The sequence below is a fragment of the Hippoglossus hippoglossus genome, chromosome 16 (genome assembly GCF_009819705.1).
Source record: "Hippoglossus hippoglossus isolate fHipHip1 chromosome 16, fHipHip1.pri, whole genome shotgun sequence".
In the NCBI taxonomy this organism is placed as follows: Eukaryota; Metazoa; Chordata; class Actinopteri; order Pleuronectiformes; family Pleuronectidae; genus Hippoglossus; species Hippoglossus hippoglossus.
In genome coordinates this window covers 3,598,573-3,729,981 of record NC_047166.1, presented here as the reverse complement: position 1 = coordinate 3,729,981, position 131,409 = coordinate 3,598,573, and the positions used below count along the sequence as shown (strand labels likewise).

General features: G+C 44.0%; 4 protein-coding genes across 9 annotated transcripts; 2 read left to right on the top strand and 2 right to left on the bottom strand.

Annotated features, from left to right (window-relative positions):
• Nucleotides 1–9,938: 9,938 nt before the first annotated feature.
• On the bottom strand, nt 9,939–69,415 carry LOC117776250 (DNA-binding protein SATB1). 6 transcript variants are annotated; one of them, XM_034610027.1, is made up of 13 exons: nt 68,888–69,415; nt 55,017–55,255; nt 51,631–51,807; nt 50,729–50,855; nt 46,715–46,838; nt 40,626–40,737; nt 39,381–39,458; nt 35,463–35,962; nt 32,774–32,986; nt 30,067–30,141; nt 29,329–29,484; nt 14,041–14,250; nt 9,939–12,096 (listed from the first exon to the last, which is right to left on the bottom strand). In XM_034610027.1, the coding sequence occupies exons 2-13, from the start codon at nt 55,228–55,230 to the stop codon at nt 11,473–11,475; spliced, it is 2,610 nt and encodes an 869-aa protein (XP_034465918.1). In that variant the 5' UTR covers nt 55,231–55,255; nt 68,888–69,415; the 3' UTR covers nt 9,939–11,472. The 6 variants fall into 6 exon arrangements, with proteins under 6 accessions (XP_034465918.1, XP_034465923.1, XP_034465919.1 ...); XM_034610032.1 differs by having other exon boundaries at nt 46,790–46,838; nt 68,888–69,102; XM_034610028.1 differs by lacking the exon at nt 68,888–69,415 and adding an exon at nt 66,138–66,285.
• A 31,887-nt stretch (nt 69,416–101,302) lies between these two features.
• Nucleotides 101,303–105,313, top strand: si:dkey-82o10.4 (uncharacterized protein LOC797793 homolog). Its single transcript, XM_034611983.1, has 5 exons — nt 101,303–101,829; nt 102,805–102,876; nt 103,149–103,275; nt 103,796–103,940; nt 105,196–105,313. The coding sequence occupies exons 1-5, from the start codon at nt 101,398–101,400 to the stop codon at nt 105,278–105,280; spliced, it is 861 nt and encodes a 286-aa protein (XP_034467874.1). The 5' UTR covers nt 101,303–101,397; the 3' UTR covers nt 105,281–105,313.
• Nucleotides 105,314–108,507: 3,194 nt separating this feature from the next.
• efhb (EF-hand domain family, member B) lies at nt 108,508–114,590 on the bottom strand. The gene is made up of 13 exons (XM_034612054.1): nt 114,427–114,590; nt 113,433–113,492; nt 112,871–113,008; nt 112,374–112,527; nt 112,156–112,266; nt 111,898–112,027; nt 111,686–111,766; nt 111,540–111,607; nt 111,277–111,431; nt 110,556–110,763; nt 110,191–110,418; nt 109,599–109,780; nt 108,508–108,793 (listed from the first exon to the last, which is right to left on the bottom strand). Exons 1-13 carry the CDS (start codon nt 114,466–114,468, stop codon nt 108,647–108,649), a joined length of 1,704 nt encoding a protein of 567 aa, XP_034467945.1. The 5' UTR covers nt 114,469–114,590; the 3' UTR covers nt 108,508–108,646.
• A 2,200-nt stretch (nt 114,591–116,790) lies between these two features.
• On the top strand, nt 116,791–124,794 carry rab5ab (RAB5A, member RAS oncogene family, b). The gene is made up of 6 exons (XM_034611647.1): nt 116,791–116,975; nt 118,960–119,190; nt 120,380–120,531; nt 121,934–122,056; nt 122,324–122,417; nt 122,935–124,794. Exons 2-6 carry the CDS (start codon nt 119,025–119,027, stop codon nt 123,048–123,050), a joined length of 651 nt encoding a protein of 216 aa, XP_034467538.1. The 5' UTR covers nt 116,791–116,975; nt 118,960–119,024; the 3' UTR covers nt 123,051–124,794.
• Nucleotides 124,795–131,409: the final 6,615 nt, after the last annotated feature.

Below are 131,409 nucleotides of genomic sequence, written 5' to 3'. Positions count from 1 at the left end.
CTCTGAAGAGTTTAAGCATCTATCGTGTTGCACAACTCTGCTTCTATCTCGTTAAACTTCCACCGGAGGACGATCGCAGTCAAACTGGGACCATTCACCGATCGTCCCACGATTCCCGGCGACAAACACACACTCTGCCGCGCGACAAAAAACCTGCGAAAAAAGCAGCGATTTCTCATCCCGGCTGTGCTGTGTGCGACTTTTAAAAAGGCAGAAATATGCTGGTGTTTTGTGGACATGGGAAGCCGGCTGATGGGTGTATAAATAAGGCATGTTGGAACATCTGGTCTTTGTTGTGCGTTCAGCTTTTTAATGTCTTCAAAGAGCAACTCTGACGCATCGCTGACTACCACTCCTTGCGCCCACTTCATTTTAGCATGGAATAATAAACCATCTTCGGGGAATTGAGTCTCTCTCTCTCTCTCTCTCTCTCTCTCTCTCTCTCTCTCTCTCTCTCTCTCTCTTCATTTGGATGTACCATTGCAAACCCCACCCCCCCCCACCCCATTTAAGGCAACTTTCTTTTTTACTTAGTTGGTTTTTAAATTTTTATACCTCGGGGAACGCTGGTGTGTGTCACTGTAGTCGCCCGGCTGTGTTGCTGCGAGCGCAATTAAAATTCACGCACCCTTTTCTTGTCCCCTCAGCTCAGACGCTTCTTTGGACGACGCCAGAGATGGAAAAGTTGTAAATTTCTGATTATATGCAGAATAGATTTAGTGTGGAAGGCCCCTCTCTACACAATTAAGCACCCAATGCCCATAAATTAAACACACACAGGATTCGTATCCCGGTGACACTGACCATGAGAGCCTTGTTCGGCTTGTAGCTTTCATTACGAGCGTAGTAACACACTGTGTTCAACCAGCGCTCCCCTCCTCAACTTAAATCTACTGGCGACATGACACATTAGGAAATGTTCCTATCAGCCCGACATGGAAAAGTTGCTTTGTCGCTGGTGCCGCGGAGATGGCGACACTCTCAACAGTGTCGTGTTGCTATTTTAAGAGAACTCATTCACTTTGGCACACGGTAATTGAAAGATGACGGCAGACTTTACTCCCTGAGAAAATGATAATTCAGCCGCGGTTTCAATGGGAGGAAGTGTTGAGGAACAAAAGGCATTTTTATGGCCTCGGTGCAGTGGTGCTGTGGGATCTCGGCGCTGTGAGCGTGCACACAGAGTTCAGGCCTGTTTTAGTGTTAGGTTGTTCTCGGGAGGGACACATGACGCATTTGGAATACATGGATTTTATTTGTTTAGTAAAGAAACTGACAAGATATTTAAAGTCTTGTTCTGACATCATGGTTCAGAACTTTGCTTGAACTCAATAAAAGTCTGAACGAAACATGACGTATCAACTCTGCTGCAGAAATCACGTGTGTTGTTTCCAGCACTTTAAACCCGAAGACAACTCTTATCACTGAACGCTCTCGAATCCCATCTTCCAGATCTTCTACGTGTGGTGAGCGACCACGTTCAGGACAGCTCTGGTTTTAAGTTTTAAGCCTGAAACCAGGTCGACCAGCTTCGAGATGAAACGTGACCATTAGACATTCGATTTGGAAATAAAAAAGTACATTGGAAAACAGACAGAAAAGGTGAAGGAACAAGACTGAGTCCATTATTGTTTTAAGAGTGAGGGAACACAGTTGATATCAGGTTGGACTTGTGAGCTCTACAGGAGCATATCACATCGTTTCACAGCTCGTGGTGACTCTACCTCAGATGGTTAAAACATTACAGCTGATAATCATGTATAAAATGAAATGAATGTGATTGTTGCCTCAAGAAACATGTTGTTGAGCTCTTTTCTCTGCACATTTTCCTGCTGAATCCTCAAATGTTCTCACAAGGACAATTTCTGGAGCTTTTATGAAGAGGCTGGCAGGAAAAACTGAGAACAACTGACTCGGACATCAGTATTCTCACATACAGCCCCTCTGGATCATTTCAGGAGCTTTTGAGAATCTAAACAAACGTCTCTGTCAAACAAAGACCCAGCTTTGGGTTCATCTCTCTATAAAGTGGCAGCTTCTTGGATTCTGAACGCAGGTGCAGCTCCTCGGTCATCAGCTGATTCTACAGGTGTTTGAAATGATCAGTTCAATCCATCAATAATAAAACTAATCTGTGTGTTTTCATTCTGTGACGTGAACCATTAAACAGCATTAAACTGAATCAACTGACAGAAGTTCACAACTTTAAATCTGTTAAAACATCTTGTTTGATGAAAACAAACAGAAAACCTGACATAAACATTTCTGTGAATATCAAGAGGATATTAGTGCCAGGAAAACGTTTAAGTCAAACTTTTAAGAATATATCAAACTACTACTACTACTAAAGTACAGACTTTGTTTTAATAATATAATAAACTTTAAAATATTAATAAACTTTATGTCTGTAGTGTCTTTCAAAAATTACAAGGGGCTCTGCAAAATAAGTTTTAGGATTTGAAGAGATTCTATCAAAAACTGTGAATATTCAAAGAATACAACAATTTTTATTTTAGAACAAGATCCTAAATACTTCCTACACTTTCAGATACTTTTTATTTGTTTGAAATATATAAAACTTTAAGAACTAATAAGAGGCAGATTTTTTGGTTATGGACAAGAAATCGAACTCAAGTTGTGATGAGTCGGTTGATGTTTTAAAGCTGATTTACTTTAATGATCATTTCCAACTCTATATTTTTATTGAGAGGCTGAACTCGGGCAGAAACTTCACATGATTCAAAGTTTAAAAATAAAAACTCATTCATCTCAATATGCTTTTTTTGCAGCACCTAAGTTTATTAAACTTAGTTTTATTAAAAGAAACTCATGAAGTGATTTGATCTGATTCTCACCCGTTAACCCCGCTTGTGTTTTTTTGGTTTTGCAGAGTTGCAATATCCTCACTGACCACTAGGGGCGCTGCTGCAAATCGTCAGTGGCAACGCTGCATCAAAACAAAACACTTTTCTTCAAACCCAGATGAAAAACTTCTAAAGGTCAAAAGGTCAAAAACACGTTGCAATGAAAACTTTATTGTTAAAGCATATTGAAGATAAGAGCAGAAAAATCTCTTATGATTTCCATCAGCTACACTTTGTTCTCTTTCTTCCTCTTCTTCTCTCCGACAGCAGAAGTCGACTCGCACCACAAAGGAAGAAGTCGATGCTCATTTGAAATGGTTGTAACAGTTGGGAGAAGGTACGATACCTGAGGATTTCACTTCTTTTCCCCTGAAATCAACCATTAATTAGCAATAAACAATTTCTCCTCACTATCTAATTGGCGTCACATTTGTCAAGATACAGTTAAAGAGGCTGCTTAATTAATTAAACATGAAATAGCACCTTCTCTGAGTGTTTGAGAATACAGATGTAACACACACACACACACACACACACACACACACACACACACACACACACACACACACACACCAACACCTCCACCTCCACCTCCACCCTCTAAAAAAAAAATCCAGCACCAGGTTTAATAAGATTTGTTCTCTTTATCACTTTAATTAGCACCTCCCTCCTGTCCCCTTTGCAAATGAGGGGAAGGTGAGGGGGTTCGGGATTCGAGGACTTAAAATGCACACAGCTAACGAGTTATTCATACCCTGCACAGCTGTTAAGGCAGTTAAACCTCTTCCTCCCCTCCGTGCGCCCTCCTCCCTCTCGTGGAGCAGGGGAAGGTGGCGGAGGCCTCGCGACGCCTCCATTACCCTGGCGGAGAAGGGCTCGGATTAAAAAAAAATAGGCCTCACGCCATTCACCTGCGACAGGGGAGGAAGATTTACGATGATTTCCAAGTTATCGGATCTTTCCTGGAAGTTACGAGCATTTTAACGCGGCTCGGTCCTGCAGGCCGTCGTTACGTCAGCAGGCGAGAAGCCGCCTGACTTCTGTAGAGCCGCCGCTCCTCAGAGCACATTTCTATGCATGCTGTACACTTGCTGCGCTCCACTATTGCCCATCTGTCACTGTGCAATTATGATCAGAGGGAAGAAGTGCCTGAATGAAGTATCCGCACCTCAGCCCCCATGCAGATTGGTCGACTTCTCCAGGATCAGCGTCATCGCGACTCCCGTCTTCAAACACCGGCACAGATGCGAGCGCGCTTTACCCTAAATCCACCGCGTTAAGTTCAGTAAGGTTCAAATATTGCCGAGGTCCTTCTTGGTTTAGGGACATTTAGCTAAATCAAGGAAGGATTCTTCACCGACTCGTGTGGGGAATTTTACTGGAAAGGTCTCGGTTTGAAAAGAGCTTGTGGAAAAGTCAAAAACTGCTAAATTCCGTGAAAAAGCTCAGAGCTTGAATCAGGATATGGTTAAAAAAAACAAGCTGAATATAATAAATGTTATTCAGGCTGATAAGTGGCACTTTGACGCAGCCTGAAAATCTGTGATGCAACTTTCCCTGTCGAGTCTGTTTTGGTCAATGCATGAGTGGAACCATTGTGACGAGTGGCGCCTGCTGAGTGGTGTTGTTCATCCACGAGTTATTGCTTTAAAATGAAAGTGCTAAGACAGGTTTGGAAAAGGAAAATGGGTTCAATTAGTGCTTCAGATAACAAGAGGCCACTTCAGTTAAATTCCTAGGAAATGAACAACAGGCCGCAGACTCAATAACTAGAGATGAGATCATTTTCACCGTGATTTTCTGTTTGCAGGCGGCACAGTTATTTATAACTTCTCACCACCAGACAAAGGAAGCAGCAGAACAAACATGTATTAATATTTTAACTCCTATATCTTTAACGTTGGACTGATTTTCTAGTTTGGTTTGGTTCATCTCACACAACATAAATACAAAATACATAATTTAAATCAGAACGGCTTAAACACACAACCAAGAAAAGAAAAGATATGAAAACTTACAGAGAGTGTTTAAATAATAATGTTTTATATGAGCAATGACAGAGAGAAATCCATCAAATAATAATTTAATATTAATACGTATTCGTTCAACGATATTTAACAGAAAACTGACCAAGAGATGTTTTATACAAACGTAGGTGAAGAATATTATCTGTTCTCGTTTGATATTTTATTCTTGCTTTGGAAAACTTCACTGCTTTGTAGTGAAATGCATTTTTACTTTTAGTCTCCATTCTTTAATAATCTTATTTATGTGTTGAATATCTGCAGAAGGTTTCTTTTATCAAATGATTTGAACCTTTCTCCACAAAACGACACAAACACTCAAACTTTTTCTCGGTGTTTTAGCTCCAGACGACGTTTCAGCTCATCTCTATTCACAACTATGTGCTTATGAAAGCAGATAAACTAAAAAAGCCAACAGGTGATGGATGTCAGTCAATGTGTTTCTCTGTTTACCTCAAACGTGATTGGTCAAAGCAGAAACAGAAACCAGAAGTCAACAGATTCTGCATCTTTACACGTAGATTCTGCTCCTGGAGATTAGATGTGTGGTGTCTAGTGAGCACATGTGGGCTGGAGGCGTTTTGGGACACGTCACAGAAAACTCCTTCCTCTTGACGATGTCAAAAGGTGAATCTGTGTCTTTGAGCTCACGGTCAGGTGAGAGGAGGCTGTTTGAAGATGACTCAGCTTCAGCAGATCCATTCGTCCGTTCCACAACATTCAGCTGCAGATTTACGTTGAAGTGTAAACAAGAGGTGGAAGGTCTGAGCTGCGTGGAGCCGCGGGCGTGTTGTTGTGTCTGAAGCCAAACTTCACACAAAAAGCTGTTATGTCTGAGAGCGAGCAGCGAAGTGAGAGCGGCGTCCAGAGGTGACGGCCTCCAACACAAACACAGGACCCGGAATGTCACACGTCACCGCTGAGGCCGCTTGAAACCGACCACGGGCTCCAACTCCACAAACTCCTCACCAGACTGGAACCAACCAGATTCAAAAGTGAAGGGAATCTTAATGAAAATTAGAATTTATTAATAAAATCAGTCAGACAAGGGTGTATGTGCCATTCCAGAAATGAGCATAAATATTCATGTGAGCGAGATGCTGCTGAATGAACGTGATCAGAAGGACGGTTTGAATCCCTCCTGAGTTGGTTCATGTTTAATCTTGTCTCCTCAAAACCGGAAGGCAAAGAGCAGGAGAGGAGGCAACTCCGTGATTAATGTTATTAATTTCCACACCTCTAACCTTCAGTTTCCGCTTCTCCACATCCGGAGGTTGAGAAAAAATGTCTGGTTCTCGGCGAGCGGCTCCGCAGACGAGAGAGAGAGAGAAGGAAGAAGTTTCTGATTCACGTTGGGTCCCGTGGAGATTGCTATCATTAGAATAACTTTATTAGGCTTTCTGCTGCATTTCCTGTTTGATTTACTGCGCAGTCCCGGGGGCTCATGGGTAGGCACCGAGGACTCGACTGCACGAGGCCGACCTGCCGATGTTGTGCCGCGGCAACCTGAGTGTGAACGTCCCTATTAATCTGCAGCTAAACGCGGCAGAAACAAGTTGCTGCCCAGTAAATCTGACGCAGGCCTGTAAAAGCTCCACGTGCACAAAACTGGTGCGTTTGCAGGGAGACGGCGAACATTCGTGGCACTGCATTGTGGGTAAAAAAATGTGTCTTACATGAGGTGTTGGATAAACGTCTAATGGCTGATGTGTGATTGCAAACAAAGCGAATGAGTTCATCGAGTTAATTTCAAATCAAATCAAATTCAGGCTTTTTATCTCAATTTGGAAACAGAAATTTGTCCCGACGAGGACGAGATGTTTGACTTGGTTTTTTCTGGGATCGTTTCATGTCACGTCCTCTTCCCGCGGAACTCATCGGCTGCCAGCAATACAATTACACGTCCTCATGATGCTGTAAGATTGTCAGGATTTTTTTTTTTGGGGGGTTGTTGGGAAACTAATTGTCGAACGTTGCGGCTCCAGCATCACATGCGACGGATTAGGTGACGGGAGGAAACGAGGAGGGGGACGGAGCCGGTGGTTCAAACCGTCAGGGAGACGCCTCAGACACGTTTCACTGATGTACGACACAAACTGAGAGGGAACAACACGACGCTTCCACTTAATCTGCATTCACCCAAACTCCTGTTTCCTTCCAGTCGTCTGTGAAGTGTTAATGTGCTCGGTTGATTGACGTCTTCGTGCCTCTGGGTGGGGGGGGGGGGGGGGTTTACAGGAGCGTGAGTACGTTCTTTAACTGTGTCCGTCCTGCACAAGTGCAAAGATAAAAACTTCCACCGATAATAAATCTTTACAGTTCGACTGAGTTATTTCCTCAGATTCAAATCGTCACTTTCTGTTTCTGTCGCTGTGGAGCAGGACTGAAGAACTCCCCTGAGGAAATATTTTTTAATCCTTTATTTGACACGTTTACTTTACAGACAAAGATTTTACAGAACAAACATGATAATAAAATATGATGCACTGTTTATTATACAAACATTATATTTTAATTCTGAGAGACTCATCGGAGGAACAGACTTTTGTGCTTGGGCCCCGACAGGAAGTCGATCATCTTGGGGGGGGCAGGCGTCCACAGTAGAGGGGGTGAAATTATTGCTTTAAATACTCATGCATCAATTTGTATTTAATACTTTATGCACATTCTTTCTGAGCTTCTGTGTAACTTTGAATTCAGGACTTCAGGTATTTTTCAAAGTGAAAGTGCTGCTATTTAGTTTTATGAATATGAGGCAAAATCCCCTTAAAACATTTGTTCACTTCAAATATCACTTGTTTTTATTTATATAAATTCCACAGCTTTCTACTGGGGGGCGACCTCTGACTGGGTTTGAACTGGAGTTCGACTGGTTTCTCACTGGATCAGTAAAAATCCAACATGATCATTCCCCAGACACGAGGGGATCAGCGTTAATGTTCGATGTTTTTTTATTTTACAGAATTGATCAATGCAGAAGAGATGTGCATTTGTTTAAAATCTTTTTTCTAATTCAACCTCGTTATAATTGGTTGTATTTGCGTTTTTCTTTCTAGTTATTTCTAATAAAGTTTATAGTTGAACAATAAAATATCAAGCCTGGATTACATTTCCTTGTCATAAGGGTTTGATAATAACATAGAAATCATTAAAATCTCTATAAATCAGTATTGGAATTTGTTTTCCTCACTTATATCAGCATCGTTATGAGTCAGTCTGTAGTTTGAACCCCAGTAACTCAGTGACCCTGCCCCTCAGTCAGTTACGTTGCCATGACATTTATCGTTTCTCCAAATATCCCCAGTAAAACCAGCACGACGAGACGCCGGCTCCAGTTCGAGAGCTTTCTGGGAAACTTGTCTTATGTAGCCTGCTAATTTCTTAAATAAGCCACAGCATGAGAAGCCCCGGGTGAGAGTCAGTGATTCATCAGTCACCATTCTTCTTGTGATTATCATTTCTATTTTCACATCTGGGAAAGTCTTTGATGTGTGTGTGTGTGTGTGTGTGTGTGTGTGTGTACGTGTGTGTGTGTGTGTACGTGTGTGTGTGTGTGTCTGTCAGCACAGAACTGCAGCTCCCATGGTCGTGAACCTTTTCAACCTGAGATCCACTTCAATGAAGCGTCTGCTGGTTTTTTTCATTTCTTTATCCACTTTTGAAGATATTTAACTTGATTAATGAGTTTCAAACTTTTTTTTACAAGTTTCTCCTCCACCCAGAAATCCCCCTTTAGTGACCTCAGAGATGCAGAAATGTTCGCCACGTGTTGAAAACTGGAAAACACTATTAATAACTAAGAATCATTAAATTCAAACAAGCTGCACCAAGTTACACACGCTCACGGATCAATTCCCTAAAAGGAAGCAAGAAGGTTCCTGGTTCTAATCCCAGTTTGGCCGAGGCCTGTCTGTGTGGGTCTTCTCTGGGTTCTCAGCCGTCTTCCAACCATCGAGACTGGAGTTAGATTAATTAGACTCTAAATCCACTGTGAGTGTGTAAGGTTGTTTTGACTCTGTGATACAATGGTGATCTGTCCAGGATGAACTCCGCCTCCTGCCCAAGGTCAAAGGTTAGCCCCCCCCCTCCCGCAGCCCTCGAAGAATAAGCGGTAAAGATAAAATCTTGCAATATTAAAGAAAGTTGAGTTGCTTTTGTGCAACTTGATCCCAAACACAAAGGAACAGAGGTGAACTGCACGTTTTTAATCCTTTTTTAATATTTGTTATTGTTGCCTTCACCTCGATTTCTCACTTTAATGTCAGAGTCAGAAAATAACGAAGCGTAACGTTGCCTCTCTACTTCCTGGAGTAGTTCAGTTATCTCGCCTCTCCACCTTTAACCAACACGTCTGTAGGATCTGTTTTTTCTTTTCCTCTGAACACACACACTGTTACACTCTGGCTTTTTTATTCATGGCAAAAAAGAAGAATATAGCAGAACATGAAGGAAACGCCGGCCGAGACTGGCACATTTGTCAGGGTGTTAACAGGTGAAGGGTAATTTCCTAAAGGTGCAGACCCCCCCCCCCCCCGGCCTCACCTGCGGTTCACAGTGAGGTCGGGACACCTGCGCCGCTCGCTACCTCTTTCAACTCCCTGCAGACGGCTGCGTTACTCCAGGTGTTCACACCCCAAACATTTCTTTATTTCAGGTTTTTTCACAGGTGCTTCAGATACACTCAGCAGGAGAAGTGAAGATGCAGAAGAAGAGCCCGGGCACAGTCGCTCTGAGACGACGAGGCACGAACAGAAACTTCAAAAATCTTCCACGGTGAGCTGCTGCTGCACAAACTTCAAATATATTTACAGTAATAAACAATCAATGATTCATAAGATGTGATATTTACAGTTATTACAAATAACGTGTTCAGCGGAATGAGTCTGGAGCCGGAATCTCAGCAGTGGGGTTTTTAAAACAATTTACATTGCTCCATGTTTTTTGTTTTTTTTTCTTGTTTCCAGAGGAGGAGGAGGAGGAGGAGGAGAAAAAAAAAAGAAAAAAGCCTCTGGTGTCAAAAGAGTCTGGTCAAGTTAATGCCAAGAAAATCTGTGGTACAATACAAACAGTTTAATTGTGTAATCAACAATCAATAACCACTTCTAGTTAGAACATTTCTGAAGAGAGGGAACCGAGAAACACTTATAAAACAGTCAGTCGTAACAAAATAACCGGTGTTCTCATCGAAATCAACTCATAAAAAAAGAAACACTTTTATACAGGATATTTATACAGGAATAGTTTTTTTTTTTTTTTTTTTTGAATTGGATTGTTAACCAAAGGAAGACACATCGCAGACATTGATTTTTCACACAGATTGCATATGTTTTTCTCTCTAAGGTGTTCTATAGGTTAGTCATTTTACCTAAGCTTATTTGCATGATAGTAAAAATTGCATACAACATTAAATCGTGAAGCTTGTAGCATAAGTTGCTCGACATACAGCACTTTTTATAGGCAACCTTTAAAGCACATTTCTCCATTTAAAACGTTTAAGACACTTTTTGTTTTTACTGCCCATCGAAATTACATTTATAAATAGAAAAGAAAAGAAAAACTTATAAAATAATAAAAATGAAAGATCGGTGGAGTTTAAAAAAAAAAAAAAAGCGCTACGGGAACATAAAAACTTGAATTCTTTAAAAAACAAAAAAGAAAAGTAATTACATCAGAAACACTGCATCAACTGCAAATAAATAATGTCGGACAACATAAAACATGGTGGAATTCACATTTTCTAACTGTGTGTGGAAATTCAGAAAGTTACAGTGACAAAGGTTTTGCAAAATAATCTAACATCGGCAGTGCCGTATAGTACAAGGCATTTGTTGGCATAGTTTCTTTAAGACTGTATTTTTTTTACAGTTACAATATATGTTTATATATATATTTATATATATATATATATATATTTATATTTCCTCCCTAACAAATAATACGTAAAGACTGAGCTGTTCTCGGAGACGCACCAGGGCGGGGTGGGCTCCCATTCTCAGAACAGCCGATCTGCCAGCAGGCTCCAGACTGGTTACCATTAAGGCCTTGTCAACCACTTGGTCCTCAATTTCATTTGCTTTTTTCTTATTTATTTTTTTAAAATCCAGTTAAACATCACGTACGTAAACACCTATCAAAGTCCTGGCACGACTTTTTTCTTTTTAAATATAATAATAATAATAATAATAATAATAATCAGTAGCTCAAAAAAGATAAAGTAAGTCAGTGTAAAACAACAGACATAGAGTGCAGTCAGCAAATATCCACGGCAACATACTTAGAATATTTTTTTGTGCAGATTATTTAAATGATGCATCAGTCTTTACAGTGAATATTACAAGTTTTACAAAATCCAAAAAGTAGTACTTGAATCTGAAATGGGTTTTCCAGTGTGTCTGTGGGTCTGTAACTGATACAGTATAAACACTCCTCGTACAGTCTGTGCGCTGTACTGATTAAAAAACACTACTCTCTTTATTTGCAGTGTGGTGGTTCAGTGTCGGCCGGAGCGTTCAGCACAGTCAGTCTGTGTGTGCACAGGGAAACTCTCAGTGGACGTTCAGACAGGGGGGGGGGAGGGGGGAGTCCTACTCCTTGGCCTCGTGCTCGGACTCGCACTGAGCCTCGGCGCCTCGGCCCAGCTGCTCCTCGATCTTGATGGAGAAGATGGTGTTGTTGGTCTGCGTGCCCTCCTCCAGCTCGTTCATCAGCTCGCCGCTCTCCCGGAAGTCCGTCAGCTCCTCCTCGAAGGCCGGGCTGCTGCTGCTGCTGCTGCTGTTGGTGTTGGTGGTGGCCGCCGTGCTGTTGTGGTTGTTACCGGGCTCCTTGGGCGCCTTGGCCGGGTGATTGACGTAGAAGCGCTGGTTCTGGAAGAACTTGATGATGGTGAGCTTGGGCAGGTCGAGCTGGGCCGACAGCGTGTGGATGGCCTCCTCGTCCGGGTACAGGCCCACGTCCTGGATGAAGCTCTGCAGGATGCCCAGAGCCTCCAGGGAGATCTTCCCGCCGCCGGTGCGGGACTTGATGCCCCCTCCGCGGCCGCACTCGTCCTCCATCTCGGCCGGAGAGGCTGTGGAGGGCTGGCGAGGCGGCAACCGGGGTCCGGCGTTGGGCTGCAGGTGCTGCAAAGGCTGCTGGGACAACAGGGGCTGGCAGGGGTGCTGGAGAGACAGGGAGGCCTGGTGCTGCTGCTGTGGCTGGAGCGACTGAGCCTGCAGTGGGAAAAAGGGAGGAGAGGCGGGGATGTTATCAGCAAACACTTATCTGCGCCTTAATAAGGCCTTTCATTAAAATCAATTGAGTTGTGAGGGAGAACGGACCGGCTGTGTGGTTGAAGGAATGTTCCATGTAATATCTCATTGAATGTAATCAGCTCTGCAGATATGTTTTTCTTCCCTTTTTTGGTGGTGGGAGATTGTGTCTCTCATTGTGGGGGCAGAGGCTTCAGCAACACACTCGTGGTCACACACACACACACACACACACAAAGTCCAACAACACAATCAGCCCCGCACACACAGTGGGAATTCACAGGGAAACTGGCCTCTCTATTATAGCCTCGGCTGCTTATCAGGCTCTATTGCCCGCCAGTGATAAACAAGCTCCCTGTGCACAATTCACGTAGCGATGGAACCGGCTGATTTGCCGCAGTGCGAGAATGCTATCGATGGCTTTCACTGGGCCGTCACAATCCCGTTAGTGTAAACACATGACACATTACTCGTAAAAAATGTCTCATTGTGTGGCTGGAGAGGGAAGCGAGTGGGCAACTCGCGCTCCCTATTGACCCGGCGAAATGGGTGCTCTTTTTTATTTTTTCACTCCTGAGTCAGACCCTGTGGAAGAGGTGTTTCGTAATGAAGTTTTGCAAAGCAGCACTTTGCAGGGACTCTGTTCGCCAGCTGCATAAATGCACCCAGAGATGTGATTTTACAGTAGCAATATACCGAGCTATGATCGTTGTTGTTGAGCAAATGAGAGCTAATTTGGCTAATGTATCGTGTTATTGAGGGACGGGCACAAAATATTTAAACCATCGTCTCTTATGGACGATGTAAAACTGCGACATTAAACCTGGAATAATCCCATTTTATCAATCTCGCACTATTTCTGTTTGCACGTGAAGTACAAACAACATTCCCCCCCCCCCTTTTTTCCATATCTGCTGCTGAAACTGATTTGCGAGAGAAATCCTATTACCTTATTTATATCTTCATATCTTTATAATGGCAGCCTTTGTGAAACACCGGCTCAGACTTTTAATAGAAGTATTATTGTGCTTCATTAAGATATTTCGACCGTTAACGGAGCCCGTGTGTTATTTCCTCTTCATCTGCCAGATGTCTCTTATAAAGCAGCTTTATTAAATAAGTTCAGCCTAATGATACGGTTCACTGGGAAGTGGAACTTTTTAAGTGTTGCTTTGTTTCAAATTAACAAGAGTTCATAAAAATTCCCAAGTGTTGCTTATTACAAATTCCAGGGAAAATTTGTAAAGATTAAATGAACGGAGGGGAAAATTATGTCTTTGTTTCAGATTCAGAGGAAAATAAGAGAATATGCACAGCTACAATAAGCAGAGTTTAATCGGTGGAGTGTTTGTTTGTGTCTCACTTGCTCCCTGAACACATGAACTCATGTGGAATCTCATCCATCTATTCACTGATCATTCTCACAACCGGTCAAAGAATCATTTAGTTTGTTAAATAATTATAAATATCGAGAAAATATTAAGAAAAACTGATCAGAAACCAAATTTCCTCAAATAAGAAAAGCAGCAACAATTGATGATCTTAATAGTTGCTAATGATTTTTCTCTAAATTAACTGATTGATAAACTTATCACCAGTGAAACTGTGCAGATGTATTTTCATGTACGTGTGTTTCCCACATGTAGATCAACATGTGTGAGAAGTGTGTGAAAGATAATATTTAGGAAACCTGTGCAATTTGAACAGTATTTAATTGTATTTGTCTTGTTTTTTATGTTTTACTATAAATAAATCCAGTATTGAATGAGTATTTCTTCAGAAAAATGAATCTGTTTTAATTACATACATCAATATTAGGTTTAAAGTGAATTTCCTCATGAAAAACCTGAAGCTTTGAGCTCAGTGTCTCAGTGTCTCAGTGTCAGTGGCCTCGTCCTTCCTCACCTGTAGCTGGTCACTGGAAATGTGCATCAGGTGCGACGGCCGCTCGTTGTGGTGCTGCTGCTGCCCGGCGCTGCTCTCCTGCTCGTAGATGGCGTCGCGCTCGACCTGCGACAGGCTCAGGAAGCGGCGGATCATGGAGAGGTTCTCCCAGAGCGTCCGGTTCTCCGGGGACGGGTCCTCCTTCCAGCGGAGCAGCTCACAGAGCCAGCCCTGAGCGAGGGATGAGAGAGAGAGAGCAGCTCGGTTAAACACGGTCTTTACACTCCAATATGTGTACAGGTCATTATGATGAATTGTTGTTCTTTCAAACCAATTGTAGGCCCAAGAATATGGAAACTGGTTCATGAAGTAAACCTGAGATTATTAATAAAAAAATCACAATATTCAGTAATTATTGTGATTATTAAAACCTGCTTCTAAAAGAGACCGAGATGCAAACGTCCTCTGACACTTTTCAAGTGATTCGAGTCGTTTAACATGAAAGAAAAATCATCATTTTACAAAAAACACTTTCCAGGGCTGAGAGAAATGAAACTGTAATAACAAGACGTCTTATTATTTCACAACGGCTGCACCTGCAGTTAGTGTGAGTTTTTTTTTCTGCCGCAGCTGCAGATGAAGCCGTGAATTAGCCAAGGTCAAGCGACACAGCGAGAAGGAGGGATTCAACGTGACGAGAGACACACGCTCGCATATTGAGCAGCACCCTTGGGAGGCGGCGAGTGACTCCCATGTTTGAAACGCTCCAGCAGAGGGCCATGAAAGACAGAGCTGAGGAAGAGGAGAGGAAAACTACAATCTGAAATGTTTTATTTGATAAATACGGAGCGTGCACGACGAGGGTGACCTTGATTCAGTGTGAGGCGCGTCACTGAGAGTGCGGCATGAAAGACGGAATGAACTTCACTTGTAGTTTTATATGTTTATGTGTCACGCTGAGTTACAAACATTTTCTTTGAGGGGAGATATGATCAAGATTTTGTTCTTCAAAGTAACAAAACCAAAGCAAATTGCATTCAGATGAATGATGGGTTCATCATCGTGAGTTTCTCTGTGTAAAGAAAACGTCTCTGATGTTAATGCGGCGCCGCTCGTAACAGTTATAATCACTGTGATCATTTTAAACGTCATTTTGCATTTATTTAACTGATATTTCAATGTGTGGAGATATTTGTAAGAAGAATAAAATTGAAAAGTTGGTGGATTAATCAAAATTAGTCGATAAACAAATCATTTTTTAGAATTGTACTATTTATTTGACTGATTGTGTAATTTATTATTATTATTACTATTGTATTTTGGGTTTTTAAAAAGCTGCTCAGACAAAAACATCGATCTGCAGCATCACCTCGAGTTTTAAGAAATTGTACAATTCCCTTTTCACTATTTTCTATCATGATAAAGACACAAACAATAATAAACAGATGAATAAATACTGAAAACGGTCATTATTTGCAGCCCTGCATTCAAACTACATGCTTTTATTCTCTCATTTCTCTACTTCTTAGTGCTTTTGTCTTCTCAGAGTTCAGCCTCAGGTTCCTGGTTGAGATCAGGACGTGGGATCAGGTTCAGATTAGAGTGAAATTCAAGGTTGCAGATGAGAGAACTAAAAAAGACGAGTTAAGCGTGTTAAGATTCTCCAAATCAACCGCTCCGTTCATACATCATTTCCCTTTTTTTCAAAATAAACACAATGTTCCCACAGTGCTTGGGTGGTCTGTAATTACCAATCATGAGCTAATTAAACTTTTATCACGGGCCTGATTGGAAAAAATAGTCACATGACAATGTAGTTGGAAAACATAAAAATTGGTGTAATGTGCGATATTAAAAACACAAACAGCTTGTCCCAACTTTAAATAGAATATTGATTTTGTGATTGTGTGACGGTCTTAACTGTGGAATATAAAAGTTAAACGGGAGCTCAACAGGCTGCAGCTGCCGCCGTCCGCCATCTACAACCCAGATCCACGAGACCGTGGATGTTTGTCTGGTGAATTTTCGGTCTCGGCTCTTTAGAATAAACACGGAAAAATAAAATATCTCCCAAATATCAGTGAATCAAACGTGTGTTTGTGTTTGTTCACTGAGCCGAGTGATAAACCGAGGAGTCACGACGGCACAGACAGAAGGGCTCTGCAGGGGTTGAGTGATGTGGTCACCCAGGCTGAGACGTGACAAACCAAACCTCAGCAGGCGAGTGTGTGTGTGTGTGTGTGTGTGAGTGTGTGAGAGAGAGAGTGGAGGGAAACAACACACTGTAGAGTTGTGTGGAAGAGCGAGGAGGAGGAGGAGGAGGAGGTGGGAAGAATCTGTGGTGAAGCTACAACAAAGCTGTAAAGGGACAAGAGTGGATGAAGAAGGAGGGAGTGACTGGGGAGTGTAGCCGGCGTGGAGAAAACGCAGCGTCAAAGAGAAGCAGTGAGGTGAGAGAGTGTGTGTGTGTGTGTGTGTGTGTGTGTGTGTGTGTGTGTCAGAGGGCTACTCGCTCAGCCGGGTACTCCATCCTGGCAGAGTGACAGAGCGGCGCTGTAATCTCCCGGCCAGTGCGCGGCAGCACCTTTCATTTCCACAGGATTACACCGCGCTGCTGGTCCGCACACAGACACACACGCATGCACACACACAGAGGGCAGAGCCACGTCGCCACACTGCATGCAAGAGATAACTCAGCAGTTTGGTTGTCCCCTGTTCCAACTCCTCCCATAAGCCACATCAAACCCAGGAGGGGTTTTGGAGAGGGAGCCGAGAGGTGTGGGGGGGGGGGAAAGAGAGGGAGACATAAAGAGAGGGAGAGGGGGAGAGGGAAAGAGGGAGAGAGAGAGAGGGAGGAGAGAGGGAAGAGGGGGCCGTAAAGCTAGCGAGCTTGCATGCCCACCTTGTTCCTTTGCCACGTTTATTGTTGCGTTTTTAATTTGCATGCAGAGGGATTTGGATGGCGCTCTAGTTGGGCTGTCTGTGGTTTCAGCTGATTCGGTAGTGAGGGAGAACACACACACACACACACACACACAGACACACAAGACAAAACACAAACAGACGCACACAAACCACCCCACACCATCTTGTCAAAGCCAGGGAAACAGTACCCCGGCCCAACGATGGAGTAATCCAACTCAAACACTCCCCAAACCAGCAGGATTAAACCCAAAGTAGCAGAGCCAGTCAAACAAAGGCACGACGTGAACTCCATTCCAATGCCAGGAAGTCCATTTGATGAAATAAAGTACAGAGAGTTTATTAGTTCACGAGTGTGAACGTTTGTTTGTGCGGCTTTTTTTTTTTACTTCGCGGCGCGTTGTTTGATCGCTTCGGCAGCTTTCGAGGCGACGACGAGCTTCAACGGAGGAACATGTTAGCATTTCAGTGTGTCGAGCAGCAGTGAGCGCTGCTCCTGGCCGGCACCGTGGCCATTGGACAGTCAGCATTTTCCACGGCAGCTTCAAGAGCTTTGTTTGTGTTTGTCTAATTGCATTGCTTCCACAGGACAGCCAGTGACAGCAGGGGGGGGGGACGGGGACGGGACAGGACAGAGAGGTGAGAGACAAAGATGGTGAGAAAACAGGAAGACAAAGAGGAATCTGACTCCAGTTTAAAAGTGTGCATTCAACTTGTTTCTCCCACTAACTCGAAGCTGTGTGAAGTTTATCTAAAAAGTTGAACATTCCCTCAGTGTGGTGACTCCACCGCACTGTTGTGATTCTGTTTCCCCTCTTCGACTTGTTTAATGTGATTTGTTGAGCCTCTCCACCGCGGCGGACAAGCACCGACCCACCGCTCTTGATTGGATCACGGACGTCGCTGCCCCGGCTGCTAAAGTGTTCCAACACAGTCCGGGAAACAAAAAAAAAATAAATCTAGGGCCCTTCAATCCAGTGTGCTCTGCGTTTTGTTGAAGATCATTAAGGGCCCTCTATAAATAAACAGAACAGGTAGTTCAGAACAGGCCATTACGGACTCAGTGTGTTTCACAGCAACACCCCCCCCCCCCCTGTTCTGTCAAGAAACTGTCTCGAGCCGCAGGAACCAGACAACTGATTCAAGATCAGCCCGAGTCTGACGAGGTGGATGATTATCACTTAGAGGAAAAACCTACACTCCTGTTAGAAAACAGTAGATCCTGATATAACAGACTTTTTTTTAATTAGACATCATGTTTGAGTCTCACACCTCTCGTCAGCCCACTCTCCGCTGAACCACAGGCACACGACTCCAGGAAAACAAGCCGAGTTAAAGTAAAACAAGTGTCCAGCAGACGGTTAATGACAGTCTGGTTGAGACCTGGATAAAAGATGCACGTTGGTCGGGAGGCTCGTGTTCCTCTGTGTCCGAAATCACTCCACATATATTTAAATTATGATTTTTAATCAACATTTATTGACTAAAGAATGAATTATATTTGTGGTTATATTTCATAAAATTATTTTGTTCAAAATGGCTTAAAATAACAGCATAAAATGTAGAAATACAACAATCTTAAAAATAAATAACAAGCAAAACAGCTTTTTATTATAAATCCTCAGTCAAGCAACTAATCAATTAATTGTAGAAATAAATAGAGGATCAATTAGAATAATTTCAAACCATGTTTAATTCTCAGACAGGGGTTGGCTGCTTTTTAAGGTGACTTGAAAAAAACCTTGATGGCATGAATGAAGTTGACGATGTTTGAAACTGTGAAGAGTTTATAAAGCACATCTCTACATGTCAGTGTTGTTTACTCAGCAGAATCACATCCTCATGACGCTGCTTAAGAAACCCGGCGAGGCCGTGGACACAAACACATTCAGACCGGAGACCAACTTCTGAACCGACGCACTGAAGTAAACCCATGTGTTTTATCTGTTTTATCCCGATGCTACACGAATCTCTCAGTCGAACCCACAGATGCTGCAAACAGGTTCATCGAAGCAATGAGTAGCGACAGGCACAGGATTATCGTGCTATGTTGGCACACACCTGCCACAATATTGCCCAATAATCCGCTGCCTCTGGGTCATTGTTGCTTAATTATTAATTAGTTCTCAAACAACGGGACGAGCAATCAAGAAGCTGCAGCCTTTTCTTGTTTCGCAGCGGACGCAGATCTGACCACAGGCTCCCGGGTCACAAGGTGCCAAATTAAAAGGGTAATAAACTCTTCAGCGGGCCATTGTATGGCGCTGGTATAAATAGCAGCCGGGGTGTTCTGATAAAAATATTTTCCCTCGCAAACACAATAGTTGAATTCATGCGCAAAGATTCACCCGGCTCTGCAGCGCCGGCGCACCGTGGATGTGAGCGCTGCAGTCACAAGCTGCCAATGAGAGCATAGGCCTGCTCTGTCAGAGAACAGCATGGTATTCACCGGCCCCAGCCGCCCACCCGTTCACCCATTCACCGCCAGGCTACAACCGCGGAGAACACCCCCAACATGGAAGCTCGGAGAGACAGTAACGGACGACGGACGGAGAGACAGACAGACAGACAGACAGACGGAGGGACGGAGGGATGAGCAGACTCTGTCACACGGCCGGGGCCAACACCTTCCCTCTAATCTCATTTGCTCGGTATCAGCCCCATCAGGCTGACCTCGGCCACCGCAGAAATTAATAAATAAAGTAAGCCAACAGATGTCCATCAATTTGCCATTTGAGTTTTTTTTTTTTCTCCTCTCTCTCTCTCTTTCCTCTGTTTACTGAGTGTCCAAACATAACGGCTCAGTTTTCAAAACCCAGAAACATACGACGAGAGAATATAGTAGAGAATCATTTAGTTAAAGATGACAAGATCAGAAAATGTACAGGAAAAAAACCCCTCCTAGATGAAGAAATGCTTAGTAAGAGGACAGAGCTGCTTCCAGGGGCAGAGAGACAACCCTCTCCTCTGTGTGAACAATGGAGAGAGAACCAGAAGTGGAGGGCGAGACAATGCGTTATTGTCTTTCCTCCTCCTTGAACCTGGCAGCGGCCCAAGCCACTGGCAGACAACGCCATGCAGATAAATGCAGCCGATAACACGGTGCGCCAGAACCTGTTCCTCCTGCCCGAGCGAGACGAACCGGTGGCTGAACGTGCACGCTCACCCCCCCCCCCCCACACACACACACACACACACAAGGTAACTCTGCTGTAGATACATTACGCCACGGTGGACGCCCATCTGCCCGACGACGGCCCGAGTCTCGAAATGTTCCTGATGCTCGGGCATATGCAAACCTCTCGGGACAACGAGCAATAACCGACCGCACGACTCAGGGCCAGTTTTTTTTTTTTTCTTTTTTCCGGGGGGGGGGGGGACAAGTCTTTATATGCAAACAGAGCAGCTACGAGTGACTGTACAAATTGTCTTTGGCAAAGTATGAAGACAGGGAAAGGGAAATGGGGTCAGCGGCCTAATTGAACTGCGTTGGCCATTGGAAGGACGGCAATTATGTTCCCCCGAAAAATAAATAGTGACAAACAAATCGTTCGCTGCTAATGGACCAATCATTACACCACAAAGTCCTGTTTATTTGTCTATTAATGTTTGTATTGACGTGTCTGGATCAGGTCAACAAAGACTCAAACTACCCACAAGCTCTATATGGACAATTAATGAAGAGACAAGCGTTGATGGATTGAGTTCCGGTGGCTCCATCGCTTCTTAATGGTGCAATGTTAAAACCATTGATCATCGTGGCACCACTGGGATCCCTGGATGAATGTGAAAGGTTAAGCTGTGCAGGCGTCACACATCCAAAGCAATCGTGTTTATACTCTTTTCATTCTCCCGAGCGACAGAGGACGATCACGGCACGGACAAGGTTTCCACTGGAAAACGTCTGCTAGCGAGATCTTCACATATACGAATTTGTGTCGGTGCAGGAGAGGAGAAGATTAGGGAACCGTGCATTCGTTATAAACCCAAAGTAATCATGTTTGCTATTCTTTCATTCACTTAGAGCCGCGGTGAGGATGAGGTTTGTGCTGGAAATGGCTTTGCTAGATCACAAAATACTAATTTATCAAGCGTCCCTGAGAAGAAGATTACCGAGCCGCCGTCTTTTTTTTTTTTTTTTTACCCAACATGCAACGTGCCCTGACGCTGACGATCATGTCATCAATACACCTTTACTCGGTTCCCTCAACTGTGCAGACTCCTGACATTGTACCGCTGGACATCGACAACAGACAGAAACACAACAGACGGAACGAGGACAGAAACAAATATTTCAAATGGTTTTCTGAAAGAGTTTGTTTCATATAAAGGAAAAATATTTATTTATTTTCTGAAAATATACCGCTCTGTTTACACTGTATCTGCGGCTGTTCGCCATACGGTGCTCAAAGACTCGACTTTATTGTTAAGTCACATTTTTTTTATTTACCTCTGAATCATTTTTCATAACCTCGCCATCTCATTCATATTCACACGCCGGTGTCCCGTGCGCTCGCGAGGAGGCAGACTACAAAGCAGACGGATCAAACGGACAATCTTTGTGAGATGACATGTCGGCCCTGCGGAGGTTTTGGATTCACCGCCACGGAAACGGATGAGAACATTTCCAGTTCTCATATAAGTACAAATGGCTCCTCTCTTAAGGAAAAGCTTCTGAGGATTAAAAACTGAGTCATCTAAATCATTTGAAACTCGCCTTTGACAAGTCTTTTTTTCTATATTTTTTATTATTATTATTAAATCACGTTGATGTGACTCTGATGTCTTGTCAGAGTGGAGGCTTTCCAGATAGCTGTTGCCAGATTGTGTCACTATCCTCTTTTGTGCGGATGTCAGCGGCTGAGCTTCAGTAATTTTGCCAGTCGGAATCATACATTGCCAAACAATTAATCTCTATTCGAGCCGCGACACGGAGAAGTCTTAGCCAAACAGCGAGCGTTTTCTGAAGAGGGGGTCGCGACCTCTGCCGATACAATACGCGAGTCGACAACAATGACAGACTGACGGCTAACACGGCACACATTGTGGAGGCAAGGCATGACTGTGCAGGAAACGGCCCTCTCTGTGTCAGCACTAGCTCCCAGAAACAATACGGACCAGTTTCTGTGTGGCCGTGTACGTCATGGCTGGAGAACCAATAAAGTGCGCGGGGGATTTTTTCCGAGCAACCAAACAGAGGCAGATGGAGCATAAAGAATAACCAAAGGCAAATGACCAGTCCATCTGAAATGGAGCACATTAAACATCTGTGTGGTTACGGGGTTTTTTTTTGCTTCCTCTCTCTGAACCACACGTTTTGTTCTTTTTCAGCAAAGTTCCTCTCTCTCACACACAACAGCACAGAACGTGGAAACAACAACACGAGACGGGATGGATCCTTCTGTAAACGTGTGTGAATTAAATATCTACAATTAAAACAGGAAGATTCATATTTTGTCTCATGAAAAAGGTAAAAATTCACATTAAATATGAATGAATATGGGGGGAAATCGTGTTCCCTGTGTCCAGTTAAGAACTTGAGATCGTGTGTGTGTGTGCACAAAATGGTTGAAAAGCGACTCACTGACGATGCTACGGCACACACGCCTCTTTGTATTAAATATTAGTACAGTTGAAATTGCACCATAATCTGGTTTCGCCTGGCGGTGGGCTGATATTTGGGGAACCGGCAGCGTCTGCACAGCCACACAGGATGTTCAAACACGGCTCTCCCACCAATAATTCACTTCTTGTTTATAATCTTTTCTGTTCGATACTGCTGAGGCAGATGGAGGATGAATGCACGGAAGACAACAAACACGCCGGAGATGAACTAGAGATAAACAAACGACGGCAGCGAGATTACAAACGCAGAAAGCACCTACATGGAGTCTGATTCCATCAATTATAAGAGCTTGATTGAGATTTAATTCAAAGCTGGGGTTTAATTGCTAATATCAAAGCATAATTAAGCTGATAAATCATGACTGATCTTATTGAATTAGGGATTGAAATAGCGGAGAACCTGCAAATTGTCTATGTCAGCTAAATAAGTGTTCTTAATTGGCCGACAAGTTTGCTTCAGCTACTAATGAAACCCAACAAAATTTTTCATCCCCAAAAAGTGTTTTGAAATAAAAGCCTCAATATTCACGAGCTGGATCTGTGTCCTGTTCTCCCTGGAAATGTAGCTTCAACCTCAAGTCGAGCGTTTACATGAGTGGACACAACAAAAAAACCTCTGTCTCTGCACGAGGGTGAGAAGGAAGTGAAAGTGTTTTTGTCTTCCACCTCCGTTAACGTGGGGATCGTGACTGAAGGACACGATGGATACAAGTAGAGAGAGAAGAGAATGTGAAAGACAGAGTGAGAGCAAACACTGATCGGAAAACCAAGTGCACACAAGCACCAGCATGAGCACTTGGATGGATCCTAATATCTCCCAGTGCAATTCCCCCTCACTCACACACACACACACACACACACACACCCCTGTATGCACACACACTCGCACAGACACACTCTCTCTCTCTCTCTCTCTCTCTCTCTCTCTCTCTCCCAGACTGCATCTGCCGGAGCTAGTGGCTGTAGTTAAATTGAAATATTTCCCGGCGTGTGTCAGAAGCATGCAGAATGGTAATTATGACAGATCTGATTAGGCGGGCCGAGTCGGGCGGCTCCGGGCTGCAGGTGCGACCTTGTGCATTCCTGCGTGTGTAAATAAAATTAATTACAAGCGTAGGGGGCGCGCAGCGCGTGACATCAGCACGCACAGGGGGGACTCCCACGGGGGGCACCCTAATGGAATATTTTCCCCGAGTCTAATAATACAGTTGGTATTGACTTGAGGTAATTAGGGGGATCATTAAAGCGCTTTTCCCGGCGTATTTGCCTGCCTGATCAGATTAGCGAGAATGGGCCTCAGAACAAGCCCTGTGTGGTCTGTCAGGAGGAGTGGAGACAGTGGGAGAGAGTCAGCTAGCTAACATTTGTAGGAAAGGAAACAGCAAAATGCTGCGCCTGTCAGTGGGACACGGACACCACCTGCTAACAAGCGAGCGGAGTGTCACGACGAGTAAGGTTAGGAGACAGATTCACTGAGCGAGGGGCGAGTGAGGGACTCACAAAGTGCTGGTTCAGTAAACTAGTGAACACCTGCTCCACAGCAGAAAAGACGCGCGGTGTAATAATGCAGTGGATGTGACGACAAAGAGACACGAGTCCTGTCGAGGCAGAATCCGAGTTGGGAGCGCGGGGTGGGAGGCAGGCGAGGAGCAGAGAGTGAGTTGTGCGATTGGAGACAGATGGGGTGAGAGGTGGCATGTAAGGCGTAAGTGAGAGAGATGGCAGGAGAGACACCAAAGTGCTCTGGGCATGCTCAGTGAGACCCCCGAGGAGGAGGAGGGTTCGACGGAGAGAAAAACAGACTGGTGGGAATTCCACTGTCCATTAAACAATAAGAGAAAGGCTCATTTCAGAGGGAGGGGAGGACTTAACTGTTTGCAAGATAATTCATTCGCTAAATTAATTATTCAGACAGCTCGGTCTCCAGTTCAAGAAATTGTGTCTTTAATAATAGAGAGGATCTGGCCTAGCCTGTTTCCCATGGCAACCTAATAACCAAGCAGGCACAGGAGATAAATAAATAAATCAATTAATAAACAGTCATGGCCCCTTTAGATCCCTGAGGGTTGTGATATGCTCGCTCTGATCTGCCTAATTTGAGGGAGAGAGGGTTGTGGGGGAACTGAGAGGCCACAAACAAAACAATGAAGACGTCTCGACGCCGATGAGACGCGATGCAAAGATGTTGCAGCACGTGAAAGAAAAAAAGTGTCTGGAAACATCTTCACTTTGTCACAGGGATGCAACTCAACACAATCTGTGCACAACTGTTCGTGCAAAAACACGACTTCTCGTGTGCCGACCGCACACGGCTCCTCGGAAACACACAAACCTCCGTCACCATCTACAGGCGCACCCCCCTGAAAGGTCAGCCATCTGCCCCTCTTGTTAGGCAGCCATTGGATGGAGCAGCGTGTGTGTGTGTGTGTTATTTTGGTCGGGTGGGTTGTGTGTTTAACATCCGAGATTCAAACCCCGACCGTGACACAGACTCCACCTTTAACAGGAGATCTGTCGTTTTTTTTTAAGTGAGCGGTTGTTTGTCCGTCACCTTCTCTTCCTCCTCGTGTCGGTGTCCCCACCCACCTCCACCCAGCTCCACCCACCTCCACCCACTCCCCACCTCTCCATACCAACGAGCCACTCGCTCCACTGCCCCCCCCCCCTGCAGCATCACCACCCCCTACCCTCCCCTCCCCTCCAAGGACTGCCGTGCCAAGCGGGTGCAGGGTGACAGATGGCATACACCAACCCACCCACCCCCCCTCCCTGCCCGCCACTCTCCCCTCCACCACCACCACCCCCCCTACTGCACCAGCCCCCCCACCCCGGCCCCCCCGGTGGCGCAGCGGCGGACCAGATCAGTGCCATTCTGTCTCATTAGAGCCTGGCTAATTAGTGTAGCCTCTTCCAGGGGAGAATGAGCGAGTGAGTGAGAGACAGAGAGAGAAGGAGACGTGGGGAGGGAGGGCAGCGGCGGCGGCGGTGGCAGCGGCTGCGTTCTGTACTCTGCTGGTCATTGAGGAGTCGCAGGGCTTTGAGCCCCGCGGTGCGTCGGGCTCCCCGGGTGCTTGTTTTATGACAGCGGGGACTCTGATTCCATCCGCTGTGCCATTCCTCTCAGGAAGTGTCGAGGATGTTTAGACATAGAAGTTGTGTCAAAGGATTGCCCCCGAGCTGCTCCGCCCCCACCCTCGGCTAACCTCCCATCACTCAGCCGAACATTAGCCGCCCTCTCTGCCAGGCTAGCCAACACAGCAAGCCTCCCCCATTAACATGAATGAGAACAAAGCAGGCTAGCTCGCGAGATAGCACTCCAGTCCGACTGAGCCAGTTAATAATGTTGACATCAACGCCGGGCGATCCAGATCAGAGCGCGCACCTCGACGGGCTAAGACGAAAACGGGCCGCTTGGCGAACGCAGCTCCCTTCTGGCGGTGACATCACTGGATCTGAACCAGTGGCGCAGGGTTTGTTTTCTCCCAAGTCTGACATCTCCTGAAGCGACGCAGAGAAGGGAGCTGGAGAATCTGATCAGCTCGAGTCATCGCGGGATGGATCATGAATAATAATTCTGATCTTTAGAGTAAATATATGTGTCGTAGTAAATCAGAAGGGCTGGACTGCGTGGCACAGGATTGCTTCCACAAAAAAAAAATGTGTACGTTCAAACTTGAAGTGAATGGCAGCCATTAATCTGATGGAGTTTGGGTTGGAGTCGCTGCTCTACAGTTACGACTGTGGCAGTAAAAGTGTGATTGAAATGCAACATTGAATACGTGAGAGGAGGGGTGGGAGGTGGGGCAGTTAAGGGCTGGCAGAGGCCTGCTGTGGTTACGAGTCCTGAGAGAGGACGGCGTGGCTGCATTCCAGGAACCCCCCAGCACACCGACAGACACAAACACACACAGTCAAACATCCCTGCACATAAACCTATATTTGATGCACGCAAAACACACATCTATATATAGGACAAACACACACCTAAGCACACACACTCAGTGCAGCACACACCAATCAGTTAACTCCTGTTTACTGCTCCTCCACCCTGGGGACCACTGTGACCTCCGTCAACTCCACGTCTCTCTCTCAGTTCTCCGCCGGTTCTCTCCTTCCTGTCTAAGCCGTTTAATCTGTCTCTCTGTGAATGAGGCGAACGTGCAACACACAAACAGCGAAAACGCTACATGGTGTACACACACACCCGAAAACATACGGGACTGATACCAGCGGATCCAGGTCGCCTGATCCCGTGCTTGCGTAAGCGAGCTGGAATGAATGCTGGGAAATCCTAAGCTGAGCTGAAAGAGGCAGAGGTTGAACTGCACAGCGAAGCTGACAGGACGGCAACCAGCCTCCGAGATGAGGCCTCTTCCGCACCCTCCCCCAACAATTATTTTCCCGGACCCCATATGGGCATGCTGCCAGTCCAGCCCATCCTCCATCCTCATCACCAACCACATCCACGCTGCGCTCCCCAGCTCAGTAGCAGCAGTCTCTGCTGGCATGGCGCTCTACCTCAGGCTTGCTGGTTATTTTCTTCCTGCGAGGCTGAAACCCTCCGTGGACCTCGGCTTTTGTCACTTTCAAATATACATTTTGCTGTTCTTCCTTCAAACTATAAGGAGCTCACGGACAATTAACGCTGATTTACTCAACACTCACGAAAATGTCCTTTGACTGAGGTGAATTCTCTGGTCGCATGAAGCGATCGCCGGTTTAGTGCCGGCACCAGGAACCTTTTTCTGGAACCAGTGAATAAGCCGAAATGAGGAGCTAACCTGAGCTGCAGTATCTGGTGTGTGTGCACTGCAACTACCTCTTTATCTGGAAACTTCTGCAGCGTCCTCACGTATCGATTATACAGGATTTTTGCTCTGGGCGGAAGATGGATTCAATATTCTATTCATTCTTTCTTTAGCTGTTTCTAAAATAAAACACATGACGTCTCATAACATTTGTATGGACATTAACAGTTGGAACTGAGTCTGCAATCATCAATTATTTTAATGATCAATTCTGCCAGTTAACTTCTTAGTTGTGTGTCCCTCACAATTTGTCCAAAGAAGACGTATTCAAATTGCTTCCTTTGTTTGACCCAAACCCCAAACCCGTCCGATTCCCAGTGATACAAGCAGCAAGTTTCACGAGCTGGAAACAGCATTAATGCTCAAGAAGTGACTCAATTAACTGATTAGAAAAATAGCTTCCATTATATTTTCTGACAATCAAGGAATCAATTATATGATGAGCTCTGCTGCCGTCTGCAAAACAACGACTCCACAAGCGTGTGGCTTCTGTCTCGAAGGGTCAAACGACACAACATTGAAGGGAAAAGCCCGAAAAAGTAAACTTGTGACCTTGTCCCACTTTGAATAAAAACCAAAACAAGGCCCCGTGCAGGGTTTTAGAAGCTCTTTGAGGAAACTGTGACTGAGAACTGGGTGCTATCGTCTGTGATTTTCAGGGTTCAGGGGTCCTGATGGGGAGGAGCAGCCGCTGGCCTGGCATTGCTGGTGGATGTGGCAACGCCGGCTGGGTAGTAAGGGGGGAGACCAGCTGCCCGGGGAGCGCCCATTACGAGATGGAGCCAGAGATAAGTGCTCTCCCAGGCCCCCTTTCACAGGCATAATTAGCACACTTCTTATCTGCTGCTCAATTCACATTCACACTCGCCTGCCATGAATGGAACGTGAAAGAGAGGCAGAAATCGGGGGGAACGCGAGAGGTAGAGGGGCAAGACAGAGGGATGGGAGGGAGGTGGAGAAGACACACCGTGGAAACCTGTTCCCAGACAAACCTTCATTTGGGAAGAGAGACACGTTTGAGTTAATACCGCCAGCGCCTCGCTCTCCACGTTCCTCTCTCCCCATCCTTCCACGGAGTCTTTGAACTCCTTAACAAAAACAGTGGTTTGTGCATCAAACTGCAATTTGGTAAAACAAAGCTATCTGGGGGTATAATCATCCTAATCAGCAAGAAAAAAATAAAGCCTTTGCAGATATTTCTAGATTATTCCGCCCTTGGTGATCTATTTCTCCCCCCGTCTTTTTCATCAGGCACGATTGTGGAAATCTTCCCAACTCTGCCTCCGACAGACACATGAAAACCTTTAATAATAGCTCCTTAGTGCCACAATTTTAAATTGCTTTTAATAAAGACGTGACTGTGCCGTGTTTTCTCTTCTTCCCCCTGTTTCCAACACACACAAGCTTGTATTGTGTGAGTTCCCTGCTCTTCTGGAAGAAGATAACAGGGGCCCCCATGGCCTTGCTGAGCTAATATAAACAGGTTTGTTTGGTGTTGAAACCGTGTCGACTGTTAAAACTCAAAACCCATAATAAAGAAGACATGTGTCATTATGCCGCTAAACGACCGCAGTGACGCACTGAGGCAGGTTCTGTTTCGACTTCTTTTCCTTTTTATAATCTGTGTGTGTGTGTGTGTGTGTATCAAACAGTTCAGGTGAATTAAATCAGGTCAAGATTAGATAATTTTCTTGGGGGGGGGGGGGGGGGGGGGGCATGATGAATAAAGATCATGTTTCATTTTTTCAGCTTCAGTTGTGGAAAGAGAAATAAAGAGCGCTCTTTTCATGTTGCATGTTAGTGGTCAATTGGGTTTTCTGGAAGAAGACACTGAATCAGCGATGAAGGAAAACACCAAAAAGGCTTTTTCACAGCTGATAACATCAGGTTTTTGGGTTTTGCTGCAAATCTCTGTTTTTAAACTGAGCTCTCCCCCCCGTGTGTGGTCAGGTACCTGGCTCTTGGAGGCAGCCACCTTGGCGAACAGAGCCTGGGAGACTTTGGCCCGCTTCATCTCCTGCTGGATCTCGTCGTAGATGGTGGAGTTGATGTTGAGGATGCAGCTCTCCGTCTTGCCGTTCCACTCGCTCGGCAGAGGCGACTGTTTTACCTGTTACCGGAATGAAAAAAGGGATGAAAAAGTTAAAACATCAGCCACAATTTTGAATCTTCCATGTGTATGTGATGGTTGTTGGTTGTGTGCAAGGACAGAGTCAATGCAGTTGACCTTAAAATCATTTTCTCACATTATCAGAGTCATGTGTGACAGCCTGTATATACTTAATACTAAACGCTGCTGCTGTTGTGTGACTGAACCACAAGGTTTCTCTTTATCTTTTTATTATCAAGGCATTCTGCTGACAATTTAACACTCACAGACGAGCTCTATTCAACAAAATCTAATTATTAGATGTACTTAAAATCAAAATAGTGCATCATACATATATATTTATATAGAAACTATTTCAAACAACAACCGATCAAAAGGCAAATATTAGCCTTGCACTTTAAAGTCACGTGTTGCTCTTATTAATGCTTCACAAAACAGAAATTGCATGTTGGGGAAATGATGAGCGCCAGAATGTGTATGATCTGTTAAAATGTGTAAATTCAGATTGGTGAAGTGGGGTGTGGGGTGTGTGTGTGTGTGTGGGGGGGGGGGGGGGGGGGGGGGGTGGAGTTATCTGCTCACAGGGGAAATGCCCACAGGGATCCGGGGATTCCAGTCCTCGGGCCTCACGCTGTTGCAGTCTTCCCTCCGGGGCTGCTGCGTCGGGAAAACAACACAACCATATTTGTTCAGACTCACATGACGAAAATGGAAATCTGGCAAAAGCACATGCAGCCACGCACCCAGATTACACCCATGCACGGCACTGTGGCTATTTCCCTGAAAAACACTCAAACGTGTTGTATGAGATGTTATTATTCGCATGTCAAGCTGGTGATTAAAAAATAAATGCAAGTCTAATGAAATCAAATCATCTTCATTGAGCGTCTTGTTGCATCTTGACAAAAATCCTTTCACAACGTAACAAGTATCCTAATAAAAGCGTTACCCACGATGCATTAGCATATGAATCATTTCATACGAGCCCCTTCTGAAAGGAGACATCCACAGGGCTGGGTACGAGTGCGAGTACATGGTATGCAAATAAACCGTAATAACACCAACAGCGACTAACTCGCGATGGAGCCGGTGATCAAAAAAACATATATATTCAAGTATTTGTCTAGACTCCTAATACGAGAGCCTTCATGTGTTCGAGTCAATCACATAATCCTAACATTTTGTGGTGAGAGTGGAATGTCGGTGCGATCCCGGGGCCCTTTCATCCAGTTTTTACGACGGCTCAACGTGGGCTTGTCAGTCTGAGCGGTAGGTTACCATGTCAAGCTAATTGTTAAGGCCGAGACGTGCACTAACTGGCTTTGGGGGAGTAGAGCCGACCCGATCAGTACACGTGAGAGAAACATACCTCCGCATCTGTTTTTATGAGGCCAATAAAAACCCTCCTCTGTCTCTAGCTCAATTGCCACCCTGGCTGATTTATGTGCTTAAATTCACACCGCATTGCTCCATAGGAGAGGCTGGCAGATGGCCAGGTGTATGAGTGTGTGTCTGTGGGTGTGCGTGTGAGAACCGCCTTGTGCGGGAACAGGTCTGACATGATGAATGTCTGACATGATAAATGTTAATGGGTTAAAGTCATACAGGTAAGGGCTATATCAGGCCTTTTTCAGGCAGATTTTTGAACTTATGTGCCGACAGGATACAAAAGCACAAACCAGAGGCTTTGGGGGGGGTTTGGATCATTCTTGAAATAGATTGCTCTCCACGTTGCATAGTTTATTGTGCAGCTTTGAATTTGTTTTCAGATCTGTGAGCTGGTCTCAGATCTGCTGTGTACAGGGCGAGGATCACCAGATGGGATTATTGAAAAAGTAAAAAAAAGTCGTAACTCCAGATCCCTACCTCTGCCACTGGGATGTTAATAAAAGCATTAACACTGGGTTATTCATTCCTGTGCACAGTTCCACTCTATCACTCTGAATAATGTCCTGCATTAGCACAACCTCTGATTGTAAAGATGGGCTGTGAACTGCAAAGTGGCCCCGCTTAAGTTCAGCCCCGCTGCCTGAGAATGAGACTCTCCAGTTGTGTGCGACTGCAGGGGAGCTGCTGGGCCCGTGGTTCTGTCTCTGTGTTCTTCTCACCTAGAGAAAAGCCGAGGATGGGACAGACGAGGCCTTTGTCCACCGTCCTCACCTCCTCGACTCAGCTGACTGCAGCTCAAACAGGCTCAACTGGTACGAAAGTTGCCCACATACCTTTAAAACCCGGGACGGAGATTGGCGGTTGTGCCGGCGGTTCGCAGTGATTTTAAGTGGCACTGACTAAATGATGTTTGATCTTTCACAGAGCTTGTCATCACCGAGTGAGCTTTATTTTTTTTGAAATGGGAGGGTTGTTAATGCCGCCTAATGCACGAGAAAAGGTCAAAATTAGCACAAAAAATTACCCATCGTTTGTGCACCGTTCTCACCTGGTGTGGTGAGGGGGGGGAGGAAGGAAGCGGAGCTCATTTACATGCAGGGGAAATGTAAAGGAAGAACTCCAGACGGGGATAAAGTTGATATTCCACGTGTTTTCCAGACAGGTTGCAAACTTACACGTGGGAATGTGAAGCACGTAACTGAACAATGTGCGAGGGCGGAGGCGTGTGAGCGCATACTTCCGATCGTCACATGTAAACAGAGTGTGCTAACGAGTGCGTCTCAGGACTGCATCTACTCACACGTGTTCTGTGATGTTTGGAAAATAGCCGCTGTTGATCCACTTACATGCTTTTTAATCCACATTCAAGTAAAGGGATAGTTTCTATTGAATTCCACTTTTCTTTTCAGCCATTTAAACGTCAAGAACTATCAGTTTTGTTTCCTTGTGTTACGTTTGAAAGTCTTGTTCCTCTGAAGGGAGACATTATCTCATTAACCTTCAATGGGCAAAGCAAACAACACAAATGTTTACACAGTACAAGTGATGCAATGGCTCAGGTGGGTAACAAGACTGGGAACTGGGGGTTTATAAAGAAGTTTGAGGAACACATGTGCCCGAGCTAGCCGTGTCTACGCTCAGCAGCTGATTGGACAACCGTAATCTCGCAGACTGACGAAGGACAATCGCCAAAGTATCGTTCCAGAACTGAACGCAGCTGATCTGAAAGCATCAGTGGACACGCGACACACGATGCTAGACTCAGGAGCAAAGGGAAGAAACTAATGTATGTCTCTGCCTATGGATCAGCTCTGCCTCTAAGATAATAAGATATCTGCAAAACTGAAACTCGGAAAAACCACAGGAAAACATGCACGTGGAGGAATCAAACATCTGGTACCTGTACAGGGCGGCTGGGTGGCGTGCTGATGAGTGGAGGGGCGCCCATCGCAGAGGCGGCTGTCAGGCTGCGCTCCCTCTCGTCCTGATAGATGCGGTCGCGCTCGACCTCCGGCAGCTGCAGGAAGTTCTGCATGGCGCGCAGGTTGACCAACAGCGACTGCGACGCCGTCTTAGGGTCTTCCTCCTTGCGCAGGATCTCAGACAGCAAGCCCTGCGTGACGGACCGGGGGGGGGGGGGGGCGAAGAGAGTTGATGAGATGGAGAAAAACTAAAAGGAGGGGACCAGAGCTCCCAGTGAGTGAAACAGTTTGGTTTCAGAGGCAAAACAAGACGGAGAGTAATCACATCAGTGGCTTCAAGACGGCAAAAGAGAGTCATAAGTGTAAATGGAGACTCTAATGACACTGGAGAAGTGGCGCTCTTACACCCACTTAAACAGTAAACTAATAAAACCTTTCAGGGACTCAATATGTAGTCCAGTAGTTTTTTTTCCTCTGTAGATGCAGGTGGACTCCGGCTTTTCCTGTGTATCTACTTTTCTTCCAATCGTTAAAATCATTTAATTGATTTCCCCTCCTCGTCCAAATCCTCGAGCTTCACGGCAACAGACAAACCTGCGCCACGGAAAGGTCGGAGCTCACTGCATTTGGGCGAAGTCGTGTTGCAGATCTTGGACACGTCCTCGGCGCCGCACGCCGCTCTGGATAAGAGCCGCTGCGACTTGCCTGAAGCGCGAGAGTCTTGCGCGGGCAATCAGCGTATCCTCTGTTTACTTTTCAATAGCGCTCAATTCCAATCATTACGAGACGGCGACGACTCCATTATCAGAGACGTGTGATTGGGCCTTTTCATCAGCTCCTGGCCACACACTGAGCCAACCATCACTCCGCTTCTCTCACTATCAATAGGTGTGATTTGGTAATAAAACAAGGTGATGGAGAAAACATGCTTTTATTTTTTTATTTCTAGTTTCTTTTTTTTTTCTTTTTCCCCTCCTCTTGGAAAGTGAGTCACGCTGCAAATATGTGCTCGATGTCATTTGGCTATTAAAGTGTAAGCGGCTATATACGTGTCATGCTTCAATAGGCGGGGTGTGTGGTTTCCAGACAAGTGTGGACAGATCAGAGTCTGAGGAGCGAGACTGTAGGTGCACAAGTATTCACGGGGATGGATTTGTGGCGTTTTCTCTTTTTCTGGTTTGCGGCGCGTGTGGCGGCCCTTGTTGGCGTCTGCATTCTTCTTATCGTTCTTTGCCATCAACCCATGTTGGTCTATCTTTGTGGTCGATCGCTTTCCGCTCCTTCCCACCACGAGAAGCCCCCCCCCCCCCACCACCACCTTTTCTTTTATTAACTCAAGCTTGCGGAGAAAAACACACGTCTAATAAATGATCCTCCGAAGGCGAACTCTCCAACGGCACATTGGGCTAATTCCTCATATCAGCCACAGATAAGACTGTGTGGGAGCTCGCCCGTCTGCACAGAAACACCAGTGTCTCACTGGATACACACACACACACACACACACACACACACACACACACACACACACACACACACACTCACACACACGCGCTTCCTTTTCAGGGGGGGGTTCCTGTACATTCTAATTCTAATTGATTCTTATCAGTTTCTGTTTTTTTTTTCTTCTTCTTTCATACACGGCGACTTCAAAGTGAATGGAGTCTTAATGAGGTTTGCTGTCACCTCCCTTCAACCCCCTCTAATACACACAGTACATCTTGAGCCATTATCACCGTCCTCTGTGTGTGTGTGCGTGTGTGTGTGTGTGTGTGTGTGTGTGTGTGTGTGTGTGTGTGTGTGTGTGTGTGTGTGTGTGTGTGTGTGTGTGTGTGTGTGTGTGTGTGTGTGTGTGTGTGAGGCCTCCGACTCCTAAAGTGAAACCACAGATTTTGGCACAGAAAGCGCACGACCATTGACCGAGCCTGGGTCTCTCGCATAGGCAGGCTGCCAGCTGCCTTCAAGTACAGTAGAGGTGCGACATTACCGGAGTGTATGAATGAGAATTATGAACGAGATATAAGACGTGGAAACGGGCAGATTCAAACGTCGGGCTGTTCTTAGTCTAAGTGTTTAACGAGCTGTTGCTGCGGAATCGGAGATGCGTTTAGTTTTAATCGTGGAGAGGAAGAGTTTTATCTCAACGCTGACTTGTTAGAAGACAAAGCTGGACATACGTTTTAGTTTCACCCTGTTGCCACCAAAAGCGGTCGGTTTCCCAGGATGCATCAGTTGGCAGGAAGTTCAAGTTCTTCTTGAACTTGAACTGAGTACATTTTTTGTACGTGAAGCATTTTACTACCTTGTGAATGTCTGCGTCAGACCGGGGTATAAAATTGTAGATTAAAAAATTGAATTATGATTAAATTACATTAAAAGATAAATTCAATCATCAGTCAACCTGAGATTATGTAGCAAATATGTTCTATGATTATACAAGTCCAGTTTCAAAGTATAGAAAATGGCTGTATTCATCATCGAAGTCCAGGACAAGTCAGGTTCCATTGACCTGCAACTTCTGATCTAATTTCCTTATCTGAAAGTTCTGTGTCTCAATCAGCTGCCAAACTAAAGCTTCCTTATCAAAGGCACATGAAGGGGAATTAGACACATAATTGACATAAAGACGATAGCTTTACTCCAGCCCATCTGTCTTCCCCTCCTCACCTGGGTTCTGTTGAAAGCCACGCGGGCGAAGACGGCCTGAGAGATGCCAGCTCGCTTCAACTCGTCCCTCACCCACTGGTAGATCTCCATGGACACCTCCGTGTTGGACCCCAGCTGTGGCTCCAGGGGCTTGTTGTGGGAGTTGCGGTTGACAGGCGGGTGGTTGAGGTACTGCTGTGACAGGGACTGCTGCGCCAGCAGCCGGTTCACTGCATACTGCTGGTTGAGGATCTGTGCCATCACGAGCTGCTGGTTGACCAGCTGGGGGCTGATGGGCGTGGACACCAGGCCCGGGTGGTGCAGGCCTGGGATCTGGGGCTGCCGGCTTCCTGTCTGACCACCGTGCGATGGCGGAGCGTGAGGCAGCGGCGGCACCGGCGAGGAGGGGTTCTGTTCTGCTGTGCTGCCGGGGATGGGCTGCTGCTGCTGGGAGAAGCCCAGGTGATTGTGGTTGTGGTTGGAGCTGGGTGGGGACAGGTCAGCCAGGCCGTCCATCTCAGCTGGAAAGACAGATGATAAAATACTCATGTCAACTCTCAACATCACAAAGAAAACACAGGAGATCAGAGCGTACAGCAGAAAGAGAGGGAAAAGCTGAATGACATGTGCTGGTCAATCTGAAAAATGTGACACTTTAATCGCAAAATCATGACCATAACTCAAATAGCCATTGTGTCTAATCAGACGAATGAATGAAACAGATCTTCTCTGTATCAGATCAAATTTGATCTTAGTCAAAGTCTTAGTGGGTCAGCGAACATTCCAGTTGATCCGCCAACGACTGGTTAAAAAAAGAAAAAGATGTTAACACAGATAAAAAGGCTTCATTGTGTTTGACCTGTGTCTCTCACAACCCATGCCTCGGAAATTAAGTTCAGAACGTCTGGCCTCATCACGAGCAAAGAAGAAGAAATCTAGGCAAAACAGTGGAGTGTGTGTGTGTGTGTGTATAAGAACAGGATTAATGTGTATCTGTGTGTGAGAGTGTGAGTGTATCCACAAAGGAGCAATGCTGATAAATCAGATTCTCTCTTTACATCCTTAATTCTAAAATAAGGAACACGAGCCCGACAACATGACACTTTTAGGGGAGGGTGGTCTAAATATAAACGTAGGGAGCAGCGAACAGAGACGGGAGGAGCACATCAGAGGATGTGGTGTGTAACCTGAACGGAACGGACTTAAATAAAAATCTGTGTGCCGTCATCTGATGGCGTTTAAGAGATTTTAGCGGCATCTCTGGCTTTGGGAATCTTTAAGACCATAATGGCTGCTGGGGAATATTTTAACACCGGTTTAAATTATGTGCTCAGAGAACGAAAACAATGATTTAACATTCAAAGTGCTACCCACAGCGAAGGGGAAAGGAGCATTTTGGAGCAGCTGAATGTTTTGAGTTTTTTTTGTTTTTTCGGTCCATCTTGAAGGAATCCACATATGCCGAGACTTTGCTTTTTTTTTGCGTGCACCGTGCCGAGGCGAGCGCGTGAGGGGGCAGCGATTGAGGATTCACACGGATGGCAACATTAACACCTCAGAAGTGTGCTGCGGCCTCCACATTCCACAGAAAAGCAGCGTATGAGATTGTGAAAAGCGTAAATGGCTGTTACGAGGGTTGGGGTGGTGGTGGTGGTGGGGGGATGCTCTCTTCAATAAGCTGAATTTTTTAGCAGATGAAAGATTAAGTGCATGGATGTTTTCCAAAAATACCCACAATAATCGTGTGTTTTGAGCTGCCTGTTTCTTAACTGTCAGTAAAGCACAAAACGCCCGGCCAAGACGGGTCTATTGAGCGTTTGTCGAAAACAAATGATGCAGGGGGGGGTGGAGTGGGGGGGTGGGAAAGAAACAAAACAAAAAAATCTTGGTAATAATCACATCTCTTCCCATAATCCCTGGCATTCCCTGGCTCTGATGGTATGGCGCGCCTATTCACTCATATGTGAATGTGTGTGTTTCTTGTGTGTGTGTGTGTGTGTGTGTGTGTGTGTGTGTGTGTGTGTGTGTGTGTGTGTGTGTGTGTGTGTGTGTGTGTGTGTGTGCATATCCTTGCTCGCACAGACTGCTGGGGGGCATGCTCACGACACACAAACACACAGGCACACGGAGGCATTTCCATGCAAATTGAAAAGAGAAGGGGTGACAGAAGAGCATGGCAGGCCCTGGGAGAAAAAGGCTGCCACAGAAGCGGGAGTCCTCATGTGGAATCCTGCCACAAAAGAGCCCCGGATTAAACACACAATGGGAATGGGATGTGGGCTGAGGGAGGGAGGGAGTGTGTGCTTGTATGTGACAGTGAGTGAGAGAGAGGGAATGGGAGAGAGAGAGGGAGACACACACAAAGTGACCTAACTCCCTCTCCCGTGTTGGCGTCCCTGCCACGTCAAAAGAAACAACAACGCGCTCGCTGGCGGCCGGTAGCGGCCCCTTCAGCTGGCAGAGCGGCGGAGGGGCTGGCCAGCACCTGTGACCAGGTACTTATTCCCCTCGACTTCAGGCTCAAACTTGCAAAAAAACGCAGAGTGGCGAAGTAAATGCAGAGTCACACGTGACGCTGCGGCCAAACCACAAAGGGACGACCTCGGCACTCCCTCTCCCGGCCTTCATACTTGGCATTTCTGCAGCACTTGCTCCTCCTGCCATTTGTGGCCATGTGCGCGGAGCAGACAGCAGCTCGTCATGAATATTGAGGTTAGAGGAGTTGCCACGGGTGTGTGTTGGGCACCTGATGCTCGTGTGCCAAGGTTTTGTGTCTGAGGTTTGGCTCACATGACACGAGAGCTCCTAGAGTTTGTGTGTAAGCACATCTTGAACTGTTATCACCGCCTCTGTGTACGTGCACAGAGTGTTTTCTTCTTATCAGTCGCCAATGTCCTCAGATAGAATGATACAGAAACACATTAAAATGAACAGTATAGCAGTTCAAGCTTTTGTTTTTCAGTCACGGGAGGGAAAACAGACTCAGGGTTACTCCAGTTGAAAAAGGATTGGCTGTGTTCACGTCGCATTGTTGGTGGATCGTTATATTGAGGCACCGAAAAGCGATTGACCAAGAAAAACCTGTTCTGAAGTCAGTTGTAGAAAGTATATTCAACGTTATTCTAACAGCGAATTGTCAAGATAGTAATAATATATGCGTACGTAGCCGAATGAACAACGCACGTATACTTCTTCTCTTTTGCCCGAAAAACACTTTCTTACGATCTTGCAAATCCGCCATTATATAAAGTCGTTCGCTTTTAAGGGGGAATGGGAGATCGCACTCAGATCGGTTTATTGAATGTTGCACCCAAACACACACGTAATCAATTAGGAAGCTAAGCTAACAACTTTAAACATGTCCCAATGCTAAACTAGTAGATTCAGACACATCTGAAATGTGCTTGTGTTTAAATGGAGCCTTTTATGTGAAGGGCGTGACCAGGACGGATGATTCAAAAGCTTCGTTCTAAGTTAAATTATAGATTGAGAAAATTTTAATTCTAGACTACAAGCAAACAGCTATTTTTATTTAAATGTGGCTTTAAAGCACCATCTGAGTTTTAGGATTAAAAATAAGATTAGAGTTGAGATCAGGACATTTAATACTGAGCATACAGGGATTGAGGAAGACATGTAGCTCCTCACATGTCGAGTTTATCTTCATCGTATCAAACAAAGGGTGAGAAAAAAAACCTGGTCTGTATGAGATAAAGCCTTAAATTTACAGAAAAATCTGTGTTTAAATATAGGAATGAAGTTTTTAACATCTAGGCATGAGTGGTTCTGCTTAAGGTTGCTGAAAGCCTCCAGGAAATTCATCTATGCCATTGCACTGTCCTCCAAAGTGAAAAAAACAAAAAACAAGAGTGTTTTAGTGTGTAGGTGAGTGTGTTTGTGTGTGTTTGTGTGTGTTTGTGTGGCCATGTTGTGACATACCTAATGCATTGGCACGCGGGCTCTCACGGAGGACACACGTTCCCAGGTAGCCCTCAAGCTGGGAGGGTTGGCGCATGCCTGCACAGTCGGATGGCAGGTCACGCACATGCACACACACACACAAACACACAAACACACACAGCAGAGAGAGTAGACGTGTGAGGAAAAGAAACACCAGGTTAAGCTTTTCTCCTTCTATTAGCTCTCAGCCACTCCAGCAGAAACATGACACTGGGAGCAGCAGCGCCACAGAGGCCGGGGCCGGCAGCTGCAGCACACAGTCCCACTTTTGAGGAACATAAAACCAGATTTACCCAAAAACAAAATAAAGCTATTGTGACAGAAAAGGTGTGGGAGTATACAAGAGAATACACAAGTACAGCAGGTCTGAAGTAAATCATGTTCCCTGCGTTTGCTGCCACTTTAACAGAAGAAGAAGAAGAAAAAAAAAACATCAGATAAGATATGATCACAACGCGCCATTTGCATGGACGCTGTGAAAACATTTTTTGATATAACATCTCATGTGTCATCGCTGCAAGCGGCAGCACACTGGAAAAAGTAAAAAAAAAAAAAAAACAAAGATTGTTCAACAGATCGTTTGGAGCTAATATCTGAAGATTAAAGTGCACTACGAGCTCCGCAACATGGGGGTGATCTGCTTAATCAGAAAAACCTTATATATGGGAACTCCTATCTGCAGCAGGGGTGATACTGGCATTATATAACCTCATTTCCTGGCAGGTCAAAGGGGAAATTTGTAGATACTATAAAGCATGCTTTGTTAGAGGGTTGATAAGAAAATATAATTGAATTTCGGACTAGGCGTTGGCCGGTTGAAGTCATCGCTGCCTTTTTTTTGTTCATGGAAAACAAGAGTTACAATCCAATACACCACAAACAAAAAAAACAAAAAAAAAAACCCCAGGCCTCAGCTTGATTCCAGGCATCAGTGTTAGTTAGAACAATAAGGGATAAATTAAAGATAACACCGTGTTCAACTGAGCAATCCTGAATTATTAGATAACGAGATAAAAATGTATTTCTGCCTCGTGCAGCAGCAGGAAGACAAAGAGGCGGTTGGTTAGAGAACATATTGTAATGGTGACTGGTGTGTGTGTGTGATGTGTGTGTGTGTGTGTGTGTGTGTGTGTGTGTGTGTGTGTGTGTGTGTGTGTGTGTGTGTGTGTGTGCAAAGAGACAAAAGTGTGAGCGCCATACTTTGCGCCCCTCCGTTTTGCTTACCCATCATATCTTTTGTCTTCTTGAAATGTTTATACCAGCGCCCAAATTCCTGACACTTCGCCGCCGACACATTTGCATAGTAAGTGCTGTTCACAATGGAGGAAATCATACTCTGAAAGAGAGAGATTGATTGAGAGAGAGGGAGAGAGAATGAGAGAGGGACTTTGGATTCTCATTGTGGAAAATACAGACATAATATTAAAGCTTGTGAAACATGCAGTAACACTGTAGCTTGTCAAAACAAATAAAAGATCGGGGACATGGTAGCACCCGGCAGTGGAGAAAAAAAAAACACAGAAACTGAAAAGCATCAGACATGCAGAAATTTCCCATATCGTCCTCTAAAGGTAAAACAAATTAAATCAAACAAGGCTTTATCTGTTCTTTTTTATCAAATGCCGTTGAGTTTGTCAGAAGGTTTTTATTTTTTTGTGTGTGTGTTTTTTTTGTGTGTGTGTATTTCAGAGTGGGTGAATTGTGAGGTCAACTGAGTTCCTACGTGTGTGTGTGTGTGTGTGTGTGTGTGTGTGTGTGTGTGTGTGTGTGTGTGTGTGTGTGTGTGTGTGTGTGTGTGTGACATCGGGAGCAGACGGCAGGAGAGATATTTACCTTCCAAAAGAAAAAGAGGAAGATAACAGCTTATTGAATATCAGCATCTGGGGAGTCGGGCGATGTAAACAGATAAACCTCCTTTTATTTTTCCAGCTCTTTATTTACACAATCTGTTTAAGACAACAACTTCAAGCAGATTGAGGGCCGCTCTGAGCATGTCGCCCTCCGCCGCTCGCGTGCTCCCATCCCTCCCTTTACACCCGACTCTTTGCCCTCTCCACATTCACTTCAACCATTCCTCCTTTCGCCTGAGAAAAAAACACAGCTTTTTTTCTTTTTTTTTCTCCGCCTCCTTCCAGTTTCATTAAAATGAATGTTTTAACACCTTGGCGGCCTCCGGGCGAATAGTGAGGTTGGTGCAGGAGAAATTGTTTTTGATTGTTATAAATATTCAAAAGAACCATACCATCTGTTTTCAAATTACAGGTATGCCATCTTTATCATTTTCTATAATATATGCACTTGGAGGATGGCAGGGGAACCTTCTGGCAGAGCAGCATGGTGGTGGGAGCACAATGAACAGGTTGAACTGGATGATTCTGGTTCTCTGGCTCCAGCGTCTCTCTCTGCGCAAAACAAAAACGTGGGGCGGCAGCTGTGGCGGCAGGAAGTCTCGTCCTACTGAACTTTGAACTTCTGACCCCCCTCCGTTACAACCGTGCGCATCGTACGTGATGGCAACACGCGTTGAACACAACACAACACAACTCAACACAATCTTGTGGAGTTCGTAAGAGGAGCCGGAAGGAGAAAGATGGACATTTCTCACTTCAGTCTGCTTGAAACTGAACTCAAGCAAAAAGCGCCATTTTCACCAGCTTCTTGTGACGGCTCTATTGAAAACTGGACTTCTGGGGCCAATACGACCACACACAGAAGCCAGAGCTCCCAAAGACAATGACTGTGCAAGCTGACAAGTCTTAGTGCGAAAGTATTAAAATGCAAATAAGAGCAAACCAAAAATACAACGAGGAAGTGTTCACTTATCTGTTAATACTTATTCGTGTAAACCACGAATCATCCCCTGAACGTGACTCTGGTCGTACTCGCTCGCACCAGGTTGAGTCAGTTCGGCTGCTTTTTGTCACACCCACTCAGCCGCTTCCTTTTTTATTTTTTTTTATTTGTGAAGTCAAATATAGGAAAGCGAGGCGCGAGAGGAGTCACGCTGGTGACTGAGTGTGAGTTTGTGCCAACTATGCTGCGGTGCATCGTGCTGTCGTGATGAGAAACAGGAGGATGAAGAGGTCTGCACGTGAACTTGCACTGTAAAGCTGAGCAGTCTTTTATAGGTACATTAAAAAGGCCTCAGCTCAATGAAGACCCTGATGGAGTTCACGTCGGGGGTTAAGATGAAAGAATTGCTCCTCTAATGGGGTCAGACTGTTACGCTTGAGGCTGCTGCTGCTTCTTCTGGACTCGTGCAAATATGAGGACACAGCAAGTGCAACAGTTTTAAAGCGAGAACTCCCGTTCATCCGTCATTGATGCGCTAAAGCCATCAGGACACGTGGGTTGGCTTTTGATTTACTGCCTTTGGAACAAAAAACGCGAATATTTGGGATGGTGATTGGTAGAGCAGCAAACCACAAATTCCTGTTTAACCAGGTTCTGAGAGCCAACTCCCAAGTCAAATATCCATGTGAAAGCCACGAATCTGAAGTAAGAAGAATTCTCCTTTAAGTGGAGGGGATAATGAACTCCTCTCCTCCTGCCTGCCATGTTTTATTTACAGTATATCTGGGCTAAAGCAGCTCCAGGCAACAAACAAGAGGCCTGCAGAAGATGGTGTGCCTCTCTCTCTCTCTCTCTCCCTTCCCATCTTTTTCTCTATCTCCCTCGCTCCCTCTTTCTCCGCCATCTTTGACACAGATGTTCTAATAAACGCTCCTCATTAATCAGCCCTCTCCCTCAATACATCACTCTACCTCTCACAGGGGGCCCCGGCGTGTATGTGTGAACGAAACAATGCACACACACACACACACACACACACACACACACACACACACACACACACACACACACACACACACACACACACAGAGAGACACACACAGACACACACTCCTGTTCTCTCTCTCCCCTGTGCTCCGCCACACACACATTCATCCGCACTAAGTGAAATCAAGCAAATAACCAGAGTCTCTACTGCCACTGCGGTGCCAGCAGGAGGACTGTGCTAGGGCTTGTCAACAGGTAGCATGGCTCTGTGTGTTCGAGTGTGTGTGTGTGTGTGTGTGTGTGTGTGTGTGTGTGTGTGTGTGTGTGTGTGTGTGAGTGTGGACCCTTTAAGTGATAGCCATCTGCAGCACAGAGAGCTTATCAGCAAGACCAGGAAGTGGCACTGGGCTACTATCGGTCCCCAACATCTACTCTACACCCCATCATGGGAGGCAGGAAGAGAGAGAGAAAGGAGAGTGGGTGAGTGTGTGTGTGTGTGTGTGTGTCTGTGAGTGTGTATGTGAGAGAGTAGTGGTGCAGCAGGCAGGTACTGTGTGGGCACCCAGCTGCCAGCGTTAGAAAGTGGTGCATACACCGGCAAATGCAAACACACACCGAGCACAACCCCTGCAGATAAACACACTTGGTGCAGTTACACGAATGCACACGTGTCAATAAACACAAAAACACACACGCACGTACACACACAAAAACACACATTCCAACTTAGCCTGATGTCTTGAATCAGCTGGGGAAAACGCGCATCCCATTTGCAACACTGTGCCTCGTCTCTCGCCAACATCTAACACAGCTCAATTATGGCGCATATCCACCTCAAGTGGGGTGACCCCCCCCCCCCCCCTTCAATCTAACACACACACACACACACGCACACAGACACACACACTGGCAGCCAGGTTGTGCCTATGGCAGCTGAGGTGGTGAAGGCCTGCAAAGATGGCATTTTGATGACTATTTGCTGCTACGCAACGCAGCAGCTGGTGCATCAGGGGCCGCCCAGTGAGAGTAAACGCGGGGGGGGGGGGGGGGGGGGGGGGGGGCAAGACGAGGTGGTGGTGGTGGTGGCAATGGGAAAGAGTGGGGTGAGGTGGAGGGAATCTCGTTTGTTGCCATAGTTTCTGAGAAGATGGGCAAGGGGGTTGCCGAGCTTGGTAGCAAGCAAGAAGGAAAAGACTGCGCCTGTTTGGCAGCTGGAGGCAGAATCAGAATCAGGGGAAGTTTGATTTTTTGTTGGGTTTTTTTTGTCTCTGAGCCGTAAACTGAGAATCTTTAAGTGAGCTTCACGTCCGCGTGGGTCAGAATCTGCTCCTCCGGCCGAATCACAATGGGCATCAGTAAATATATTTCCCACCTCGTGTCATTTGTAGGCCAAACACACAAGGCACGACTCCCCGCGACAAAAGAATGAAACTAAATGTTTGACAAGGCGCCGGACAAAAGCGGCATTTCACAAAATAACCCCCCCGCCGCCCGCCCCTCTCTGCTCGGCTGCCCCTCCCCTCCCTCTCTCTGTTCAGAGCCCTGTTCAGAGGTGGGCTAATTCTCTTTCACTCACTCACTGTAATTCTCTCATCTGTTAACCTCTCTTTTGGGCCCGGGATTACGCTGCAGAATATCAAGGAAACACTAATCCTAAAAAGGTGCCAATCCTCTGTTCCCCCTCCTGCAACACCCCCCCCCCCTTCCCCCTCCCACTCATTTCACTTCTTTGGTCTCTTGGTAAGAAACTCAGAAAACAACGCAAAGAAACCTCGCAGGGCGGGGGAGCCGGTGTTTGGAGGCGACGCAGGGACACCCCCTCGAATGTGACGACCAGCCTCACAAACCATTGGGGTTCGGGAGGAGCACGCCGCTGCGCTCCGGGTGCAGCAGGCCACACGACACCCCACAGAGTAACAGATGTCAAACGCCATCATGGCGGCCGTGTTTGAACAAGGCACACACAGATACAAGTAGATCATCAGGCTGTGAGGTAACAACAGAGCAAAGCTGCCAATTCCTCTTAAATCACATTACAAATCTGAGAAACTGGATTACTGCTTTGACGTTTGCTGATGTAAAAACAGATAATACAATTACAAAAAAGAGGCAAAATATCCCAAAGATGAAATTCATTTTTGACTGAAGCTGCAGTTTGTGCGTGGCGGTAAATTTAGATTCGAGTTGAGGACCAAACTGTCAGAAACAGATTCAGTTCAGGATATTTTCAGGACCAGGTTTCATCCTCACTGGAGAGCGGAAACAATCTTCAGTTTAATTTGAGACTGGTGTGTATGTGAAAATAGCAAATGTGTGTCTGAGGAGGAGTGTGCGTGTCTGTGTGTGATCCTCAGAGCTCGCGTGTGCTCTCTTCTGAGCCGTCTTCACATATGGACCGTAAACAGGGTGATTACCAGACCGGGCTGGGCTCCGCCTGAACGCCACCCAGGGACTCTTTACATCATCAGCGCACTGCTCATGCCCGGCTAAACACACAAACACACACACACACACACAGACACACACACACACACACACACACACACACACACACACACACACACACACACAGCAGCCGCTCGCACACACACGTACGCACGCTGCAAACGAGGGTCTCCAGGTGACCATACGGTGGCCTAGGAGGAGAGCTGGCTTCATACCGAAGGCTCCTACGCACAGGCTCGGATCTAAATACACACACACTCACACACCGGTAACGCTCTCAGATATACAGTGTGTCCTGTAAGTTGATATACGTTTCACAAACACAGTCAGGCAAACACACACACAGAAGCACACACACACACACACACACACACACTCAGACATACACACATTATTGGCCCCTGTGAGAGATATACTGCCGTTTCATTCCATTCACTCCAGAGCTGCCTCTATGATATACTGACTACACCGCCTGTTAATACAATATCTGAGCTAGTGCTTTCTATCCAACCTTCCCAGCCGACACACACAAAAAAAAATAACTGAATATAACACCTAACATGTGAAACGCACATATCTGCCGTTGTCTGATGCAATGAAATGTTGAGAATGAACCAAACGGTGGAAAAAAAAAAGGAACAAAAACAATCCAGATCATTCTGGGTCCGGGCCAATGTTTATCTAACAATAACCATACGTTCAACAACACCTCTGCTTTTTGGCTGCCGTTGCCTACTAATCTTTGTGCGTGTGTGTGTGTGTGTGTGTGTGTGTGTGTGTGTGTGTGTGTGTGTGTGTGTGTGTGTGTGTGTGTGTGTGTGTGTGTGTGTGTGAGGGGCAGTACAAAAAAAACAAAAAAAGAAATCATGCAGCAAACAATAGACAATAGCCATTGATTTGGATTTTTCTATGTGGATTCTTCCCCCCCCCCCCCCCCCCCTTGAATCAAACTCAGGGCATTTGATAAGTAAAGGATAGAAGACAGAGGTGATGGCGACAGGGTTTGTTTTGTAGTGTGTTAATGTAGCAAGGCAGTGGGGTTGGGCTTTTGTCTTTTTGTTTTTAATAAGCAGACTGGGCTTCAGCACCTGTGATAAGGGACATTCTTTAGCCAGAGAGCTCTGATTCATGTCTTTGAGTAACTCCTTGAGGGCGTTTCTTACTGTAGAGTGGCTCCATTGCTCAGGTGGCAGGTCCTCCAGCTTAGGACAACTGTGGAGAGAGAGAGAGAGAGAGAGAGAGAGAGGAGACATAGGGGGGTGTGGGGTGGAGGAGGTCAGGGAGATATAGGGGGAGGCAAGAGGGAGGAGGAGAGAGAGAGGGATGCAGAGAGAAGGGGGGGGGGGGGGGGGGGGGGGGGGGGGGGGGGCGAAGGGAGAGAATGAGAGACAATTCAGATGAGGAGAGGAGACGGAGAAAGAAAAGGAAAGCCAGCAGCCCTGATGCTCTCTCAAATCAAATGATAAAATAAACAAATCATTTAATCTGACTGTGTGTTTGGATGTCCCTCAGATGGTGAGAAAAATGATTATAACACCTTTAATAAATTTGACCTGCAATATTACGGAAGTACATTCTGCATCATTTCCTCATCCAAACATCACTGGTTTCAAAACAGGTTTTTACTCAATGTGGTCAAACAGATACAAATAATTGAAAATGACAAATAGAAAAAAAAACGCAAGACATATGTTTAAACAATGTACAAAAACATCAAGTGCTGAATTAATTATTCAGGTAATTAGTTCTTCCTGTAAGTCACTTCAGTCCATTAAATGTCACAAAAATAGAAACAAATCACACAAAGTCATCAAACCCAAATTGAAAATGTTAAATTACAACAACAATCAAAATCCCAGAGATGATAATAAAATGCTACAAACCTCCTCCTATGAGGAACCAGTGAATGTGTTATGTTTTCAATCATTTCTGCAATTAATCAACGTTATAAATCGAATGAATCAAAAATTAATAATTTTCTGTCGATCGACTCATCGACCAGTAAAGTGCCCCCTTTCCGAATCCTCCTCAACACAAAGGGTGTAAATTGGGGTTTGTTGGCGTGAGCGCGGCCCTGTTTTATTGATGAATTATGGCTAAATTCCTGGAACGATCAGATAGGTAGAGAGCGGTGGAGACAGAGAGAGGAAACCAGAGAGAACGAGAGTCTGAACACACACGGGCCCCTGCTCGCTTTCCCTGCTGCAAGCGCCCCTCCAAGACAGACAGATTTCATTTGGCGCATCAAGCAGATGCATCTGGAGATTGCTCTGTCTCTCTCTCTCTCTCTCTGTGCCTGCCTCGCTCTCTCCCCCCTCTCTTTCATATTCTCCCTCTCTCTCTCTCTCTCTCGTTCTCTCTCTCTCGTTCTCTCTCTCCTGATTGTTCTGATTAGTTAATTACTTTATACAACACATCTGCTGGATTGATGCATGAATTATACATTAGCTGCATGTGGCGACTATTATTTCGTGTTACTTCTACCTTCCTGGCTCGGTGTGCTCGGCAAAACAATTTAAGGTGTTACTGGCTAGATTTCTGTGGCGGTCGGGGTTTGGGGGGGAATTGGAGGGATGGCGGGGTGGGGGGGGAGAGAGAAGGGGAAAAACAAATACAAAACAATAACAATACTGACAACAATATGCAGCAAAAATCCAAATAGATTTATGTATCAAATGGATAAATTGGTTTTGCTGTTAGGTAGTGCTACTGTCGCTAACGGCAGGAATTCAGCTCCGTTCAGCTTAGAAATGAGAAATATATTTTTTACGCGGTGGGGCGGGAGCGCGGGGCAACCGAGCCGAGCGCCCGGGTTTGCACTTCACGTGTGCAAGACGCATGTGTCGCTGAATTACTTTTCGGTAAAACCTGCCTTGACACTTTGCAAGTGAGGGAGATGAGACACTGAGCGAGGTTGTGATGAGTGCCCATTGTGTGCGTGCGTGTCCGTAAATCTGTCAGTTGGCGGCGTCGGGGAAACGTTACGAGCGAGGAGATAACGCCCGGGATAGAAAAAGGGATGCGTGGAACGTTCCCGAAGCTAACATCTGCTCGTGAGGGAAAACACACGGCCTCTCACACACACACACACACACACACACACACAGACACACAAACAATGGATTTTCCAGAACACCTTAGACTGCTCCAGCAGCCAGAGCCTCTGGGGAGAAGGAAGTGAACAAGAGGAGGGAAGGAGGGAAGGAGGCAGAGAGAGGGAGAGAGAGAGAGAGAGAGGGGTAGTGGAGAAAGACAGCTATCTGTGCATTCAGGGCTAGCAATGCCGGAAATAAACACAACCTTCTGTACGCTGGGAGGTGGACGCGTGCACGTCAATGTGTGTGTGTGTGTGTGCGCGCGCAAGAGTGTGTGCGCTTGACTGGTGAAGGCGGGTGGCGGTGGCGGCGGCGGCGGTGTTGGTGGTGGTGGTGGTGGGGGGGAGAACGAGGGAGAGAGCAGGAGGAGAGAGGGAGAGGTAGAGCGAGGTAGGAAAAGAGTAGGAACAGCTCTCCAGAGGGTTGCAGAACACTGGGTTAGCGTGCAGCTGGCACAAGCCTCCACTCAGCTGTGTGTGTGTGTTGTGTGTGTGTGTGTGTGTGTGTGTGTGTGTGTGTGTGTGTGTGTGTGTGTGTGTGTGTGTGTGTGTGTGTGTGTGTGTGTGTGTGTGCGTGTGTGTGCGCATGTGTGTGTTTTGAGTCTATGAGCACATACGAGCCGGTTTCTGTCTATATCTATAAACGCTTGTATGCTCTCACTGTGTGTATAAATACAATGGAGCCTCACACCTACAGAGCAGCATTTAGCCGACAATATGGAGAGTGATGGCAGTCGACAGCGAGCGCTACCCAGTCGGTGAGGGACGGTTTCAGCTTGTTAGGTCTTCTGCTTTATTATCACGACGATGCTGAATTCGGATTCAGAAGAAGTATAGTTCACTTTAAAATAGCCGGCGCAGCCCAGGTTTATTTATCGTACTATTTCAGGTGAACAACCTCGTATTCATCTGTGGTCCGAGTCATTTTTAGCCGCGCACCTTTTCCAGGTTTCCAGCCACGTTCACTTGCTACTGTGAAAAGAGCTGAGGCAGAGCTGGGCTCCAAAAAAACACTCTACTTTAATATCATATTTCTTTTAAGTTTTGTTCCCCCCCCCAATGCAAAACATGCACATTAGTTAACATCACTTAGCAGTTAAATTTAGAGCAGCAACAAAAGATAAATCCTCTTCATCACGTACCGCAGCGTGAACTCAAACGTTAGCCAGGACAAGGGGAGGATTTCTGGTGACTGCGTTCCCATCGATTTAACAAATAAACCAATCCCAACGCCGGGAGAAGATATTTTCTCTATTTAAGGGGGTTTTTCTTTTCGCATTTCCTGGGAGATGTGAGCGTTTCGAGTCTGTGTGAATGAGTAATAAAGCTATTCTCAGTATCAAACATGCAGAGGGCATTGGTAGATTGGCGCCTGCCTCTGCTGGAAGTAGATATTAATAAATGTAACTGTGCCTCTATGTGTATCTAAGAAAAAAATGTGGAATCTTCTACACATGTTTTAACTTGTGCACAAACACGCACAGGGGACAAATTACAGGAGGGTTAGGGTTGTGACTTAGTAAAGCACTTCATGTTGGGTTTTATTCTAAATTATTTCACTCACAGAATCTAAGGAACGTTCTGAGGGTTATTTACAAGGTTTTTCTAGTTATTTAGTGGCTTCTAGAGGAAGTTTTAAAAGTAATTAAGAGGATTGAGGTCCTTTAAGAAGTTGCAGCGGTCAGTGAGGAGGTTCGAGAGGTTTTTAAGAGTCTCTAAGGTTTCTTTTGGAGGTTCTACTGGTCACTGAGAAGGTTCTACGTAGAGTTTTAGAAGGTTAAGCGGTGAACAAGAAGGTTGTTTTGGTTCTTTATGGGGACCTTCAAGTCGCCCAGGAGGTGTCTAGATAGCCTGTAAGGGAATGTAGGGTCCCTCCAGGTGGTCAAACATTGACAGGGGGGTTTTTTGCAGTGATACATTCGACAATGTCCCCCACCCCCCATCAGCAAAACACCAAATTAATTCCTGATTTAAACTATACAGAGGAATATCTGGGTGTGTTTCTCACCTGTGGAGCTGGATCTTAAGCGTGACCACGTGGTAGACGTCCTGCAGCATGTCGGCCACTGTGGCATCCGGTGCGTCTGTCACGTATGACAGGGGGACAGGGTTCCACTTCCCCACCTGAATCATGCCTGAGAGATTATGGATAAAAACACAAACACGGGTAAACGATCATGACTCACATAGACACCAGTGAAAAGTGATTAAGCTTTTTGGATCACTAGGCTACAGGTCGTCTCCCCGGCACTATCCCGGTGACACAGGAGCTCCGTGCAAACTTTTACTTGATACTGAAATCACAACAACCACGTCAGAACTTCTGCTGAGACTACCTTAAAAAAAGCAGCAACCCACACAGCAGAAAGTGAGGAGGGATACTGCTCATGGGAGCAGTGAAATAAGATGTGTGAGAGAGTGTGTGTGTGTGTTGAAGTGTGATGGACAGGCTATAATAAAAGAGCATGCTAAGAGGCACCTTGAAACCGCCACCCTCGGCCTGCGTGTTCTCTAGTGCAATTAGCAGACCCTTTCCTCCGCCGGCCCCTCCCACCTACTGAGTCACCGAGTGTACGTGTGTATAAATATATACTGTACGAGTGTGTGTCTGTGTGTTTGGCTTGCTGAGAATGTGAATGTAAGCATTTTTAGTGGGTAAGCCTGTGCGTTTAGACTGTGTGGGAATGAGTGTGTGTGTGTGTGTGTGTGAGTCTCCTGTCTGGGATCAGTGTCAGGATGTGTTACTGTGGCTTCAGATCTGCAGGCACTGGGCTCTCATGGTCACAGACTGTGTGAGTTTGAGTGTGTGCACTAGTAGCAGGTCGTCAGAGAACGCCGTACAGAGGACGTTAATGAGCGTCAGAGAGACGAGGAACGAGAGAAGACGAACGAAGAGACGACGGCGGTTACCTTTGGCCTGAGCCGCCGAGCTGTGGGAGTAGCCCAGCGACAGCAGGGCCATCTCAATGAGCTGGTTGAAGAGCATGTCCTTACGCACCAGGACGAACTCGGCGTGCTCCTCCTTGCTGTCGAAGTCCATGGGGTTCTCGTAGTGCTCGACTACACAGAACACGGGCAGCATGTTGCCTGCGGACACAGAGACACACACAGACGTCAGTGAGAAACAGCGAGAAGCTCACATGTCTTCATGCGTTAACTTTGACCTTCAGTAGTCGGTGTGTTTCACAAAGGGACACGAATGATGATGAGTGGCGATGATTATGTTACGTTGAGGTTGAGGGTCAGGAGGATTATGAGTAAGTGAGTGGATTGCTGAAGAGGGGAAGTCTCACCTCTTAGTCGTTATGACAAACTCAAGGTGAGGAATCAAATTCCTTAGGGGCACGATAATACGCTTTCCAGTAAGATTACACAAAAACAACTGATGCGAAGGATGCGGGTCAGGGCAGAGCCCATAAACATTGTGATGCAGATCTGGATCAGGGGGCAGATCCAGGAATTGTTTGTTCACTTTCTTTTAAATTGTGAGATTTAAAGGTTTTCTTAAAAACAATTAACGGATCTTGATGAAAGAAAACAGACGCATTAAGGGAACTGATTTCTATGTGAAATACTGGGCGTCGTTCTAAGTCCCTTTAAATAAACTATTAGAGGATTCCTTCAGTCTTAGTGTTTCTTCTTCACGGTTTTAAGATGATAACACAGATGTTGCACAACGAGCATGAGTTGTGTGTTTAATAAGAAAGTTTACATATAAATGGCGCATGAAAAAAACGTTTGCTTGAGCGTTAAGCAGCCAGAGAAAGAATCCCTCGACCCTTGTGTCTCCTTTTGGCACAATGCACAGTTTATTCACTGTGGAGGTGAAGGGATCACATTAGCCTTCCTCTCTGCCTGCCAACCCAAAATCAGCTTCCCATGATGCAGCGCTTCGCGTCCCGAGCCACCTCTGCTCCCGGAGGTTTCACTACCCCCCCCCGTGTCAACAGTGTCTCGGCTGCGAGGTGGAACGAGCAACTCCTGTCCAAAGACTAGTCGAGTGTTCAAGGGGACCCAATGTGCAAATATCACCCACGGTGTTGTTTTTACTAAAATAACATCCCTGAAGTGTTAGAGTTCACCGACACGGGGGGCAGCTCGGACTTCTGAAGCCTCAGTCCGAATGGAAACAACCGCAGGCGATCGAACTTTTGTCAAAGTGTTAATGAGGGCCAGCGTCTACCGCTTATACTCTACTTAGCAAATCCTACAGTGTTTATGAGGTGGCCCTGCTGCCCCTCGCTCTCAATGGGTCTCCACCCGACCGGCACCTGGAAACATTTCTGTACGTTCATTGTCCGCGCTGATTAAAAACGAATCACGCTCTAATATTTTCCAATCCCAGGCATTCCAGAAGATGTACACAGCTCTGGCAAAACAATCAATAAGCCGACAGATGCCAGGGAATGTGCTGAAAGAGCTGCTTTTCTCCTCCCCTGATTTTAATAGATAAAGATCTAACAATAAAGACTGCTGTGTAGGTTCATTTGGGGGATCAATACTGGCTTTGTTTCCAGGGAGCCCGGAGAGGGCTGCTGTAAATATTGTTTCGGGCTCGGACACAATGCCCAGTGTGGGCCCTCTGCGAAGCCTCCGCGGCGGACCGCCCACCTCCATCGGCTGCTTCGCCCTTTACCCAGGAAGAAACTTATTTGAAAAAAAACCGAGGCGAGGAATAGGGTGGAGGAGGGGGGAGAGCAATGAGGAGGCTTTGGAGGAGCAAACGTTGCAGGAGGCCAAGAGAAGCAGAGATGATGGAGGTGAAAAATTAGGCTCTCTCAGTTGGAGTGCGACACGTAGATTAAAGGAGCAAATAAGAGAAACGGCCCATCTGAGGACACTCACACAGCCGCATTCCAAGAGTTCCTGGGTCCCTCTTGCCCAAAGAAAACCGAACCGGCCAAAAAAACAAACAGACGAGCCGCGGCAGCCAAGTGCGATAACAGCCCCGAACCTGCAGCTTTTCAAACTCATTTCCAACCCACTAAAAAACACACAACCGTAAAAACTGTTCGTACTAGAGATGGCTTTGCCCGCCGTGTTTTTCACCAGACGACACCAGTTATATTAAAAAGCTATGTCATAATCTCAAAGTAAAGGACCCCCCCACCACCACCCACCCACCACCACCACCACCGTCCTTAAACAGCAATGGCTCTTAAAGGACTCAAACTTTCCCCTTAATAAACAAATGCCAGCGCAGGAGGTGCAGCGGCTGGAGAGAGGAGCAGTGACACAGCGCTATGCAGCACGACACGAGGATAATTCTCACAGTGTTCCTCTAATAGCTATTGTCTGGGCAAATAAGTGGGAGTGTGTGCAGCACGAGTGAGTGTGTGTGTGTGTGTGTGTGTGTGTGTGTGTGTGTGTGTGTGTGCTGATATGACTACCACTGTTGAAAGGTTTAAGAGTTTTGGAGCACATGCAGGGGGCTGTGGTGGGTGGGAGATGGTGTGTGTGTGTGTGTGTGTGTGTGTGTGTGTGTGTGTGTGTGTGTGTGTGTGTGTGTGTGTGTGTGTGTGTGTGTGTGTGTGTGTGTATGTGTGGGAAGGGGAATACTTAAACAGCTCTCCTCTTTATGTTGTGTATTCTCTTACACAAATACACACAACACTCGGTTTGTATTCCCTGGCTCTGCAACTAAGAGTTAATTAACGTCATTGATCATTTTATAAAATGTTTGATTAATTAATGGATCGTTTAGTGTGTGAAATGTCAGAAATCAGGGCTGCAACTTGTGAACACTTTCATCAGCAGTTAATCTATATATTATTCTCTCCATTAATTGTTTTGTTTGGAAAATGTCAAGGGCAAAAAAAAAAAAAAAGTGACAAACAAACATTGCATGACAACTTCCCAAATGTGAAATATTCTAATAGTTTTGTCCCGTTAACGGTTAGCAGCAAGCAGCACACGTGTTGTACATTTTGTGTTGCTGCTTTTTGGATGGTGAGTGACTTCCAACAACTAACTAGTTTGGTAAGTGATTAGTTGATCAGATAAACAGTTAATCGACAAAGTTGTATCAGCTCAGGAACACTAAGAAGTGCTCCTCGCAATTTCCCAGACCTCAACGTCCAAAACCCAAATATTTACAATCATTTGAAACTGAGAAAATCTGACAATCTTTACGTTCAAGCTGCTGAACACAGCAGACGTTTGTTTCTCTTTGCTCAATGACCCACAAACCTGAAATCAAACACAACTGTTGTCGATTAACTTTCTTCTGATCGAGTACACAATCCTCTCAGAGTAAGTGCAGACCCCCCCCCCTGGACACACCCTCTCCCTCTTACCCCTCTTGTGGCAGGTCTTCAGCAGGTGGCCGGTGGGTTTGTAAGGGACCCCGGCGAGCTTGGCCCCGGTGCTGCCCAGCCTGGCTCGGCCCAGGGGGCTGCCGTTCTGCTCCAGCCGGAGCAGCTTGGCCGGCGGGGCCTTGGCCTCGGCCATGCTGTTGACCAGCTCGGAGTTCTCCTTGCCCAAACACGCCTCGCTGAGATGGTCCATCATTCTCAGCACCTCTGCTCACTATCACCTGGGGACAGAGAGACATTCGAGTGTCAGCGGAGAGACGAATGTGTGACACGAACCAAGCACAAGAACCGGCGGCTACAAAATCCTTCCTGTTGACATCACTGACATGTGAAGACGTGAATGGACGTTTTTATAGAGCAAAAAAAAAAGAAGTGCTTTAAGTAATGGAGACCTCTGAGAACAGACCCGTCACGGCAGTAACTGTCAATTCGCCTCAGTAACGACAACTCAGGCCGCGGTGACGTCCTCGTGCCGTGTGTAATGTTCCCATTTTCCAATGCATGTATTATGTATGGGTGTCCCGCTAGAGATTCCCATGCGAGGGGGGGCAAACAAGCCCTGGTTTTAGTGCAAACACATTAATTTGCTGGGAGATTCCACTTGAATGGATACAGTGCAGTTTAAGGAACAAGGTTCTGCTGCTGCGGTGCACGCAGAGACAGAGAGAGAGAGAGAGGGGCGAGGGCGGGGGGGGGGGGGAACTAACGTAATTCACTTTCTGAGTCACTTCTTGTGGCTTCACATTCCAGGCGCTGCAGCTCGGGGAGGCAAAAGGCCGCAATGTCATTTCACTGCGACCCGACGCACGCGTTAGCACGTGTGTCCGCAGACACTACAGGTGTGGAACTTTCATGTGAGATCCTGCAAAGTGAAAAGTTAAACAAGTTTTCGGGATTGGAGGACACAGGCAGCAAGTTTGACAAAACAGAGTTGCTGACTCATTATCACAAATGATAAAAGTTGAGGAGAGGAGTGGATGGGAGAGAAAGATGGAGGCTTCACCCACAGGTGCACACAGACACACACTGACACACACACTGACACACACTGACGAGAGCTCCCTGCAACTTTTCGGGTCAGACTCCTACTTGTATAAGAGATATGTGGCCGTGTGTGAAGCTGCGAACAGAACAGTGATTGTGTGGATGCAGGTTGACGCACGCCGCTGATGGACTGCCGCTATCAAAAGAGCGAAAAGGGCAAAATCATCCACCCCCACACAAAAAAGATCATGAACTCCCCCATTCATAACATGCAATGAGGCAACTAATTCCCCACAAATAAGAGGAGGAGGAGGAGGAGGAGGAAGAGGGGGGGGTTGGAGGAATCCAGACCCGGATACAGCCTGGATCCAGGTCAGGATTTTGTTTCCCATAATAAGTCATAATGAATCAAATGGACTCGGAGGAGGAAGTTTAAAGGTAGAAGTTGAACCACCAACCTGAACAGCAGCACTTCAGCACTGGAGAGCATAAAACACCGGCTGCACGAAACGCGTCTTCTCCAAGTTTGGAAAAAGGAAAAAAAAAGTCCTCTGGTGTGATCTGTCTCTCTGTGTCTCTCTGTGTCTCTGTGTCTCTGTCTGTCCCTACGTGTGCATGGCTGCAGAGAGCTGCTCTTTAATGAATGAGTGTGTGTGAGAACAGACGCTTCCTCCTGCTCCTCTGCGCGGAAAACAACAACAACAGCGACCCGGCGGATCTGCGGAGGAGACGAGGTCGAGACGGACCGGGAGAGGCGAACATTGGCGTGTGTGTGTGCGAGCGCGCGTGTGTGTGTGTATCGGGGGCTAATCCCGTCCGACTGCCGGGGAAACGGCGACTACAGGCGGCGACACGGAGCCGCGTCCGTCGCTTCCAAGTGCGGGCGACTTCTGCGCTAGTTGGCGCCCCGGCATCCGCGTCGCCTCCGCGGCGGCGGAACGGGAGCAGCGGCCGCCGCCGCCGCTGGTGCTGCTGCTCCTCCTGCTCCTCCTGCTCCTCCTCCTGCTCCTCCTGCTGCCGCTGAGAGCCGGAGCAGCTCGGACACACACATGAACCAACAACCGCCGGAGAACCACATAAAAAACACACACACACACACACACACCAAAAAAAAAAAAAAAACAGGCTTCAACGTCGGCTTGATTTCACCCGGAGATAAGCAGAGATAAGCGGGGGGGGAGAAATGATAATACTCAGAAGGAGGAGAGGAACCGGCAGGGTGATCGGCTCCGTGTCGCGCCGATGTGGACTCGATATGCGGGAACTCGGAGCAGGTTAGCGGGGATTAAAAAAAAACACACACAACCACACACGGGGTGGGGGGGTGGGGTTTGGGGGGGTGGTGTCAGGAGAAAAGAAAAAGTGGCGTTTACTTTCCCGGTGTCGAGCATAAATAGAGGCTGCACAGGAGAGCTGCTGCCCGCGGTAGTAAGAGGAGGAGGTGTCCTGCTGCCTGGTGGATCCGGACCGAGCTCCCCTCTCTCTCCCTCCCTCTGCTTCTATCTGTCTCCCCCCCCCCTCTCTCTCTCTCTCTCTCCCTCTGTGTCCCCATTAAATTATTAGTTGTATTGACTCATCACTCCCCCTCTCTCTCTCTCTCTCCCTCTCTCTCTCCTCCTCCTCTCCTCTGCTGCTCCCCCTCTCTCCTCAGTTCAGATGGCGTGGTGCAAGGAGAAGGGGTAAAAAAAAATACAAAAATAATAGGTGGGGGGGAAACAGAAGGAAGGATGGTGTGTGTGTGTGTGTGAGAGAGGGAGAGGTGGGGAGTGTGTGTGAGTGTGTGTGTGTGTGTGTGTGTGTGTGTGTGTGTGTGTGTGTGAAAGTGTGAAAGTGGGATAGAGATCATTTCAGTTTATTATAAGAAAAAGTAGAGGATGAGACAAAAGACGATTCCTGCACATCTCAGGCCCCAAAGTCCAGGAGTCAAGTGGAGAAAGTACACACACACACACACACACACACACACACGCACACAAACACACACACTTAATGCTGACCCTAACCCACACACACACAAACTCTATAGTTGTGAGGACACTTGCATTCCTTAGTCCCTTGACCATAACCATAACATAAACCTAATTCAAACCATAACACCACGTCTCAACCCTCAAACATGGCTTTACATTTGTGAGGACCAGACAAAATGTCCTCATAATGATGGTATTGAACCAAAATAATATAGAAAGACACACACACACACACACAATGGAGAGGATGCACGCTGGTGCGATTTCCGGCTGTGCGCGCAGGAATTTTTAATCAGCTTGATTAGTGTGAGGCGGTCCTGCATTTATTATAGGGCAACACACACACACACACACACACACACACACACACACACACACACACACACACACACACACATGCCTTAATTCCTGATGTGCATTATTTTTATTTAACTTTATCAAAGCATAGTTGTTATTTTTTACTAAATAGTACACGTTGAAAACAGATAAATGTAAAGTGAACTCTTTGACCTTCAGTCTCAGATACACGACAGATTCAATAAAGTAAATAGAGCCTCCAAAAAAACATGTACGTGTCCCCATCACAGAAAAAAACTAATTAAAGGGAATCTCTGTCTACGCTATCAGAAAGTAGGTCCATATGTGAAGTCTCTATATTCTGTATGCTAATAAAAACTGTTATTACTATTAAACTACTGAATTATTATTATTCTAATAGAAAATGTCCCGTCAATGTTTTTATACTAGAACTATAACACCAATACTACATTTTACATTTTACTTTCTTAAAAGACTGCATCATGATAGCAATGTACACTCGGACTTTACAATAATAAATATATGATTGGCTTTAAAAAGTGGTAAAGTCTGTATTGTGATTTTGTCTAATATTTAGCTATTGCATATAAATACACATATTTATTCACCAAACAAATACAAAAAAGGATTCAGAATTTCAAAAATGTGCTGATGAATGTATTTTCTCTTTATATTTATAGAATTTAGGTCAATTTAAAAACGCTAAATGATGTATATATGTTATTAAATCCCATAATAAGCTTAATGCAAATCTAAATAAGTAGTTAAACCTCTTCACGCTACAAGCAGAGAGGTCAGGTTCGATGGGATGTCGTCTCACTGCATCTACGAGGGACTACTTTCTGTGGACTGTTGTCATTATTCCGTGTGTTTACCTCCACGGCAGGTCACAGCCTATTATGCCAAACTGTATTATATAAAAATATTAGACAAGCTAATCTCTGTTGATATTTGCAACAAAAGCAAACTGTCAAAGGAGAGGAGGAGAAGAAAGGAGGAATGTTGAGAGGCTGGAAAGTGACACAATCGCTGCAGACAAAAGCTCCTCAAGTTGATGTGCAATCTATTGTTGTTATTATTTTATAAAAACTCCTGACAGGCTTTGTTGCTCCACAAGAAAAAATATTAGACAAGGTCATCGCTGTTGATATTGTCAATAAAGGCCCGATATGGGGTTGGTGCTTCACTTTAAAACGACCTAATAACTGCTTCACCTTGTGAAACCACACAGTCACACGGGTCGTACAGCACAGTGTGTGGGGCGAAAGGTCAAGGTCAAGGCCACGGGGGGTGAAACATGAAACATACTGAACTCATGGATGTAAATTGTATTAAAGAGCATGAATCTTTGGCAACGGAGGTCAAACAAAAAAGCCAGATGGGTCCAATATCTACATCAAATAGAAATAAGCTTCTGTCCAGGTTGTGCAAGTGCAAAAACAGGAAACCCACAGAAAACAGGAAGTGCGCGCACCTACAGTGTCGCGACGAGAACGTCAGTGGTTACGCGTCGACCGTGGAGGTCAGGCGCATGTGAAAACGCTACGTAGCACTGCGTGGTTTTTTTAAAGTAAATCTTCACGGGGGCTCATGAATTCCATCTGTGTGAGACCGTAAATACAGTAATAGCACACTGTCGCACACAAAGCTGTTGTTTCATAAACAAATGCAAAACCACAGACATGAGCTGCACGGCTTAGAAAACAGAAAACCCACAGTCAGGTGAGAACAGACGTCGGAGCGACTCTGACTATAAAGGAAAAAACCCTCATTTTAATGGAAGGGGCGTTTGTTTTAGGGTAAATCTGGAAAAGCAATCGTGGAAGAAGTGATGGCGTATTGTTTTTCATCGCGCCGCCGGTTACAGTTACACATCTCATTCATCCCTCACTTGTGAAACCGAGTCATTGTTCCACCCCCCCAATGCGAGGTCGAAAGTTTACTCATTTCAAAAACACATCTGTGTCCAAAAAAAAAACGAAAACAGCAAACAGTGATGAAGCTTTTACTGGAAAAAAAGTACACTGTGAAACTCACCTTTCACACCTGCCCTGCTACACTGACACGGAGGTGGCATCAGGTGTGAGTTTTCAGAGGGCGGCAGCTATTTATGTAGGGGTCCCACATCTGTGACTGTGTGTGTGAGTGTGTGAGTGTGTGTTTGTGTTTAAACAGGAAATGGAGGAGTTGTTGAACACACAAGCAGAGGTCGCTGCACGGATTCGGTGATCAATTCCTACCTGAGCCGCTCTCTGTGTTTCAGTGAGAGGCCAACGCAGCGAGAGCAGTGAACCCGAACAGGAGACACAGCTGTGGCGGTTCAACCGTTCTGCTTCAGAGTCTGAGTAAAGGACTCAAACGGTGGAATAATCACGGCGTTTTTCACCGAATATCTGAAATTTCAGGTCACTGAGGAGAATCAAAGTAAAAATTCACGAATGAACACGGTCGAAGTTGCTGCTTATCCAGAGTTTCCTGCGACTAACGAGGAGGAAATTCTCCCGTCGCCGTGTTTTTTTTGGTCATTTTCACAGAAATAAATAACAAAAAACAGGCAGAATTTTGCCCTTTTTTAAAAAATACATGAGAAGCATCGTTTAGTTTTTTCACAGCAACGTGCCTCCTGCTCATGTTCACCAGTGTCACTGTGATGTGCAGCAACATGAATCACACAGAGACGCTGCTGCAGCCCCCCCCCCCCCACCACCAACAGAACCTTCACCTCAGCACATCATTCTGCATCACCTCAACCTGCACGCCGTCGCTGCACAACATCCTGGATGTTGACACCTATTTCACGTCGCGGTGTTTTACACGATGTTCACTGTAGCTTCTCTCGTCTCTCTCTCTTTGTTTTTGTTTCTCCCCTCTCTCTCTCTCTCTCTCTCTCTCTCTCTCCCTCTCTCTCTCCCTCTCTCTCTCTCTCCCTCTCTCTCTCTCTGTCTCTCTCTCTCTCCTTGGCCGTGGTTAGCAGCGTTCGGAAAAACAGGAGCGACGGTGAAAGCGAGCCATTGTCGGCAAATGCTCTTTTCTATCTGGCATGACGCAAGCAGCCGCAGTCATTTCCACTGTGATTGTCGGGCACCATCAGAGAGCATCGATAACCCCTGCCAGGCCTTGGCACCGCCAACAGGTGCCAGCACTGCCAGCGAGGTTGGCACTGACGTGGCTGTGAAAACCCTCTGACATCCAGAAGGGCACAGATTTGCACTGAATGCACCACTGAATCAACACTGCTGATTATCAATTAACATATACCGTTTTGTATCACAAAGAAAAGGAGAGGGGGAAAAAATGGGTTTTGAAACACAGAAAGCCTGTTTAAAAATACTAGCTGTGTGCCGTTCTAATCACGTGCTGAATGCAGATTTAGCCCTGTTCAAGGTGGGTCTTTACAAGCCTGTGTGGCTTTGTGTCGGGCAGATACAGTATGTCGTGTGCCGCGCGTGTACACAAGTGTAATTGTTCAGACGGTATTTTGTGCTCGTTGGCTACATTTGTAAAGAAAACACGAAAAATGACATGAGAACCACGACAGACTGATGCTACATCCCAACAAAGGACACCTCGTATTTAAATGTCAGGAGTCGCAGCATTACGCCGCAGATACATTTCACATCACTGTCGGTTTCCACCACTTATCTGCAGTATCACATCTGGGCCCCGCTGCTGTTTAAACCACATGTTGGTGTCTCTGAGGGGATGAGGCATGATTTCTTTAAATCAAGACGCTAATAATCTCCACACAAAAGGGAGAAAAGACTGGAAATGAATGAGAAAATGTCTCATCGCTGGCGCCTGCTCTTACTGTACGTAGGTGTTGTGATGTCTTCATGCTCGCCACTTGTGATGCGTCTAATGGGCATTAATACGATTATTTGGATTACTAATACAAATTAGTCTGCGCATCAAGTCTGAGCGCACGACGCAGAACAGCACGGGCGCTGTCACCGGTTCAACTTTGAGCGCTTTCTGCAAGTGTCGCCCGCAATAATAAAACACACACACACAAACATAATAGTGTTATTAGTGGCTGCAGAGGATTAAATAATCTGTCGGGGAAACATGTCAAAACACGCCTGCGTCAGTGTGGGTGCATGCGTGAACCTCGGAGAGGCAGAGGATGAAAAATAGGAAAACACGGGTGGTTTACATCAGATGCCGTGAATAACAAGCGAGCAGTTAAATGGGAAGTAAAAGTGACAAAAAGATGAAATCAATCTCATGTCTGAACAAAACAGTGAATGAATGGAGACGATGGTGTTTCCTGCGTTAACGATGTCTGGTTCGAGTTTTTTTATATCGTGAATGAAACGACGACAAAGGGAGGATTCTGACACTCGGGAATTAAGAGATGATTTAGTGCCGTTCGCGTTCGCGGGTCATTATGTGGCTGAATGAGTTTCAAAGTGTTACAGGCTGCCCCCAAGACGTGTGTTATTAAAATAAAATGTTAGGTTTTAATACAAAAAAAACAATATGGAAAGTCTGGACACACAAGCGTCATCATTTCGTCTGCACAGGTTTCACTTTCCTCATCCTCTTCTCTGAAATTAATGCCTGTTTTGTCGGTGACGCCTTTTTTCTTTTAATTCTCATCTGTTGCACAAACACACAACTTGGCTTCACGTCTGCGCGGAGTTCAGGGGTGAGACGCTCTATTAATGTTCCCTCCTCAAACATCTGAGCACCGTGAGAAATTGCCTAATCAGTTGTTACAAGGTAACCACAGATAGACTAAATATTCCATAATGAACACATCCACCAAATCAAATTAGTTTCGTGTTTTCCATCAGCCTCTAATACGGCGAGTGTGGCTTTCAATTACTGGTGAAATAAGGTGATTTCTACATTTCTCATATGTCCGCGCTTCGGTGTGGGAGGACGCGGAAAACAAGAGACAGAAAGAACAAGGGGGGATGTAATGAACCGAGAGTCAGCTCCAAAGTGCTTAATTGTTTTATAATCATATGAAGTCGACAGGAATAGCAGCAGAGTGAGTGGTCTCCACCTCAGGTCTGCGAAACAGGAAGGTCTAACACCCGTCGGCCTCATCAGGTCTCTGCACTGAGACCTGGTTGGGTTTTTTTTCTCATTTGCCTTGTTCTCACTCTCCACTCTCGACACCCACACTTTCGGTGTGCGGTGTGCACTGTACACCATGCAGCTCCCACACAAGATGCATGCCACACACGTAGACAACACGTACATCCGCCGTGCAGGCTGCGCTCGAGTCGAACGAGGCCTCTCTGAACCCGGACACTACAGTCGGCCTCTGTGTCATCAGGTCGACATAAGCCCGTAATTACCCCTGAGCCACGCCGGGTCAGTCTTGTGTCACAGGAATCTGCATTAATGATTCTAAACTGGATTCCCACCCGGCCCGCTGAGAGGACCCTTCACCGCCTTGTTTATCACCCCCTCCCTCCCTCCCTCACCCTCCTCGCCTTTATCGAATTATAAAACCAATTAGACATAGAACAATCAACAGGCATCAGAGGCAAAGGCCGTTTTTAAAGAAATTACTTTTCTGTCACTGCTCGCTGGACCCCGGTCATCACATGACCGAATAATTAAACTCTAATTTCAGCCTCGTGGATCGCAACAAATAAACAGTTAATAGAGTTAGAAAGACAGTCGTGTTTGTGTGTCTGTGTGAGTGTGTCAGAAGGGAGAGAGAGAGAGATACTGAGGCATGGCCTTGTGGGACAGACCGAAGGGGCGAGAGAGGCCGCCGCATCCCGCGGGGTTTCTCCTGTCGTGGGGGCAGAGGCGGGGGGGTGGGGGGTGAAGGGCACAGTAACGCGGCCTCGTGGGGAGGTCCTGGTAGTGTTTAGGAAATGAAGGCAGGTGACGGGATGGTGTTACTCGCCTCGGCGTGCCAGGAGCGACGCTGTGCACCGAGATGAAGGAGAGAGATGCAATATGAGCATGTGGGGGGAAAAGAAAAAACGTCTCTTAATATCGAGGCTTATGCAGAAGTGTTGAATAAGAGGTGCAGACTTAAGGATGAGGTTCTTTATCTGCACTTTTTTTCCTTTGCACGTTTAATCCCTTGTCAAAGGATGCGTCATCCATCCAGTCGAACAAAACAGTTGATAAGGCAAGGGTGTGTGTGTGTGTGTGTGTGTGTGTGTGTGTGTGTGTGTGTGTGTGTGTGTGTGTGTGTGTGTGTGTGTGTGTGTGTGTGTGTGTGTGTGTGTGTGTGTGTGTGTTTGTGTGTGTTTGTGTGCGTGCACGCCTCATGTGTATGAGGCGGAGGGAGAGAATACAGTATCTGTTGAAATTGTTTCATTGGAGTATGTGGGTGGGTATTAACAACCTGATCTTAGCGGGATGTGCTTCCTTCTAAATCGCTCTCTTTTTCTTTCCCTGAACAAAGGATTCAGAAAAACCTACACAGATCGGATGAAGACAAGCATTGGAATAAAAGACAATGAGCTTTTTTTTTTTTCTTCTTCTTCTTCTTCTTCTTCTTCTTCTTCTCCTCAAGAAATAAAATTAAAAAAACACACACATACGTTGAGACTTGTAATAACGTAATTTGAACCATGAGAACTTAAATGTAAATGATATTTGCCACGGTAGCATGAAGCGCGCTAAATGACAACAAGAGCAACAACACAAAAAAAAATCCACAAACATAGGAGGGATGTCATTTTGCAGAAGCGTGACGAAACCGACATGACGGACTTCAGTTTTTTTTATATCTCCCGGGGGGGGGGGGGGGGACACGCCAACCCATCTGACGAACGGGGCTGATTGTGAGGACCCAGAAAACAATGTGACGCTTTTATCACTAAGCCAAGGAATCTGGATCAACAGTATGCAAAACATATGCCAGAATGAATCCAGTCCAACGTGCTGGGACAACGTAAAAACCGACCACTATCTCCCCTTCTCCTCTTTTCCTGCTCGTATGAAAGAACTTTTCCAGATAATGACAAAATGAGCTGTAACTCCCTGAATCACACACGCTGCACCGTGCACCCAGGGTGGTATGTCTGTAAGTGTCAGAGGAGGAGGAGGGGGGGGCCTTTCTTACATATCTGAGTCCTGGAATGCAGCCGTCATTATTAACTCACCAACCTTTTTTTCCTTTTTCTCGCAAACCAGTTGCAGCATGTCATAAAAAAAAATAAACACTGGGAATCATTGTTATCTGTCTCCGCTATTAGCAATCATAACAGAGCTATTTCATACAGGGGGAGGGAAAGGGGGGGGGGGGGGGGGGGGAGGTGTGTGGAATCCCCAAAGAGCCACACATTAAAAAAAACGAGACAGGCCTCTTATTTACTGGCGACAGTCTAATAAATACATTTGCTGGCAGCTAAACAGGTATTTACTCTGCTCCCTACCACAGGTATAATTTCACTGTTTGCTGAGCTGTTATTTCGCTACAGTGATAATTATCGAGGTGGTAAAGAAAGACGATTAATGGTTTTAGCCGAGATATCAGCCTCAGCAGAGTGAGGCACAGCCCAGATCTAAACTCCCAGCAAATACTCAGCAGTCGGAGGTTTTAATAAATCCGCAATTCTTTTTTTTTCCTTCTCCATTGCTGCAGGAATTTACACAAAGCTGAGACGCCGTAGCTTTTGTGAGCATATAGAGGGTTTTTTTTTTTCTTTGCATGTGCAAGGACAAAAACTTTCCCCGCAAGTTTTTTCTATATTTCCCTGAAAGCAATAAAACTGATTATGCAGAGTATAATTTAATTTTAAAGCAAAGTGAAGAAGCAATACAATCATTTCACTTAACATCATTTCAGAAACAGACTAGACGGCAAAAACAACAATGGAACAACAAAAAAAAGAAAAGAAATCACAACCTGTTGTCTCCGACGTGCGGCTAATTGGTCTCTCAGGGTCACGGGACAAAGTTTGCTCTCATCTGACGAGCTGCTCTTCATCGTCTGCTAACCTGACGATAATTGAGCGCCGGGCACGTCAACACGCAGCCGCCGTGTTGCTCTTAACTCCTCTAGTCGACGCCGGAGGAGAGTAAGGTCTGACTGGTGAGACACAGAGCTGCTCACCGTGCCTGTCCTAGAAAGAACGCGCCCGGCGACCTGAAGTGACGCTCGAGAGGATGTTGTGATGCAAGAGTGTGTCGCGGGGAAAAGAGAGCAAGACATTGCACGACTGTTTGTGAACAATACACGCTGATTTCCTGCTCTTACACTACAACGCCACAGTAAACGCTGTGTGCACTGGTTTCGATTAGTCGTCATGAAAACAAAACTACGAGCTATCGGTGGGGGGGGGGGGAACATGAGAGTGTAACACGGTTATAACTGTAAGTTGAAAGCAGAAAGGTAGAAAGGTGGAAACACTTAGGTGTTTTCCCAGGTCTCCTCCTAATTGTAAACCTCGGTAGGGTTATTGTAAGAACTGTGAACACGACAGAACACATTCAAATGAATTAATTACTCACTAATAAGCTGTGACAGATGTGTAGGCTTTACTGCGGGATCTGTGTAACCTGGCAGCCGCGTGCAGCGCCGCCGTCCTCGCACTGTGATTCTTATCATTCCTGCCAAACAAGTTTATGTGGAGATTTTTTTTTTTTGCCAAACAGACTGGCATGCCATTGTGGGTATGTACACAAGTTTCGTTTTTTTTTTTTCTTTCTTCATTTTTTTTTGTGCCACTTTCACAACCGCAAAGTGACTAAAAACAAGAGGTTGTGATGAAGGTTCAGAGCCGAGGAGTAAACCTGAGAAGTGTTGCTTCTCACGAGCTGCCGTGGAGGCTTTTTCATCTTGTCTGAGGACTTTTACAAGAAGTGACACATGGCGGCATGAGACAGGAAAAGGGCTGATGTGTGTCACTGCTGTCAGAGGCACTGACCAGATAAGCCACAGCACCTTGAACTGCCACAGATCCGCACAGATAAAAGTCAGCGTGCTGCACCGTAACCTGCTTCTTTTCCTCTTCTGTGCCATGCTTGACCTCATAATCGCATGTGAGCAAGCAAAGCACACAACCCGACAACCGCAGCGAGATAATAAACAAGCAGCCGCACTGACGACTGAAGATGTCAGATTTCGAGAGAATTGCCCTTTAATTATCTGATCGCGTTTCTAATTCAAAGCAAACTTCTGCACCATCTTTAATCGAATTTACTCAGCACTTTGTCCTCGTTTCCACGCGGCATCGCGGCTAAATGGCCAAACACAATCTTTAAGACAGCTGCAGCACAGACACACTGGTCTTTCACGAGTGTGTGTGTGTGTGTGTGTGTGTGTGTGCTGATATCTTTCCATAAATAATAGTGAAGGTGAAAGTAAAACCCGCTCGGCGTGGCCGTGTGTGAAATGTCACCCTTTAAAAAAACCACAGGACATCAGTGCCCACACACTCTTTAAGGTGGCAATACGTCTTCTCAGAACTGAGTGCTGTGTATTTCACACACACACACACACACACACACACACACACACAGGGACCTGATCTTACTTCATCAGCACTGTGATAAAGCCACACACCAAACAGCATGACTGCACCCCCTCTGTATCATCACATCAGTCTGAGTGCCTCACGCCAAGTCATCCAGAGAGAGAGAGAGAGAGAGGAGTCATAAACCCATTAACTGTTTGTTTCTCCCAGTCTGTCACACCTTTTTCTTTTTAATAACCTTGTTGGGCTCATAGTTGGTATATTTCTACACAAAGTGTCTCGTGCTACACGGCCGTAAAAAAGTGTTGAAGGAAGTTGACACGTAATTAAATAGTAAGTATATGGAGAGAATAAATGAAGTGGCTCTAATGGCCTAATAAAAAAGTAGTAAAAAAGTAGATGGGCAGTTGGGCTGCAATAGCTCCAGCATCTCTAATAGACAACTGTCAGCGGTTTGATAACAACTGTGTGTGCTTTGTCAACACACACTTTAATTATAATAATTTTTTTTTTAAATGGTGAATTCAAAAGGCCTTTTTAAAATATATATATATATATTTTTTTGTAATAAAATGATCCTGACAGGAGCATGCGCACAACAAAAAATATACACATATTTATTGTGAGGAAATAAAAGTGTGAGCAACTTTCTCCCCCCTTGGTTGGTGAAAGCCTCCGCGGGTCAGCAGCGGTGGAGGCACCACTCCTCCTCTGCTCCTCCTCTGCTCCTCCGCGCTGAACAAGTTGTTAAATGAATTAGAGGAGATGGATGTACTTAACCCCGCGAATATCACGAGTGCTTTGCTTATTCGTGCAGAAATGACACAGGCCCGTTTCTGCACATTTCAAATTAGATGGCAACCCCCAAAAAAATAATAAAAAAGAGAGTCTGAACGCGTGCATTTATATATTTACTATTAAGCATGACATGCATGGTGTGTGTGTGTGTTTTTTTTCCTGTTTATGAAATATTAAAAGCGAGTACGCCACCTTTAGACTCTGTGGCTTTTAAGTGGCTTTTTAATTCATTTTCCGTCGCGCGTAAATGTCTCGTTCTAATTCCAAGGAGAAGCAACTTATTCCCGTTATAAGTCATGAAGCAATTTTTTAAAAAAACACACACACAAGGTGATTAAACAACGGAACCACTAAGAGAAAGGATGAGTGAGGAGGAGCGTACCTTTAAAGTCAGCAGTCGCCCGACCTCTTGTTTTCCATCAAAAGTTGAGCCACCTCTTGTCACTGCTCCACGACGACTGATCCAAAAATAGGCAAACTGCTCTGTGGGAGGACAACAACACGAGAAGAAGCAACAAAAAAAAAAAAAAAGTCAAAAGTCCTGCGGATGATGAAGGAGGACACGAAGGAGGAAAAGAGGAGGAGTGGGGTGGAGGGGGGGGGGGGGGAGGGAAAGAGAGACTCGTCTGGTAAAGAGAAACCGCACGAGAAAGCGGCTCGCGAGCTGCGGAGCGCACAAACGGCGGATGGAGCGCAGGAGTGCGAGGGAGAGAGAGAGAGAGAGAGAGAGAGAGAGCGAGCGAGCGCGCGCTGCGGGCTGCGGGGGTGAAGTGGAGGAGAGGAGAGGAGAGGAGAGGAGAGTAGCGGCATGTGAGGAGGCTCTGCTGCTCCGAGAGGGCGGCAGGTAAACGAACCGCCCCTCCCCGTTTGCTGATGCTCAAATCGATGATTTGCCAGCTGTGGCGCAGCTTGTCTCATTGCCCCACTTTGGTTTTTACAGCCGCTCCTCTCCGACGCGCTGATCTCCGGGGACAGAGGGGGGGAGAGAGAGAGGGAGGGAGAGAGTGTGGGGGGGGGGGAGTCACTGCCAGGAGAGCCCTCACACTCATTCATTTTCATATTTACACGCCACATGTTTGCATGTCAAGAAGAAGAAGAAGAAGAAGAGGAGGAAGGAGAAGGAGAAGGAGAAGAAGGGGGGAAAAGTCTGCTAAACAGTCCGTTGCGCACAGCGGCGCGCGTTTTGCTCCGTATGGAGAGGAAGCGTGTTGTTGTAAGAGCGGAGGGCAACGAGCCAGCTCCCCCCCCCTGCACACACACACACACACACACACACACACACACACACACACACACACACACACACACACACACACACACACACACACACACCTGAGAGGAACCTGAGACCTGCAGCTCCCCGGTGCATCACATGCTCCCAGTCCAGAGCTGCTTATTACAGCTGATGGGATGATTGTACTTTTCAAATGGTTTGGAGGAAACATAAAGAGAGAGAGAGAGAGAGAGAGAGAGAGAGAGAGAGAGAAAAGTTCTGTGGGATAATGAAGTTTGAAGAAAGCCAATTAATTCCACCAATTTGAAAAAGAAAAAGCTGTTAAAAAAATTATTATTATTCTGAGAATTTTGCAGTGAACAGTTTTAATGTAGCAGCACAAGAAACACACACTTTGTTTTTTATTTTTCCTTGATTCAACTTCTCACACACACACACACACACACATATATATACACACACACACTAAATAATCCCACCGCAGGCCTATATCAAAAATAAAATACATATTTGAATATAAACATAAATCTGTGATTAAGAAATGCAAATGTGTAAGAATTTAGATGGAGAGGGGGGGGGGGGGGGGGGGGGATCATTTGATTTCTCTCCTTTCTTTCCTTGGACATCTTTAAGAACAGCGCCTGCAGCAGGAAGCGGAGCCGGCACCGAGGACACAGTGACAGAAACACAGCTTTTTTATTTTTCCACCCTCACAGTGTCTAAACGTGTTTGTGCTGTTTTAATTGATTTTTCAGCTGGAACTACATCGACTGCTGTGGGGGGGGGGGAAAGTAGCCTACGGAAGATATCAGTGGCCCTGCTTTCTGCCAAAATCTGATATTAGACGAGAGAGAAAAAATATATCCAGTTTCAGAGAGCGGCGTGTTGAATTAAATAGTTTGAACGAAGAATGTATTACAGCTAATGAATGTGGAGTAAGAAACACGGACTCGTGCTGATTCCTGTTATTGGACGTCGAGCCTACAAGTTGTATATTATTATTTCCTACAAAATGTGCTAATTAAGAAAAATATATGAAATAGATTTTTTGCATGAATGATCATCTCTTTTCCCCACTCGTTTGATTGTGTGTGTGTGTGAGTGTGTGTGTGTGTGTGTGTATGTGTGTGTGTGTGTGTGTGTGTTTAAATGCACATACATTACATACAAAAGCAACATTATTATTTGTGTGCATGAACCTGTGTTTCCCATTTGCAAACATTTATACTCATTTATTGTGTGTATGCCTGTGTGTGTGTGTGTGTGTGTGTGTGTGTGTGTGTCTGCACATGCAGTCACATAGCTACTGCATGTGTGTGCACGGTATGTCTGCAGCTCAGATTGTGGTTTGCACGCACGGTTTTATTGTATGTGTGCATGAACCTGTGTGCCACATTTGCACACATTTACACTCATTTATTGTGTGTATGCCTGTTGTGCGTGTGTGTGTGTGTGTGTGTCTGTGTGAGAGAAATAGAGTGAGAGAGAGAGGAATGATTGACAGTTTGCATCTGCACACAGGCTAACTGCTCTGCACTAGCAGGTGTGCAGGAGCCCACAGGTAATGCAGCTGTTTACTTACAACATGAATGTGTTTCTCTTACGGGGGTTTAGCATAAATAACACACTGATACGTTCACATTTACACTTAATTTACACATCCCATTGAAAATAGAATTAGTGTGGAGCATAAAAAAAAATTAAAAATAAAAGGAGCTATAAAAAAAAACAGAAGAAGCTGAAACAAGACAACAGGAGATGAGAAGCGGAGGAAAAAGCTTCTGTCCTTAAATCCTTAATTTCCAGGAGTTTATTTACCAGAGATGAACCAGAGCCCTTATCGTAAGCTGGTGTGTGCGAATACCTCTCAGAAAAGTTCATGTGTTGTGGTTTTGAGACTCCACAAAAGTTTCATTATGAAGCATCTGAGATCTGCATTTAAAAAAAAAAAAGAAAGGACACAAAAAAGAATAAATCACACACACACACACACACACACACACACAATCTCTGCATACGATTCCCACCCTCGCTCTCTCCTGGGAAGCTGAACGGGAATTGAAAAGTTCCAGTAAAGAGATTCAAATTTTTTCTCTTGCTGCATAATTATAAATTCATGCTAAGTTAGGGATGTTTTCATCATTACGGACAACAGCTGGTGATTCCACTGCAGCCTGTGTTTTATCCAACAATTCATCTCGCTGCCTCCCAGAGACCCGCACGCACTGCAGCTGACACTTTGGCCACAAGGGGGACAAGTGAGCCTCCTGTAAGAGAGAGTGGAGCCGAGGAGCAAAAGGGATGATGATGACGAAGATGATGACCTTTTTTTTTTTTTTTTCACAAGACGTTTTAACACTTGTTGTCGCTTCTTGACGATATTTTCAAAAAGCAGCCGACCCTGACCTCTGCATTCAAACACACACACACACACACACACACACACACACACACACACACACACACACACACACACACACACACACACACACACACACACACACACACACACACACACACACACACACACACACACACAGAGACGGCAGAGACGAGGACGAGTTCCAAGACGTTAATGTAAATTGTTAATGTGCATCTCGGCTGCCGAGGCATAAAGAGGGCATGTGGAAAGCAGGAGGCAAAGAAAAAAAAAGAAAAAAGAAACAAATATGTGCGTGAAGTGTTCAGAAATCAAAGGAGACCTTGAGCCGAGACGTTTCAATCGTCTCTCTGAAAACAATAAACAGTACTTGGAAAATTACAAGGGTTATACACCCCAGAATTAATCTTTCCAACCCATAACTAAAGAGAGAGACACACTGTTGCCTCGCCATCAAGTGGGTATATTTTAATTACAGGCTATTGACTACTGAAAGTAATTTGTCTCAGAAAGATGCCCAAGAGCTAAAAGACAGACGTCTCGACTAAATCTGGAATGCCTCAGCCACTTTTTTTTTTTTTTTTTCTGCTCTGGTTTTTGTGGTGAGCAACTTTCTTCAGTCGCTCTTTTTTTTTTTATAATTGTTCACCTTTTATAGATTAACAAGGATTCCCGGGAAGACTCACACTTGTCTCCTGGGTAAGTACTGGATTTTCACTTCTTTTTTCTTTTCTCCCCCCCCCCCTCTCTCTCTCTGAAATTGAAGAGTGGATTCCTCTCCCCTTTTTCCTCCTCGGCAGCTCTTTGAATTTTCTTGAAACGGAGGCACTCCACGAGCTCACCTCTCGAACGAAACACTATTAATCCTCATTTGCGTCGCTGCCAAGGAGGACAGTGGAGATGAGAGCCAATCAGAACAATAAACGCTGACCCTCGGCGGCGCCTCCAAAGCGCACACGCCTCCAGCTGTTAATGGGATGTCAGTCAGCTGGGCGAAAGAAAACAGCCCAATAGTGTAATTACTGTCTGGTGTGAACTCTCAGCTGTGGCAGCTTAATGTCACTTAGTACATTAGTGGGGAGTGGCGGCTGAATGCGGGTGGCGGCTGCCCAGATGTTAGAGGACCTCGGCCACGTGTGCCGAGTTCCTTCAGGTATTCAGAGGTTTTTTTTACGAAACACAATCGTCACAGATCACACGTCAGTCACACGCAGCGACGGCTGTAATGTCCCTGCTATTTCCTTTCCTTTGACTTCCTGTTAATGAGATCATAGCAACCGCCTCATTAAACCTAAATCATCTTCAATCATCAACTTTTTATCACTTGACCACAAAAAATGTCCCATAAGATCAAAGACCATTCAAGTCAAATCTTCTCCGCTTGTAAACTTGTGTCACGTGGTGTGAAATAAAACTTTATTAGTCCCCAGGATGGAAAATTAGTCTTATTCTGTTTATTGTTATTAACCGTTGCCTTGGAGGCAAAAGTCGTTTCTATTGAGTTTATATGGCAAAGGGCTTGAACCCATTTGAATTGGTGCTACTTTTTTTTTCGGGGTGAAACCCTGAAGGGGAAGAACCCATAGAGTTCGTGCCTTTTCGTTTGTCACCTCAAGCTGCAGTTGAGAAAATGAAACAATACAAGACTTGAACGAAAAACGAATTGTAGATTAATCCTAAGAGTTTAGTTCGGTTGAGCATCTGGTTTTCTTTTTCTGCCACTGCTGCGTCAGTAACAAACCCAAACGTGTCGTTGCTGTCGAACTCAAAATCCGTTCTTCTCTCTTTCACCTTTGGATCTTTCCGTCTCTTCATCACATTCGGAACTTCACAATCTCCACGTCCCATCGCCACCATCACCAGCATCTAGATCCCCAGAGTGGTTTTCTATCCTACGCACAACCTCACACCTTTCAAACACGATGACATCAGGGTTGGAGTCTAATGCTGCGTTCCAGACAACTCGGATGTTGGAAATTTCCATCCTCCTACTTGAAACAGTGCAATGGAATGTCACTCAAAGTCGGAGTTCCAATCGGACGACCGATCAGACAACAGGTGTCAGGAAAATGTCGACGGATTATTTCCTTTAGGGGTGATGCCACCGGCCATGACGTCAGGAGGGAGGAGCCGACTCGGGACATTAAAAAGTCGACAGCAGTCTGCAACTTGTAAAAAAAAAAAAGGAAGCACATCTCCAGCGTATTTGTGTCAGACTTGCTAAACGTGGTTGGATGTCGAGCCTTTTAACCAGCGCAGAGCGGTGGGAGCCGCGGCAGCGACACCAGGCCTCCGTGTTTGACATGCAACTCAACGCAGCGCCGCTGTCACAGTGAGACGCCCTATCTCCTGGAGAGTTTATTAGCTGTGCTTAATTAAACAAATGTGATTAGACTGATCCAAACTCACACATCTGAATCCCGGGGTAAGAAGTCAACCGTGAGAGGCGGCCGCGGAGAGAAAGTCGAGTCACGCACGGCTTGGCTTTATTAATAGCGCCTATTACTCACTAACGTACACCTTAGCGAGCCGCGGAGTTAACGTGTGAGTAATGTGCACGGGCGGCGACGTTTCAGGTCCACTTCTGAAGTTTGTCAATCACGGTTTAGCGCCGACTGTCAAGAGAAAATGAAGCTCTGGTAATTTGATTGTAATTGATTACTGGTAATTTAGTGTAAGATATGTGGGTGGGATTCTGCCATTACGGCTGTCAGTCTAACTCTGTGTGCTAATATTTTACAGGGGTTTTAAACTCTGCCTCGTTTCTATTCGACGTCGAGCGTGAACTCCTTCTTTGTCGAGAAAACACAACTTGCTCCTCGGACGTGCTTCGGTTTGGGGACAGAAGTTGCATCATCTCACAAACTCGGTTAACGTCTGAACTTTCGCTGCCCTCTGCGTCTCCTGAATCTGATTGTGCGCTCGTTAGTCAATCACAAACAACCGAGACGTCCAGGGCTGCTCCGTTTAATACAATGCTTTCTCTATGTCCCAGCGCACTGAGGGGATGTGACGGGGCACTGCAGGTAATACAGCTGTGATATGTCATTGGGTCAATGCCAGTTCAAACTAATGAGGCCTTGGATAGTTTCTTCAGAAGTTCAGGTTAGAGGTCACCCGAGTTGGTTCGTTTTTTAAATGACCCATTCAAACTGTTCCACTTTTGGAAAAGAGCCGATTCCTGCGATTGTCTAGAAAGACTCTGAATGGACCCGGGGGGGGGGGGGGGGGGGGTTTCAGTCAGGGACAATCTGCATCAGTCACTTTCAAAGGGATTTGGAACCAGTTAAAGGTTTGTTTGCATGTCTGCGATGACACTTGAAGGCGATGCAGCGTCGGTGTAATACAAAACTTGGTATTGATTGTTTTTAAAGTGCATCTTCAGACGGTAATGGCGTGTACATTAAAAGGGTTGTTGGTCGTTCGACATGTTTTTCCTCTGAATACCAGCCACTAAAGAGATCACTTTCTAAATCAATTACACTGAGAGACACGGGGACAACATCCACAGCAGTGGGTGTAAAGGTTCAGCTGTGAGGCTTCAGCAGACAGAGGTAGACAAATTAAGATGGATATTATTTTCATACCATTCATTTATGTAATTTTTCATCAAATAAGGGAAAAACTAATCTAATAGCTAATTTAATCCCAAAAAACAGACCTGGAGCATCGTGAGCTTTTGAAGTTTTCTTATCTGTGCAAATAAACAGTTCGGCTAAACCTTCACTATTGATCCTTTCATGCTGCGGATCCTTTCCTCTGTCTTGAGCTACAACCTGCTCTGTTGATCAGATTAAAGGAGGTGGAGAGCAGCAACCTGTAGCGCATGTTTCACATCACGACTAGATTGGAGGCAGCTGCTCGTCTGGGCAGCCGAAGCAGCTCTCTGCGGAGAATTTAGTGTCATGTGACGGAGCAAATACTGCTTCAGGAGGCGTCTGCATCCCGATGACAAGAAGGAACACGCAGATGACTGGGGGGAGAATCACCAGAGTCAGCGATTTTATTATCAGCCACGAGTATCAGCTTTCAGAAACAGAAACTGGTGTGAGCCCCAATATTAGGAGAAGGAGGGAAGGAAGGAAGGAAGGAAGGAAGGATGGAAGGTGTTTGGAGAGCACATATCTCTCCCAAGGCTACTTCCCTATCTCATTATGTTTCAGAAAGTTAAAAAAACATTCCTGTGTCCACCTCTTTATCAGGATCCACTTCAAAATCTAAAGGGTTCATCCCTGGGTCATGAGCATAGACTGTAAATAAAAATTGCAAATACAAATCTCTACTTCCTCCAGAAATGTCAGCTGTCAATCAAGACTTACATATCAAATAACTAACCACAACCAAACGTACCAGAATGAACAACTTGAACAAACGTCAGTGCGATAATAATTAAAATCACAGAAACCATCTTTGAGATAAAATTGACTGTACTTTGACTTTTAAGTTAGATGGAGATCAAGATATTTTGGCTTCGCTTTTGGGAGCCGTCACGTCGTCCATCTTTATCTTTATACAATCCTGCTGACAAACAAGCAGCAAATAAAAACATCACCTCCAAGATAATGCAGCTGATATGACAAATAATGGACATAGAGAAAATAAATATTTGACAGTAGATTCTCAACAGTAGAATTGAGAATCTTGAGGTTACCCTGTTGCTTCCTGTCGTGTCTCTGTGAAGCAGATCGAGATAAGACGGTGACGTCTGTATCAATAGAGACGTGAGCGATAAGAGCGAGAGAGATGACGGATGTATTTACGCTACTTTGTGTTGTTGAGGAACCGCGTCATGGTATCCCACATAATTATATAGGACAAACGTGCGTGACGTAACCATGGCAACACGTGTACGCACCAGGGCACACCTGTGCTGTCGTGAGAGGGAATGTGTGCGTGTGTGTGTGTGTGTGTGTGTGTGTGTGTGTGTCGGTATCAGCGAGAGAGTTGAGTTGCTTTGCAAACACGGTTGAAGTCATGGGCTTCATTGGAGACGTCAAAACACTGAAGCGTAACATTAAGACTCTGATTCAATTACATTTTTTGTCCAAGTGAGAGACGCTTTAAAGGCACAACAGTGTTGAGCGGCCGTGCGCAGAATGTCGAGTTCACAGATGTCGATGTGTGTAGTGGATGAAATTATCAAACTAATTTCCTCTAATGTTCACCGGGTATGGACACAAGAAACATTCTGCTGTGATGAAGCTGCAATTCAAATAAGTCTTGGTGGAAATAAATCTGTATTTTGTGTAGTTCAAATATTTCTGTACTTGAAATAGACGGATATAATGAACAGATAAATATGATATATTAACTGTAATTGAATGTCAATCAATCAACTTTGATTTAATAAAGTAATAGTCTTACATCCATCTTATTATATTGTCTAAGTTCATCCATGGAAGTGAAATCACATGACCAACAGAGAGACAAACAACCATTCATGCTCAGATTCACACCTACAGTCTATTTACAAGTTTTATTAAGTAATATTCATCCATCCATCCATCAAGTAACCATGTATTTGGACAGTGTACCTGCAGAAACCCCAAGCAGACACGGGGAGAACATGAAAACCTCAGTCCTTCCAGAAGGCCCTTTGCCCAGAACATTAGCTGGGAGGTAAATAAAAAAAAGTTTTTGGACATTTCTTGTCTTTCCAGTTTTGTGTCACTTTCTGAAAACCAAGCAAACTCTGAAAGGTAAAACTCTCCTCCTGTTTTTTTCCCGTTAACATCAAGCACAGACACCGTTTGCGTCTTTGAACCTGACTTTTATCTGCACTGAAACATTTATCCAGGCCTGCGATTCACTGCTGCATCCATCACGTCACCATTAAGAATCGGGATGATTTAAGCCTCTTAAGCGCGTTTCCCTTTTAACCAACACCACCACCACCAGAGGAATCTCTAATTCGGCATCATGTTTTTTAGCGACGCTCGGCCTAACCTGATTGTGTTTATGATGTCGATGAGGGAAGCGAGCAATAACCAGAGTTCCACCAAATGTGATTGGTTAACGTGGAGCAAAACCGCTGGACCATTTACCAGATTAGAAACCACAAGGCAAGTCGATGTGTAAGAGCGTTAGCGGCGTGTTCAACATGTCGGACGCTAAAATAATGACTTCTTCCTGAAGCAGTAACTTGGTTCTCTGGAAAATCCATATGGAACAATTTCCATTCAAACTACTTCAGACAGAGGAAACGGTTGACTCACCTCTACTGTGTTAAGGTTGAGGCAGAAATCTCGTATCTCCAAACCACAACCTGAAACCATCTGTTTGGTGAGAAACAAACCTGCAGCTCCATAAAACTGGGAGACTCACAAGAGACAAGTTTAAACAAGAGAGGTCATAATTCATTTAGCTTCAGTCTGGCTCTAAAATAATGCTTATGTCATTTACACTTCTACGTCTCAATTCGAGTTAGTGATACGATGAATAGCTGTAACCACGACGACTTAAGTATTGGAGATAAACGCTGGTTTTTAGTTTGAATGAATTTTGTTTCATTGATCTACAGTTCAGAATCAGGGCACGTTCACATCTACGCGAATCAGCAAGCGAGGAGGCGAGAAAGCGAGAAAAACTTTATTCGCTTCCTCTGGCGCAGCAAATCCGCAGCGTGGCTTTGCGTGGATTTCAACTTCGGTGAACTCTGACCTTCTATATTCACTTTGCGTTTTCGCATGTGCGACTGGGCCCTTACTCCTGAACTAGCTGGGTCTGATTCTGACGATTCAAACAGGAAATCGTATCCTAACCGAAGTTACACAGAGCAACAGCAGACGTTCAAGGTGAGTGTGGGACTGAAAGAGGAAACATTCTCCCGATCTCGTCCATCAAAATCATTTTGAAGCTGCTATTTTAAGGTCGCATGGTGTTTCGTTGGGTAAAAATTGACAGCAGATCTCAGCTGACTTGCGGGGGAGTCATCAATAAAAGTCTCAGGCCAGTCGGGTGATTTCCTTTACCGCACACTGAAGCACTGCTTCGTTTTTAAAGCCTGCAAGTGTCCCGGATCATCCATCAACCCGGAGACATCTCCATACGCCGCGATGCATCACTTCATTTCCAACAATCACTCATACTGTAAAGCTCTAATCCCGCTTGCACTCTCGAGTCGTCTTTGACAGCAGCTTAGCCACCCCGCCATCCAGCGTAACGCAGCGGGTGCGGAGGAGCCCCTCAGGGGTGAGATATCCTCCTCCTCTCCGCCACCTCTTCCCCGGTTGCCCCTGGTGACAGTGACAGAAGTCTGTAATTGCCACCTCGTCAGACGGCTTCATTAAGACGAGCATTGTCTGCACAGCTGAACGACGGTGGATAGGGGAAGAGCGGGGAGAGAGCCCACAATGCAATTACTGCATCGCTGTGACAGGTGGGGCCTCCAATCCTCTGCGTCGGTGGGGCCCTGATGCATGTTGGGGAGCCACGGCAGGCTCTGCATCATTTTTCACCCCCCCTGTCATTAGTTGGTAATGATTGGATTATTTTGCAGATGAATCGCGGTATATATCTTGCTCACAAACACTTCCTGGCCGTATTAATCAAAACCATCAAGGCAGAGCAGTCAGAGCGAATTAAAAAAACAACACGTCTAGATTAAAAATTACTGTAATCCTTCATCAGTGGGCCTTTAACCCTTTGATTGTGGGGGGGGGGCGGGGGTGCCATCTTTAATCAATGTCTTTGACATAGTGACAGTCTTTATGAATTGTAAAACCCAGATTACTGATAATGTTTACGGTTCATAACACTTGAGTAGGAGCGTTCGGCACTGAAGCAACACACACACACATTGTCGTCACATCTTGTCGGAGCTCTATAGGAATTTAAATTTACAGCGGACGAGTACACAGGTTGCATTCAGAGCCGCTGACCTGCAGCGAGCGTCACATGGAGCACATTCATCAGCTGATTAGGTGAATCTCAAGTGTAACAGAGCTGTGACACACAAACAGGAGGTTCACTTTATTTTGAAATTGATCCTAAAATGTGTTTTAAATCGGATAAATCATCAATAATTTAGTTTTTCTATTGACGACATTTTGAATCCCAGTCGTGAGTGACTGCTAAACAGAGGTGAAGGAGTAAAGAAGAAGAAACTAACTTTACAGGGGAAGTGTCGCTACGTGCTCCTTTACTCATCGCAAACAAGTTTCCTGTCAAACACATAAGTTTGTGTCCTTTTATAGACTCAAACAATTAATTAACAACCTTCATCTGATGTAAACTGCAGTTGTCTTGCATAGATATTGTAAAAACTAATAATTTACAGTATGTTATGTAATTCTGGGTTTAGCAGAATCCGTGTTTCTTGGTGTTTGAGCAGCGACACCTGATTGAGTTGATCCAATCCAGGTCCAGATTATTGATATTATTAACAGTGATATTACTATTAATAAAAAAAGCATAAGGAAGTTGTCACATAGCTCATGTATATATAGTATATAACATATGTGTAATATGTATATAAGTGCCGTGTAATACCTTTTCCTGTATGACACTGTAGGGCTGTTTCTGGAGAAACTGAAACATCTGTGTAGCTACAAACCACCAGTTATATATGAGGAGATATGTTTTATTGTAATTTTGTTGTATGACGATTGCCTTTATGGACGAGCTGCATTTTGCCTGAACACTAAATGTTTCAGGGCTAAATTCACCGTCACGTTCATGACGGATTCTTTCTTATTTCTGCCACGAGACCTGGAGGTTTGCGAGAGCAGCAGCCTGACTCGCTCTCGCTCAGTCCACCCCCAGTGAAACACATTCCTTTCATCCATCAAAATTCCACATGATTGAAAATGCCCTCGGTGGAAACATATCATAGCCATCCACGGCTCTTGGACCGCTCCCATTGGGCGGTTCGGCCCATGCCAGGCGTCTGGGTTGGCCCAGGGCCTCCAGGGAGGCCGGGGCTTATGTCTCCATGGGCCAGTAAGCCTAGAGGCCCCGTAGCCCTGGGAAATGTAGCAAATCAGGGATGCACCTTGGCACTGGTGCCCCCCCACCCTCCCCTTAGCCTTAGGACTGCCATCGCTAAAAGACGGTTAATGGTGGCCAACTGTGCAGCGAGTGGGTCTGGGGTGCTGGGGAAGCGTGTCTGTAGGTTCATCTGGATTGGCGTCGATAAGGATGTGCGCTCTTCGTCCTCTGCCTATCACTGCCATGCACAGGATGAGAGCTGAGTGTGACACGTTTATGTTTCTGTGTGTGTGTGTGTGTCTGTGTGTGTCTGTGTGTGTCTGTGTGTGTGTGTGTGTCTCTGTGTGTGTGTGTGTGTGTAGCAGTGACACAATGATGAGAGACCATCTTCAGAATGCCAGCAGTGACTGATGCCACACCAGACATTCCTTTCGGAGGAAACGGCGGCGTGGTCAGCACCATGCCAGCTTCCAAGGGCCCGCAGGACACTGGCACCCCCCCCTCCCCCCCTCCTCCCCTCCTCCTTTAAGCAGAGACCACGGCAGTGATGGCTCCAGCTTCCAACGGATGTGTGGAACTGTGCAAATGGGAAAACAAACAATGTGGGAAGATGTTTTTTGTTCTCAACTTTTCAGATTTTTTTTTTACTCTGTATAGTTTCAGTTAAGCTGCACTTTTGTTTTTCACTTAACTTTGTCATGTAGTGGATCAAAGTAATTCAAAAAGAAAAAGGAGGAAAACTTCAATCACTGGGCCTCTAAACACTCGATGAATGAATCTGTTGAGTTCACTGAATCCCCAAAAAAGGAATTTGTGATTAAAAGTATGTTTAGGTTTTCCCATTATTCCACATCATCTGTTTCTGTTGTAATTCAGAGGTGGGCACACATTATAAACTACTGTTGTGATCTGAGGACACAGCTTCCTTCGGTGGTCGCACCGAAATTAGGAAGCTGTGTCTTCCCCTCACTTGTTGAGTCAAAGTTTGGTTTTGAGTTTAACTGTGGGTGAGGGTGAGGGGTTAACAAACCCACAGTTAAGGTAAGGGGGGTTAACCCTAACCTTAACTCTGGGTTTGTTGAGTCAGTGGATATTTATTTCAGCTTTAAATATTTCATGTATTTCACATCACATAAGCTGTGTTGAGTTTAAAGTGTAAGCACATACAGTCACCTTGAATTCAATCAAGATGTAAACCACACAAACTCATAGATATCAGTCTGTTTGATTCTTTTTAAACAAGATACATAATATTTCCCTGGGAATCCTGTGAAAATTAATACAAAAAACTAATTGGTAAATGGGTTCTTCTCTGACCCGTACTTCATCCTACCACCAACTTCCCTGGTTATCCATTCAGACGTTTTAGCATAATCCAGCTAACTAACAAACAAACAAACCCTTTGTGACGGAGGTAGTACATTTAACTTTGGAACTTGCACCAATATCACCAGATTGTGTTTAATTACATCGTGGGTCACATTCCCATTTGGTCGGACGGGTTTCACTTGATAATCTTGTCCAGTGAACTGGTCATTAACTGGTGTTTGCAGACTCTATTTTCTGAGTTAAGATCCTGACCCTGGTCTGATTGATACATGTAAATCAATTTAAAATGTATAATAATATGATGGTTTCTCTGCTTTGTTTCTGTCCAGGAAATAATCTGGATGTTGCGTAATGTTGGTTTAGCTACATAACTGTAGTGAGAAGAAAAAAACTAATAAGATTCCAACTTTCATTTATGTGCTGTAAAGTAAAGAGAGATATCACGCTCCTCTCCTCCTGTCAGATGAGCTTCTCCGTCTCGTATCTCAGATTTTTTTTTTTTTCTATCCAGAGGTTATGGGGGTATTCAATCGCCGCAGCCCCTCATGCTCCACCAAGGCTTAAGTGATGACACAGAATGATTATAGCAGCAGTTAAATACCTGGTCTAATGAGCCAATTAGCCCTATTGACATCCATGGCTGTCTCAGAGGTGGAGTGAGTACCACGTACATGCTCCTTAATCAGAACCGATAACACCATTTAGCCTTCAAACGCTAATCCTGACTCCGGGGCTCGCTCTGGAATCCACTGTGATTTCTCTGTACTCAAGCTGAGGAACTTCACGCCTGATTCATCTTCAATTCCGCTCTTCCTGCACAGTTGTAACTTCGCTGTGGTTTTACAGGCATTATGACTGGTTAGTTTTGATATGATCTTTTTTTTTTTTTTTTTGCACAGGATGTTTCCAAGCTCTATATCTTTTAAAACTATTTCTGCAAAAAAAACAAGATCCCTTATTACTCAACAGTGATCTGTAGATATTTGAACCATGAGAAGTATTAGATTTAAACTGTTTTGCTAGATGTAAAAAAAACAGACAAGTGGAAAACCTGTATTGTCAGTTGATTTCCGTTTGATGATCTACAAAAAACAAAACCGAAAAAAAAGGGCGACATGTGCTTCACGTAAATTTGGGGCATTTCATTAAAAGCCCAGGCCACATCACAGAGACTGAGAGACCGAGTATGAGTCACAGAGGTGTGAATGTTTTGATATTATTCAAGTTACTGTAAGAATCAGGTATTTCTGTCTTTCAGCACCGTGAGAATATCTCAACAAACCGTTTTCTTTTTCTCGGTGCATCGCTGAGGAGGTTTATTTAAAAACGAGACTAGTTCTGTTGGACCGAAGGCAGAAAAATTTGCATTTCCTTGACTTAGGTTTACAAAAAAAAAGAAGAAGATTTAAATGTCACATTCGAGGAAACGCTCTGGTTTTATATCGAGCGCAGACAGGAAGCACAGAGTGAGTACACTTGAGTTTGATATGGAGTGAAGACTGTGTCTTTGTGGTCGAAGGGAAGCGAGAAACGTGCTGCTTATCTGTTCATCTTCATGTCTGAGGTCAGTTACACAAACGCACGTACGCTAATGTCCTTTCACACATGGGCACACATGGGCACACACACACACACACACACACACACACACACACACACACACACACACACACACACACACACACACACACACACACACACAGGAAGACAAAGAAGAGTGACAAAAGACAGTAGCTCACACCTGAAGCTAGGGCACCTACATCTGCCACGTGTGGTGCACGCACACACGCACGCGCGCACGCACACGCGCACGCACACACACACACACACACACACACACACACACACACACACACACACACACACACACACACACACACCAGAGGAGCTGAATGTGAAAACACAAATGTCAAGAGTATTTTCTGAAGTCGGGTAAAACACTCCGGACAAAGTCAGAGTGAGGCCGTGCAATTAACGAGCAGAGATGATTGATTGATTGATTGATTGATTGTCGCGACAAAAAAACAAGAATACAAATATCTCAGGATGAAGAAGAGAAGCCATACACGTAGAGGAAAGCTACTAAGACGTCAACTTGGACAGATGACGAGATTCAAGAGCTTTTGGTGAAAAGGGGCCGATGCCGTTGTGTCGATGTGCTGTAAACAACAACGTGATTTCCTTGGCGGAATGTATACGTCATGTCTTGCCTCCTCCGGCTTCTCTTACTGAGCAGACACTCCTCAGCTGAAACCCTCTGGAGACGTTCCTGCTGTTGTTGACACGTCTGACCCAGAGGATCTCCTGCTGGGTTCTTTATATGTGGTGGGCGAACTGAAAGGAAAGTGTCTTGAGCCTATTGTCAGGACATTATCTGGTGAGTCCAGGTCCAAAAACCAAACCTCAACCCTAAAACAAACCCTTCAACCCTAAAACTGTCCTCGGTGTAATGGTCCAAAATACAAACTGGTCCTCAAAGATATAAGAACAACTGCTCACAAACACACACGCCAAGCCCACAACAGAAACGACCTTTAAATCATAAACTCCTCCTACACTTTCTGTTTGTATCTCGTACATGCACACTCACCACAGATTAAAAAGGGACTTCAGTTATGAATGCATTTCCTCCTCAAACCTCAACACAACCCTAACTCAGCCCTAAGAGCAAATCAACCATCAAAAATATTTAAATATTTCACTTTCCTAAATTGATTCCACATTTTAAAATCCTCCGTTTCCAAAAGTCACTCGTCTGAAATCTAAATCTGGTCCCCGGAAAGACAGGAGTATCAGAACACACACGTCTGAACACACCGAGGTGTTCTGAAGTCACGTTGAGTCTCTGTGGTCCTGATTGGTTCGTCAGTAAATATAAATGTCCAGATGGTGAAGGAAGGAGACGTCAGACTGCCGTCGTCCCCGAAGAAGCAGATCCACAGAGCTGCAGAGTCGGCGTGAATCTTTTATCTGCCGTCGTCCCCGAGGACCGAGAGAAGTGTCTACGGGGCCACGTCTGCCTGCCTCTCCAAGTGGCCACAGGGGAGGGCCAATTAGCAGTTCCCATGGAGAGGCGCTGTGGCCCTAATAAGAGATGGTGGGAGAAGAGGAATCAATTAAACCTGCGCTGACCTCCAGAAACAAGACGGGAGGATCCTTTAAAACAACGCAGCCGTGCGAGGGCTCGACTTTAAATCACGTCGCCGCTGAATATGACGCCAAACGCTTGAATTCAACATGAAACAGTCGACAAGGGGATGGAAAAGATTCAGCTTCGAGTCTGATGACTCAGATATTTTCAGTTTCTAAGAGAAAAACAACAGATGAAATGGACAAAGTTCTTCAGACATTTACTTTAGTTCAGTGAGTTGTTATCAGTTCCTTTTGGGAAACAATGAGAATCGTAAAAACATGATCAGAACAATTCGATTTGGAGTAAAGTTTTTTGTTTCCTAAAGAAGGGTTAGGGTTTCTGAGGTGCTCTTAGAATTGGAAGATAACGATATCATAAGAGCTGCAACAATATCCCTTCACCCACAAAAGTACGTGTTGATATATAAAATCTAATCAAACAAGTGGTTGATGGAAATAAATGTCAAGTTGCCCGAGCCCTGTTAAGTTCCACGTTGATTTGAGATAAAATTAAGTTATTGACGGGGTTTTCCGATGATGCATTGATGATGCATAACATACTATTACTATTACTGTATTAATAGTACTTTCCTCTTATCTATATACAGTGGATGCTGCCAAATAAAAGCAAACTGACACAGCTTTCAAAGAACTGTCCTCACTTCCAAAGAATGTCTGCCCCTTTTTGAAAATGTCCTCAATTTCTAATAATTACCTCACCTCAACAACTAAACCTCCTAAAAATGTCTCCACATTTCAAAAGTGCCCAAAAAGTGAAAACTCTAAGATGTCTTCACTTTCTAAAAACGTCCTTACATTTCCAAAATATTTACATTTACTTTCCACTGTTCTTACTTACAACAAACACTTTTCCTAAGATGTATTAATTTTCCAAAAATGTCTTAATAAAAAAAAAAAAATCTGTATTTTAAAAAACATACAAAAAAACCACAAAGTTGTTGATTTATTTCCACGTGATGTAATTAGATTGTTTTCCAGGTTCCATTGGTTAACTCATGTTTTAATTTAGCGCTGTTACAGGTCCTCGTGACGATCCTCATCACGCCTGTGGAATTTGAAGTATGACTGATGGGAACACGTTCAGACGGTTATCTGCTCCAGACGCGACTGCGAGCCGAAGCTTTTGTCTGATAAATGACTAAAAACGTTCGACGGGAGGAAGTTGACGTGTGAGGGAAAACTTTGCAGATAGGCAATGCATTGTGGGTAGCTTCCTCTCATTTATATTTTCGGGAGTCGTCAACAAAGACGCGGGGCGAAGCGGCGCAGACACCTCAGGAGGGAGGAGAGGATAATGAAAAGTTTGATTATCGGAGTTGCACTCTGTTTTCCACAATAATTCATAGCAGAAATTAAATTCTGCACAGAGTTCTCTTAATTCGACTTTAATTAAACAATACGCTATAAATGGTACTTTCAATGACCAAATGTTCCCATGTAGCCAAGCTGAGGGTCCCCAGCCATTAAGACTGATATAAAGTTGGTCTCGGGGGGACGGACTGGAGGCTGATTTGCAAGAATGACAGCTGATGACTTCAAAAAGTTAATTAACTTTTCAATTAGGACGGCATCTGACATTGCAGTTGTGTGTCTGCTGCCGACACAACCAGACTGCTGCTCGGGGAGAAACAGACGAGTGTAATAGATTGATGCTCTTCAGTGTCTTTGAGCGCTTGAATAATGGTTTGTAATGCGAGCATGTGGCATTAGTGACTCTTCTGTGTATTTGTTTTTTTTTGTTTTTTCTCTCCATTGTTAGTTGCTGTCATTATGTTTAAGGGGAATTTAGTGGATGGTGCGAGATCTCACTCTGTTATATTTTACTCCACAAATGTGCAGGAGTTTGAGAATCACTGGATTAAAGTAACTTGTAATATTTTTGTCCTGCTAATATGTTTTTTCTATATTGACATTACAAAGCTAAAAAACACAAATATTGGGTAAAAATGTATTTAAACTTCCCTGTTTAGTATTTAAAGGCAGTTTATGATCACTTGTATAAAAACACAATTGCCTATAACACACACTTATGAAGTTACTTGTACAGTAATGTTTTTTTTCTGCTTTCTTTATTTTATATTGTATTTTTCACCTTTTTATTTCCTTCCTGTTTTTCATATGAAAGCTCTTCTAGAGACGGGTGTTGAAAATTAGCATCTGCAACAAACACTGTTTTAATACTTGCATCGGTCAGCAGTTTTCATTTTGTCTATGTATCTGTCCCCATCAAGTAAACCATATATTAAATAAGAAGTATAATACTGATATAGACGAGGTATTTTAAGGAAATGTGTAATTGTATTAAGCAAATAAAAATTATCCAATGAAGCAGGTGTAACTTACCTGTATTTAAAATGAATCATATTTGATTACACACAGTTACAGTTTGTTCTAAAGCATTTATTTTATATTTAGAGATTAATACATCGTAACCTTGTTGTAGACGTGTTTAGATTTTCAAAGTTTAATTCCAAACTTTGAAAATGGTAGTTTAAGATAAACTAGTCACTAGATTTCAGGAACTTTCAGCCTCATATCTTGGATGAATTATGAACAAGTAAATGCTTTATTAGCTCATATATTTATTAAAATTAATGCTAATTGCTCCAAATGTGAAAAGAAAAATGCATCTTTTATATTGTATCATTATTATTCAACTGCCCATGAATTAGTTAAAGACGCTACACAGGTTGTTTTTTTTAAATCACTGTTGACAAATGTATGTCAGCTGCGTTATAGTGTGTCCTTGTGTGTCGTGATTAATCAATTGATTGTGTATAAACTCACGTCTGCTGAATAATGGAGGGAAAAATGTTTTACCTTCTAAAATATATATCTTACAAATACTGCTTCAACGTCACGTTACTTCTCCCTATGAAACAATGAAATGAAAAATTGTCATTAACAGACAAAAATCTAAGTTAGTTTGTAATAATAATAATAAATGATAAATCCTTCCTGATATTAGATCAAGTATCCAAACCGGTTTCCTTGCAGCCTTCCCCCGTCTTGAATGCAATGTTTTCAATTAGCGCCCAATCAATTTCCGGCTAATATTAAGGCGTGTGCCCGGCTCTAATTGACGAGGCTGAGTGGCCGTGTGCGCCGACGTGGGGACAATGTGCTAGCGTGGAGCTACTCATTAGCCCGACAGCGGCGTACACCTGGGGTTCATCCGGAGCACGGGTCAGAGGGCGCCGGGAATTTGTATGATAATTATTGACAAGCAGATGTTATAAAATCATTTATGGTAATGCAATCATAATAGATGGGCTTTGTGTCGCCGGGCAGACGAGAGCAGGGGGGTGGGTGGGGGGGGGAGAAAGTTTACGCGAGAGGGAAAGAAAGGAGGGAAATTTTTACGCCAAGCTGCTGCTGCTGCTGCTGGAGTGATTGCATTCAAGCCAATGTGGATGATGGGAAAGTGTATGGAGTGAAGAGCACCTGCATATAACAGACACACACACACACAGACACACACAGACACACACAGACACACAGACACACAGACACACACACCAACATAAATCCAAGCATTAGAAACACTAAAGAATGAGACATAAAGCTGCTTAATGTGTTTTGTTGCCTGCAAAGTCAAAATCCTAAAAAAAAAATTAACAACCGTTTAGAGCAGCTGCATTTAGATCTATATTTACTCTGTATATTAACCTGGTGTGAAAAATATCATTTTTTCCTTTATGTCTGCTGAGCTTCAGCCGCCTTTTTTAAAAATGCGTGTTGACGTATTTCAGCTGCATGTCTGGCTGCTCGTGATCACAACATCGCCGTTTATTTATAAAAATAGCCTCTATCCGCGGCACAAGGAGGCTCCTCACAAATAAAATATTAGGAACTAAAAGAAAGGGGAAGGGGGGGGGGGGGGGGGGGGGGGTGGGCTAGGTGTCTTTACATATATTGTCATTTGCTATAAGACACCCTATCTGTCTCTCGAAATGTGTCAGGAATTACCGCCAATTCCAAAAACATGCATTAGCCCCCACCTAAGGTGCAATAGTTCTTTTTACAGCGGGAAAATATCGCAGCGAAACACGGCTGTGCGAGGCAGCTAACCTGGCAGCTGGCGAAGAATAACCCTGCACAGGAAGAAAGCAACCATGTTATCATGCACACACATGTGGCCTGGGTAAAGATTAAGCCGTATTCATCCCTGGCTGCTTCGCTCTCTCCTGCCTCAGTCCATCACAAGATATGGCAGCCGTTCAGCCAGGAAGCCAGGAGAGGTGCCATGGATTTCACGGCGTTCCCAAATCAGGCCGTCTGGAGACTCGGGCGAGGTGCTCTGCCGCTGCGCAACTCGCCTCGGCTTTCCCACAGATCATAAGCTCTGCACTGATGCCGGGGGTTTGGAATTCTGTTGGATGGGAGTGTTGGTGTTAACAGAGGCTCCCCTCCACCCACCCCAACACACACGCACACGCACACACACACACACACACACACACACACACAGCCTCAATACAATCCCCTGTTGTGTGCATGGAATTGGGAATCATCTGCTGATTCATGCTTTCTGAGGACTATTGTTCGACGGCGTGTTAATATTTTCGGGGAGTTTTTTTTTGTGTTTTTTTAGGGGAGTGGATTTACGTGAATGAAAGACAGAGTGTAAGAAAGAAAATGATCATTTAGCATGGAGAAGTGAGGGATCATTGCATGTCCCTGCTGACATGTACATTATCACTAAATGGGGATGGGGGCTCAGAGAGCTGTTGGCCTTGACTTGGGAGAGAGGCTTACACCCCGAGAGCTACTTAGGGGCCTCTCGGTGCTAAGCCGCTAATAATTCCTGCCGTTGCCTTAAAAAAGGGCGAAACACAAAGGGGGGAAACAAAGTGATGAATGCAGGGTGTATGGTAATGCATCAGGGCCGTGTTCACACTGAACTGGAGCAATTCACCGTGCGAGTGTGAGCGCCGGGTCAACATTAATAATAATGAAGACCACAGTCCAGCTGTAGTTTGCGGAACAAGCTGCAAGTGGTGGAAGAAGAGGAAAGATCAGCAAATAAAGGTTAAGAGTCCGTCAGTACTAGAGGTTATTTTCAGTTGTCTATGTCTAAATTAATTAGCACTAACAAATTGTTTTTTAAAGAGACTTGGATGATGTTTTCAGATTCAGATCATATATGACAAATAAAGCAGAAACTTCTTGAGAGGCTGGATTCATGGAATATTTGCTCGTCAGCAGGATAACGCAAAAACTACTCAACCAATTTCCATGACATTGTGTGAAGGGACATGACCTGAGGAAGAAGTCGGATCTGAATCAAGGGGGTAGATTAAGGATTTTTTTTTTTACTTGCTTTAACATTGCTAGATTTTTTTCAACATTTTTATTGATTTCTCACAGAATAATTCATAAATCATAAAAGCAATTCGATGCAGATCCGGATAAAAATCTGGATCTAGTGAATTTAAATGTCCTCAGGGGACTGTTGGGCCTTGGTGGAGGTGTCTGCTCTGCTTTGTGCCATTCTGGTTGTTTTAAGAAATGACTGAAACAATTATGTTGTCAAAATTATGTTTGATTAATATAGAATATATTTTTTGTAACCCTACATGAGGAGCAGCTCACCAGAGCGACAGTCATGTAGGTAAAACTTTTTTAAAAAAGGCCAAAATCATAAGATGAAGATGTTTAAATTTTTCTCAGGCAAGAATAATGTGTTGTTTCATGTTTTTGTTTGAAATAAAAAGACAGAAATCAAAGAGTTATCGACACTTAAGCTGCTTTCGGGCATAAACTGAACTCCTCAGCTCCTCTACATTCTCTCCAAAAGGAGGTGCATGAACACAAATGTCTGAGTGAGACACTCTGACTTTCTCTGCCTGGCCTCCGAGTATAAAGTCCGTAGAAATCCAGGAGAAGTCGATACACAGCAGGGGACGCAAAAATGAATAAAACTAGAAGTAAACAAATATCTCCCAGTGAAAAAAGCGGTGACACACACGTGGAAGACTCCGACGAAGATGTCAGGAGAGGTTGTGGTGATAAGAGCCGGTGTCTGTGTGAAAATCACGTGATAAATTTTAAGATTAATACGTCACTTCCTGTCTTTTGCACCCGGCTGCTCCACCTCTGGCCTGAATAATGCGGAGGATTTGCTGCTGGTGTGAACGCGTCTGTGCAGAAAAACCTCCCGCTGCGTTGTGCACGTGTGCGAAAGGCAAATTCTCCAGATTTTACCCCGCAGGTCATGTCTGAACACGGATTTAGAAAACGTGCACTAAGTGACAGCGCCGGTGTAAAAGTCAGTGAAATGTTGCTCCTCTGCGCCAGATGTCAGGCGGTGAAATCATCTTTCTCTTCTGTCAATCGGGACGAGAACCGGAGAAATCACAGGTTGTTACAGCAAAAAAAAAAGAAACAACACTTACTGGTCTGAATTTATTTAGTGAACTTCAGCTGTGGAGTCTCGACAGTGTGGTCTAAACTTTTTAATGGAAGCAAATGAAAACAAAAGGCACTCTGCGTCGCCTCCAGAGCTCGGCAGCGATGCCAAAGGAGCAAGGTAATCACAATGGTGTATCCAGGCATAAACGATTAGCTTACCCATCTGAATATTCAAGGTGATGCCCGAGCCATTTGTGTTGTGCTTCCTACATCCTTGCTTCAGCACACACAGATGAGGGGGGCGGGGGGGGGGCCGCGGCACTGCAGCGGTGAATCCAAAGTGGTTTCCCTGTGTCAGTGATCTTCTTTTTTTTTTTTTTACTCTTGAAGAAGCCACTGGTGCAGTGTATTAGTCATAATTTATGTTTATCATCTCTTGTACCCCGACTGACTTCAACAAACCGTTTAACGCTCCAAGCATATGTGCATATGGCTGCTTTAATAGCTATTCTGCATGGAGGAGCACTTTAAAGACTCTTAATCATTTCTTTGGACAAACACTAATGAATTATGTCACCGAAAGTGCAGAGCAAAAGTGCAGAGGAACCCGTGGTAATTATTGGGAGGGCTCGGAGGTTTTAATTATCAGGAGAGGGCTTCTTTCTGTGGAACTAACGGGATTCAGGCGGAGGGCGAGCGTGGGAACGCGTCGGTCCAGAGACGGAGGGAACAAGGACGGACATGAGAGGCTGCAGAACTCTGAGTTCACTGCGTAAGAATAGACAAACAGTCCAAAGTGATTTCTTTCAGTCAGAACATATCATGTAACATTTTGTAAATTAGCTCCTCGGATGTTATTTCTTATTTTGTTTATTCATAAATATTTGTATGAGGTGAAAAGTGGTTCCAAAACCCACATCGCAGCTTTGCCGTTGCTGATCATGAATTAATCAAATGTTTTGTCTCTTGCATGAGTCAAGGTCCCGGGTCTCAGGGTTTGAGCGTCCTCTCGTTTCATAAAACATTTAACTCCTCCTCCTCCTCCTCCTCCTCCTCCTCCTCCGGTGCGCGGCTCGCTCACCTCGACAAATAAGCACAACTTTTAGATTTACCTGCTAATGAGAAGGTTCTGTTGCTAAGTGTTTTTCTCGGAGCGGTCTGGATTTAGTAACCTGCACATTTCTGCTTAATGCATTAAATTCCAATGTAATTTTATCCCCCCCCCGTTTTATTTTGTATCCATCACACACACACTGACATTTCATGAAGTTTGTTTACGAAGCCGCTGACAGCTCTGAGGTCTCTTCTCACCACACAGTGTGTATTTACGTCTGAATACGTGAGCAGGACCATTATGAATGTCCTGAAATCATATTTATTCCAGTAAATATATCCTCATTCCGATTCATTAAATAAAAAAATAAAAATGGCAGCAAGCTGTGGTGGGCTTTTTTTTTTTTTTCCTCTCGCACACAACAAAAAATAGCTGAAATGTGGCATGTGAGAAATTGCGCAAGGTGGCCGTCTTACAGAAGGTGTAGAGGTGGGATAAATTTAATTACAGCTTCAAATATTCATTTGGCAAATATATCAAGGTTGGAAACACAGGCCCAGAAATGGCAAGCCGGTCTGGCAGGCGCTCACAATAGCGGATGGCAAATGACAGTAATCCATGAAAAGAGACCAGACATTTATAGAATTTATAGAGAAGGACTCGCCATCCCAGATCTCTGATGTTTGTGGGATTTTCTCATTGGCGTATTAAATGCAGGGGAAATATATATAATAATCCCAAACTGTTTTTCCTCTCCACTGCTGAATTATCCAAATCGATTCGGTTCATCATTGAGCCACGTTTGTGCAACAGCTCACGTGACTTTTGTCTCTTTCTTAATCAAAGTTTTCCACACATTCGTGGCTTTTTAATGTTCCTGCTTGTGATGTGTTGTTAGATGTTAAAGCGACAGAAGGTAAATGACAGTTTCACCGGCAGAATCATACCGATACTCTCAGAGAGCAGGGAGTCATTTCAGACGTGAGCCCTGTCGCCTCTCTGTTCCTTTTGTTCCTCAGGCCTCAGACGGTCACTCGACACAGTCGCAGCAGCAGGAAATGCAACACGTGAGCCTCGCTGCTCTGTGATCCGACTCGCTCGCTGTCTCGTCTCAAGCTGTGCAGAGGGTTGTAGCGGCCGCGCCAGCGAGGCGCGAAGCACAAGAGAACGTACACCAGGGCACTTCCTCTTCCTGTGGCAGCGAGTGAAGGTGGCCTACTTTGCCTGTGCTGCCGCGCCTCACCCTGCGTAGGATTGATTTAATCAGCAGGTTGAGGCGGGTTAAAGAGGGAGAGGGAGGCCGCCTCACCTTCCAGAGTCTGGAACCGGAGGAAAGCACGGGGGCGGTAAGTGGTTCTCTGAAGACCACAGTCACAGAGAGTCCCAGCGACTGGTGCCAAACAACCCCTCCTCCTCCCCCCACCGCCCACCCCCGAAACACCATCACCTCCTCCCACCGACAACCTGATTAGAGCAGATCAAGCCTCACTCACCTCCACCTCCAGGGGGCTCCTTCTCTGGTGCTGCCGGGCCTCCGAGCATGGAGTCGCTCTCAGGAGGAGGGCACGGGGCGTCGGAGGGTTCCGTTGAGCTCTAATAACCAACGGATGCAAAACAGTTAGTAAGTCAAAGGTGGAAACTGGCACTGACCTACATTGGAAAAAGCCACAAGACGTCTTCATGTCACTTCTTTCCTGCACGCATGCACCTTTACGATTTCATATTAAGGGCACGCAACAGCTGCATCGCAGAACTCTCACATGTGTTCGCGAGTTCTGATGAAGCAGACTTTTTTTTCTTAGAATGATGTGGCACCATTTACGTTAAGCCGTGTGAATCTCAACGTTTATCTCATAGGTCGTTCCTCGAAAAGAGGTCATGAAGAAAGAGAAGAAGTCCGGAGGTGTCACTAGTCCCAAGAAGAATGACAGCATCAGTCGTTCCAGAAAGTCCCAGATATGTTTATGTTCATGTGAAAATCCCCCGTAGTTTTCATTTTAATCACGACAGGAGAAAAGGAGAAGGTCACGGACGCTATCGGCAAAATGAGTAAAAACTGCACATTAGGCCATTTCCAGTCTATGTTGTAAACGTTGGTTATTTCGTTCCACAACCTTAAACATTTGTTTATTAATATAACCAAGACAATGAAGCTGTTAAAGTAATTATTTTGACCGGAATCAAGATCTGTCCCTGAACCTAATCGAGTAGATTTTGTGTCAAAACCATCCACATCACAACTTTGGTGCTTTCACTTAAAAAACCAAGTTATTTAGAGAGTGACAACAAATCATGATGTGAGTGCAAAAGAGAGCGTCACCTTTATTCGAGCTTTCCACCGAACATCCACCTGCACGTCACCTCTGATAATCTAAGACTAAGCCTGTGAACTGAATACGTTTGTCCTCAAACAGGAGCTAAACCTTTAAACGGCCTTCCACCCTCCGGATACAGGAGAGAGGGTCCATGTGGAGGTATGGGAGAAGCTGGCGGCAGCATCGGGTGGGGTAGAGGTGGTGGTGGTGGTGGTGGTGGTAGGGTACTAATCGGGGAGGGAAGGATGGATGGATGTAGGAGGAGGGGGAGGAGGAAAGGGGGGGGGGGGGGGGGGGGGGGCGGGTTGATAAAGCCTGATCTGTGCCACGGGGCATTTATGGCTGTTGGGGATGCAGGGGGACGGGGATAGGGGGAAACGGGTGGGAGGAGGCATTGTCTGCTGTGTCCGCGCGTTTATAGGATTGAGCTCAAGTTTCCTTTGTGTTTCCATTTTGTTGAGGGATTATGTTCTTTGAGAGAGTTGTGCAAGCAGGCAGGCACACGGAGGCGGAGAGGGAGAGAGGGAGACAGAGAGAGAGAGAGAGAGGATAAGAGAGAGAGAGAGGATAAGAGAGAGAGAGAGAGGATGGACGAGGGGGGGGGACACAAGGAGGGAGGGAGGATGTCTTTGTTCAGAGCATTGATCATGAACAAGACAGATAGCAGAGGGTGTGTGTCTGCGTGAGTGTGTGTGTACAAGTTAGTGCATCAGCGTGTATGGGTTTTAACGCCAGTGTGTGTGTGTTTGTGTGTGTGAGCGAGTGTGAGCAAAGCAAGATGTCAGGACATGTAACCAGCCATGTAACAATTTAAAATCAATTTGCCTCCCAAGAAGGAATTGCTCTGCGAGACATTTTTTCCCTCCGAGCGTTCGCAGGACTTTCAGTCTATCTAAATAGATATCAATTACATAACCGTTTCCCTTCTCTCCGCGCGGCCGCCGCCTGCAAAGTTTGTCACACTGAGCGGCGGCGTAATTGTCCCGCACGCATAATGTTTTGTGATTGCTTGTGACATTTGCAGTGTCATTGATCAAACGGGGCGACGCCGTAATGAAGATACAAAAAGCCTGCGACTGAAGCGAGGAGGGGTGGAAGGGGTGGAGGGGTGGAGGTGGTGTGGGGTCTGACACTTCCTGTGTGGAGCGAAGCAACAGTTTCCTGTTGGAAACCAGCCTCCTCTCCCTCCAACGTGGCTCCCAAGTCACATCCAAGACACTTTTCTCTCATTAAATCAATTGGTGATGGATGAAAGTCTGAGCCTTCCCCACAATTCATCACAAAAAACTAACTGGAAGTCTTAACTGGTGATAATCTGAGGCGCTGAAAGTTTTCCAACTCATCTCATTTGAAGAGAAAGAAGAAACACCCGGGTGTCTTTACCTGGTTCCAACCCCACTGGGTAACCACGCGGCTATTGTGCTCTCCTCGGCTTGTTAAAACACCACATGGTATATTTGCATAGGATAACCAACATATATAGTGAATCATTTGCATGCCTGAAAGTGCACTTGAGTAACCGTAATTACACGTGACACCAATTACTCTGTTACTTTGTATTAAATTATAATGGAAAATTCCACTAGAGAATTGGAGCCTAATTGCATCTTAATTTGCATAATTTTGCATATTAATCACATCTCCAATGAATAATAAATTTCAGCAGATTTTTTAATTTATGCACAGATACGAAAACAAGTTGAAAAATAATTTGTGAGTGGAAAAATCAGTGACTATTACTTAGAGCATTTCTGCTAATTTCTCTCATTAGCTCGCGCTAAAGTCAAAGATATCCCTGCTCTTGATCAACAAGCGTTTTGCATTTTTTGAAATTGAGAGTTAGTCAAAGCTTAAATGGAAAAAAAGACGTGTAAATTCGGGAAATATCCGTGCATCCATTTTACATAAAACTTTGTGGCTCTATTTAAAGCTCCCACCCATTGCAGAGATGCCAAATTCATTCTACAATGATAATTCAAATCACTTTCTGTCTTTCCCTTTCCTCTCCCTCTCTTTCTTTTTTTCCTGGTCAACACCTGTGCCTGAAAATTGTGCGTGGCGCGTTGCCAGCACACACAAAAATCCAACACCAGTAGCCCAGATTAAATTCAAATTTACAAAAACAACATATTTTCAGATTTAACATGCCGTAGCTTCCAGCGGGGAAAAAAGTTATTGACCAAGTTATTCTGTAAACCGGAAAAAACGTCATCGTCGCTTCGCTGCAGAACATTTTCAAGTTGGAATCAGAACAAACAAGTTGTCGATAAAGAATTGGTTATAAATTATACATTTATTTTATATTATGTATTTTATCAAGACATATTAAATGTACTTTATTTTAAATTGTACTCCTTGTACTACACGGTATTTGTATTTTTATGGAAAATTTGTTCCAGGTAATGCATCGTCTTATTATTGTAGAGAAATACATTTTCATTAATTCCTGCATTGATGGACAATAAAGTTCTGAATCTTGATTCTCGCCACGTTTCCAAACTTATTGTGACTTCTGACCTTTAAAGCAAAGAAATACTTTATCTACTTTCAAACAGGTTAAATATGATGAACAAGATCTTTTTTATAATTTAAAAGGAGGAAAATAAAAGAACACTCTGTATTAAAAGAATAACCATAAATTCCCTCCGTCATTCACACACTCAGACGTCAGAGGCAAATAAATCATCATCCTTGACGGGTGTAGTTTTAACATGACTGTCACTTTCACATGCAGTAATGCATTGTGGGATTGATGGTTTGTTGAGATCATACAGTAAATGAACTGCACCGTACAATAAGTACAGGGAGTTATTTTTAGCTTTAGTCTGAATTCCGTGTTCTCTCGTGTCTCGTATTTATTTTTGCGAGTCCTGAGGGGAATCACTGAGAAGCTTCGTCTGAAATAACTAAATCTACAATGTCCGACATCCAGACTCCGTTTTAAATGAGTGGTGTAATCCAGAAAACATAACGTGTCACACTGCAGATCCCTGTGTGTTATTCATGATGTGTGTGATCATTGCACATTAACCATATTTAACCTCTGCTGCACTCGTGACCTGCCTCACACACTCAGGAGGTTTTATCGAACATCTTCATCCCCGTCACACCGAGGAGGCTCAGCTGCGGACAACAGTGCCTTTCAGTGGCTCAACAGAGGAAAGAGCTCAGACACACACACACACACACACACACACACACACACACACACACACACACACACACACACACACACACACACACACACACACACACACACACACACACACACACACACACACACACACACACACACACACACACACACACACACACACACACACACACACACGACTCTGGGCCTTTGACACTCTGAGCTACTGTACTGTAAAACTTATTTTATTTACAATAAAAATTGTGAGAAACACCCTGATAATCAATTCGGAAAGAATCAGAAAATGGATGAACAACAATAAATGTTCCACCCGACACCAAAAAGATTATAGATTTATTTTCACATAAATTGTTTATTCTTTTGAACTGTTCAGGTATATTTTCTGTAAATGTTATCTCCCTCGATTAAGGAATATTCAGAAAATAAACTGTAATATTAAGCTAAAAATACTCCTGGCTTTGTTTTCCTTTAAATTAATTATCTGCCTAAAGACTGTCGCATTGAGTCACGAGGAATATCAGAATCAGACTGAAAGAGTCCACAGACTATTTTAGGGTTGTTTAAGGTTATTAAACAAAAACAGGGGCCATGACCCGTGTGTCCTCAGTGGCAGCTTCAGCCCGACTGAGATCATCAACATGCCGGCAGGTTTCAAAGTGGCAGGTGAAGCAGATTAAACTACGTCCAGTTCATAAGGTTTCATTTCTACCTCCTTGTTAGAAATGTACAGGTTTTATGCAGGTGACAACTTTTTCATCAGACAATTTATAGGTTAACTATTCACATGCAGAAAACAACAAAGAAAAGCTGAAGGCCCCTGAGGAGACACCAGGTTTCTATAAGTTACTGCACTTTGACTTCACCTCTAATGTAGAACATCATCTGAAGCTGCTCTGACTGATCTGTGGCCCTGTTTTTTAGAGAGAAACTGTCAAACTCTACAAAACTTTTTATTTCAATAATTATGCTAAAAATGTGCATTTTTAAATTAAGTTTGGTTTAATTAAATTACCACAAACTAACACTAAGTATTCCTGCACAGATGCACTGGTTCCACTGGACTTAATTTGGTTTTCTTTAGTTAGTTAGTTTCTTTTATTTCTCCATCCTTCTTTGTTCCTGTCTTCCTTCCCATCTTCACTCACTTCTTTAATTTGTCCCTTCTCCTCTTCTTCTTCTTCTTCTTCTTCTTCTTCTTCTTCTTCTTCTTCCTCCTCCTCCTCCTCCTCCTCCTCCTCTCTGTGAACCTGGTTAAACATCTTGATTGTGTTGTAATAAACAGCAGCCTGGACTCTAACTCTTTCTCACTTGTGTGTTTGTGTGCAGATTCTCCAACAATTAATCCCACCCGGCATGGACTCGTTTAATATTCTGCTCCATTCCACTCGCAGATGTAAAACGCATCCTCAGCTGACACACATAATTACTATGATACATCCCGGAAAGGTTTCCGTGTCTGAGTGCAATCGCAAATAACCAAGTGCTGTGCAGCTAATTATTGATAAATAAAATTAGTTGGGAGAACTTCAGGTGGGCGGGGCCGCGTGCAGGTGTCTGCCGCGTGCATGTGAGAGCGCGTGCTCGCACCGGAGGGAGGATGAGGAGCAGGGGGGGGGGAGGGAAAACGGCGCTGACCTGTAATCACCGGGAACAGCGGGGACTTAATGATGTTTTGGTCCGTTGATCAAATTTCACATTTTCGCACAATCATTTTAGGCACCTGCGCAGAAAACAAAGCCTGGGCGGAAACTGGTGGCCCCTAGGAACCACTGAAGCGTGTGTGTGCTGATGTGTGTGTGTGTGTTTTTTAGATGTTCTCTTGTATTGTTTTGATAAAACGTCCCTGTCCAGACACTTCACTTAATAAACACACACAGACACACAACAGGGGCGTTCCATGTGACCCACCATTTGATGGGGGTCGTACATGATGGTCCTTCCTGTGGATAACCACTCCTCGGGGGCCCCCTCTCAGCTCAGGGGCCCCAGACATCTGCCTGCATTCTCTACCCTGTTGAAAGGCCCCTGACTCACGGGTGACTTTTGAGGACATTACATAAACTCACATTCAACAGCGTGACACCTTGACTCTAACTTTAACCTAAACCACCGACCCAACAACCACCTTTCATCCTGAGGTAACGAGTCTGAAATTGAGTCTGTGACAGAAACACTCCCACTGGACAGGAGGCAGATAAATGGATATTTATCTCCCTCTACTGGAAACTATGGGTAAAGCCACCCTGCTGCCTTCAGGTGCTGCTCCGACAAACACAAACACACACACACACACATTCAACTCTTTCTCAGCTTCATCAGAACAAATATGGTGATTTGAAATTAATACATATGTAGTAAGTGCTGCTATGAGATATTTGAAATGTCCACAGATGAGCAAAGAAGCAACTTGAAGCCAGTTTGTGACGGATTCCTTTTTAAAATATCTACGTTAACCATAAAATAAATGTTGTAAATAACAATGTGTTTAAGATTATGAGGCTGTTGTGAATCATATGATGTTTATTGTTCCTGTCAGAGATAATAGAGCCTGTATATAAAACTCTTTGTACACGTAAAATATCTATTTACAAAATGCATACTATATATTTTAACATTAGATGATTAGATCTATCCATCGCATCATCTATTTCCCATAAACCTTTTTATTATTCTGCAAGAAATAAGTTTTGCAGGAAAAAGCTAAAAGCAACTTCAAGTCTAAGGAATATTAAATATATAATATATTAAAAATCGAAAAAATAAGAATATAAAGTAAAAATGATCAACACAACTTAAACACTCCTGCACCATTTGACATGATAGTGAAAATTACGTGTTGCACTGGGTCGTGTGAGTTTGTCCACGAGCACCGGAAGCTGTCATGCGTGTGTTCGTCGTGTGCAGAGCATTGTGGGTAAATCATGGGGGTGAGTTGTATAATACCTCGGCTGTGGGGATGGAGGCAGCCGCGCTCCTCGGGTCAAACCCCGCATGCAGAGTCGTCTCCTCCTCGCTGTGATGCAGCGGATCGTCGGCCTCGCTGCATCCCCGGAGATGAGCGTCCTGGCCGGGTGCAGGTCGGGGCTGTGCGCCTGGAGGACGGGCCCCAGCGGCCGCAGGCAGCCGGCCCTGCAGCGGCAGTGGGCGGGTGCGAGTGCGAGCCCTGTGCGTCCTTTCACCGGGGCTGCAGGCCGGGGACTCTGCCGGCGGAGGGTCGTGTTCGTCGGTCAGAAGCTCAGGCTCTTCTGCTCCCAGCCCGGAGCCGACGGGCCGGCGGGGAGCTCCGGGCCCCGGCCCCCTATCTCCGTGGTGGGCATCCCGGACCCGATCACATGGATCCGGTGTAAGGTCGTGATGTACCTGGTCCACCTGTACTTCGAGCTGGACCTCCACTCTGCGGAGTTCGACCGAGGAGTGAAACAGGTGGATACTGACAAACCGTCACTCAAACAGATACGGAGAGTTTTGTGTTGTTAAACTTCTATTAGAACTTTATTCCTCAGTTTATACAACATTGGTTTAAAAGCTGCAAACACCAAACAAACAGAAAAAAGTTGTATCTTAACTTTTAAAGGTTTAACATGAAACTTTCTGTACTAAAATGTATCTATAAACTTTGTAAAGTTGGTTACTTACATTATCCAAATGTTTCCAGTGGATTTCCGACCCACAGAAAACCGACATTTTCATCCCGGAAACTGGCGACATCGTTTGGGCACCTGTTCATGACGTCATATCCCTCCACGCATGCGCATACCTCGTGTTTCTGTCCCAGAATTGCGCCATATTTTTTTTTAAATAACATTTTAGGCCTAAGGCTAAGTGATCGATAAGTGATCGTAAACGTGAAATGTTCACCTAACGGCTCCAGAAAAACAAAAAACTTTAACGGGAAACTGCTTTATTCTGTATTTTGTTTTTACCAGATTTATTCACTCAGTCTGATTTATAGAGCGACGACTTCTACGGAACAATTAACTTGCGATAGAAACCTCCCGAGCGATTAAGAGAAGCTGATATCAATGGTGGTTAAAAACAACAAACTCCGTCTTTTGTTATTATTTAGATTGAGAGACCCCTAGTGGCAGACAATTGCATATTGCGCATTTAATACAGAATTAATGTAAATGGGTGAAAAACAACTAGCATGTTTAAACTCTATATTAAATCTATCTTTATATACAGACAACGATCTGAATAGCAACTACATAGCTACTCTCAATCAAAATTACCTTTTTTACTGTAAATAATGTCTTATCTCGGAATAGACTTCGTAGTGAAACAGAGATAAAGACAAATAATAACATTTAACACAAGCAGCGCAGACCACAACTGTGTTGACATCATTGACCATGAAGCATTTTAATAAACTCCCATCTTGTCCCTCGTCCATCCCAGGCTTTGGTCCATGTGTCCGAAGTGATGTCCAGTGGCAGATACCATCAACTGAGGGGGATAGTGTCCAATGAGGTAACGGATCGGGCACATTAATGGATTTGTATCCAAAAGAAACATGAATATTTTCCTCTTCTTCCTGTACATCACTAATATTACGCAGGACATTAATGGACCACTCGTGCTATGGACTCCTGTGTGTTGGGCCATTTTGTTCACTTCCAAAAATAACACTTTGTTGTAAAAATAATCCAGTTTCAGTCCAGCAGTGTGATGAATTCTTTATTCTTCTAACGATCAAATATAATCTATTACTGAGGCTTTGACAGTGTGTTTTGTTCTTGCAGATGGTCGAACACATTGAGAAGAGTTGCAGGTCCCTCACTGAAGCTCAGAGACAGCAGCTCGCTGTCAACGTGGAGGATATCATATTTCTGATTCCTGAAGACGTGTCTGTTGTCTATGATCAATATGGTGAGTTTTGTTCAAACAGTCTTCATACACTGAAAAATGCTTTGAGCAAGAAGAGGATTTGAGTTGAAATATGCATCATGTCGGCGTCGACCTTTCACAACCTGAGCAAACAAAGGTAAAGAGCTCCACCTCCAAGTTAAAGCAACACTATTTAACTTATTTACCTTTTTTAAATAGCAGCTTCAAAATTAATCAGAGGATTCAGGGACTTAATACAAAGAATGTTTCCTCTTTCATTCCCACTCCTCAACTTGAAAGTCCTTGGTGAGTGGGTTCGATCTCCTGTGAGTCGCACTTCAATTGTCAGAATACAACACAATAAGTTTCCTCATCATCTACAGGTTAAGTGTCCTTTAGTGAGGGACATGCTCCTTAGCTGTAGATCAGCTCAACGCTTTGTCAACAGGAGTCCAGATATAAATTCCATCAATCAGTTATAAATGTGTGACTGTAAAAAGTTTCATCTTCCCACTGGAAACTTCAGTCCTGCTAACTCTTGATTTCAACCCTCGTGTCACAGGTAGAAAGTTCTGCTTTGTCGTCATGAGGTTTTGGCTCCTGACGGCGCACGAAGGCCCCGAGGACCCAGAGGCCACACACATCTTCAGAGTGGCCTCGAGTGAAGACGGCAGCCCACAGAAGAAAATAGCCACGGCTGTCTATGAGTAAGTTCTCAGCTTGTTGTCGTCAGCACATGCACTGGAAATTGCCACGTGTCCAAAAGTACGGATTACCATCAAATCTCAGCTTTGACGCGTTTGGATCTTTTTCACGCGGCGTGTGCTGACGCAAACTTTTTGATCAGTGATTTGCTCAAAGTTCTTTTCCAAAGTCCTTCAACTTTATTCCTGCACAATTATTCACGCTGAACCGCGTAAAATTATATTTATTTACAGAAACGATTATGTATTTGCAAGTTTCCTGCAGACCTTCTAACATTGGTCCGGGGAGTAACAGCTGAGGATGGCATGTAAAATGTTTTTCAAATATACAAGGGAGAGATAATCTTGGAGAAATGTGTATGGGTGAGAATTCATGTAACATTATAATCCTCACTGCTACTAATACACTTAAAAATTTGAAATATTAATAGTAGCCATATGTTTGGGAGAAAAGTAAGAAAACAAAAAGCAGAGAGAGGGTGACACTCCTTTGATTGTCTTCACTTTAACACTGCACAGCTACATAGTGGAAATGGATAATTAATGGTCATTAACTAAGGTTTAAAAACATCACTGAGCTTCTTCCTTGATATGTATTTAACTCATTACTTTGCTGGTACCAAGTATCAGACAAGTATAATGTCCCTACGTCTGAATAAAACCATCAGAGGAACAGAGATGTAATGGAATCTCGTGTCTGAATAACAAAGCTCAGCAGCATCACATATTCCACGTCGGGAAAAAGGGCTAATGACACAATTCAGTTCTGATTATGTGTCACGTCTGACTCTAAAGAGCCGCTGACATCATTTGCTGCTGTGAGGAAAAGAGGAAATGATTTCTCTCCCAGTGCACGTCACGGTAAAAGCCTCTTTCCGCTTCCTGACGGTAATCCGGTTTGTTGTTGGACCGCATTGTCGGGTCTATTCTACCTAATGCCCACCTATCTAGTTGGCCAGATTCTCCTGCCTATTGTTTCAGGTCTTAGAGTCGCCTCTGAGAAAGCCTATTAAACTTCAAATGTTATCCCCAGAGGCTAGAAAGAAAGAGTTTGGCAGAATAAGGAAGGTATTTTCAGAATCCTCTCATCATTACTTTCAAGGTGAGACTAGAGGCAAAACTTTTGAATGTTTGAATGTCAGTCTGCATTTATCACTTTGAATAAACTTTTACTTATAATGCAAGATTCTTTTGACATTTCAAGAGAAAGTAAACTATCTTAGCTCCTGTTACTCATGTCTTCCTCTTTCCCCTCTAGATTCCATCGAGAGCTAACGAGGGGGGCGTCTCCCGACTGGACGGTCACAACAGTTTGGCACTGGCACTGGACACTGGCGAAATAATTCAACTCAACTCTTGTGAGGACATTTGTCACTCGTCATGGACGCACCAGCAGCAGACTTAACTTATGTACGTGTGAAAGGCGACGGACAAAGCGAGCAGCAGACTAAAGAGCCACAGCGCTGAAGCAGTGGAGACACCTGAAGACTTCACATACACCAACCTGTCCTCCTACTTGAAGTTCATCCTGTGATCTCCCTCGATGCCTTTTTTAAAGACTTTCCTCTACTGATTTTACGCAGGTGAAATATCCTTGTTTTTAGCTGAGCTACATGGACACAATGATAAAGTCATTGGAGGACGACTTAAACTCTTATTTTCCTGAAAGTCTCTGAATGTGTTGCCAAGAAAATAAAATTTTAAAAAACATGCCCTGGCTCTTCCTGTAGCTTTCAAGCTAAATCTTTTTCTTCTTTCACAAATGGCGTTGGCTTATGACCCAGTTTTTCATCAGGTGACGCACAGAAGTCCTCCTCATTCCAACTATTAAACATTGCCCTCTCTCCTCATCTACACTATACCAACAAATATGCCACTCTGACATTTCACTGATAAACTAATGGACTATATAAACATTTCAATGGTTAGAATGGCTAAAACTTGTTTCATTAAAAAAATGTCAATAAAAACAAAACCGTTTTAGGAGCTGTGGCACAAATGAAAGTTTCTTGTTCACGTAAATAACCTAATTAATGGTGAAATAAACAGTAAATGGATTAGGATGTGAAAGAAAATGTACAGTGTCCTCAGGTTCCCCAAGTTTGCAACAGTTCACTCAAGTTGTTTCTGACCTCAGCGCCAACAGGCTGAAATAAAAGCAGACCGCTTTAGCATTAAACGACCCCGTCTTCCAGAAGCGTCTTCTCCACATGAAACGTATAAGGGACCAGATATATTAGTATTCTGCGACTTGTGATAAGAAGCGAAGTGAAACAAGATAATCCATTTTCCATAGCAGGCAGGAGGGGGCGTAAGTTGCGGTGCACGGTTGTCTGCGACTGAATGTTCAAGCAAGTACTTTAATGGGTCGTCAAGAAATCCCAACACGAGTCTTATACCAAGTGGAAATAGTTGTATAGCATCGCTGCGAGCGAGAATGACAAATTCTCCCAGAAAAATCCTCCACCTGTTCCACTAACTCAGACGCCGGCTGCGTGCGAGGCCGCCGTCGCTGCCAGAACCGTGTCACTTGTCAAAGGCATCACGTCTGACACGCCGGTGAATGCCGCGTGTCATCCAATTCTGTTAAAGCTCGCTGCAATATTATTAATGTTGACACGATATCTGACACACAGAGAGGATTCTGTCATTAGCGGCCGCTAATTCATGCATAATGAAACACGCCGGGGATTATTCTAATGTTCCTGCATAGTAATGTGTGGTCTGCGGAAGTTTGCGTGGGGGTTTCTTGGTTCCAGTCGAGCATCTTGCAGAGTCATAATGAGATTAGACGAGTGCGGTTAGCTTAGCACATGTCAATATGCTCATGGATACGGTGGGAGCACATTAAACAATTTGCCACGCCTGTGCATCACTCAGTTTAATGGAAATTAACACAAAAACAAGTGGTGAATGTACAAATGCTAATGTTGTTTTATTAGTTATTTTGCTGTTTTGTAATGTTCTGACACGTGGATCGGTCGAGGCCGCGTGCCAACATGTTTCATTAATCTGGTTAGCGAAACAGATTACCAGCAATTCCTCGTATCTTCTTTAGTCTGCACGCATCTCAGCTCCAAGGACGCATAAATTAATTGTATCATCTCTGTCAGACTAATTTAAAGGTTGATTAATAGAATTACAAGATAAATATGCTTTTAAAAAAAAATCAAACCTAATACTCAGAACAAATGATGAAGGTGCAGAGAACCGCAACTGTCTCACAGGCTGTTATTATAAAGTCCAACGCAATCAATTAAAGATTTAACACTGTTTCACAAGAGCTTAGGCGTAACGACAAAAGATTTCTCAACACAAAGAAGCTGAAGTGTTGACACAACAAATAAGCTCATGGAACTGTATCTTTCATTTCAATGGCGAAATTAATTTTCACATAAACAAGACATGGGGCGGGGAAGGAAAAACTTATTTTGTTCACTGACATGTTTATCTCTTGAGAATTAGCTTGGTCCCATCAGCTAACATGGAGGAGGTGGGGTTTGTCACCAACCACCAGGGGACAATCAAGACGCTTTGGTTTCACTTTAATGTCACTGTAAATATTCATTAAACTAAATTATGAACATAAAACAGTAAAACAGTAATTGAATACATGACAACGCTGAGTTTTTGTTTTTAATCGATAGAGTAAACCTGATCCACACACCAGACAGACGACGAGAACACTTCACCTCAAAGTTTTAAAGGTGCAGCTCACTTCTCCACCGTATCACATACAAACCAACTTGATGGTGTAAGATATAACGCAACATATTGAAAAATGCATAACAGGTGCAGTGTCTTTTCACATAACCTTCTTTTTTTTTTAATGGGTGCTCTGCCAGAAACTGCTGCGTGGCTTCCAGCAGAATTCGTGAAATAAAAAGGAAAAGGCAGCGCTCCAAAAAAAAAACATAATCCAAGAAATAGGTCGAGAGGAAGCCCAGATAAAGGCTCATATGACAAGACACATTAGTCTGATGGTAGCCATTAAAAATGTTTCGTTTTTTAAAAAGAAGTTCTACTCAGTGCTGCTTTCCTCTGTTTGTCGTTCCAGTGGATTCAGAACAAGAATCATGATAAAGTATCAAACCATCAATTTTCTACTGGACGCAAGTGTGATAAAAAATTAAATTAAATTGTTCCAGTGCACAAAACACAGTTCTTAGTGTTTATTTGATTCAGCTGATTCTGCCGGATCAAAGCAACCCCACAGGAAGAAAAGTTTCAAATGTAAAGTTTAGTTTCTCTGGATTTCATTAATGAGTTGATTAATGTAAGAGTGGATCACTCTCAAGAAATCAAAGCTCAAGCTGAGTACTATTCATTTTGATATCAAGCGGGTGATGCACGTGTTCATATAAACGCATCAATGTGTCCCATTGTTAAAGATTAAGCAATTTACATGTCGTTCTGGCTCTTTAATTACTTCTTGCAATGAAGTTACTGATATTTTACTAAGATTTTAACATTTTTTTGTGCTGTGAAACAAATATTCTGCTTTTGCTGTACACCTTATGGTTCAGTTATTTTTATTTGATTTGATTTGCCTATGACCACTGAAAGAAAGAAAAGTCAGTGTTTCTTTATCATGTAAAAAAAAAAACTTAGCATCAAAGTTTTACAACAAAGGAGAGAAAATCTATTTAGAGTTAAATATCGACCGCGGTGGGGAAGCATTGTACTCGTAAAAAAAACAATCCTCAGAATCACATGGCTTGTATTTCCTTGAGGACGTTGCTGAAAACCTGGACACAAACCTCCCCGTCCGGCTGCCTCATGGACGCCAGGGTCCAGGCCTCCTCGAAGGTTTCCTCCGAGATCTCCACACCCACATTCCTGAAGATCACTGCGATCTGTGAACAAGAAGATTAAACTGTCAGTGAGAAAAACCCCACTTCACTCAAAGAGGTATCACTCTGACATTTATGCCTTTTACTGTATTTCATTTGGATCCAAGTGGACTGAAGCCATGCCGCAGCACCAGTAGTGTTTTAATGGTCAATGTGGAAAAAGACCTGAACAAATATGAAACAGGCTGGTGATGGAAAACGTTTTCCTAGACAACTAAATATTAATTCACTATTTATCTTGATCTGCTTTAGATAAAAGTGTAGTTGTTTGTAATCAACTCAAAGATTCAACTAATGACTAAAGACAAGGACACAGCTGCAAACTCTCCAGACTTCTTTTTATCTAAATTGCTGTTAAAGTAAAAACAGACTGTGAAAGATCTGGAAACAGACTTTTTTTTCTCAGGCAGATATTTTGATTTGTTGAACATTGGAAGTTATTAATAAGATAAAGGGAAGTTGCGTTGATCTCGGATGACAGATCCAAGGCGCTGCCTCACTGTCTGACTTACTGAGACGCCTACGTTAAGCAGAGTCTTCATTATTGTTGTTAGTAACATCTGTGCTTTCCCGCTATGACTGGAGGAAAATAGTCTGTCGTGAAAAAAGCATATTACACCAACATCTGTCTCCTTCAACACCCATTCATTCTTCAAAAAGGTCAAACTGGTCTAATAATGATTCAACCCTAATCATATACAGATCAGAGACAGCCACGGACATTAAAAGTATAGACCGTGTTGTTGTGACCTCCCTGTAGACACTCAGTCGTATTTTGTTATTTAAGTACACAACACCAGATGCCTACCTCCTCCTTGGTGCGAGGACAGAAGAAGTGTTCCTTGTAAACACCTTCGAGGGCTGGAACCGACGGATTCAGGAGATCTGCCACCGAGGGTTTATCACCATAGTTGATGGTGTCGGTGACTCTGGTGACGCGCGGAGCTGGAAGGTCGGCGCGCACAGACGGGATCCCATATGTGCGACTGTCTACGTTAGAGAGACCAGATGATAAGGAAGGATTTTTATTAGATGGGAATGAAGGAAATGTAAATAGGTTCATTTAGCACTCGTAAATATTACGTAACTGTTGCACATCAGTCAAAAAAAAGAAAACAGATGTCTGCAACTATGTTTTAATTTACACAATTACGCCTCGGAAAACAGCATGAAAGTATCAGGCAGTGATACTAATGAAGTATAACTGCCATGATTGTGTCTCTATGATGATAAATGTATATACGAGCGGCTTGATTTCATATTACTCTGCACGTTCTGACTGTTTTCAGCCATAAATCCTACTTAATGGGTTTCAATTTTTAAGAAAAATGTCCAACTGTGAAACATTTGATCTATTATTTTATCTATATCGCCACAGAAAATGGATTTTGCTGACGTACTTGATGTGAGAGGACGGTCCCTGTCCGCCCCGATGAAGGAAGCGGAGGTGAGGAAGTGGTCGGGGGCTTCTCGGAGTCGCCTCAGGGTCCTAACGGTCGTCTTTGAGCTGCCTGGCGCTACGGGCTCCATGTCTTCAGGATCAATCAAGGCCTGAGCGGCAGGAAGCTGTTCTGGTTGGGTCAAAGACATCTTGTCTATGTCGGCTGGGGCTGTGCTGGTCTCAGGTGCTGCAAGAGACAAGAGACACAAAATCAGATCCCTGAACATGAGCCTACAGGTTCAGACTCTGCTTCACCCGGATGTACAATACCAAATTAATGAATTTTGTAAAAAAAAAGCTCAATAAACAAAACATTAAACTGACCATTCGTCATGATGTATCGGTCGCGAGCGTTGATTGGCATCCTGTCCTTCCAGTTGAGGAAGTTAGCGAACTCCAGGAAGTTTATGTGTCCATCCTTGTCTGTGTCACAGTAATCAATCAGGTCATCCACGACCGACTCGCCAACATCCAGATGGAACTGACGGCAAACTGCCAGTAGGTCGTCTCTGTTGATCATCCCCTTTCCGTTCTGGGGATTCACGTAAAGAGATTCACATGAGAAGTGTGAGACGAGGAGGTTTATGGAACTATTATATATATATTATATATATATCAAATGTCTTAACCCCACTGTCACATCACTAGCTTCATCTCAAAGCTTGCAACTGGACTTTATCACTGCAGATCACTTTGTCAGACTCCTCAAACAAGGGTGTGACCAATATCATCACAACAGGTCAAAATGCAAAGCAGGAATTGGATTAACAAGTTACACCTGTGCCTTTTGTGCTGAGACAAGTTAAATGTTCCCTGAGAGACAGAGCTATGGTGAAATACATGTTTTTTACATACATTTTGTCAGGTTACATTAAATCAATCAATCAAATTCAAGTAGTTCAATAATCAACTTTATGTATACATCACGATTCAGAACACAGTAACAAAGTGCTTTACAAGTTAAATATGAAAAACACAAGGCAAAATTCTGAGGAGTGACATTACACATTACCATTGTGGTAAAGTGTCCCCCTGCCAGTCGTACCTTGTCATAATGTCTGAACGCCTGTAGCAGGGAGGGAAAGTTCTGGAAGTTGACCCTCTTGAGATGGATTCGCACTGCGCTGACCAGGCTGTGCTGCTGGTCTGGAACCCTCACGTACTGCCCTGGCTCCGCGGAGTGGATAACTTCTCCAGCACCTGTGCGAGAAGCAGGCAAGAAGCCGTTTGATGTCTTGAACCCAAATAAACGTCAGAAAAAATCCTGCATATTCAAATATGGAATCCACAAATTAATTGAAACTCTACCGAATTCATCCAGCGGCTTTGGCAGACCAAAGATGTGATCTGGGGAAAAACTCAAGGGATTTCTTCTCCTGAAACAATGAGTTTTATTGGAGGATTAAGAAGTAAAACAGTGGTGAGTGAATTACAGTATGTTGTCATATACTTACATTTTGTTAGCTTTGTCAGATTTTTGCTGCATCCTGTCCTTGTCCCCAGATCTTGTCCAAACAGTCTTTGGATTGTAAAACCTATGGCATAGTAATAATCGTGCAAAGGTGAGGTATTGATTCATTTGTTTATTTCAAAATTACATACTGTGTAGATACTTAATATAATGAGACTCAACAACCAAACACTTTTGCTCTATTTTCGCACTCACTTGCGCGACTCCCCGAACCAGCAGAGAGTTTTGCCAGTAGTACGTCCGTCGTTAAAATGAGGCGTGGCCTTCCCGAACCTGCTGTCTTTACCGTCCTGAGTCCAGTCGTACTTCCTGTCAATCTGCTCGCCTGGAGTAGTGGAGGGGAATTATTTCATGGTGGTGACCAAGCAGACGTCACATTTTCAAAAACAATCAATTAAACTCGACAAACAGAAAGTTGGTATCGGCTTTTATGAATTATATGATCTCTCTTACCGGGAAAATAGGCATTGTGGGTGCGGACATAATTTTCATGCCCCGCCTGAGCGTCCTTCTTCAGCTGCTCAGCTGTTTTTTTAGGGTTAATAATATCCCACATATCATGATCTGGACAACAAGGAATGAGAGAAAGAGAAGAACAATTTGTTTCTTACCAAACTTAATCTATTTTAAAAATTGGTATCAGCGATCGCCTTACTTGATGTTACACATACCCCAAACTGTTTTATCCCCGAAGGGAGTTTTGTCATTACACACGGTGGGAAGTCCAATCTGCTGATCACCTGAGCCCAGAGTATCTGCTTCACTGAGCTCTTGCAGCTTATTTTGGAACACAGTCTTCGGGGGAGGATTTATCAAGCTTCTGACCTGGTGGAATCACGTAACAATTACAACTTTGTAAACATATTTTGGTTGCGTGGCAATCGAAAAATGTTCATGGCAAGTACATGGTAAAAACAAAAATTGACTACACTACTGTCATAGTATTTCTCTTCTTTTCTTGAATTGATCTTTGCTCTATACCAACATATTTTGAATCAGGCATTGAGAAAATTAATCAGGAACATCTTAAAATACCAAGCTAAGGCATATGTTTAGAGAGCTTTGTAAAAAAACTCTTCTGATTGTCCCTTTAACACCTAATGAAGTGTGTGTGTGTGTGTGTGTGTGTGTGTGTGTGTCTGTGTTTGTGTGTGTGTGTGGTACTGACAGTAGGACATGGGATGTTCCTCATGCCATGAACGAGAGTGCTGGCAACATCTGGATCATCTGCCTTGCCCGGGTGCACTCTGACAGCTCCCGGTTCTGGTGGCATGCGAAATTTCCGTACCCCCGGGGGGGTGGAGGGCTGAAAATGTAGAAAGTACACTCACCTTCAAGATTTACAAAAAGAACCTGTCGGATTCAAATCATATTCATAACATTTACCCTTTGTTTATTATTCTATAATTATAATATTACTTAATACTATAATTAAAAATAAAATGTGAAGTATAATGGGTATTATACTATTTTGTTTTGTGTATATTATTGTGTATTCATATGATTAAAAAATATGTTTGGTTATGGATTAAGATACACAGTAGCAGATACATTTACCAGCTGCACCATCAGTGATGCTTACACATGAATGCATCAACAATTATAACCCACATTTTGTATAAGGAGTACATTTCCTTCAATGGAGGACTTCTACTTGTAACTGAGTATTTCTACACTGTAGCACAGGTACTTGTACTTGTGTGATTATTCCCCCCCCCCACTGTTCAAACCCTTGTCTCTTCTTGTAAGCACATCTCAGCTGTGTCTCCTGCTGGCGTCAGTTTTCCAGCCTGTTGTTAAAAGAAAAACACAGAAAACACAAAAGTTACTGAGATTAAAAACACAGGTGCAGTATGCTAATGCCACGTTAGCTAGCTAGCATGGTGTTAACCTTTTGATTCACAACATGGGGATCAACAATGACCTGTATTCATTTCTGTTATATCATGCATGAGTGTGTCTTTGCTATATTTTTGAAATAATGTATTTTATCATTTAACATCTAAGTATTCATTAATATATTTTTATTACCCAGAAATCATTATTTTTACTTTATAAAAATGTTTTAAAAACCCTTCCATTCATTTCACACAGCTGCTTTTGCACATCTGATGCATGTAAGTCTATTTTAAAATCCATTTACTAGTGAGAAAGAGAATATGTACAACGCTAACTAGCTGTTAGCTGCTAGCTTCTTTTCTGCCTAGCTAACCATAGCTAGATCAACAAAATAAAACTCGAAATTAACAGTATATACTAATAGACTGATTGATATGCATTTGAAAATATGCTTTTGATTTTTCTTTATCCAGATTGTTCCAGACTTACGGTTGGTAAGTTGCTTATGGTTGACATGTTCATAAAGGTGCTGGATGAAGAACAGGATGAGGAAGATGAGGAAGATGAGGAGACAAATTCTTGGTCTTGATTCTGAGTCTGAAATGTCTGATGCTGAAAACTTAAACTTTGTTTGTGTGTCTGAATCCAGCTCTCCTACATGAAGAAGGATCCTTTGATGACAAGGAAGACCCTCCTGTCTCCTATGTCCTCAAAGGAGCCTTCTCCTGAATAAAAAATGAAGAATAAGCTATAAAAGAATATATATAACGGAACATTTTCGCCATTATGAATATCACCGGAATGAACACAGGTAGTTGTTGTCCCGTGTTGTGCGTTAGAAGAAGTTTTCATTGCGAGTGTATCAAAGGTTTAAAGTTCACTTACCGTCGGTGTGTGAGTTTCCACGTGTTCCTCTGGGTCGCTCATGTTCCTGTTGAATTCACGTGGAGCAGCAACAAACACAAACTTCTCTAGTTTGTCGTGTTTAACGTCAAAGTTTCCACGTTAAACTAAATTCAGGCTCGAAGACGCGGAGCTCTGTTTCTGCTCCGTTGCCAGGCAACAGCAGTTCACGTTACAATACAGTAACGTACTGTAAAAAAGACAAATGCTTTACAAATGATGATAAAAAGTATTTAAGGCAAAGTTTCTCAGTGAGGTCATCACATTCATATTAATCACAAATATCAACAGTAATATTTGTAGTATTTATTTTTGATCTCTTTTCAGCCTGTTTATTGTTCTGGATAGTTTTTATAAGATAAAATATCATAAGATTAGATAAGATAAGATAAGATAAAATACAATACAATAAGAAAAGATTACATCAAATAAGATACAATAAGATAACATATAATAAGATGTGATCAAATAAGATACATTACGATACAAAAAGAAAAGATACGTTATTATATAATAAAATACAATAAGATGCGATAAGATACGTTAAGAAAAGATAAAATAAGATAAGATATGATAAGAAAAGAACAGAACAGAAACATGATGTTGAATGTTTATATTGAATATTGCACATGATGTTGAATATTATACATACAAGAAAACATTCATATTACACATAGAAGAAAACAGTAATACTACACATAGAAGAAAACAGTAATACTACACATACAAGAAAACAGTAATACTACACATAGAAGAAAACAGTAATACTACACATAGAAGAAAACAGTGATACTACACATAGAAGAAAACAGTATACTACACATAGAATAAAACAGTGATACTACACATAGAAGAAACAGTAAATACACACATACAAGAAAACAGTAATACTACACATAGAAGAAAACAGTAATACTACACATAGAAGAAAACAGTAATACTACACATAGAAGAAAACAGGGATACTACACATAGAAGAAAATAGTAGTACTGTAGTATTAGAAAACAGTAATACTACACATGGAAGAAAACAGTAATATTATGTAAGATCTTCCCCCAGGCCATAAGACTTTTAAACTCCTCCAAACCAGCACCTTAGCATATTTGCACTATTGCACATAATTGCACCATTGTTTTTCTTTTGTTTTCTTTAGATGTATATATATATTTAGATATATATATTTATTTTCTATTTTAAACTTTTGATATTGTATTTTATATTATTTTATTCAATATTTTTTTTGCTTGTAAATATTCGGAGCATTGCAATAAGAGAGCCTGTGACCCAAGCATTTCATTGCCAGCGACTGCTTAATGTAATTGTTGTGCATTTGACATTAAACTCTTGAATCTTGAAAGCAGTCATATTATTATTGTATATTATTATTATTATGTGTAGAAAACAGTAATACTACACATAGAAGAAAACAGTGATACTACACATAGAAGAAAACAGTAATACTACACATAGAAGAAAACAGTATTATTATATAAGAAACAGTAATACTACACATAGAAGAAAACAGTAATACTACACATAGAAGAAAACAGTAATACTACACATAGAAGAAAACAGTAATAGTACACATAGAAGAAAACAGTAATACTACACATAGAAGAAAACAGTAATAGTACACATAGAAGAAAACAGTAATACTACACATAGAAGAAACAGTAATACTACACATAGAAGAAACAGTAATACTACACATAGAAGAAACAGTAATACACACATAGAAAAAACAGAAATATAAAAACACACTACACAAAAGAAAACAGTAATACTACACATAGAAGAAAACAGTATTATTATATAAGAAACAGTAATACTACACATAGAAGAAAACAGTAATACTACACATAGAAGAAACAGTAAATATAAGAACAGTAATACTACATAGAAGAAAACAGTAATACTACCATAGAAGAAAACAGTAATACTACACATAGAAGAAAACAGTAATACTACACATAGAAGAAAACAGTAATTATATAAGAAACAGTAATACTACACATAGAAGAAAACAGTATTATTATATAAGAACAGTAATACTACACATAGAAGAAAACAGTATTATTATATAAGAAACAGTAATACTACATAGAAGAAACAGTATTATTATATAAGAACAGTAATACTACACATAGAAAAAACAGTGATAATACACATAGAAGAAAACAGTATTATTATATAAGAAAACAGTAATATTATGTGAGAAAGCAGTAATATGATTGTATATTATTGTATATTGTTGTTCTGTGTAGCTGCTCAGAATGTCACCCAGCAGTGGATTGAGCGAACACATGATTGGCTCCTCTCCCTGGTACGTAGCACATTGTCAGTTCCAGTCACACGATCTGTCATCATCCTTCGTACGATGCTAGAAGGGAAGTTGAGAGAAGTGGGACATCGGGGATCCTCCTGAGATCTTAGGCTACAGCCGCCGTCCGGACCCGCTGTGAACCCCGCCGCCTCCGACCCGCAGCCTCCCGGAGAAAACACTCCACACCCAGCCGCTTCCTCCCGTCCGTACAGGTGAGCTCGGCTAATGTCCGGCGTTAGCTCACCTAAGCTAAGCTAAGCTAAGCTAGCTAGGTGGCTAACGGCTATCCCGAGGGCTCCTCCCGATGCGGCTGCGGCTACACAGCGTTAGCTTGGCGAGCTAACCGCTAGCTAGCCGTACACTTGAAGGGCCCCAGCTGTTTAGCACACACAGTAGCTTAGCCGCGTTGTGTTGTTGAAATCCGCCACCACGTTAGCATCTATTAGAGCATTAACGTGGAATATAAACACACAATCCACGGACCCGCGTTAGCCCCCCCCCCCATCAGCTTGACCGGGGGTAGGTCAGTGGTTTTCACGTCATGTTAGCTAATGTTAGCTAGCTGTCATTAGCTGTACACACCCAAAAAAAAAAAAACCCTGCATCCTCTTGTGTGTGTTCTTCAAAGCTCACACGCGTGGCACCTCCACGTGTTGTGGGTAAACACCTCGTCCCGGATACGTAAACACAGTGAAGCTAACGTGACACTTGTTAGCTTGAGCTGTTTAATACAGGCAGATATTTGGGTTTTTAATGCGGGGGGGGGGCGGGCTAGCTCTATGCTAACGCTAACAGTCGTTACTGTGCTAATTCCGAGCCCAGTCAGCAACAACACAACAGGTTATGTGTGGTGAGCGGTGTCGTAACGCGATGTGGACAAACTGTTGACAGTCATTTATTTTTCGTGGGGCTGAGACTGTGGACACTTTGTTGTTGTTGGACCTGAGAAAACGAGACAAGAGACAAGAGACGAGCTGTTGTTGACTGGTTCGTGTTTTGTTATTCACCTTCTGTCATCAACACCCCTGCACAGAAAACTCCTCTGAATCCACCTGGAGTCACTGATCTTATATATCCCAGCATCACGTCACTTGAATCACAGACAACACAGACGTGGCCCAGGACAGACACTGACACCTTCATCAGAGGCTCAGCTTTTTCAGAAGTTGGAAGTAAAAGTTAGAAACTTCGTCAGCTCTCGGGAAGCAGAAGTTCAGAGACGCCACGATACTGTAAACTGTCTCGCTCTCTGTGTGTCTGTCTAACTATGTGTTTTTTGTCGTAACCTGTTTTCACATATTTCCTCTGGTTAGTTATTATGGCAAACAAACCACTATTGTTTGGAGGAGAATGAAAGTGTAGCCGTGTAACGTGAAACTCTGTAATGACGTGGTGGCTACGGTTATTCTCCCTCCATCGTCACTGTCACCATAATTTTGGTGATGTAGTGGAAAAACATCTTCCATAACATAACGTTGAAATTCCTGAAATCTGTAAGTTTTTGTTTCCAACAGACACATTTTCTGGAAACGTTTGCTCCAGTAGTAAAATAGTTGTGTTATTATTATTAGTTGTTTTTTCATATATCTTAACTGTGATGTAAAGAAATATAAAGTGTGTTGTAATATATATTAAAATCTGGGTTATAGGAAGAATGGTTTTATGTCAATATATCAATCATAAGAAAGAACATCTACAACATTGACTAGTTAGTAAATATCAGTAAATATTATTTCTTTTTGGGATGACTCCTATCATGAGCCATATATATTAAAATAATTTTATTTTGTAGATAATGAGCTGCAAACCTGGACACAATATTTGTCTATACAGTAATAAATGTACCCATAAAAACTAACTGTATAAATAGGGTTTGCTTGTAGAGTTTTTCAGTTGTCCGTGCTGTGGTCACGGTGTTCCCCTTCAGCCACAGAGAAAATATGTCATATCTTAAATCTTCTTATCTTATTGATCAGAAGATATGTGTTTTCCATTTGCTGTGTTACCACAAGTTACAGATAAATAATTTAAGAAAAACATCCCCGTAGCTCATGAACTGCTTTGATTCATAATTAGAAATGTAAAAACACATGTTCAATTTTCTAGTGAACCCGCACATTTCAAACGTTTTTGACTCATTTGTATGTTTCTGACATCACACTGACACTTTGCTTTCTCTTCTTTGTCCTGTTCAGGTATTTTCTGGGGTTTTTCCCATCAGGTCAGTGCCCAGAGGAAGTGAGTGGACGGTGTGACATGGCAAGTAGAGGTGGAGCCACACGACCCAATGGGCCAAACACAGGCAACAAGATTTGTCAGTTCAAACTTGTGCTATTAGGAGAGTCAGCGGTGGGAAAGTCGAGTCTCGTACTTCGGTTCGTCAAGGGACAGTTTCATGAATTCCAAGAGAGCACAATCGGAGGTACGTATCTTCAGACCTGAAAAATATTACACACAAGGATTAATACTATTGACTTGGTTTTATTTGCATTCATGTCATGTGAGAATGAATCACGCCGTTTATCATGATGTCACTAATAAATAGAAGTCACAAGAGTCATATTTGTGTCGTCTGATTGTAGGAAATGTTACTAAGAGCAGAGGAAATTGGTCAGAAATTAGTTTAACACACCAAAAAGATCATGGTGGCAAACAGATGTGGAATCAATAGAGAAGAATGAGGAGAGACACCTTTTTAAGTTTACAACTGAAGCTGGTGAAGTTTGAGTGTGAAAAAAGCCGACAGAAACAGAACAGTAGGAATTATCGGCATCTAGTCCCTGGTTCCTCACGTAAACTGGTCCAGTGAGGTTAAACTGGTCTGGAACCATCTGTATAATCTCGATTGAAAACACCTGTACAGTTAATGTTATAGTTCTGGTTATCTCTAATACATATTAATGTGCATATTCAAGCACACTGAAGAACCAATTAAACAAAACATAGAAGGAGAATCTGGGTCAATGGATCCCAAGACCTGCAGGATGAATCCGGTCGGGGAACGTCAAATTGTAAACAAGATGTGCATTTATATTTACATCTTAATTAGAATAATGTTAAATTCCCTAATTCAAGTTCTATATATATATATATATATATGTTTTCTTTTTGTTATTAATGATAAAGGTTATGGTTAAACTGTAAAATATCAAGCCTCAATTACGTATCTTTGTCGTAAGGTTTTGAAAAGAAACACACACACACACACATATATATAGATCTATACAATGGCCAGTATATTCGGTAAATCTGTATCATAATTTTACTTCTCACTAGTATCGTAAAATTAGTTGCACTCTATCGTTGAGTGAGATTGAATTGACTGTTTCCTCAAAGGATAAAAGACGGATCAAGACAGAGAAACTTCCCTGAGAAACCCCAAAAAGTAATTGCTGCCTCATGCCGGATGCATTTCCAGATTTGTTTGTTCTGTATAAAACCTGTTTGCCATTACTAGGACCCCGTTTTCCAAATGTGTAAATGTGGAGCAGATAATCCCCAGTGGTTCTCCAGCTTTGGTCTTAAATTATTTCCTCTCAGAAACACATTCAGTGCCGCTCACTTGCAACAGGCCCATTTGTCATTGGCTCCTCTGCTTTGTGCCCCCGCAGCTGCCTTCCTGACTCAGACAGTATGTTTGGACGACACAACAGTCAAGTTTGAAATCTGGGACACAGCTGGTCAGGAGCGCTACCACAGTCTGGCCCCCATGTACTACAGAGGGGCCCAGGCAGCCATCGTGGTCTATGACATAACAAATGAGGTGAGTCAGGTGCCCGGTTCTGTCATGCGAGTGTTTTGTTATCAGAGCCGCTTTCCACTAGACGTAGTGGAAACAATAACCTTGTCCACGATGAGGAGATTGTGGGGTTTTCCATCTTACTTTTTTATTTTGTCTAGCCTAAATAAGAAGCTTGTTTTTGTATATTTACAAATTAAGAGGTTAGACATCGCTCAACAACACAGTGTCCTGTAGACAATGTACAGTAGATGTCACTCACCCCCCTTAGTTTCACACTAAATTACTCTGTGCTGATAGAGCTGTGTTTACAAAGAGGTCATGTTGGACTTTTTCCTTTTCATTGTCTTAAAAACAAAAGAGGCAGCTGCCATGAAGCCAGCAGTTGATTTAGATTCATTCTATTTCCTCATTGTACCTGAAAGATCGGCCCTGATTTAAACTGCAGTCGATCCAAACAGACTCTTTTACTCTGATCTTCCTGAAGTTAGCTCTTCATGTTCACTTGTTAGAACCAAAGCTCATTGTGTGTCATTCTCCCTCTCACCTAGAAACACACTGAATACAACATACGGTTCTTTAGGCTCCACTCAGGTTGGACATGTCCACGCACAGACATGTCCATGCACAGACATGTCCACACACAGACCTGAGACACTCACTAGCAAAACACGGCCTGACCTGAAACAATTAGACAACTAGACAAGTAGAATTCAGACTTTCTGACTTGGGTCCTGAGTAGAGATGTGACGATACCTAACATTTAGTAGTCGATACCGATACCACGGCACAAAACAAAGACAAAACCCCATTTACTTCAACACACTCCTTTTATAAACAACAGTGGCTACGTGGCCTTCATGTCATAAATAAAAAGATAAGACTTTAAAGAAAGTTATAAGATTTCAGTTATCAGGTACAACTCTATGACTGTAAGAACACAGCAGAACACGCAATGTACTAACACACACACACACACCTACATACTCGAGTGCACGGCTGCAAGCAGTAGCTCACTACAGCAGCAGTGACGGACCATTAACACATGTATTAAAAATGTTATCAGTGTTTCCTCTGGTATGTTTTTTTTAGCAGCGGGGGGGCGGGGCAGCCCCCTGACAAGTTCCTTCTAACACTTCCTCTTAACTTTCACATTAGAGAACAGTGTTTGTATTTTATTATTCAAGACAAGGTCCTCAGACATCAAAGAACAAGCATGTTGCTCACTTTTCTGACATTAATGTCATAACGTCTGTTTGGTTTTATAGCACAACCTCCGATACTGTAACTAATTCAACCTTTACTGTATCTGGGGACATTTTCCTTTGTTTCATATTTAATCAAATGAGTCTCCTCTTGTCCTTACAGTTTAATCACATGAACCCCCCCCCCCCCCCTCTCTACCTCTCCCTGCTTTGTTTTCCAGGAGTCATTTGTACGGGCAAAGAACTGGGTTAAAGAGCTTCAGAGACAAGCCAGTCCAAATATTGTAATAGCCCTGGCTGGGAACAAGGCTGATCTCGCAAACAAGAGAGCACTGGACTTCCAGGTTTGTCTTCTTCAGGTTCTTTTTTTCTAATGAACTCAGGATGTGAACAATAGCTCTCAGTAGAGCACATCCTTCCACCAACGCCCGGCCAGTCCCCTTATGAAACCACGAAACCACATTTAAAACAGCTAGATCCAAATATTGCAAATTACACTCACACGTTATCACAGATAAACCGGTTGTGAGTGTCTATTTTCATCCATAGCAACTGAAGAGTATTCAGTGATATGACCTAATGGTTGTCTCGTGTTGGTTTCTCCGTCACAGGATGCACAGTCGTACGCAGACGACAACAGTTTGCTTTTCATGGAGACGTCAGCAAAGACCTCTATGAACGTGAACGAGATTTTCATGGCCATCGGTAAGTGTCTCTGATGGAAGTACTTGACAAGAGCTTGAATATTATATGAAGTGGAGTTTTAATTGTGATTTAATTGTTCGAAGCAGAGCTTGTCAGTGGCTGCGAGTTTCCGACTAGTGACAAGAGCCCTGACGAACTCGGCTGTGAACAGTCGGGGTTTTAGTCTCTTATGTGAAAACGTGATCGTATGAGTGTTTAGGTCGAACATAACAGAAATACAGAACTTTATGTTGGTAGTTCAGAGCTACCCAGAAATCCTTGTGTTTCCCGTCTAGAAGTTGATCCCATCACTAGAGTATGTGCATGTGATGATGTGTTAGATGTGATGTTCCATTCTCTTTTCTCCTGAGATCTAACATTGTGTGAAACTTCATTTCAATGTCAGTCTCACATTCGTGTAATTTATTTAGTCAAAAGTAGATTAGACTTTGAGGTAGATTTAAAAACAAGGCAGGGTCACGTACCTTCGTGTCTTATCACTCCTGCTCATCGAGTCTCTGTCACTTTCACATTGCAGCAAAGAAGCTTCCCAAGAACGAGCCCCAAGCCACCGGCGCCAGCAGCGGGCGGAGCCGGGGGGTGGACCTGACAGAGACGGCTCAGCCCACCAGCCGTCCCTGCTGCAATAACTAACCCAGCTCTTCCTGCTTATCCTCCCCCCCCCCCACCCCACACACACATTCACACACACCACACCCACCCCCCCTCCACTCTGCTCCCTCTGGACATCGACCTGACCCTCAGCCTCACTCCCCTGGATTAGCTAAAAGACTCTGTATAGCTGCATTTCTAATACCCTTTTTTTTTTTGTTGGTGTTCTTTTATTTTTTTCTTTGTTTTTTGTTTTTTAAAAACTTTTTTTAAGAAGTGTATATCAGTATAATGGATGCATGTATCACTACAACGCCTAAAAAAAACACACACATTTTTGTTTCTTATTAAGTTGGACGATTAACCCCGTTTAAGACGAGCGTGAGTGAGTGAGTGAGGGACCTGTGAGCGTGGGATCGTGTGTGTGATGAGAAGGTGCAGCCTCATTCGTCACTGCACAGTGTCGACTGGATGCGAAGTGTGATGCCTGTAATACTCTTAGCGAGCGGGTTTAGTTTTTACAATCGCAAGAAAACCATATTGTTTATTTTGAGAGGTGGCGGGAAAAGGACTGTCATGCAAACGCAAGAACCCCTCCCTCCTCACGTGTGTCACCCGGGACGACGTCCAGGCTCCAAATGGAAAAGTGGGAAACAAGTTTAGTGCTCCCAAAAAGTTGGAAATGCACAAAAATGTACTTTGAGAAAATAATAGAAAAGCAGCCTGGATGTGTCAGACTTCCCTGTTTTGCCGCGACAAGTCAAATAGTTCCCTGAAAACAAAATTTGAGTCTCCATCCGTAGAGCAGTGCGTTCTTGTCACTTTGCCACACATCACACTTCACCGCAGTCTCCGTGGTGTGAAAAAAAAAACATGGGAGTTCAGACGTGTGAGAAATCGGGAGGCGGCACCTCCAGGCCAAACTGAAGAACTGCTCTGACAAGATGTTTTAAATTCAGCTTTGCTATTCAATGGAAGCTTTCACACAGAGAAGCCCGTGTCAGCTCCGACACCGATCTGGCTTCACATGAAAAAATTTAAAAAAAAAAGAAAATCAACAGGAAACTGTTGAGCATCCTGCGTAGTGAGTCATCCTGCAGAGACTCAAACACACGACACCATGTCAAACTCCTGTTAATCCACCTGGTTTCTGTTTAATCTGAATTAAGAGTGCGGCTGGGGGGGGGGGGGGGGTTAAAGTTCGGAACAGCACACGAACAGAAAATTGGGACGATCCATTGTCACTTCTACTCTAATGTTGTTACAGGGTGCAATGTTGTCTTCTTCCTCCTTTAGAACAGCTTGCAGAGCTCACCAGGACATTTATCTAGAGATTCCGAACAATTGTACAGTTCAATATCAGTCTGCTTTGGGGTTTTTATTATTTTATTTTCTTTCATTTCATTTTTTATTCTCGACCTTGTCACAAAACTGGTCACATGTTAAGCAGTGGTGGTCTTTTTAGGTATGTGTAGTGTTATTAACAAAATCCCTCTGTGGTGTCTTGTTACTTTTCTCAGAAATGGTCCATGGTCATGTTTGAAAGGAACTTTTATTGCATTGCACAGTGTTGATCCTGTTTTAATTAATGATGACTGCCCTTCGATTTTATATGACAGACTGTATTGGACTTGCTAACCTACGACTATAAACAGGTAGCGTAATTAACCTGACCGGTGGTCTCTCTTACAGCTCAATGAATTTTAATAATGTACAACAGCATTACTAGTGATGGGCTGATCAGTTTTGAGTGTCTGAATTCAACTTAATAAATTCCATAAAGAGATCCACTGTGTGCTCTTTATTTTAGCTTTGAAATAGATTCACACATGATTCTGGTTATTAACTTTCTGGGACACTTTCTTTTTGCTGTTTCCTATTTCTAAGAGATAAATAATATGTGTAAAAAGTATGACAGTGGCCACAAATGAATGGGAAACACTGGTTTATTGCACCAGTGTAAAGAATGGTATTTTAATTCAATGCAGCAGAACCTTCCTTTAATATTAACATTGTTTTTATTGTCCCCTCATCTGCTCAACACCCACATCTTTAAAACCCTGCACCCCCTGGTTGAACCTTCCTCCTCAGGGTCTGTGTTCAGTGGCACAGACTGAACTTGCCTCACTTCCCTGCAGGACGTCTGTCAGTCTGATGAAAACCTCATCACACAGTTCGTCCTCCCGGCAGCTGAAGGTTCAGTGGAAGGCTGTGTGCTGTCAGAGAGGTGACATGTGATGGTTGTTCGAACTGGGATGAAGGTGCAGTTCTTCATCACGTTCATTGGTGGTGAACTCCTGAGTAAAGAGACACAAAACCTGATGGGAGTGAAAACGTGATCCACCTCTGCCCACCTGAAATGCTGCATGATTATAGGTTTGCTTGTGATAAATACAGAGATGAGAGATGCAGTCCTTCGTTTCTGACGTCTGATACAAGTGTACTCGTATAAGAATGACACCTTGTAGGGATAAACAGGTGGGTTTGGATGGACTCTACTCAGAGTCAGCTCTACTTCATAAATCACAATGTTCGAGTCCAGCCGTTTGCTCAGGATCTCTTTCTGAACCGTCCAGAATTCGACCGTCAGCCTCTTGCCAAAGACGACGACAAAGTAAGAGACCAAAAATGCATTTATCTGGGTGTTTTGACACTTTTGGCCGTTAAGCCCGTAAAAAAGACGTATTAAACTTTTCATGTGTGAACTGGTGAAGTGCTGCACTGAAGTTTTGACATGTTAAAGGGTTTTATGACTCCGGCTGGACGCTCCGTGGCAGAAACTGCTTGTATTGGTTTTCAGCGCTCGTCTTTCAGAGCTGGAAATGATGGCGGGTGTTTGCTCCTCTGGGCCGTCGAGCTCTCTGGCAGCGTTCCTGAGGTGGAAGTGGAAAATGTCAGCTCCTCTCAAAGAAATGGGATTTCAACTTTTTGAAAAACTCACTTCTCCTTTAACAGTTTATTAAACGGACGTCAGCAAAGTGTACACGAGCGGATTTGAAGCATTTTGGGCTTTGAAATCCCCTTCGAAAGGAAAATCTGTTCCAAAACAGAGAAGATGAATTATCTGAAGACAGAACTGCGTTTAACACTTCACGGATTATTCATCGCTGCCATAAAAAAACCTTGTTCAAATAAAGAAGTGAACTCTCAGAAAAGATCCCTGTTGTTAATTTGTTTTGAACAATCGCTCATGTTCACAAATGTCAGAGGAGCGAACTTGTTGAAGGACAAGACGCTTTTCAGAAGAAGTCAGTTTGTACAGTGTCAATCAAAAACACAGAATCTCGTGTTATATAAAAACTCAAAGAAGAGGTTATACTGTGATTAGGACGTGTTAATGTCTAGATTATGTGACTCAGGTCAGATTCTAATTTAATTCTTTTTTATTTCTGAATATGACCGTATTCAGGTTGAGCTAATCAGAACATGCTGTTTACATGGCGGTGCATTATTCAGACTATTGTTTTAATCAGGTTATTATTGGAATTTTGGTGAATATATAAATGTGTCTAATGTCCCAATAATAAAAATGTACTGACTCACTGTGACACTTGAATAGAGCAGAGACACAGTTAATGTTATTTCTGATAACCACTGGTTAAATTGTAATTAAGACACATAAGACACCATATTCATTTACATATTCATGTTAATATGTAAGCTGTTATTTAAAGACACTGTTATTGTGTTTTTCTGTTGAATTTTCTCACTGGATTAATTTAGCCTGATGCTAAAATATCCCCCCCCATGAGGCGTTTAAGCTCCAACAAATACTCCCCAAGTTATAATTCACACCCGAGCTCCATACTAACTTTGTTTGTACTGCAGTTCTCCCTGGTCGCCATGGGAGGGCAGCAGTGCACTTCACCCACATGATCCCATCATCCAAACCTTCTCTGGAATTAGGGTCTGATTTCAGAAAACCTATATAATCACTTATCTGCTCACAGAACGGATGTTGGCCCCTTTGCACATAAGAATGTTGACGTGATTGATTGATGACCAACATGTTGATTTCATTACAATTATATAAACTGTTAGATCCTGAGCTGAGGTGAGTTACAGGAAGAAAAATGCAGAATTTGACATTTAACAGATACATACGAGAAGATTATCCATCATTCTGTGCAGTTTAAAACAATCATTCAAAGAAGTGGGGTCGTTTGTACTGAAGAGAAGTTTTCCTCATTACATGCTGAACTCGGAAAACAAGAAAAAACAGAGAACAGAAGAAAAACAGAGTAAAAAAAAGGTGCAATTATGGAGAAAGAACACGTCTTTGGTTCTTCGCCCACAGAAAATCAGTCATGAAATTAGTCACTGAGCGAGTTTACGTGAGCAATAACGTGACGTGTTCCCATTCAGCTCTGAAACAAGCCGGGTTCTGAGTGATTGCTGCTGCTGCGGTGTGTTTACACTGCACTTATCAGATATCACTTATCCCAAACACAAAGCTGTTGCCGCTGTCAGGAAAATAAACTGCAACCTCCGCTGCACCAGAGGCCTTTTTCCTACACAGTGTTCAGAAACATGAAAGTTTCCATGAGCTGTTTACAAATCTGTGTTTTCTGTGTTCCGCTCGTCAGCAGAATAACAGAGAATGTGAAGATTTCATGAAAAATTAACAGCAGTTAAAGAAAGACGACCTTTTCCCACCTTCACCTGTCGCTTGACGTGAGGTAAAAGCAAAGCGCCTGCGTTTCACATGTCACATCACAAGCTTGGACCTCCTGGAAGTCACGGCTGTGGCCCGCTGTGATCTCCATCGTCTGTCCCGGCTGTAACCCGGGGACGTCGCCATGGGGACAGCCTCGTTACAGTGATGCCCCAAAACATGTCCATTACTCTCCTCGTGCGTCGTGATTAGCAGCATCATTCCAGCGGTGGAGACTTTGACTCCTGCAAACGTTCGACTCCTGAGCGACAGCCTGTGAGATATTTCATCCACGTACGACCTGCAGGGTAAAGAAGAGGAGACAGTTACCACGGTGACAAACCACAGCAGTTTGGGTTTATAAGCTCCTGTGGTTTATCTCTGTGAGGCTGATGCTTATCCACACGGCTCTTCGGTGTCTCACACCTTGACTGCACGACTGTAGATTGTCATTTATTGTACTTATGGGTCTAGTCCGGGTAATTGTGTGCCATCAGTAGGCAAAGAAGAGCTTAAGATGAATTGATGGTTTGAGGAATAAAGAAAACTGCAGGGTTTTGTAAAAACTGCTGAACGGATTTCCATAAAACGTGGTGGCAGGATGGAACATGGGCCAAGAAAGAACCTGTTCAATTTGGGATCCGGACAAAGGAACAGATCAAGGAATTGTTTTCATCAACGTTGTGAGATAAAGGATGATTTTTGACATTTTCACCGTTTTCTCTGGGATAAATTCATGAATCTCGATAAAAAGATGTCAAATTAATAAATCAATCAAACTTTCCAGCCCCTTTCATACAAGGTGGTGAAGTTCAAATGCTTCACAATTGACTGATGAGCAGCAAATAAGACAAAAACAAATAGAAATGACAATGAAATACAAGAGACTATATTTTCAAAGCTATAATAACAATAAAAAACTATGAAAACAACACATGCTGATGATAATTGTTCCACCAGGTAAATCCACACGTTCACATTATGTATCATGGACCATTTAATGGACACTTTAATCTGAAGTGCCACGAGTGTACTACTGTACATTCTCAGCGCTGGTGGCCCCACAGGGAACAGGAGCCTGAGCTGTGGGAGCTTTACTGCGACTCTCCACTGACTCGACTGACTGAAATAAGCTCAATAACCCTGAGCACAAGATAAAATCCTTCTCTGAGCTCCGGTTTTTTTCTCCCTCTGCAGCTTCAGGAAGGTTATATTAAGAGATTATCATCTCGCCGCCACCTCGCGTAGTCGCAGTGGATTTCATCTCCTATCTGCAGCTCTTTTTACCGATACTTTACCTTCATGTGCCTCAAATTACATTCATGTCTTCCACTGTGATGCTGATTCGGTTCCTTGAGGTGAGATGGAGCAGTGCGAGTATTTATACCGCGATACAAAGCTGATATATGAACTAGACATTGTCATGGAAGCTCTGCTTTTACTGGCTCTCCATCCTTGAAATTTACAGCAGCTCTCCGACAGGCTCGTACGTGGACGGTCTCACACACACACACACACACACACACACACACACACACACACACACACACACACACACACACACACACACACACACACAGACACACACGTGCACTGTGTGTTTATAGCTCCGTGTTATTCACCAGGGTCAAAGTGTCCGTCTCACTTGACTGACATCTGTTGAAGCCAATAATTAATGGCTCCATAATTGATGTGGCCGTCATTTAGGGGGGGGGGGAGATGACAGGGAGGTGAGGTCAGTGTGTAACGCATTCTAATGAGAGGTCACTGAACCACCTCTGCTCAACCAGAGACTGTTTCCTGACGACAGCGTCCATCACGGTGACGGTTAACTCACAATGAATCACTGATGCTTCTGCTGCTTCAACACAGGAAACTATTATTTAAGCAGAATGAAGAATCAAGAACTGAAAACTATGAATAAACTTTTATTCACGTCACGTTTATATTATTTGGGCGTTAAGGCTTTTTGTTGACAGCTTTTGTGTTTATTTATAGGTAAGAAAAGTGCTGTCATTGGTTAAGATCTACTAGTATTTACAAGTTACTTTGAAAAACACATATTCAATGAACCCTCGATACAATTAAAACAGTAATCAAGTCATTTTTGATTTAACTATCAGCATTAACAGTGGAGTTAGTATTTAGTTAGTTTAGTTAGACATTTTGACTTGAGGCAGCTGTGGCACAGGAGGTAGAGCAGGTTGTTCTCTAATCAGAGGTGGTTTGATTCCTGGCTCGTCCAGTCCCAATGCCAAAGTGTCCTTGGGCAAGACACTGAACCGCACATTACTCCTGACGAGCGTGAAGGAGACGCATGATGATTGACAAAGCGTTAGATGGCTGTGTGAACGTATGAAAGTCAACTGTACTGTGAAGTGCATGAGTTGTTTAGGACTTAAAACACTTGACTTTGGAGTTTAAGGAACAGTTTGGAAATAACATTTTACTACATCTGATAAATCTAAAGCTGCATTTAAAACCCTTTTAGCTGCCGTTTCTGTTCAGATTCAATTAAAATGTATGTTAGTGAGTAAACTTGCTAATATTCTTACTTTGTTCCTCCTGATCTCCACTCGTTGTGCTTTAGGCTATAGGTTATATTTCATGAGCTGAGTGGTATCAGTCTGAAGGTCTGACTACGCCAGAATGTGAATAAACATATTTCCCAAAATCGTTTCTTCAACAGTCTTCGGACTTCATGGCTAAGATGCTTTGCCTCTGCTCTGACGTTCCTCCTCCTCTGGTTCCGTCTCACCGATGTCCACTAATGTTTTGTTCGTGTCCTACAAACAGCATCAGAACCAAAGAGGAGACGAGCGGTTACATTTCTGTGTCAGCTGCGTCCTGTGAGTCACAACAGCAGCAGAAGGCCACGCCGTCTATATTCATGAGCGCTGCGCTCACACAGCTGTCCGACAAGTCCTTGACATATTTTGGGATTTGGACTCAGACGGTTCCTGTTCCCATGGTCCTGAGTTTTCAGGAGGGAGAAGCGAGCGAGTGTCAGTGTGACAGTGAGGCTCTTCTCTACCTGCAGGTTATTGAAGAGTCTCTGAATATCACCTCTGTAGATTGTGATTTACATATTATTCCAAAAAGTCTGGATACAGAGAAACATGGAGCATCAGTTCGGTTTAGAATAAAGTCAGATGATTACTGCCACATCCACTGATTCCACTTTTGTGGAGCAAGTATTTATGACACGTATTAATATTGTGATAAATTGTATTATTTGATTTACACTTAACTTGTCAGAAACCGCTCAGTAAATGCAGAAAACCCCTGGAGGCTCAGAAGCATCTCATGTCTTGTGATTCTCTTGTCCTGTCTTGATGTTTAAAATCTGCCTGACCCCTGTCTGAACCCCATAGGTGATGATGTTGGGGGGGGGGGGGGGGGGGGGGGGGGGGGGGGGGGGGGGGGCAGATAATTGTCATTTCCTGATCTCGAGGGGCAGTGGAGTGGAATTTGGAGGATTTGTTTTTCTTCTTGCAGGAACGCTGGAGGTCAGTCAGAGTTGGGGGAGCTGAGAGAAACTTAATGACGTCGTCGCTGCAGCATGTGTGATTTTTATATTAATGTGAACGGCAAACATTTGATGCCAGTTTTAAAACATTTAACACTACAACAGATGCTAAACTTGAACTTTCAGCATCGCACATATCGAGGTTTAGACAGTTCACACTCAGGATTTATTCTTCACCAGAAGTCACACAGACTGACGTTGTTCAAGGAAGACGACCA

Excerpts from the sequence above, each read along its gene's own strand:
- LOC117776250 (XM_034610027.1), bottom strand. The coding sequence starts at position 55,230 with ATGATGGACCATCTCAGCGAGGCGTGTTTGGGCAAGGAGAACTCCGAG. Across the intron at positions 51,808-55,016 it reads GAAGACCTGCCACAAGAGGG|GCAACATGCTGCCCGTGTTC; the intron begins GTAAGAGGGAGA and ends CTGTGTCCGCAG. Across the intron at positions 32,987-35,462 it reads TGGCTTTCAACAGAACCCAG|GGCTTGCTGTCTGAGATCCT; the intron begins GTGAGGAGGGGA and ends TCCGTCACGCAG.
- si:dkey-82o10.4 (XM_034611983.1), top strand. The coding sequence starts at position 101,398 with ATGCAGAGTCGTCTCCTCCTCGCTGTGATGCAGCGGATCGTCGGCCTC. Across the intron at positions 103,276-103,795 it reads TGTTGTCTATGATCAATATG|GTAGAAAGTTCTGCTTTGTC; the intron begins GTGAGTTTTGTT and ends CTCGTGTCACAG. Across the intron at positions 103,941-105,195 it reads ATAGCCACGGCTGTCTATGA|ATTCCATCGAGAGCTAACGA; the intron begins GTAAGTTCTCAG and ends TTTCCCCTCTAG.
- efhb (XM_034612054.1), bottom strand. The coding sequence starts at position 114,468 with ATGAGCGACCCAGAGGAACACGTGGAAACTCACACACCGACG. Across the intron at positions 111,432-111,539 it reads AAAGCCGCTGGATGAATTCG|GTGCTGGAGAAGTTATCCAC; the intron begins GTAGAGTTTCAA and ends CTTCTCGCACAG. Across the intron at positions 110,419-110,555 it reads CCGATACATCATGACGAATG|CACCTGAGACCAGCACAGCC; the intron begins GTCAGTTTAATG and ends TGTCTCTTGCAG.
- rab5ab (XM_034611647.1), top strand. The coding sequence starts at position 119,025 with ATGGCAAGTAGAGGTGGAGCCACACGACCCAATGGGCCAAACACAGGC. Across the intron at positions 119,191-120,379 it reads CCAAGAGAGCACAATCGGAG|CTGCCTTCCTGACTCAGACA; the intron begins GTACGTATCTTC and ends GTGCCCCCGCAG. Across the intron at positions 120,532-121,933 it reads TCTATGACATAACAAATGAG|GAGTCATTTGTACGGGCAAA; the intron begins GTGAGTCAGGTG and ends TTTGTTTTCCAG.